The sequence below is a fragment of the Platichthys flesus genome, chromosome 1 (assembly GCF_949316205.1).
Source record: "Platichthys flesus chromosome 1, fPlaFle2.1, whole genome shotgun sequence".
NCBI lineage: Eukaryota > Metazoa > Chordata > Actinopteri > Pleuronectiformes > Pleuronectidae > Platichthys > Platichthys flesus.
The window spans coordinates 13,266,214-13,410,392 of NC_084945.1; the positions used below are offsets into that span (position 1 = coordinate 13,266,214).

General features: G+C 41.1%; 7 protein-coding genes across 9 annotated transcripts; 4 read left to right on the top strand and 3 right to left on the bottom strand.

Annotated features, from left to right (window-relative positions):
- Nucleotides 1-8,972: 8,972 nt before the first annotated feature.
- On the bottom strand, nt 8,973-31,119 carry aldh1a2 (aldehyde dehydrogenase 1 family, member A2). Its single transcript, XM_062385487.1, has 13 exons — nt 30,879-31,119; nt 22,522-22,626; nt 21,752-21,892; nt 21,186-21,315; nt 18,988-19,049; nt 18,176-18,304; nt 15,732-15,845; nt 12,774-12,876; nt 11,954-12,138; nt 11,680-11,844; nt 11,269-11,426; nt 10,097-10,171; nt 8,973-9,867 (listed from the first exon to the last, which is right to left on the bottom strand). The coding sequence occupies exons 1-13, from the start codon at nt 30,993-30,995 to the stop codon at nt 9,795-9,797; spliced, it is 1,557 nt and encodes a 518-aa protein (XP_062241471.1). The 5' UTR covers nt 30,996-31,119; the 3' UTR covers nt 8,973-9,794.
- A 4,544-nt stretch (nt 31,120-35,663) lies between these two features.
- On the top strand, nt 35,664-47,917 carry aqp9b (aquaporin 9b). The gene is made up of 6 exons (XM_062385520.1): nt 35,664-35,841; nt 36,506-36,632; nt 39,445-39,582; nt 39,773-39,891; nt 40,643-40,860; nt 45,709-47,917. Exons 1-6 carry the CDS (start codon nt 35,740-35,742, stop codon nt 45,869-45,871), a joined length of 867 nt encoding a protein of 288 aa, XP_062241504.1. The 5' UTR covers nt 35,664-35,739; the 3' UTR covers nt 45,872-47,917.
- Nucleotides 47,918-48,524: 607 nt separating this feature from the next.
- Nucleotides 48,525-57,520, top strand: lipca (lipase, hepatic a). Its single transcript, XM_062385509.1, has 9 exons — nt 48,525-48,826; nt 50,772-50,950; nt 51,693-51,872; nt 51,975-52,092; nt 52,240-52,473; nt 53,823-54,065; nt 55,095-55,209; nt 55,630-55,848; nt 56,881-57,520. Exons 1-9 carry the CDS (start codon nt 48,745-48,747, stop codon nt 56,996-56,998), a joined length of 1,488 nt encoding a protein of 495 aa, XP_062241493.1. The 5' UTR covers nt 48,525-48,744; the 3' UTR covers nt 56,999-57,520.
- A 515-nt stretch (nt 57,521-58,035) lies between these two features.
- On the bottom strand, nt 58,036-79,019 carry adam10a (ADAM metallopeptidase domain 10a). Its single transcript, XM_062385497.1, has 16 exons — nt 78,843-79,019; nt 73,737-73,887; nt 68,392-68,510; nt 67,471-67,629; nt 65,921-66,021; nt 64,634-64,792; nt 64,272-64,364; nt 63,883-64,066; nt 62,470-62,633; nt 62,203-62,386; nt 61,966-62,116; nt 61,674-61,857; nt 61,445-61,556; nt 61,058-61,278; nt 60,850-60,976; nt 58,036-60,747 (listed from the first exon to the last, which is right to left on the bottom strand). The coding sequence occupies exons 1-16, from the start codon at nt 78,892-78,894 to the stop codon at nt 60,632-60,634; spliced, it is 2,277 nt and encodes a 758-aa protein (XP_062241481.1). The 5' UTR covers nt 78,895-79,019; the 3' UTR covers nt 58,036-60,631.
- A 3,714-nt stretch (nt 79,020-82,733) lies between these two features.
- Nucleotides 82,734-103,351, top strand: mindy2 (MINDY lysine 48 deubiquitinase 2). 2 transcript variants are annotated; one of them, XM_062385528.1, is made up of 10 exons: nt 82,734-83,730; nt 84,197-84,254; nt 86,306-86,370; nt 92,533-92,691; nt 93,989-94,091; nt 94,917-95,059; nt 96,199-96,372; nt 96,971-96,997; nt 97,349-97,534; nt 98,962-103,351. In XM_062385528.1, the coding sequence occupies exons 1-10, from the start codon at nt 82,852-82,854 to the stop codon at nt 99,139-99,141; spliced, it is 1,974 nt and encodes a 657-aa protein (XP_062241512.1). In that variant the 5' UTR covers nt 82,734-82,851; the 3' UTR covers nt 99,142-103,351. The 2 variants fall into 2 exon arrangements, with proteins under 2 accessions (XP_062241512.1, XP_062241519.1); XM_062385535.1 differs by lacking the exon at nt 96,971-96,997.
- A 788-nt stretch (nt 103,352-104,139) lies between these two features.
- sltm (SAFB-like, transcription modulator) lies at nt 104,140-114,833 on the bottom strand. Its single transcript, XM_062385548.1, has 20 exons — nt 114,669-114,833; nt 113,554-113,635; nt 113,402-113,457; nt 112,628-112,655; nt 110,838-111,483; nt 110,223-110,257; nt 110,024-110,127; nt 109,784-109,933; nt 109,548-109,660; nt 109,309-109,469; nt 109,119-109,219; nt 108,959-109,015; nt 108,729-108,874; nt 108,182-108,362; nt 107,684-107,808; nt 106,778-106,951; nt 105,949-106,260; nt 105,708-105,846; nt 105,340-105,494; nt 104,140-105,255 (listed from the first exon to the last, which is right to left on the bottom strand). Exons 1-20 carry the CDS (start codon nt 114,801-114,803, stop codon nt 105,144-105,146), a joined length of 3,012 nt encoding a protein of 1,003 aa, XP_062241532.1. The 5' UTR covers nt 114,804-114,833; the 3' UTR covers nt 104,140-105,143.
- A 2,798-nt stretch (nt 114,834-117,631) lies between these two features.
- On the top strand, nt 117,632-143,265 carry rnf111 (ring finger protein 111). 2 transcript variants are annotated; one of them, XM_062385562.1, is made up of 16 exons: nt 117,633-117,796; nt 118,085-118,147; nt 120,914-121,800; nt 124,634-124,766; nt 132,163-132,317; nt 134,812-135,006; nt 135,239-135,633; nt 136,033-136,285; nt 137,290-137,653; nt 137,744-137,869; nt 137,963-138,080; nt 138,943-139,014; nt 139,505-139,600; nt 139,889-139,975; nt 140,366-140,469; nt 141,650-143,265. In XM_062385562.1, the coding sequence occupies exons 3-16, from the start codon at nt 120,924-120,926 to the stop codon at nt 141,765-141,767; spliced, it is 3,093 nt and encodes a 1,030-aa protein (XP_062241546.1). In that variant the 5' UTR covers nt 117,633-117,796; nt 118,085-118,147; nt 120,914-120,923; the 3' UTR covers nt 141,768-143,265. The 2 variants fall into 2 exon arrangements, with proteins under 2 accessions (XP_062241555.1, XP_062241546.1); XM_062385571.1 differs by lacking the exon at nt 139,889-139,975 and having other exon boundaries at nt 117,632-118,147.
- Nucleotides 143,266-144,179: the final 914 nt, after the last annotated feature.

The following is a 144,179-nucleotide window of genomic DNA, read 5'->3' on the forward strand; positions in this document are numbered from 1 at the left end:
CACAAGGTGCATTTTTTTTCTTCCCTCTTTGTGGGTGCTTTACTTAAGTATTTGGCTCATATTACTGAAAAAAGTCTACAACAACAAATTAAGATCTGAGACAAGAGACAAAAAATACCCACTAATATTGAGGAGCAATTTGATTTAAATTTCAGAATCAGACTCCCCCGGGGGTCTGACCATACGAGAGACGGGAGTATAAGCTCTCTGTGAGGTTTATTGCAATGTAAAGCTGGTTTACTAAGATAACACAGATATCAGTTCTCAAAGTTGGTGAGGAATTTGTTTGTAGTCAAATTGTAAATAAACGTGTGTCTAATTTAAATGTAGAGCTGCCCTGGAAATAGTAGTTCCACTGTATCTAATTAGGGAAGCAACATAAGGAGTTATTAACATTGAGGACATCTGGTCCTCTGATCTAATTTTAATGTGTTTGTGTATTTTAAGATACAACAACACGCAGGTTTATTTCTGCCTTTTATTAATGCATTTAAGACAGGGTCGATTTTTGCCACAACAGGAGGACACACATCAGTGCATAGTGTGTGAGTATAAGTGTGTTTTTCTGCCTCATAACCGTCTGGAATTTGTGTATCCTCTCTGTCTCTCATGGACACCAGCTGTGCAGCTGGTGCTCGCTGGAAACTGCAGTTAGCCTGTAGTCGTGAGGGATTTTTAACACACGTCTCCCATGTGCATTCAAGGAAGCAGTAATGTCATGCAATCGGGGCCATGTTATCATTGTTAGGATCCTGGAGAGTGATGTCAGAGGAAAAAGGAAACTAGCTAACTCCCAAACCAAGAGAGCAAAGGTTAGCGGCAGGTTGGCACAGACCCAGGCTGGCTTTAAGACTTTCCTGATTCTATTTCCCTTTCGCTTCCCCTTAAAAACCTTGTCCCTCCATACAAATGGTTCACATGAACAGGAGGCTGCTTGCTTTGGCATGTCTGGCTATGAGCTGTGATTTATCATAATGGGCTCCCAGTTGTCATTTTGGGGTTAAAGATAACAGCTCTGTGAAACGGAACGTCCTGTGAGATGACTCCGCATTGATGGAACGCACTGTTGTAAATGGATGAAAGTGAGAAAAATGGTTTGATGGACAAACTAATTCATTGACTGCATTAACGTGAGCTTTTCATCATTGGTAATGAAAAATCAACATCACCTAAGGAATTACATAAAGGGTCATTTTGCATCAATCATATATTGTATCTCCCGTGGAGGAGATTAGAAAATCGACTTTTAAAAAATTCGAATCTCAGTCTTGGGAGTGCCTCTGAGAGCATTTCTGAATATGCTACTATAAAACCTGTGAAATGTTCCTGTAAAGAAAATAGGACTTTATACATTTTATATAAATGATTTAATGATGACTCAGCCGTTCTTATCCATTGTGACAGAGATCTATTTATATTGGAATATTTGATTTTGGCAAACCAACATTGTATCATTGTAATAATGTAACAACAACATGGTACCAAGTTCAGACTTATCACTAACTATATGAGCATAGGTTTTATTTGTGGATACTTAAATGATAAACTGAGTCCAGTCCGTATAGGGTGGCGTTTTTGTGACTCAGAGTAAAAGCACCTGCTTTACCTTGGATGTACACTGTTGATCATGTTCTGGTAGACTGGATTACTGATGGATCCAGATGGCCCCAAGGCCTCGGGCTGACTGCGTGTGAGTCAGTTTGGGATTTTAATAAATGCAAATTTGCCAATTTGTCTGGAAAATCTGATATCAACTGGAAAGATAAGAGCCTTCCAGGAATAATATCACGGCAGAATGCTAATGTTCGGAACCTGGCGTCCTAAAGGCACAGTAAACTGTAATCTGGGCAGTTCCTCATCGAGTCCTGTGCCATAAAAGGCCTCAGATGCCGTGCAAACAACGTGATTAAGTACATGCAGCTTGCAAATCTACAGAATGAGCTGTGGTAATAGTTGAAAGGAAGAAGTGATGGGATCCCTGTAGCAGACATCATGGTCTGTAAATTATTTCTGCAACTACCGTGCCCCAGTATTGCAAACATATTTAAATATGTGAAAGCTGTTGCTTTGTTTAGCCGGTTTGTCATCAAGAGGTCTGGTGGTGTCAGAGAAACTAACAAAAGACACTGTTGTGTTTCTGTTTCTGTACAGGATGCAGCCTGTCCCGGGATCACACACAAATATCATCTGAGCAGATTGTCTGAGCCAAGCCCACATCCAGCCGTGCACACTGAGGCCTTCTTGTGTTTCCAGTTCCCCTGCGTTGGAACACACAACAGACACACAAGCTATGTTTGCTCAAGAGATGTCTGATCGCACCAGCATCAGATAAATAAAGAGTACTCTTCTTGAGGTGCAGCTCTTATCTTTGTCACAGTAATAATGACATCCACCCTGACTTAGTCTCGCAAGATGACATTTAGAGGCATAAAACTGAACAGGTTACAGATTGTTACTGATCTTTACTTGCGGTCTACCACACAGACTAATACAAGATAATAAGGATAGATGTCTGTCATGCAGCCAACTGGACTTCCCTTCTTTGGCTTTGATGGTTCACAGCTTGTTCCTGTGCTGTCTTGTCTGAAAAGGGATAGAGGACGTAAACATTGTGCTCTTGTTTTGAACTGCAGTTGAATCACGTCTGCACCTTTGGCGTTTGAGGTCGCAGGTGGCTGAAGACAATCCCACTTGACATTGGGCGAGAGGCGCGGTACACCCTGGACAGGTCGACAGTTTTGGACTATATCTCAAGATTTTCTTTCCTAAACAGATAGTAGATATCACACAAGGAAAAGTATCCAATTGTATTTTAAACTACAATGACTCTCAGTTGTGTGCAGGCCGAACAATCCTACATGCGATTGTCCAGATAGTGAAAGACACAAATCCTACATCCGCCAATTAATCCACATCCACACCAAAAGGTAATGGGTGTCACTGGTCCCCTTCCTTTACCAAGTTTTGTTGGAAATAGTTTTTTGTAGTTTTTGGAAATGTTTGGAAATTTAACATCCTTAGCTGAGATAAAAAAAAAACTACAGCAGGTCAGTTATAATTTAAAATCTTTAATACATTTCCATTCACTGCTCCTGAAGGCCGCAGACACAGGAGGAGCAAATTCTGAACTAAAAACCTAAAACTATTTAAAAAAGAAAAGTCATACTGTGAGATATCTAGGTCAGAAACACTGGTGGCACCTTCCTGGAGTTAAATGGGCCAAATGTTGTTTATTTGACCAGCATCAGTTATTATAGAACCACTGCTGGTTCTATAATAGACTCAAGTAGAGCAGCATTGTGAATACAAACAAATAACTTAATTTTTAAGGTGACATAGCAGTTTCTCATGTATGCTGCTTTTTACAAAGTCCCTGTTGAGTATCTACAGGTTACAATAATACTGAACTGTGCTAGTAACAGACAGGAACATGGGTAATGGTACAGATGCACTGACTTGTATGATGTAATGAAACTAGTAATGGAAAGATAATGCTGGCAATAATACCATGTAGCAGAAATGTCGCTCTGGGACTCAGTGTAAGATCCTTGTGATGATCAAAACTGATGTTAGAGATGAGTTTGGCTCGTCTTCATGACAGACCTATTGTGAAATTTCACATGTGTTAACCCCCTCTGTCTGAGTCTGTGCATCTCATGCCTCTTTCCTGATTAGGTGAAATTTAAAATCGGAGCTGAAATTGTTCAGCCGTGGTATCCTACTGGCAAAATGTCATCCTGATAAAGGGCTGCCTGGAGACACTTTCAAACATGGGGACGCTTTATGCTCTACCTGGAAAAGTAAGTTACTCAACCACCTTGTAGTTTTCCATGAAAAAATAAAGTTTACATGTGTATGGGCGGATTGTGAGATTGTGGGCCTCTGACTACAGCCCTCCCCCCTTCTGCGAGACTGACACATATCCCTGGTGTGTTTGCATGTTTTTGTGGTCGGTTTGCATTTCTTTGTGGTTATTTTGCATGTTTTGTGTAGTTAGTTTGCCGGGTTTTTTTTGCATCTTCTGGGCTGTTTTGACTTGTTTTGTGGTCATTTGTTATCTTATTGTAGTCATTTCATGGTCTCTTGTATTCGTTTTATTGACTTTCCAACAATAAATGTTAACAGTCACTTCAAACAGAGGCTCTGGCACAGGGCCCCCTGAGTCCTTGGGCCGGTGGAGCTGTGCCTGTTCTGTAATCCATCCATGAAGGTATGACAGTATGATGTCATAAAGAATCGTAATATGTCCTGAACATGATTTCCTAGGTTTGCTTGTTTTTTTCATTTCTTTCTTCCTTGATGTTTTCTGTTTGGCTTTAGTCCCAGGTTTACACTCTGCAATCATTTAAAATGCACTAAGGAATCAAAAATGTGCTTTTTTTTCTAGGTAGCTCCGAAACACAAATGTATCATCATCTTATCCTCTTTACTTCTTCCCTTGAACCAACAGGGAGGGACAAAGAATATCCACACTGTGAGATGCAGGCTGAAATCTGAGGTACAAGAGAGGAAACAGACAAAATGAAAGATAAGTATCTCAGACTTCACACATGCTTCTTTGACTCACGCAGACAGATGGAAACAATTTCGACATCATTTGTGACTCGGAGCATAATGGTCATTTTTACTGACATCACTTGCAGGCTCGTGGTTATTTTTGGATATTCTTTGGGAACAAATTGACACCCCTCCCAACTTTCACCGTCAGTTCCTGATGCAGTAAATAATGATGTATGTGACAAACTTGCAGATGCACTTAACTGAAGAAGTTGTTATTTTGCGGGCCAGTTCGGCCTATACAACACAATGAGGTGCCTCTGTGTTGAGTGTGGAAGCACTGAAACCTCACTTTGGTTCAGTATGATTGCTGCATCTTCTAGCTCTCTTGCCCTGCTGAATAAATCACTACTCAAGCTTGGCCATAGACATGTCAACCACACATTTTATGATGACATTCAAAGCCTCAATGTCACCATCTCATTTAAGTCCTTAAGGTACAAATGAGTCATTTCATTAGTCCTCGAATGAATTTGGCACACCATGGAAACCCAATAGATCACATTGGTAATTCTGTCCTTACGAAAGTTAGAGCTCGTTGGTTGAATCTGAGAAACTGTGCTGCAAAACTGAATCTGAGGCTATTGAGCAAATGGCGGGATTAGCATACAAATGACCCTCATAGATCATCTTTCTGAGCATAGGGTAATGGCGGGTGAATGATACTTATCAAGCTCCATAAGTGCTCCTTCCAATAAATACACACTTCAGGTCATTTGTATTGGGATTCAAGTGTTGATGGATATGGGATTACCACTTAACCTTGGAGTCATTCCAAGACACCGCTTAAATCATCTAATACATTATCTATCCCATAACGGCTTGACCGGTCTTTAAGGCTGTCACTTCTTAATGCAAAATATGCTTTATGTGATCAATTGAACTGCAGGTTTTAGAGACCTATTAATTAGAAACTGTAGATGACAGGACATTGCAATCCCTTTATTTCCCGTTTCTGTGCAGTATGTGTCTTGTGTGTATTCCAATGCTCCTGTAGTTCTTATTATTTTGACATTGATATATTACAGCTTTGCACACGGGTTCTGTAGAATATGGAAACTTCATGTTGTCTGTTCAGGCAGCACGATGAAATTAACAAGACATGACCACAGACTCTCAAACACCTTTAGTCTAAGTCAGGTTAGGCAGGTTTGAATCTGCCCACTAACAAACCAGGACACTGACACATGAAAGTTGAATGAGATCATGTGCTTCTCGTTGGAGACTGGCTTTCATTTCCCAACCAACACTTGACCTTGACCCAGCCTGCCACAGTTTTATTTGAAAGGTTTTGTTCCAAAACACTGTAAAATCAAAAAGGAAGTTTGGTCTTGCACATGATTCCTCACAAAAGTTTTTTTAAAGAACATATTAGAGCATATTCTTTTTTTTAAATGGACGTGAGGCCTGTGTTTGAGGTGTATAGTGTATTTGAATAGAGTACTTAACATCCCCCCGTGGTCGTTGGGAGGGTAACTGGTCAATGCCATTGGGCTACTGGCTGTAAAGAAATGTATTCCCAATGTGAATCTGGTGAAACATCCACTGTCCTCAGTTTCAGTTAAACTACATATACTAAGTTGAAGCTGGAAATGACTTAACTTTCAGCTGAAACTAGTAGTTTTAGGCTTATTAGTTCTAAATGTAAGTCTGAGGGGCTGTTACCATGCTGCTAACACGACAACATGTGAGAAGGTGTAATATCAGTAGTTATGGTTTCATCGTAGTTTAACATGGTAGCAGCAATGAACAGATGTGGATGACAGGATATTTCTTGCAGGTATTTTACATAGACTGTATATAAAAATGGACAACATCACAACGAAAAAGTCTTTATTACCTCCTGGTGGCTGGCTGTAGTATAGGTTATAAACCCTGCCTCCTCCATGTTAGCGGATGATGCATGGACCAGACTTAAAAGTCAAAGTACTCGTCAAATACATCGTTTTTGCCACACTGATGTTTCACACAATAGATTTACTGTTTGGAAAATGTTTGTTTTTTTTCGGGCATCATCTCCCGTCTCTTGCAGACATGAGCTGTTCACTCACTGAGTCCTGACTCACGCTACACTGGAATGAGAAGCATTTGCAGACGCTTGCACAACATTTAGTGAGAAGAATCAAACGTCTCCTACAAGCACACACACACACACCCCCACACACATACACACAGACGAGTGCTTCAATGCAATACACATCTCTAAAACACCCTTTAAGTGGCAAATGGACCAGCCAACATCACACTAAATCGACCAGACACAGAGAACCACGTCTGTCGAGTTAATATACTCATGTGAGAACATATTATGAAACAACTGATAACAGGAAAAACTGTGGTATCTTGCAGGAATATTAACTGAAGCTATAAACATGGCTTGTGAAGGATAAGGGTCTCTCTGGACAAAAGGTGAATGTCCCTGTCAGTGTGTGGTCCGTTTTTCCGAGCTAATGTCCTTAACTGTGGGGTTCTACTTGGACACACTAAAACAAATGAGGAATTCTAAAGGGTTCGAAGGAGATGTGGACCTGGCTGGATCTATTTTAACTGACAAGTTGTTCTTTAAGAAATCAGACACAAGATTCATAAAGGAATTCAAATCCAGTTTACTGAAACATTAAAGGGACATGGTTGTTTTAATGAACATTAGGCTATTTACAAGAACTTTTAGAAATCAGTCCAGCAAATCGACTGTTACGGACATTGGCCATCAACCCTGACGTGGCAGAAATAGCTATAATGTCATCCTAAGGGGCAACTGCGCAATGTTGCAGCTGCTTGCGGAGACAATCCACTGACCCGATTCCAAAGGTTTCTGTTAGTACCATTCATTTACACAACCGTTAATAGGCCAAGGTTACAAAATACCATGAAACTCTCTGAAACACATCTCTGTTGTCATTTGTCTTTCTAATAATATATAAGTTGCTGTCTCTGTGATATGTTTGTTAAATATAACTGTGGAAATAAACTTTCAGTGAAGTAGTCTGTTAGAGCAGCAAGGAGTATGTGTAAAGAAGTAACTGTATTTTTATACATATATTTATATGTTCTAACATCATAAACCGGACCCATTGAGGTTTTATTGCCCGTTCTCTTGCTAGAAGACACATTGAGGTCCTTGGGTCCACAGTCTGTGCTGACACTCCCTGTTGTGTTAACAGAGTGCTGCAATAAGGAGATCGCTTTTTCATCTTCTCTTTGGAAAGGCTGCAGATACCAACTGGGAAGGGAATTGTGGGAAAATGTACCCCAATAATTTAAAAGCTGATTGCCAAAGAAAGGCTCCAGTGCAATGTCTTCACATCTGTTCATCTCCCGCTAGAACAGCAATGCACTCCAGACTCATATTTCTGTTGATTTAGCCCCTCTCAATGGACACATGTCCTCACCTCTCTCTGTTAATATGTCAAAGATGGTGCTGGAATAATGTATCTGCGTGCTTATTGTTGAAAAACAAATTAAATGTAGGCTTACGTTCATGCGAGAGAACTTCAAATCAGTGCTGATGCTTACTGCCTTGGGCCATTCAAAAAAAACAACTCTCCCTAACATCCAAATTGTTTTTTTCTCTGTCTTTCTTACACAGTTTAGCACAAACTCAATTCATCCTTCATCCATTCATCCCAGTCTCTGTTCAATGTAACTTGTTTCTGTGTGACATTGTATTCAGGTGATGTCATGCAATTTATACTTGTGATAACTCTCGCATTATGTTTTTCATGCTTCAATAATAAAAATTACAAGAATATGAAGCTAGACGTAGCTCGTCCAGCCCTCGTCCCCCCGCCCCCCGTGTCTGTCATGAACCTCATCTTGATTAAGTGTCTAAATGGAAACCCACAGAAACTGAATTACTCGGTGATTTACATTAGGAAAACAGATGTTTCCCTTTTTTGTTATGATTTCATCAATATTTCAATGTTTTATTGCTGTTTGCAAGCTGCTTTTCACAGTATGAAAATCATAGGTCTTACTAAGACATAAATAATAAAAGGATCGTATAACCAAAGCAGGTCAATTGAATTAAGCAATTATCAATTCCATTATTAACATCTGTATTATTTGTTTCACTAAGATGCAAAAATATCATATTGATATGAGTAATGAGTCTACCTGACGAGTAGCTGGTAGGATTTTAAAGAAATCTAACAATATCTTAATGTCCTCTTTTTAACCATTTTTCTTTCTATGTATTTTTGTCTGTACTGCTGAGGAAATTGTGTGTTTAATGGTTATTTAAGTAAATTGCATCCACATTTTCAAATATGAGAATTCAGATAATGTTGTTGTTGTTTCCCTTTTAATAAACATGAAAAGTGGGTATTTAGACCGCAGCCTGAATACTGCTGATTGTGTGACTTCACTATATAGGGATCACTCAGAGAGAAAAAAGGGTTTCCAGGAAAACTATGGTCATTTTATAATTTTATAGGATAAGATTGTATAAACATAAACATAGATTGACATCAATGAAAATCAGTTACATAAATGTTTAAAATACATCTACTCCTCTTTTAGCAGGTGAGAGTAAAATGCTTTTAAGAGGTTAAAATCTTCCACGTTTACATCATTCCAAAGGTTTGACATACAGTGTTAAGTCATATGAGCTAAAATATAAACAAAGACAATTAGAAATCAATTTAAATTCTGAATTAACATTTCATCCACTCATATCTGAGTAAGACAACATCAGTGGTCTTGAATGAGCTGACATGCTTGCATAAATTCTACCAAGACAATGACACATGAGGTTTTGGAGGATCATACCATGCAGTACAAAAAAAAACTGCCTCCCCACACATGACAAGTTGCTAGCAAAGGATTTGTGTGCACGTGCAGCGACTGAGTCTCTGAGCATCCAGCATCTGGGGAGTTAGGATCGGGGTGTAGCGGCTGGTTGCTATCGGGGTTTGCAGTCAGAACAGCCTCCCCCATCGTCTCTGAGAGTGCTTTAGTGTAGTTAGTGGAGGAGGTAAACAGTATGGGGGTAGTTCAGTGGTAGTCAGTAAGACTAGAGACAGTCCACAGATTCAAGGCGGGGTGGACAGAGCTGGACGGGGACTGGATGACTGCCTGTGGTGAGCAGTGGTGGAGCTGATGGAGGGACTGAGAGGGCAGCAAGTGGTCACAGCCTGTAGTTACCACGGAGATAACTAGGTTTGATGGTTAATGTGGTATGCCACTTTGGATGTAGCAACAACGGGAGGCAGCTCAGTGATGAGGAAGACGCTTCATTAAGAGTTCTTGGCGACCATCTTCATCGTGATGGTCTTCACTTCTGAGTACTCCTTCAAGCCGCACTCTCCCCTGAAAACGAACAACAGGAAAGGGTTAAGATGCTGCTCATTCTGTTTAGAATATCAGGCAGACGGAAACGTTGAAATATGGTGTGGACACTCTTGCTTTCAGAAATAGTGTAATACCCTCTGAGATAAAGATTTATGTGATGTTAAGCAATTTTTGGGTTTTCAAAACATTAGCAGCACTGTGTTTAATTTGTGTATTTGCATTTGGCAGATGACCAAGTTATACTCACAATTCACGTCCATTGCCAGACATTTTATATCCTCCAAACGGACACTGTGTGCTCAGGGCGTTGAAGCAGTTTATCCTGGGAAATACACAAAACATTGATCACTCTTCTGCGTTGGACTAATGTGGCTTGCTATTGTAAGAGGTGCATAACTGTGTCTAAAGCAGTACAATTACAACAGCATTTAGTAAGAGCCTTTAGGGTTAGGGTCAATTTCAGATTGGGCTTTTAAAAGTGATCTAAAAGTCACATGACTATTTGTTGTGTTAGTAACTGGAACAGCGACACCAACAATAGTGTACTTGATAGTACACTGAAGATAAGCTGAGTCGTGTGTGTCTGATTGTCATGGTGAAGCCAAGATGGAGACGTCTATCAATAAGAACAATGTTATGACTTAATATCAGAGGAAGGTCTGAAGCTAATTCCTCGAGACATTAAAAGAATCGACAGATAATGCAAAAGACATGTGTGTGAGATCAACTGGAGACCCAGCTGGTTTCCAGTCGATCCCACATGTTATTCCATAATCATAATTGGTCATTGTGGTCTGTATCAGCGGCGGGGAAATGTTGTTTGGAATAGACAGGATTTGTAAGGAAAGTCAAGACGGTTAGAAATAAAGGTTTGGTCCTTCTTAAAGTCTCACAGAAAATCCTCCACAGAGGAGAAGAAGGACGGTGATTGAGGCCGAATCGAGGATGAAGGACGAGGCAGAGAAATGTTTTCTTAGCTAACAGAGGAGAGCAGTCAAGGATGACAAGTTGTGAAAAAGTCTTGGCAGATGCTGCATGTTAGTTATACTTGTAGCCCGTCTCATGACCATCTGCAGGTCATTACAAAAGAAACAAAAATAATTTGAGCTGAAATCAAGAAGAAACATTTTATGACCATTTCATTTATACAAATTATAAAATTGGGGTGTCCGTTTACATTTACGGTTTATGTTTTACGTTGTTGTCTTGCACTGCCACATTACTTCTGATATTCTTACGTCTTGAATGTCTAAGCTGAGGTAAAAAAAAAGAGGAAGGAAAACATTTCTTTGCGGTTTGTGTAGTGTTAGTAAAATGGCCCGTTGCCAGTTTATGGTTTCTGGATGCCTGACATGGTTGATACTTCCCATATGAAAATGTTCTGATTGCAGCTCAAGAGAGACAGCAGATGAAACTTACCAGACAGTGCCGGCCTGCATGGCTGTGGATATTGTCATGGCTTTGTTGATGTCATTGGTGAAAACAGCCGCAACCAAACCATAATCGGAGTTGTTGGCTCTCTCAATCACTTCGTCAATAGTTTTGAACTTCATGATCTGCTGGACTGGTCCAAAAATCTGTAAAGACACGAATAACAGACAGGTTTGTTACCAACTTCAAATCTACTCATTGAGGCTACTTATCTTAAAACAAGAAAAATACGTTAAAGATGAGTTTAGAGGCAATTATCTCCCACTAAACTTTTATACCGTGTCTTTCACTGTTGATGGAAAGTAACTCAACTCAACTTTGGTCTTGCTGCTTTTATTTAACTACGTAGAGCTTCACATGCATTAGTTTTGCTGGTACAATCAAAATCCGTCTCTTTACCTCCTCTTTGGCGATGCGCATGTCATCCTTCACATCGGAGAAGACCGTGGGCTCAATGAAGAACCCGTTCACACCCAGTGCTTTGCCACCACACTCCAGCTTGGCTCCTTCACTGATGCCGCTCTGGATAAACTCCAGCACGCGATCCTGCTGCTCCCGACTGATCTGTGGTGGTCGGAGGACAGAGAGGTTGTGAGAACTCAGGGCAAGGGAGAAAGATTAAGTGAACAAGTTGGTTGTTTCTGGAAGTGATAGATCTGTTTTCCTGACTCACCTGTGGACCCTGTTCAGTAGTGGGAGCGAAGGGGCTGCCGACTATCCTCCTCTTGGCTCTCTCCACACTTCTGCGAACAAACTCCTCATATATGGGCTCCTCCACGAAGATACGAGAGCCGGCCGTGCAGCACTGGCCTGCGTTGAAAAACACGCCCTGGTGGGCCTGTTCCACAGCCAAATCCACTGGGGGGGGGGAAGAACAATACTTATTTGTTGAAAAACATTACTGCCTGATTTAATTGATCTAATAAAAATAAGTCTGATTATTAAAAAGGATTTTTTTTATTTGGGATCTTTAAAAACAAAGCTATTTAGAATTCAATGTTAACATATGCTAGATGCATATAAGAACTACAAAGTGTATTGTTACAAAATTTGCCTCAATATATTTTGGAGCTGTCTTGCACAAATCTGATACCTGACACCTGAGAGACAGGACCCTGCTGTTGCCCGCTAAGGGTTAACGCACCCCTGTGATTTATGGGTCTCGGCTGAAGCACCCGACTGAGTCAGGGTCCATTCTCCTGATTTACAGGCCTTGGGGAGCCCCTCTCACGGCTGCTGAAAGCATTTGAAAGCCACAGCACCCCCGGTGTGGTGAGCCATATAGGGTTTATATGAAACCCATCCATCGACAGTTTTCATAGCACTACAAAACAGTTGAGCATTTCAGGATTCTTGCTCCACGTGTGTCAATCCACACAAAGAAGGGCCCGAGAGCGAGACACAGGACTAAAGAAAACAGCGATAGTGGCGGACCACCTGGTGAAGGGGACAGGTAAACAGAGCCAGTAATAAAACAAGACTTGAAAACTCACTATCTGCATCTGCAAATATGATGTTGGGATTCTTTCCTCCCAGCTCCAGCGTCACTCTCTTCAGGTTACTCTTCCCAGCTGCTTCTTGGATCAGCTTGCCGACCTACCGGAAGGAAACAGATCTGAGGTTTACTCGCGGAGATGCAGGCCTGCAGCCAGATCCGTAAATCAGCTGCAGCCATTAAAAAAAGCCTAAAGAGGTTGGTTATTGCTCCAAACAGGGAATGCACGGGTAGACCAACTGAAACACGAGTTCTGCAAACTCACAGAATGAATATCCATTACAGCTCTCTGGGAGCAACAGGAAGAATAAACTGATGTTTTAGCGTGTGATGTCTAATGAGGGGCAGGGAGAAGTGACCACAAGGTGTGTGGGTGGTGTCCCGTGATCTGACTGACGGCCTGATGGAGAGGAAGAGGAGCTGGTTGCTATTAAAGAGGTCTCTGTTGATTTCAACAACTCCACTTCTGTTTTGGTAAGTTTTAGCACTGTTTTGGTTTGACCATTTTCAAATGCATGTAATATCATTTCTAAGTGTGTCTATTGTTCATCTATTGTTGTGGTGTGATAAGGTTGAGGAGCAAACTGACGAGGAATTCATTTCTTTACCTAACAATTGATAATTAAACTGTAACTAATGGAATTAAATAAAAGTATAACAATCGCTACAACAGCTGTTAAAATGAATGTTTAACAAGTTGAATGGTGTCACAGGAATTTTTCACCAATTCCTGATACAGATCCTTCAAGTGTCATAATCATGATTCTAATTAAGAACACATGCATAACTGCACTGGGAATAAATAAGATGATTTAACCCACGATTCCATTTTTAGGGAAAACACTTTTTTGGACTGTAGAATAGCTGATATTTTCTCAGTGTCATGATATATTGACTTGACAGATAACAAGCCTGAGAACCCCCCCCCCCCCCCACACACACACACACACACACCTCCCTCCCTAACAACCCTACAGCCTAAACAAGTATTCATCTTCCTGTTACTCATGCAGCCTGTTTTATTTTCCGAGAGAACTGACAGGATAAAGTGGAAAAATACCATCTCAGTGTCCAACCGAAAAAAAAGAAAAAAAAAAGATAGAAGCACATGGAAAAGACTCATCTTCAAGTTACCGAGATCTAATCGAAAACAACAGAACAGAATCAACCTACTGCTGTGCTGTGGCTGGCATATATGGCGCAGTATATAAGACATATAAAAACAAGACAGGACTTGGCTCTGCTTCCTTTTTTTTATGTGAGCTGTCTGTCTTTGATCAGAAACACAAAGCGGGAGGCTAGCGTGTGTTTATTCAAGGGGAAAGGAAACACGCAGGGCTGCCTGACTCCTCTGTGTGGACTCTGTCTCATGTGAGTCCGTATGAAGATGAGCTGTGGTCCTAAAATCCACCTGTAGCTACATCAGCGCCCTCCACCCTGTGAGCTGGAGATGCTGTGATGGCTACTATCCACCCAACCACTGCTACTACAGCGTGGTGACTCACTGTCTGGGCATCAGCAGTCTCTCACAGCACTGCCTCAGTAATTGATTCCAGATCACATGAAACAACAGGAAAACTAGTAAAAAAAAAACGGGGCCGCTCACAAAGGAAACGTTCAATCAAGATGAGATGATAAAACAAAGAAGATGTTTGTGTTAGAAGCTGCACACAATCAGTGTGTGTGTGTGTGTGGGAGCGAGAGTGAATGTTTAATGTTACACCATAAAAACATAAATTAGAGATTAATATCTGTAAACCGTTTAGATTTGTACCATTTCATTTTCTAATGATAACTGTGTCAATGTTTGAATCTGAGGGAAAACTGCTGATTGCAGTTTAGATGCAGTTTAGAAAGAGCCAGAGAGTAAATATATGGTTTCTTTTATGTTAATCATGTTTGTCATGTTTTGATACCATGTTTCAGATTGCGGTGTGTTTTCTATCTGCAGGTTTTCCCTTAAAAGTTCAATGATTGGAGCTGAAGTAGACATTTTCAAGAAAACCCTACTAACATACAAGAAATCAAATAAATGCAAAGAGTTTGGAAAATTAAATGAACTGAATATTCTTTGTTCTATGGATGTAAATTTAGGTGAGAACAAGATTCTGCAGACATGCTAGCAACTGGACTTATATTTTCACAGCAGTGCTTTCAGCATAGACTTTATATAAAGATGGACGACACATCTCCACTTCCTCTGTCTATCTAGAAATAAAGCCAAAATGTCCGGGGTACAAACGCTGCCATTTGACGTGTATTTTGGATTGGCCGGCAGATACCTCCATAAACCACAGAGGCCGATCCAAATATTAAATAGACCTGGCTCATTTCCCTAAGATGCATGGACGTGAGCTACAGGCCTGTCACATAAAAACATACATCACACATTGCTTTGGTTATTACCAGAGGGAAGTTAAAAATAATGTGTTATAAATGATCAGCAGAAAAGGAACATGCTGTCACTCTTGCTGTTACATCCGGCCAGAAGAATGCATATGGAGCTCAAAACCTCGACATTTAACATAGTGTGTCCTTGATGATTTAGCTTCTCATTAACTGCTTGCCTGATCTGCGGGACTACAAGGGTTTATGCTGTGTGTGCGTCTCGATGGTGAGTTTGATAAACGGCAGTGTGGAGGTACATTAATACAGCAGAGGCCGTGGAGGGGAAACAGAGGGGAGTGTTTGTATGCTCTCTGCACTGCAAATATGTGCATGTGTGCAAGATCAAATCTGAGCCCCTTGTCATGAGGCATAATGACAGGGCACGCAGCTTGTGTAAGAGCCCATTTGTTTGTCATTTAGACTTCAATAAAAGCACACAACGTCCCATAACTACCAAGCCTGCTCTTATGTTCTGCAAATGTTGGTCCCTGTGTCACTTGCGTTCGCTGACATATGTCAGCAGTAGGCAGGTGTTGATCTGAGCCACTTGACCAGGGCGAAAAAGTACCTGAGTCGATCCAGTGAAGGCCACTTTGTCTATGCCCATGTGCGAAGCGATTGCAGCTCCTGCCGTTGGCCCGAATCCCGGCAAAATATTGATGACTCCCGGTGGAAACCCGGCCTGTCAAAACAATATGAGAGGAAACAAGGTTTAGCAGAGATGACAGCAGAGCCAAGCAAAACCACAGGCAGTGTGGGGGAATCCGGACCCAACCCAACCTCCCTACCAGCAGAGAACGGAGAGGACATCAAAAAGTCGAAGGCAACAGACAGATAGTCTCCATAAAGAGGAGAGGCTGGAGAGGATGTGGAGACTGACATTGGTACAATATGTGGTTTTATTAATATGCAATTCTGTGTTGCTCATTTTGTGTTTACCTCTACAGTACTTGACTGCACTTACTGGACTACAATACTCTGTTATGCATACATCAGATCAACTCTTCTAACACTATGTATCTTTTGGCATTCTGTTTTGATATTTCCATGTGTCAGCATTGATAACTGTTGAGTTTCAAGTTAGAAGTGAACTGGGAGTGGGATCCCTCACATGTGGCTCTCTCTGAGGTGTCTACGGGTTTTCCCCTGGGTTATGAGGTTTTTTTTGTTGTAGTTTTTCCATTCTCGTGTTGCGGGTTAGGGACAGAGGATGTCACACCTTGTTAAATCCTATGAGACAAATTGTGATTCGTGAATATGGGCTATACGAATAATATTCAATTGATTGATTACGCATGACTCTGCTGAACCAGCTCAGTTCAAGAGTCAAAGTCGCTAAGTAGCTCGTTTCAAAAGCTAAATGACATCACCATTTAAACTACATCATTAAGTGAACAGTATTTATACCACCGAGATAATTCTGACTGCACTCATTTCACTGGTACGTTCAATCTGTTGCTGATTTAAACTGTCATGTTCAGTTTGCTACCAAACTTTACAATGCCAGGGTTAAAGCTGCACTCATGCACTGCTGGAAAATGGTAAGAACAGAACAACATCCTTTATTCCAACTTGGGATTGTTATAGTACAAAGTGTTAGCCCTAATGTTAACCTTTAGTTCATTGAGTTGCGTTACGTATTTGCAGTAATTCGTTACCGAGTGAAACCATATACACCGCTCCTATAAAAGAGCTGAACTGATTGCATTAGTAGTTATATTGGATTTAATTTGATGGAGCTGCCAGCGGTGGTGCATTTGCAGCCATTCTGCCAATAGGTCTTGGCATGACTGTTGTTATTATGTCCACATGGGAGAAATCACTGGAGTCAGAAATTCATAATACCTCCAACTTAGAAATACAAGTCTAAGGCTGACGTGAATCCTCATTATGATTTAGAACATATATGTTATTATAAGATATATGATATAATGAATGATACTTCTGTGGTTTTCATGGTCTTTTAAAGTGGAAGTATTGTTCTGTGAATGACAGCTGAGCTGAGGACAATGCTCTCAGTCTCCAGCAAGAGGAGCTCCATTGCTAAAAGCTACTTATTCAGTCATGGACATTGGTGACTTTAATCACTGTTGGAAAATTGTTCATGCATGTGCATACATTTTTCTCAGCCCCTATGAAAACTGTTCACAGAGCAGTGTGTAAGTTCTCCTTAAGAAAACCATTAAAGGCATGCTGGTGATAAGCAGAACTTTGGAAAGCTATTTACAGGTGTACTTATCTGTGCATGTGATAAAATGTGTTTATTTTTTTCAATATAGGGCAGTAGACCATTTGTACATTTTCACTTCCCTTTGCGTGTGCTTTAACATGTGTATATCTGTGCATAACAAAAATAACTCAAACAAATATTCACCAAACTTAGTGCGAATATTTCTTGGGAGGGTTCCTCCAGTTCGTTAGAACGGTATCTTTTTGATTCTTGCTGAATCCGGGCTGACTGCCTGAGACAGCTAAATCTGTATGGATGTTTTAACTGGCTTAGACACATGTACGATTTCTCCTGGTGCTGTTGATGGTCAGTCTGTGGCAGACGGTTAGTGTGTTTTTATGGTGAGAGGAAGGGAGAGTGCTGCCCTCCTGTTCTTTTCAAAGCCCTTTGGTTTCAACTTGTAAAGATAAAAAACTGTAATTTATTATTACAGCAATAACTGAAAGATGTTCGCCTGTACACACAAGTTCTCTTTCTGCAGATGCAACAGTCTCTCTCAAAGGGGAATGAGCAGAGTGCATGGGAAATCGACAGGTTGTTAAAGGGGCATGTTGTTGGATAATTTGAAAGGAGATGAGATCCCCCCCTCATTAGACCTCCTATCCCTGACTGGAAATATGTGAACTGACCCTGTAGCTCATTGGAATTTGTTGGTTGTGTTCTTGGCAAACTGAAACCTTTAAGTGGTTTTGATTCAGTTAGTGGACTATTAACATTGGTCTTTCCAAATAAAAGGTTGATCAGATGTTAACACAATGGTGTTAAGTGATTCAATCTGTTACCTCTTTGACGAGAGCGCCGATGTAGAGGCAGGTGAGCGGCGTCTGCTCAGCAGGTTTCAGGATGACAGTGTTTCCACATGCGATCGCCGGGCCCAGCTTCCATGCTGTCATCATCAGAGGGAAGTTCCACTGTGCATGACACACACACATACCGGAAAAAGACATCAGGCATCTGACTGACACACTGGGTGGTCACAAGTCAAGGTCAATAACTCATCGCTCTTAAGTCACTTACTCTTATTTTGACTCTGTCTAAACATAGTCAAGTGAGAAAAGGGTCTCGGCACTTGTACAGTATTTTCTCTTCCCACAGTATTCTGAGAAAGCCGGGAAATTGCAACACATGTGCAATAGACCCGTATCACTGTACAACACACAGGCCTGTGTTATTTCTGCTTTATACAGGAGCCCATGGGGCTCAAAGCAGAACCACACGCTTTCTGCACTCTTGCACAATCAACTGTGTCTCTTTCTCCTTGATGTTTTCCTCCTTTCTCACCATTCTCCTTTCCTCAGACCCACTATGTGAAATCCCTCGGCTCAGCCCTCTGCTTCTCACTTCTCGTTCCCTATTACTCAAGCTCACTGGCACAGTCATTCTGGGGGCTTACCAGCAGGACTTATCCGAATAAACAGTGACTGTCAGGGAATTACTGGAAAATTCAGAATGTAATGACAACAAACAGGCGGGACTAACAACCACCAGATTCCCTTTTAAAATCAGCCAAGTCATTCTTATCTGGGGTTTTAAAAATCTCTTATGTCTGTGTGTATCCATTATGTATGTCACTTGTCGGAAGGGAAATACTCACGGGAATAATTTGTCCACAAACTCCAATGGGCTCATATCTGGTAAATGTCAGAAACTCTCCATCTGTTGGGGAACACACACACACATACACACACACACACACACACACACACACGCACACACACACACACAAACACACACACGCACACACATTTAGCTTTAGCAATTTAAAGCTTGAAAATAACCCAAACGAATGAAAAAATGTCAACACCTGATACCCTCCGTGTTGTTGCCTCAACACGTTAATTTGTAAGCGAGTCCACACGCAACATTCCATGGTTACTTTACCCTGGTGAGAGATTACATTTCGTTGCGAGCATCCAGCAGCGCAGGCTTGTGTGTGTGTGTGTGTGTGTGTGTGTGTGTGTGTGTGTGTGTGTGTGAGTGTTTTAGGTCATAGAGATGGGTGTTATGCTGGAAAGGTTTGCTCATTCCTCTTGCATTACTTGAATAAAAGGAGGTACTTATTGAGGGTGTGCCATGCTTGTTCATGGTTCACGAAAACAATTGATATTGAGAAATGTTTGTATAAATTTGTGACATCAGTTATCAGCTGATGAAACACTGCTTCGTGTTGCGTTCGGACTGGAACGGTCAAAGTAGGAGACATAAAACATAAAGCTGCCTGACGAGATGAAGTTCAGGTTGATCCTGTATATGTCAGCTTTTTTTCCTTAATTCCAATCGTATCTGCAAGGTTCGTTTGAAAGTATGACGTCTGAGACTGACTTATATTTCAATTTGGAACAAGCAACGTAAACTAAACCAAAATGTTTAGCCAAAGGTGCTCAACATGACGACGCTCCCTATTCATTACACACTGTCGATTTAAATTTAACACCACATTCATATCATAATGTGATATATGAATAGATGCCAAGAGGTAGTTGACGACAGATGTGCTGCACCTCATCTTGACAGGTGAACGAATATGAGTATTAACTGTCTTACATCATGCAGACGACGGGAATGCCCTTTTTTATTTCCTCTGAAAGTCTACAAGAAGAATAAAGCTTCAACCAGAGCCCTGGGAAAATGCTCACAATGGTTGATTTGGCAGCAGTGGACGAGAGAAGCTTTGAGAGGGACAATACAGCTGTATCAGGAGGTTTCCCATGTCCTCTCTCGTAGTCTTTTTTTCGTTTTTTGTGCTTCCTGTTGAAACCGACAGCCAACTTTCCCCTCTAACACCCCCACATTCATCCGCCTCAGAGGGACGACACTGGTGACGGCCTCCTCTGGACAACGCAGTTTGGATTGAGCGCCAATGTGATGCATTACTCAGCTCAGTATGAGTATGGTTTACATTAAAAGGTATTTTTTGATACAACTAAAAATGCCTTTAAATAGCTTCATGGCTATTTATACTTTCACAATAAAAATGGATCTGTAAGATTTAAACCTGAGTTGACAGTGTCTCCCGGCACTACAGTTTTGCCGTGTAGTGATATAAAAAACTTGATCAGCTTTAAGGAAAACAAATATTAGTAATAACCCTGTTTAATTATAAATCATACTACATTAAGATTAAAATTGAATGGTTTTTAAATATAATACTTAAATGCCTTTAGCAGTTGAGAACATAATAATTCTCATGGTGAACACTCTTAATCCTTTAACATTTTTGTTCCTAACAAGCAAACAGCAAGTCTCTGGACCAAAACGGCCTAAAAACCCAGAGTGAAAGATCAACGTCCAGGCTGCGAACTTAATACAGCATCATTCAGCAGCTAAAGAGCCAGATGTGTCCATCAGGATTTGGTGGAAACGAAAACAGAGCAACAAGAAGCTGAATACCGGACGAGTTGTTGAGAAATGCAACAAAACAGCACCAACTGAATGTTAATTTGACTCTGTAAGAGCTGGATCCTATTAACTTAAAAGAAGAAAATACGTCAGTGTTGCGTTTCATCCGTCTATATGAGTTTTACATGAACAGTTACCCTCATTTAACAAAACAATGGCTTAAATCAAGCCCCATAGGATTACTGAATGAGTAAATAAAACGGAGAATCCAGCCATCGTTTGCTGCTTGTCTGTTTCACTCAGAGAAAACAAATTAAGTATTGTGGTTTGATACACAGCCCCAATGACGGGCCAGGGATTCTTCATAAATGACAGGTCTGTTTTCATCTTTATTCTCATCACTAATCTTTAGTCCATTTCAACTCAGCTGCAGAGCTCAATCAGGGATCTTACCCATAGGAATGGTACTGCCATGGATCTTGTCTGCATATCCAGCGAAGTATCTCAGTGTCTTTATGGTTCCTTGGAGGTCCACAAACAGGGTGGGCAGAAAGGGCTTCCCACTGTTCAGTGACTCAATGGTCTGAAAAGAGATGGGGGAGACGTTTGAGAAATATGTGATATAACCTTGTGATCCTCGCATAATTCCATTCTGCTCCAGCCTTTACACTGTCCCATGGGCGAAATGAGACACTAAGATAACACTAAACTGCAAATACAGCCCCTAAGTTACAGTTATATGTGCTCTTTAAGTCAGAGCAGAGTTTATTTGTATTTTTAAACACAGATGTAACTCAAAGGGCTCGACAGAAGACGATAAAATGCGTTATTAACAAGGAAAGCAAAGGAAAACGGTTTTATAGGCAGCCACAGTGCTGTTATAAATAAATAAGTAAAGAGGGTTATAATCACATGCACAAGAGGATTTACTGTTATATACATCTGGGAAATATCTTTAAAAAAAAAAAAAAAAGTCACAATAATTGATTCAGATAAATTCCAATACTCAGTTAACTCACTGCCAGATAAACACTGTCTCTCTCCACCAGGTCGGCCAGTTTGGCCAGTAGACGACCTCTCTCAGATGCGTCCATCCTTCGCCATACGGAGCCCAACGAAAAAGCGTGGCGCGCCGCCTTCACCGCTTTATCAACATCCGCCTATGACACAGGAGGGAAACACACAAGTTATCAAATAGGTGTGTTTGTGCTTCCTCATGGCATTATAGTGGCAGATTATTATCTGTTGTTTTTTTCTGCTCAAAGCGACTGAAACCACAATGGGCTGCTCATCAAAAATCCTGATCCCTTAACACACTTCTGCTTTTCTAAATTCCTAATGGTTTACTGCTGTTGAAAGAAGTAAAAAAAATATGATAAGTTATATGAAAAACAGAAACTGCTCTTTTCATTTCCTCCAGTGGTGAAAAAAATAAGTAAGTGCATTTTCCCAAAGCAGTAAATATCAACACAATTCTACATTTGACTACATAACATTTCAGAGGAACATATTCTACTCACTGAATGTATTTAATTACTAAAGCTACTTTTTCAGATCTTTAAAATGATCATCCAGCAGCCTTTGAGTTGGTTCAATTGTGACTTACTACAACTCATGCATAAATTACAATTATCCTATAATATAATAATAAAACACTGACCAGTGTTTAGAGAGAAAATAGGATATTACCTGGAAAAGTTTGACACTTTTACTTAAGGTAATGATTTCAGTAATTCAAGACCGCATTGTTTTCGATGAAAAACCACAGTGAATGTTGAGCTGCATTTACCTTATCTGCCTCCTGGACCTCACATATCTTCTTTCCAGTAGCTGGGTTGCAGAGAGGAAAGACCTTCCCACTAACAGAGTCCTGCCACTCGTTGTTGATAAAAATCTGCATCAGAAAAACGGCAGATTTTTGTATTTTAGTAAAAGATAACAGGCGTAGAAGAGATTAAAGGTCATGATTCAATACATAAACAAAATGCTCCCATGGAGGATTAAAACATTAAATTTGATATTAAATGTTTGAATGAGATAAAGAAAGTATACAGGCTTTTTTCATCTAAATGTTGATGTCATGTTAAAGAGTCATTGCAACATGTTGGCTGCAGTCTTGTGCTTGTAGTTGAGGCTGTGAAAGACTAACAGCTCTGCAGGCAGCAGCCCCAGCACGTCCAGGCTCTTGTGTAAGGGATATGGGAGAATCTCTGGAAATCTGGACACAGATTCCTGCATGTCCAGCATGGCTCTCTGGGGAGTGCTCCACCATCCAGACAAAGGGGGTGGGTGGACGGTGGAGGGGGGGGGGAGTGGGAGCAGATAAATCCCCATCAGCCTGCAGAGCCCCTCCACTCACCCACCCACCTTCCCACCCCCAGCACACAGACACACGTTCCACCACATCACTGCTCGTTTACGAGATCATAAAACACGTGCCGCACTTGGTTTCTGTGAAGCGTTAAAGCAAGTCTTCCTTTAAACAAGCGCCTGGGATTCCACACAGGACACGTCCACCGTCCACTGAGACCAAACAAGGGAACTAAACGTTTGCACGATCACCATCTGAGAATTATGCCGGTGAGATACGCTCAAAGCCTTCATGTAAGCTGAGGAAAAGAGGGACAAAATGCTCGTGTGACTTCAGATCCAAACTCCATCTTACACAAGTTAAGTCCCCCCCCCCCCCCCCCAAATTAAGCCTCCTTTATTGCTGACATGTTTAGATCCATTAGGCAGACAACTCACACACTGTTTTTAATGGCTGTCAGTCGCTCTGATAAATAGAGTGCAAGGAGAACATCTGCTGGCACAAGCCCCTCTGTGTATACATATGCTCTTACCGCGCTTCTCCTTGAGAAGAGCTGAGACACACTGAGAGCAAACCCGAGAGCAGGGTTCAAGTATCCCACTGGCCTCAGCCTCCCTAAACTCTCCAGCATGTTTACCTCAATAAACGCGGGGCTCTAAGTACTATTTAATTGGCTGTAAACTGTTAGCTGTGTTTACTTTCGGGTTGGTATAAAATGCCAGGGAGTCTGAAAACCTCCAGGGCCACAGCGAACACATGACTCTGCCCGTCTCCTCCGCTCCATTCCCACGGCTCTGGAGCTCCTAACGTGGGCTCTGCGAATGAATAACTCACATGCAGATGTGGAGGTGATCGGTATCTGTGTGTACCACCCCGTGGAACCAGGCGCTAACGGTCTCATTCCTCTACGGTTCCTTTGTGCTGGTACTTCAAAAAAACAAGAAAGACATCCCCCCCACAACAGACACGAATGCTCAGATAGAGACAGGCCAGAGTGGCTTCCCCTCTCCACCAGCCTGGGGTTCTCAGGCGCCTTCCATCAGAGGCCACCTTTAATCTGCCGCTCATTAAGAGCACTTCATAAAATTGTCAGTAATGATAAGGAGCAGAGGGCCAGCTACAAAAACAGAAAGTCCTGTAGAGCACTGAATTAGCTTTTAAATTTATAGGGGCCACTGAAGTGGGGCGCCCTAAATCAGAGGAGCCCCCTGACAGCCTCAACAGTATGAGCAAGAATGCAGACCATGGGTAGCTTTATGCATGGCGTAACCCCTCTCACAGGCCGCTGCTGAAGGAGAACGGATGAAGCGCGAGAACAGTGGAGCAGGCCGCCACCTAAATCACAGGCAGAAAAGGACAACTGTCAGCCGCCGTTTGGCTCGGCCCTCTCTCCGGGCCTGGACTGGTGTTAGACCTTTGTCTCGTTCCATTGAGAGACTTGATTAAGATGACAGGCCCGCGTTGTAAATCAACCCTCAAGGTTTCTTAAAATTGCTTTTAGGATCATTTGGACGAGGGGGCAGAGAACACAAGAATGGAAAAACAAGTGCATGGGTGCACATTTTCAAATGACAAATAGTGTTTTCTTTCCCATTCCCTGCGGGGTCGTTACTATCACTTCACAGGATGGTTTCGTGTTTAGAAAGATCTGCGCCGCCAGCGGGTTCATAGAATTAACTTGGTATCCAGAGGCTACAGAGCCGATGACAGCATTTTCAAAATAAACAGGTTTCGGCTCTTGTGGTGATGACAAATGAACTACAACTTTTAAGTACTAACATTTTGTACAGCTGAAATCATGGAAAACAAACAAACATTAAAACTGACAAAAAAAAGCTCTACATGTGACGCCTGACATATAATGAGGAGGCCTGATGTGGATGAGAGCTACGCAGTAAGCCTGCCGGTCAGACCTTTGTGCATGGCCCACAGGGCAGCTGCAAACATTTAGCAACTCCCATGCTTTTCTGCATAAGCTGTCAATCACGTCCTCCAGAGACGGCGTAGCCATGGGGATAGTGAAAAGATGAGACATTATGTAAACAAACACGTTTCAAAGTTTGTTTGTTAGTTTGATAGCATGATTCAAATCAGATGTAACTGTGTGTCTCCTTGCTAATAATTCATCTATTACACAATGTTTATGTATTATGTAAGAAAACAACTATTTGTCCGCCTTGCACCTCGAAAAATATGACAATGACGTGAGGGTCCTGCATTTTTTCATATTAGCAGAACTTTGCGTGATGGTTTCTTTTTTTTTTGGTGAGAATTCATTTTGTAGGAATGGACTGTAATGGGAAGTAAGAAATGCCAAAATAGTTTCTGCAGCCAACAAAACATCTGTTTGGCTCTTTGCTTCTTCTCACAGCTCAGTCGCTAACGGCTGACGGAATATGTAATGCTGCTCAGTTCTTGTGTGTTTTTTTAAGCGGGGGGGGGACAGGGCGAGATGTGGCGTGGGTTGGTGTGAGGGGCAGTTGGGTTTATAGATGTGTATATATAAATATATATATATAGATATGCATGTGTGTGCCTGTTTATGCACAACGCGCCAAAATTCCACAGCCACATGAATCCTAACCGGGCACCTGCAACCCTCGACTGCGCAGGAAGTTTCATATCCTCCTCTATCACAGGACCTCTATTTCCTCTCTGTTTCTGGATGGGTTTCAAAAGTCTTATAATTACTACTGTTACACGTGAGTGGAGAGCATGTGAAAGTGGAGACCAGCTGGTGTGTCCCCCCCCCCCCTTCTCCTACTCCTCCCCACATGTCTGAAACCATGGAGCCTTCATGTTTTCCCTCACACACCCACAGACAATGCCACCCTGCGCTCTCGGGTTTGGCGAGGGCGACCCGGCTGTCACTGACACGGCAAACGTCTTAGTTTCGTCAGGGTGTGTGGGCGAGCTGTTGAAGTTGCCCAGCCGGACTTTGTTCACTTGTTTTTCAGTTATTTCCCACTTCTTCGACGGGAATAAATTGTTATTAATACCAAGTTCAAAACTCAAAAAAAGAGGTTGTTAGAGTTGATCTTTTAAAGTTGAAAACAAAACCTTCGAAGCAGATTCTTATCCAATAAATTGTCATGTCAGGGAATTTATCCAAATGAGATTTATCCAGAATTTAGTCTCCTCTCCCAAACATAACAGAAAGGTTATCACTCAACATAAAGATATTATTACACAAAATATATTAGGGCTTAATCTTCAATCTTGATGAAAGCAAGAGCAAAAGACAACGGCTCCATGCAGTTTCATTTTCATGAATCATCTCCTCCCGGTTTTTTTTTCTCCTTTGAACATCTGAGGTTTGATGGGTTTCCTGTGTATTTAACCATTCTTTAAATCTCAGGTCAAGGAAATGTTTAAAGAAAACATTTGACATCGTTTCACTCGTGGGATCGGTGGACGAAGAGAAAGTCATCTTTAAAGAAATGTGACGCTTCTCCGCAGACAAATAAACGTCTCGAGGAAGACTTGTGTCTCTGCCGTGTCCGACGCTCACGTGGAGAAAGGGCCTATTCCAACAGATTTATGAAGCCAAGTGTTTTTCATAATGACCCCATAAGGATTTACACGTTCCTTGTCAAGAGAGCTGCAGACTGAAGCTATGGGAAGTTAACAGGGTAACCTCGCTGTCACTGCTCTTCCTCAAACAGTGATTAAGAGACAGGGGGACACGATGTTGACGTGTCTAGTAAAATGATAATTTACACTCGCTGCGCAGGTAGGCTTTTCACACCAATGGACACATTAACGGTAGTGCACACTTGCCCTGTCACAATCAAAGAGAGGTAGTTCTAGAGTGTGTGTGTGTGTGTGTGTGTGTGTGTGTGCGCATGTGTGAACAGGGTGATTGTGTAAGCAAAGGCCCGGAGAGGGGGTGGGGTTGGGGTTGGGGTCGGGGGCGGGGGGTTCTCGCTGTGCTCGTCGCGATAAATCATTTGGTTGCACAGTATCCCCTAACTTTGGCTCTGTTTGATCTTGATCGCAGTAAGACGGTGGTTTTGAAGTGAAAAACTCCAGAGCTGCAGGTCAGGCTCTGGGAAGGCAGGGCCACTAACCCACACAGCGAGACAGGGTCATAATTTACACCCCGGCGGACAGCACCTAGCATCGGGGAGCCCCCGGCCTCCATCTGTACTATCTCAATCAGTGACAGATTGATGGAGCCTCTTATTCATCCACACTGTGTAGATGTCTCTGCATAGAACCGCTCTACCAATACCCAGGTCTTTGGGAGACAGGTTCTGCACAGGTTCCTATGGAGAGGGCGCATTAACGCCACAGTGAGCAAAAGCAACAAAGGAAATTTACAACTGTTGACTATTGAGAGACGTGTAACTCAGACAATTAACAAGGCCACTGAATCTCACTTCTCTATATTGTCTGTTACTCCTCTATTAGAACTACAATAAAAAGTAATTTGAACAATAAGAGACTTTTTAAAAATGCATATTTCTATCTCCGACAAGTTTTCGTCTGCGTTTTTTTATTTGTTTGAATGGTTAGCTAGCAGGAAGAAGAAAACTACATTTTGAATCAGGGAGCAGATCACAGATTTTTTATCATTGCAACATAAGGCGTTTTTCAAGATTTTTGTTGATTTCTAAGAGAATAATTCATGGATATAGATGAAAAAAAAGGACTAATATTTATGAGTTTGTGTAATGTGGTAAAAAAAAGATCTAGATCTAATGAATTTAAATGAGGTTTAAAGAGGTGTGGGTTGGGCATTGGCTGAGGTATGTGCTATACAAAGTGCCTTTCTACTTTCTTATAGTTTAGCAATAACAGTTCTCCAAATTAGCACAAAACAGGTTCTACTTCATCAAGATAAAGGGCAGGATATGTTCTTACTTAACTCGAGAAAAAAATGTTCTTTCAAAGCAGACGCGACAAAGCCAGGCTTTTATTTATTTTCTTGCTCGTTTCACCCGACTGAGTGTCTTCTTCTAACAAGACATTATCACTTGAAAGTGTAAAAAAAAAGAACAGAGAGGCCAGAGGGATCAGCCACTAAATAGAAACTTTCTCCTTGACTATTCACAGAACAGATCTAATCTCCACTTCTACCACACGTGAAACCCATTAATAAATAGCCATATACTGGCTCGTTTTTTAATGGCTAACTTCTCCTATCATCCTTTAAACTGTTTCTACCCGGTAACCCACCCGCGGCTTCCTAAGATACAAATGTGTGGATAGAGAATAAGGAGAAAACTCTCATGGTGAAAAGTGTGTATATGAAAACCATGAACAATAGGCAGAACTTCCATTTTATGCAGATGCACAAAAGAAGGAGGATAAAGAGTTCACTGATGCAATCATGCAATGCGTCTTTGACGGTGAGCAGTTCACGGCTCGGTGAAAAGGGCAAGGGGCAATAATATATTTTATAACATGCTTTGCTGTTATAGAAGAAAACGTGTTAAGATACTTATAAGATACTGTATCAGCCGTATCTCTGTTTCCAGGGTCGCTACAAGGTAATCTTTGCATTGCAAAACACACAAATATAGTTGTGTAGACTTAATAACTGAGTTTTTTATAAAAGTTGGAAAAGCTTAACCTCGCAAATTATATTATCGAAACATTGAACATATGCTACTTTAAAAAACAACGTTGGAGGATAATGTGCATGTAGACGCTTGCAGCTCCATCTACACGCCCTATAGGCCAGTGAACAGTGTTTGCTGTTTCCTTTGCAGTCAGTGGGGTGGAGAACAGGAACAGGGTGTGAGGAGAGCCCACGCCAGGGGTGCCCATAAATCAGGGCCCTTCTGCCCCCTATGTCCACCAAACCAACAGGGACTGGATGATCCAAATTCCTGGGGGTTAATTCACCAAGTCGCTCCCTAAATGTCCTCTCCTGTACAACCCTGTGTCCACCCGTTTAACCAGCACTCTGCACTGAGGGAATGGAAAGCTTGTGGAGCCGACCGTCCTCTCTCCAGTGCAACAGCGGCGTGCCCTTTGCACTTAAAACACTGAGGTATGTGTTAACACACAGCAATGATAGCACGGAATGAACTTACACCACACTACCATTAATCTGTCCTCTATGAGACGTGCCCTTTAATCTCACAGTCATAAAACCACTTGTCCTGCAGCTAACAGACACTTTCAGGAGCGATGATGACACCTCAAACTGAAAATACCACACAACTAATGATGTAAGTGTACTTCGAAGTGTTAAACAAAGTGAGTAAAACAGACAGAGGCACAACACTTTGTATTGGTGCTATTTTAAAGAAGTGTATCGGGAAGTCTCACATTTAAAACATGGGGGGTTTCAAATCAGGAACTAATATTGTGAGATTGACAGATTCATTTTTGCTTCCATCAGACCACAGTGTTAAGTGCTTCTTACTTATCATGGCAATAAACAGTGGAAGTGCATTTCACTATAGATTATAGGTTCTACATACAGCCTCCTGAGTAAAGACCAGATGTTTTAATTAAATTCTATCAGACAACAGATTTTTTCAATCTGCGACATGATAACTTTCATGGCTCGAATAAAGTTCTTTGTTTGACTCTTTGTCCAGCTGTTTTCTACAACCTCCCCACCACCCCCCCCCCCCCCAACCCACCCCACCCCTCACCCAGACACATCAGGCTGCAGAGCAACTCCAATAACTGCTCTGATAACCCTTTTTTTTACTTTACAACATCCTATTGAAGTTCAAACAGTTTATTCAGTAGATAAACGTTGTGTTTATATTATAATAATGACACTAGGCCTGATCGTGTGTATTTATGTGTGTGTTGTCACACTCTAAAAGTGCTGTGATCACAAATATCATTAAAAACAAATATATTTTCAGAGAAGACAGAGATACCCACTGATACCTGATATGACTAAATTACAAAAAATCTATTCAGTTATTTTTATATTAAGGGCTGTATACCACAAGAATTTAGCAACATTTTATAATCATAACTGGAAAATGAAAAGAATTTGGCTGCAATATTTAAATTGTACATGTGTGCCCCTGTAATAAAGCTCTATAAACGCCCTATGGAGATTTTAATTGAAAAGTTTTACCAAATGGCTTTAAATTACACAGACTGTGACTCGCTGTAAGCTACTGCAATGCAGAATAAATATAAATAGTTACAAATTGATTTTTAAACAGCCTTACTCCATTTAATTCGAAAACCCCACAGCTTTATTAATACATTATTTCCTCTATACTCCCCCAATATATATATATATATATATATTAAATATAAATATTTATTTTAAAGAATTTGTACAAACCACAGTAAATGGAAAATAACAAGCGGATTTTGTTTCAATATCATGGCTAAGTGGGGACGAAATGGCCCATCTTCAAACTCAAAAACACACTAAGTAGTTTTAAGCAATAAACTCGTTTTAAAATCAAGACAAGAGAAGAGGCGAACAAACTACAAAAAAATAAAACATCTTTTAAAATATTTACTAGTCTGTTTTTGATCTGCTCCAAGTGTTTAAAACTTTCTCAGCACTTCTTGATGAATTAAAGATGATCTACAGCGAACACGTGGACGCAGAAACACTTCAAACCGCGCAGTGCTCCGCTCATCTGAGCCGGAGGTTCAGACTGAAGTTGGGATTTATCAGCTCCAGACCTGGGAGAGCTGCCCGGTCTGACACGGAAACTTCAGCTGCTCTCACAGTTAAGAAGGAAGAAATAATAATATAATAGGTATATCAAAGTTCTGTTCTGACATATGTATAAGCCCTGGCAGAAAGTACATGAGACATCTGCGAGGAAGAGGAGGAGGAGAACTGGAGTGTTTACGCGCAGAGGACGCGCGGTGCGTGGAGACAAACAGACCTTGGTGTACTTGATCTCCGGGTTGGGCACCGGTGAGGGCATCAGATGGAGGGATGCCATGAGAGCGGCGGGGTCGCTCTTCACCTCTCCGGGGATCTCGATCTTGCTGGAAGTCATCTTGTCCGTCTGCTCGTCTCTCTGTCTATCAATCTCTGTCCCTCGCTCTGTCCCTCTCTCTCTCTCTCTGGAGCCTGCTGAGACGCGCTGTTGGAACCTTCGTGCAGATTTCTGATCAGGACTTCGGTCTCCTTCCTGGGTTTATAGCCAGGTGTCGGCCGCGCTCCGCTCTCATTGGGCAGAAAGGGGAGAACCAGGGCCGTCCTCTTTGGAAATTAAATTCACGCATTTACATAAACGACCTCAGCCTTTGAGTGTTGAGGAGGAGAAACACGTCCACCCCACCCACCTCCCACTCCCCATGCACTCCCCACTTTCTTCCACCACAACCAACAGCTGACAGCTCTCTGCACTAACTCCCAGTTGAACACATTTCACTGCTCACAACCTAAACCCACCAGACTGACCCAGTTCAGATGTGTTCAATAGGGATCCCAGGTATGTAAACTTACCCCAGCAAATAACAAATCAACTTGTTATTTCTGTTTCCCACATGTGGCTCCCAGTAGAGGTTGAACAACGCAGAAGAAAATCCAAAACGTGTTGTGTCGTATTACAACTTTTTACACTAACTCCTCCTAGGTAGTCTCATTAAAGTATTTCCAGTAGCATGAATGACATGGCTTAATTTTTCTTTAACATAAATCAGTGGGTGGATCATGGATAATGAACTTACACACCTAACATAAATACTGCTTAAAAAAGTAGTAGATAAAACCTGTAATAAACCAAACGTGCACAAACATGAACTTACACATGACCACGTGTAGACATATTAATATTTGCACATCCATACATACCAGTACACGTCTCATCTGCTCACAAAGGTCACCACAACGTCCAGGGTCTTCATAAGAATCTGGTCATCATGTCTAAATCTAATATAATGTGAACTCAACAACATCCACAGCATATGTAACTATGATAATTCGATTTGCTGCCTCATTTGTAGACTATAGTGTACAGGCTTTATAGCACAGGAGCTTTTTTGTAGAAATATTTGTAAGTTGCCACAATGTGAAATGATTATTGTTGTGTATATTATTAGCTTAATAATAGTAAACTCATTTCACTTCTCATTTCATTATCACAACATACTGATTCACTGAAGGAGTTTGCAAGTGTTAATTGTATAAATGGTATATTATCTTAACCCAACATATACATCAATTATAATTCAGCATGTAGATCTGGTTTCTACTTTCCTATATTTGGCTTCTAGTATAGACTAGCACATGATCTATTTTGCGTTAGTGTATACAAATTTACGATTGGTAATACAAATCTTTTAATATGCTTCCCAACTCTTTAGGTAAATCCAGATGGTCGTCTTTCAGTATAAAGTTAAACTAGTATAAAGTAATATTAGTTGGTATGAAACGACACACAAGTGATATAATCCAGCATGTTTATTAGATTTTCTACTTTCACTCTGACTCCAAGTACAAATAACAAAGGGCCCATTTTGCAGAAGTGTTTATGAGTTAAACAAACCACAGTTCCAGAGAGCGGGCCTGAAGTGATAGTGAAACAAAAATAGTCTGTACATTTCCCCACTGAGTCCATTGAGCAGCTTCTGGAGCTTTTCCTCACAAGATCCTCCTCTGCAGAGTTTACCCCAACTTTCACGCATTTTCCCAAAACTTCCCCTTTCTTCGTGAGCCCTTTGCAGACTTGTCCTGACACCTTCATTTTTGTTTAACCTTGGAGGCCGCAGCTTTAACAACCTCTCTCACACAGACACTTAAAAGCAAACTTCATTGAATAAATCAGCTCACATTCTTGCTGCATCATTAACTATTTCCTAAGTGACATAAAGGTGTCAAACTGCTTCCCTGCGCTCACCATCACCCCTGCGCTGTTGATTTGCCGAACAGCGTCTCCCCACGCTCTAAGATGTTATGCAAATGCCGGCTGCGGGCTTTGCAGCTACTTGCTGTGGTGTTGTTGGCAGAGATTTGTCCTGCAGGTGATAATTCCTTCCAGCGCCTCCTTTAAGCAACCCCAATAAACATCCGCCAATTAGCCTTGAGAGAGCCTGTCTCAGAAACCTAGATGAGGGGATTAGAGCACATCCAAAACACACACAAACACTTCCCCATTCATGAAACCACTGCGGCCTGCAGGAGTTTATTTGTGATGCATCCAGAGTTAAATAGTTTTATTCAAGCTCAGGTTTATTGATCATCCCAGGCCCTTTAAATGTTAGATCTCATAATCAGAGCCTCTTGACAGGACAAAGGAGCGAGGAGACAGATGCGGGCCCCATCATTTGCAAATCCCCGGAGGATGCTTTCTCTCCATCAGCACATCGGCCTTTCTTCACAGCATGGGCGACACTCTCCAAGTGTCTGGTTCACATCAAAGCCCGCAGCGCTGACATTGATGAATGCAGTGAAAACATCCCGTCCTCGGGCCTGTCGCCTCCACCGTTTCACAGAGCCCAGCGAACGGAAGATAAGACGCACCGGGGCCGGGCGCACCGCGACGTGACAAACTGCAGCAGGCGGCCGCGTTCAAAGTGCATACACCGAGCGCCCCCTGTCGGAGGATGCGGGCACAGACTCCTCCGACTCGATGGCCCTGCTGCAATTTGAATAGTTTTTTAGATGTTACGACTGTAATATGTGACGCCAGAGCACGATACAATATTAAAGGCGAAACATATTAAAATTCACAGTATAAATTTACAAAAAACAAACAAGACAGTGGAGATGGTGGTATTAAGTTGATCATGTTGCAATAGCAGATACAATCTTTGAATTGATTTGCGTCTGTTTGAGACTTTAAAGGTTTTTCATTTTTATAAGCTTTATTGAAATAACATTCACATGTTTTTCTAACGCTCAAATACAATATTAAAGACAATCAAACATTCACATTTAACATTTGAAAATGTTATTTATAAAAAACAATACATAAACAAGTGAGCAAATTGAGATGGCACTAAGTTATTCATGTTACAATCTATAATATAACAGAATTAACTGATTTTAATCTGTGTGCCACTGTTTGGGTCTTTAATTGTGATAAGAAATTGCAGATGTGTCTGTTAAAATACTCTATCTGTCTTTCTCGATTAAAAATGTTCAATTCCAAAAAGCTTTATTGGCATGACATTGTGTTGCCAACGCTCAAAGATAATATTAAAGACAAATATTATTTTTCACAATTTAAATTTTGTATTAAAGAAATACACAAGTGACCAAATGGAGATGGCCCTAAATTGATCATGTAACAATATATATTAATGTCCCATTGTTTGTGTCTTTTATGTTGACAGCAGTTGACATACTTGGCAGTCAAAATTGCTCTCTCTCTTTCGCTCGCACACACACACACTCACACACACACACATACACACACACACACACACACACACACTCACACACACACACACACACACACACACACATACTCTCTCTCTACTTAAGAGTTCATTTTACGAATTTAAAATAATCCCAAACTTTCAAAACTGACTTAAAAAAGAGTGACTTATGAATATTTTCATATTGTTTAGTAATCAACAATAATGACCAAAAAAAACAGATCCAGGTATGTGTACATAAGTTGACCTTCAGGTCAGATTCTGTTCTGCTCTCAAGTTTTTTTCCTTAAGTGTGGAGGTAACTTGTAGCTACTAATCTAAGTGTATTTTTGTTGATGATATATGGTAGAAAAATATGTGGTTTAACTCTGGATCAGACCTCCTTCATAAAATCTATTTATATATTAAATATATATTCATCACTGTGGTGGTGACATGTTCCTACGTATTCATTACCTATGTTAGTTTTAATTAAAATAAGAGTGTTTCTTATGCTGTATTTTTGAATTAAAGGTATTTTAAAATGTCTTGTTTTTGATTACGACAAATCAGGTTTTTCCTTTTTCCTTTCTTACTTTATTAACTAAATAATGTTGTATTTCTATATAACTATACTTTAACACACATATACAGTAAGTATTCACTAGGGAACACCTACCATTCATTTCACACAGCTGCTTTTGCACATCTGATGCATGTGAGTCTTATTTGATAAACCATTACTATTGAGAAAGAGAAATGTGTACAATACCAACTAGCTCTTAGTTAGCAAGCTTCTTTTCTGGCTAGCTAACTTTAGCTAGACCAACATATTAAAACTTGAAATAGAACAGTATATACTTGATAAACTGATTGATATGCATTTGAAAATATGCTTTTGATTTTCTTTATCCAGAGTGTTAGTCCATCTGGTCAATCATTTCACATTAATGGTTGACATGTTCATAAATATGCTGGATGAGGAAAATGAGGAGGCAATTCTATGTCTTAATTCTGGCTTCTGAAATCTGTGATGCTGAGGACCAGGAGTTTGTTCTGGAGAATCAAGCTGGTGTCGTGGGTGTGTCTTGGAATCCAGCTCCCCTAAATGGAGAAGGCTCCTTTGATACATTAAAGGCGGATCTTTGATGTCACAGATGGCAGCCCTTTTATGTCATCAAAGCGGCCTTCTCCTTTATAACAATGAAAGAATACTTAGATTCGAAACTAACACGGTGCAGCAGACGTGGTCCTCCCTATATGTGATGAAAAGTTGACCCCTGGCGGTTAGAGAGGGTAACGATCGCAGAGAGCTTAACGCGCTGCACAGCAAGGAGGCGGCAACCGACTGTCACCCAGAGACAGTAGAGGTAAGCTGTTTGTTCTGGTCGCAGGAAGAACATCAAGGAGATCCAGACAACAACAACAACAACAACAATGAAAAGCGAGACCAAGAGGAGGCTGAGGGAGAGGTGTCGCCTGAGGACGGACATCTTCAAGGAGTTCCTGGCGGAGTTTCTGGGGATATTTGTCCTGATAGTGAGTACCTCCCTGTGCACCTGTCCCCCAGCTCCCACCGCCGCTCTGAGGCTGGGAACCACTATGCTAATAAGGTGTCAAAACGGGTCTCCCGGGGGCTCCGACTGCTGTCTCTCATATGTCTCTATTAGCAGAATTAAGTCTCTCTTTGATGGGCTCACATGTCAGAGAGCTGCGGGAAATCATAACAAGATGTGACTCGTCTTTATATCCTCATCCAAAAGTGAACTGTTAAACCAGAACTGGGTTGTTGTAGATGCATTGAGTCATTTCCTCTCAGTTGAGCTCATTAGAGGAATAAGAGTAAAATAATCCTCAGAGCAGTGTCTTTGTTTTTCTCTCTGTTTTCTTGTGGGAGATGTCTCTGTTTCACAGTTATTGGTTTTCCATGATCCCCACCTGCCACATCAGAGGAGGGATGCAGCCCTTTTTACTCGTGGATGACTGCTCTCATCTCTAAATTGCCTCTTCCTTTTTACCTAATAAATGGGGGGATTAATTATTTTTCAAGTTGGACAAATTGTCTGTGGCAGTCAGAGGCTGCTGCTGGACAAGAGGGCTAGTGTTAATGGTGGGTATAATTGGAATAATTAAAAACAATGGCTCTTTTCCTCCTCAATCCTTTGTGTTTTTTTCCCCTTTTTCCTTTTTGTCTGTGGCCCAGCTCTTTGGATGTGGTTCAGTGGCCCAGGCGGTGCTCAGTAGAGGGGCTCTCGGGGAGCCCATGAGCATCCACATAGGCTTCACCATAGGAGTCATGATGGGCGTCTACGTATCAGCAGGAGTGTCAGGTAACAGTCGAGTGATCACAAAATATCCACATCTTAGTTCAGACGGAACTATCTATACATTTCATCATCATTCAACCATTGAAAAACTGTTCTGTCCGACCACACATCATTAAACCCAAACACGTTTAGTTCACACTCATAATGAATAGAATACAGAGTAATAAAGAAGCCATAAGGGTGTTTGATATTTTTGCCTGAGAGAAAAGAGGACCATTAAAACGGTCGCTCATTAATTTTCTGTTAATTCCACACACAAATAATGGACTAATTCCATCAGCTCTGTCCGGAAACCTTTAGACACTAGTGCTGTTTTGTTGGTAAGCTGGTTTCTGGTCAGTTCAGTAGTTTCCACTGCCCTCCCTGGTTCTGAGTGAAAGAAAAACAAGCACAGCTCACAGTCATTTAATATTTCAGGCGGAAGGAATCCGCTGCAGACACATGCTGATAACAGAGGTCGTGGATGTCTGTATGGCACATCCATTTTGTCCAGGTTACTCTGTGTCACTCATATTTTTTGCCATCTTCTGGAGTATTCACAGGGAGGAAAAAAAAATCTGTGGGGAAAGAAAAGTATCATGCAGATTTTTATTTCGGGTCAGTGGCATCATTGCATTAGCTTACTCGTCTAGATAAAGTACTGGCCTGTGAAGAGCAGCGTAGATGTCTGTTATGGACAAGCAATGTTACATAATGGGGAGCATTATGGTGCTGAAGGCAAGAACTACTGATACTAATGGGAAATTTAGTTTTTTTTGGAGAGTAAACAATTTATAGCTATTATTTAATTGAATGATATGTAGTATAAGAATGGTTAGTTTGTGTGTGTGTGTAACTGTCTGTGTGTGTGTGTGTGTATGTTTGTGTGTGTGTGTGTGTGTCTGTGTGTATGTGTGTGTGTCTGTGTCTGTGTGGGGTGCCTGTGTGGAGTTATTGTGTCCAAATGGGACTTTATCTGCGGCATTCCTCCAGGATTATAGTAAGTAGAGCCTGCTGCTGTTTGCCAGCAGTGATATGGATACGAGGGAAGAGTTGTTGAATGTCACAGTGCTTCTCATGTTGACTGACCATTAAACAGTAATTCAGGGATTCAGCACATCAAGGGTTACATGGTACAGACTCCATAAGTTCTCTTTATGGTCATTTCCTGCATGTTTGGGACGGGAAAATAATCATCGGAAACAGACAGAAGAGATCGTTTAAATGTGATGTCCGACTGTAGAATAACTGCTTAAAGGAATAGTTAGATATTTGGGAACATGGGGCAACTGCTACCTTGTGGTTTCACAGCAACAAAATCCACCCACCAGCTCATTTAGCTCACTAATTAACATTTCATGTTATTTCTTTTTTGTCTGTGCACAAACCAAAGTGTAAGATCGACTATCTTACGAGGCTGGTGTGTCAGATTTTTTTCCACGATAACTATTGGTATTGTTTTACTGCCCAAGTGTCACCTCTGGACAGCTGACTCCTTACGTTTTTTAAAGCTGAGGTAAGCTAACTTTCTAACCATATATTTAACAGACAAATCTGTTAATGATGTTGATCTTCGCTTACAAGAAAAACGGAAAATAAGACGAATCAGATTTGAACTCATCAGTCCCATGATGGCATGATTCTTTCTGTGTATGTTTTAGTTCAACAGAAGATTGAGGGGCTATTGTGGTTTGTCTCTAAGAATAAAGATTATTCATGAGGAATGAGTTTGAAGGAAACAACCTTCACATGCTTCTATTGTTGTTTGTCACATTTTGGTCTCTTAGTCTAACCCACGTTCCGATGGAACTTGTGCGAGATGTTTAATGAGAGGAGTTGTAAAGCTTCAGAGGAAGAGTAGAAAAAGCCTGAGGACACGGAGGGGTAATATATGGAGAGCTTTTGCTGCATGACTGGGCCATTCAGCCCCGGGGTCCACAGCTCAGTGGGAAGCTTCTGTCCAACGACATCTCTGAAGATGATCATAGGTATTGGACTAATGAGCTTTACTGGGGCATGGGTCTCTGGAGAGGAGGGGGGTCAGGTGTGACAAGCCTGGCTTTCTAGGCTCCCCTGGCAGGATGGCCCCATAGGAGAAGAAAACACAATCGCTTTCACTTTGTAGTCTCAGATTTTAGATGACAGTGTTCCATAAGTGTGACACATCCTGGTCACTCTAATGACCTGCAGTCGACGTGTGCCTTAAGCAGATTCAAGCACATTATGTCAGATGCAATTCAAATCGGCAGGTCTGGCTGGTTGTCGTGGACCGTGTTTGTGAACTGGACGGGGAGATTAACAATGGGCGCATGGCTGATACCCCCAGTGGTGTGACCACTGTGAGGTCAAAGCCAAGATCCCAGAGTGTTAAATAAATGACCCCACACTACCACCCCCGCCCAGAAACAATTGGCTGGAATGTGTCCAAACACGCCTCTTTAAGACAATGTAGAACATAGGAAAACAGGCCGACTCTGAGGGCCCAAAAACCCAGTGCCCTTTGTCTTGAAATTCATTGAGTTGTTTGACTGAATGAACATCTGAGGGTTTGAGTTTAAGCACCAAATGATCAGTCTGTCCCTGAGTGTGTAATCCACTGAACGCCACTTATATTGAATGTAAAAAAAAACTTGGCTAAGTAATTCGGATGAGCTTGGACAGGGAGGTTTCAACTTTTTTCCTTTGTCAACGTATTCAGTTAATCAATAATCAGCAGCTATATTGACATCATTGAACACATCTGGGAGTCTTGTTGAGGACCACTGTGTGCATGGCAACATGGTGTATATCAAGCTTTTTGTTACTTGTGTCCATCTGTTTCCTCGCCTGGTTGTAGGAGGCCACGTGAACCCGGCAGTCTCTCTGGCCATGGTGATCCTGGGGAAGCTGCCACTGAAGAAGCTCCCTGTGTACCTGGTGGCTCAGTTCCTGGGTGCTTTCACTGGATCCTGTGCCGTCTATACGTTGTACTATGGTAGGTGTGAACACACTGTCTCGGAAAGCAGGATATCCAGGTCAAGATTCAGATAATCTTATCAACCTCCTTATGAATTTAACCAATATTTGAATACTGTCTTTTTTATGATTTGGTAACACAAGAAAAGCTTTTCAGTAATAAAAGAGATAAACAGTTGTTTATTTTTCTTGTATGTTCTTTTACTCAGATGCTTTGATGGACTATAGCGACGGAGAATTATTTGTTACTGGTGCCAATGCCACAGCCAACATCTTTGCATCTTATCCTGCCAAACATCTCTCCCTCCTAAATGGGTTTGTGGATCAGGTAGGGGTTTAAGACTTGTTTTTAAGTGTTATTTATACAATTTATTTATTCAACGAACTGCCTGATGACATGAGAGTATTTTTCGTTTCTTTTTTCATTTTGAATCTTATTTTCATCAATGAAGGGTTTTTACCCCTTTTACGGAATTATTGATGTCAGTGGAATGAATTTTTTCCATCATGATTCTTTGTATGTGGAAGTCACTGGAGCATACAGAGATGCACATGAGCCTATATAAAGTCTACGATGTGAGCGTGCATTTTGTGCATTCATGGATGAATCTAAGCATAAATGGACACAGTTGTTTGCTGATGTATGAACGATTCTGCTCCGATGCTGAGAATAACCACCATCTGCACGAGTGTACATGTCAGTTAGTGTATTAGTGAAGGCAGTGAGGATATTAAAGGTCTGATCTGTTGTTTCTCTTTCTGTTTTTGTTGATAATAAACATTTTAGGTACATTAAGTTTGGTAAGTTTCCACAGTGATTATATTTTCGAACAGCCATTATTTCTGCATGTGTAAAAGCATTACCTATGTAAACAGCAGCTACACCATTAGAAAAACATTAACAATTAACTCTTAGAGTAACGTTCATCTCACCCAGGAGTGATTTTTATGGACCTATACAGAAAAACTGCTTTATCCGGACAGGAACTAGGGTAAAGGGGAAGCCTCGTTATAGGCTTAGACCAGATAATAGGGAAGAGGTGTTTTCATTCTAATATCCTGATGCTTTTGTTTTTAAGGTCTACTCAGCTGGCGCTCTGGTCCTGTGCATCCTGGCCATCACTGACAAGAAGAACAGTGGTGTCCCAAAAGGCATGGAGCCTCTGCTCATCGGCTTGGCCATCATGGGCATCGGAGTGGCCATGGGACTGAACTCTGGCTATCCCCTAAACCCAGCCCGAGACCTCGGCCCACGGGTCTTCACGGCTGTGGCCGGCTGGGGCCCGGATGTCTTCAGGTAATTTTAAGGATGCAGTGACAAATAGGTTCCTGATAACATTTTTAAAATACAGCGTTTAAAATGTGCCATTATAAACCCAACATTTTTACTATCCAGAGTTATGTTGGGATTATTATCAGAAAAAAAATAGAAGAAACTTTTCTTCCAAGCTGCTTTACTGAGAAAGTCACTGGTCCATTAAGTATTGCTGCTTTTACTCTCACCAGTTCCTGAGACACTGTCGATGTGTGATGTAAGAAACTCCAAGTTTAATCAAGTGGCTGCACTTTCCTTTCCCACATGAAGTGTTCGTAGCTCCCTCCCTGTTCTCCTGACAAACAGAATGAATATTTCAAGACCATGCATGTATTCACTGCATTTGGAAAAAGGGCTCTGGTATTTAAGTGAACAGGGAGAGATTCTATGCACATAAATATGAAATATTCAGCGCTTCATCTTTGAAATGGCACAATGGTGTGTTCTGCTTTCTCGCTTTTTATCATTTCATTCTCCCCCAGTCTTCATAGTTGCTCCGATTGTATTTATGCTAAAATGTATCCTATATTGATTAGACTTTAAAGGATAGAATATTATTCTTATATGAATATACAAATATCTAAATAGAGCTTTTAAACTCTTTAAACCCATAATTTGAATTATTAATTTTAGAAAGAAATTAATTTACCATCTTTAACCATCTAGAAACTTGGTTGAGGTTTTGACCCCTATTGAGCAGTACTTTGTTTGTATCAATTACTTTATCAGGCAGCACTGTTAAGGCCTATATATGCTCATGATTAGTACATGGATATTGACTGAGCCTATGTCTGTACTCTGCGTTCATTTGTGTAGCGTTATTATGTAAATAATGAAATGTGACAACACATCTTAACTGACTGTTAAAGTTATCATCCTGCAAATATAGCTGTGCTGACACTGCTCTCAGTAAAAACTAGAGCGACTGATAAAGTTGGCTAGCTAGCTCAGGCTAACGTGTCATATAAATCAAGGAATCATACAACGTGAACGAATTGATGCAGCGTAATTAGCCTATATTGTGTCTATGGCAACCAGTCACAATCAACGTGGTATATGTCAGATCACTGTTTGCAAGCACACACATGAGTACCAGCAATAGGATGTTGACTATAGTTATCTTTATGGCCACCGCTGTCATTAATAACACATTTCTGAATATTACAGATGATAACTTTAAATAAAATCTAAAAGCGATAGTGTCACTTTTAAATCACATTTTAAATGCCATACTTATACAGGATACCTCTAAAAACATATACAGGCTTGATAAGCAAACTTGTTGTATCCCTCTATTACCTGTGCAATGCTAAAGTATCATTCTTCAATCAGTTTTTGAAGCATCTTGATTAGAGGCTTTTCATTTTTCACAAAAGGTGAAAGCTTTTTCTGCTTTACTCAGCAAATCAAAGCCTCTTTTGCTCTTAGCTTCCTCTCTAAAGCTTCAGTACAGTATAGTACATGACACATTGAACTAAGTAATGTAGTAAGGGCTAAATCTGTTCTAAGATCAGGTGAGGAGTGCACAGTACGTGATAGTGAGGGTGTTAGGAGAGGAGGCACTCTCTGAACAGATGAGTCTTTGAGAGATTATGAAAGGTAGAGAATTACGTCCCTACTTTGATGGCTTTTATAGCTTGTTCCACCATTGAGAACAGTGGAGGTTTTTTGATGACTGAAGACTCCACATTCTAGACAGTCTGTAAGGGTTTCACTGTGCCTGAACGAAGTCCGACCAGAAGGGCATTGCAATTTTGAGGCTTGACATACCCAGGGCCTGTAACAGGCATTGGGTGGGGTAGAAGGACTTCTTATGTTGCAAAGCAGCATGAGCAGGAGATGAATACAGCATGGTCAGAGAAGCATAGATCACAGGGTATCAGTATTATCTGCTTTGATCCAAGTGTCAGTCAGCACCAGCAGTTCAAGAGACAGCTGGTTAGCATAGGCAGGAAGTAATTCGGCTTTATTAACTGCAGCTCCGCAGCCCATTAAGGATAGCCAGATTCCTTCGCCTTCTGGCATAGTAATACTGTTTATTTCAGCCAACACGAATGGAGTGGAGGAACATAACTACATTTTACTTACTTTCGTACTTGTGTCTTTGCTAGTCTTTGGACTAGCTTGGTGGACTCCCACACGTGAATTAGCTTTCCTTACCCATGTAGGTCTTCACACAAGGAGGATGACGCTGACATTCAGCGACAGTTTCACTGATAAAGAATGAGATTTATTTAACACAGTGTTTACGTGTCAGGGTTGATTGCAAACAGATGAGTATGCCCTCTGGATTAAGAACTCAAAAGGGTTATTTATGGTGGCCTGAGATTGTTCACTCTTCTTGCTGCACCAATTCTTGCCAACATCTTGCCAAAACTTGCTCTAACAATGCACAATTAATATGTTTTGAAGGCGCAACAAGGACACAGAATACAGGAATATATGTGAATGAGTTTAATAGGAGGTAGCACTTAAGTTACAACTGCAACCAGAACAAGTCCTGGATAAATTCTTGAGTTGTCTTAAGTGGTTGTAAGCAGTCCAACGGCTCACTGTGGCATAGACGTAGTTTCTGATAAATCACAGCTTAAACCATCACCAGATGGCCCATATGCCCATTAAATATAGCAAGATTGCTTTAATGCACATATAAGCTCTTGATACTATCAGTGCCAACTGCAATATCATGCATAAAGTATGTGCTAAATCTGGAATAATCTTTTACATTTATGATTTAAACATAGCAGCGTGAAATGAAAGGATCTTCTTAGGACAGAGTGTGAAGGGTGGCGCTTGGCTCCATACAATGTCCACGTGGTATCAATGTGACTCACTGTCTCTCAGCCTGCTCAGTTTAGCTGTGGCCATAGATTAAAGTCTATAATCCCGCCGCCTCCCTCCTGTAGTCTACTTCCTGGATCCCTACAACAGAGCAAGATGACCTGCTCAGACGCTTGTTTGTTCTCAAGCCTGCGCATCAGCTCTGTTAAGTGAAGCCCTTTCACCTGCAGTAAAGGCTCCGACCAGCCACATCCACCAGCACGATTCTAATCTCCCTCCGGCTAAGTAAAACAGTCTGTCTGAGGTCAGCCAGAGACAGAATGAGGACACATGCAGTAGATGTGACACACAGAGCTCCTTAAGACTTAACTGTAATCTGGGATAACTGCATATATACCTCGCCTCAGGTAGGATGATACAAACATAAATGAACAGATTAATTTAAACAGTATATATAAGTATTAATTCTAAAAGATAACTGCTGCAATTTAACAATATCATATTGGGGAGACATTATATTTTCAGGTTATCCATCCGTCCATCTTTCTCTTTCTTGTGAACAAGATATCACAAGAACACCTGAAAGGATTTCCTTCAAGTTTGGTTCAAACATTTCCTCGGGTTTAAGGATGAGCTTTATTTTCTCATCCTGATTTTGGTGGTCAAAGGTCAAGGTCACAGTGACCTCACAAACACATTTTTTGCCTTGTGAATGTGATATCTCAGGAACTGCTACTGGGAATTTCTTCATATTTGGTACAAATGTTTACCTAGGCTCCCAGATAATTTATGGACAGGAGAGATTTGGTTGGTTAAAGATCAAGGTCGTGGTGGCCTCCCAAATCACATCTTGGCCTCTTAAACATGATATATGAAGTATGTCTTTAGGGAATTTCTTCAAAGTTGTCATATGGACTCCAAGATTAACTGATTAGATTACAGTGGTCAAAGGTCAAAGGTCATGGTGACCTCAAATGAGTCTGGGAAATAATAAACGGAGACTGAATCTGTTCTTTCTGGCGGAGACATTTTACTGCACTGAAGTAATTCTAGTTGTGTATAGTATTAGTCAAGCTACGCTTACTACACTTCCTCTACTGCAACTAAATAGTATCTTTCATTGCTACCATATCGGAAAATAACAATAATCCAGATTTTCCAATTTGATAATGGTATTCATCTCAATAAAAGTCATAATTATGACTTTAAAACATTTCTGATAAATCTCACATGGCACAATAATCAGTACAGGCAGAAGGTGATTTGTTAATTTTTATGAGGGGGGGATAGTACCGATGATGGTCCCACCACCAATAGAAGCATAGAAAGAGAACATTTGCATTTAAGAGGGAGAGTGATACAAAGAGCGCTTTCCTCCTGTTCTTTTCAAATATTCAGTTCCACCTATACTGCAGATCCCGCTGTTTATTTTGAAGCATTAACTCTAGGATGTTCACCTGCACACACAAATTATCCGTCTGCACACACAGCACTCTCTCTGGTTTAAGAGGGTATGGGTGGTAGGGCCTTACTGCCATTTTGGTTTAAAGAGGATGACATCCCCCCTCACCCCCTTAAAAATCCACTTCTGAGTACACTAGTGTGAAAACCATACCATCATGTATGCCTTAAGTCAGACACAGTCTTCTATACTCTTTAAATAAATGGATAGTTTGACATTTTGCGGATAATTAATGCACTCAAGAGGTGCAGATCGCTGGATCTTATTACCTCTGGACAGAGTTTCCTTTCTTTGTCCTAAACTAAGCCACCATGCAAACCTGAGAGTGTTAACATTCATCTCATATATCCTAAAGCAAGAACGTGAAAAGGTGGATTTCCCAAGATGTTTGGATCTAATCCTTTAAAACCAGATTTAAAGGACGTATTGTTGTATCCTCCATGCAACGTCATTTTCAGTGGTGGCATTGCAAATAAAGGCACAATAAGATTTTAAATGTTTGATTCATGCAGGACATTGTCTGAATAGAAAAATGACATTTCTAAATTGTATTCTGACATAATTACTTGCATGTGTCCTCCCTGCAGAGCTGGAGGCTGCTGGTGGTGGATCCCTGTGGTAGGGCCCATGGTTGGCGGAGCAGTCGCAGCCTGCATTTACTGTCTCTTCATTAAGTTTCACCACCAAGAGACGGAAAAACCGGAGGAGAACAACATCCAGGACCAATATGGAATGATAACCTTGAGTTAAAAAAATCTTCCTCTAGCTCACTGTTTTTTTTTACATTTCTAAGATACAATCACAGCTGATTGTTTAATACAAGGCATGCATGTCCAGCAATATGATGCATGTAGATCTATAGTATGCTGATGTGAGTTGGGATAAATGTTGTTGGTTACATAGGCATATATATTTGAGATTATATTGTATTGTATTGAATATTCTGCAACAACACGTTGTGAAGCCTTATTTGGCAACTCGACAATCACATATATTTTTATTTATTTGTCTTTTGTTCTTTTGTGAAAGAACAACAATTGTGAAAGAAGTCAATTAATGTGAGTGTCCATTTAACTTCAAACCCTTTATGTGGCCTACATTTGAGTCAGAGTCATTACAATGTGCATATTTGAAAAGATGTTTAAGTTTATTTGATTGAATCTTGTTTTTTTACATGTTGCTCTCACTATGTTATTCTTTCACGGCGTATTATTAAGGTATAGTTACTTTCTCAAGTATTCTTTCTAGTATTCTTTTTTTCTTTCAAATGATTCAGTGTATCCTATATTGAACAAAAATTGTGTTTTGTTCACACTTGTTATGTAGGTTTTCTAAAAATTACAAATAAGCAGAAGTTTAGCTAAATATATTGCTGTGACAGTATGGGAAAGCTCCCCTCCCATTGTTTGCATACAACTCACATGTGTGCATTAGGCACGTTGTAGAGACGACTGGGACATTTGAACCGAACACAGCCATCATTGAAGTTAATTCGAATAATTTTGAATGATTTTATTTTCAGTTTACACTCGAATCGGGAAAGAATATGAAAAACAAATGATTCTTTAAATGATGTTGATGTCTTACTCTCATAATGTCCTACGTCCCCTGTGGGAACTTTAACATTCATTTCCTGGGGACTAAGCATAATCCTAACCCCTATTTACCTAACACTATATTCAAAGGCCAAAACTGAGGCAAAAGCTTTGTCCTAAACTGGACGAGACATAACCAATTGACATATATCCCCCAAATGTAGCTTTGTTGTTATAGTCAAGCACCCCAGTAGGTCAATGCATGGCCAGGAATCATCAATTGAATTAAAGCAGTGATACATAAATATTTAAACGAAGACAAGTGGAAGAGCTTACATAACTTTTCACAGTTCAGTGGTTTTAAGGGCTTTTCCCGCAGAGCACATCCTTTCTTTGACTTAGATAATATCTGCTTCACATTAATGATGGATGACACGAGCTACGAGTTTTCTGTCTTTATTCTGTTTCCTCTAGACATGATTTATAGTATTATGGATTGAGAGCATACAATCACTGTCGTATTTGTATGCATTTTACTTTACCACGCTGGATGAGTATCAAAACACTGTGTTTGAACACACATGGGCGCTCAAACACACACACGCACGCGCACACAGGCACACACGCACGCAAACACGCACAAATTATTTGGAAAAGCAAAGGTTCCTCTTGTTGCTTTTCAGAACTGTTCACCTGTGGATGTGACATCACACATTAGACAAACTGTGACTTTAACTCTTTGGCTGCTGAACTGAATTGAGCCTTTACAGAAAGTCGTGTGTTTACAGTGTGAGATGTTATTCGGTTCATGGTAAATGTCACCTGAGCCTGAACTATGAAAACAATGTGCCTGCGTGTGTTTATATGTGTGAATACTGAGCTGATATACTGTCTTTTGGTTATACATCGTATAATACAAATATAGTTATTCAACAATGCCAGTTCGAGTATTAATGTGTGTGTACATCAGGGCTGGTAAATTAGACATTATCAAGAATTACCGCAATATCATCAATATTTCCAAAGTTCAACGCATTGTCTAAACACAGTGTGGAACATAGCTGGTCCACCTCATATTTATAAAAAAAACAAATTGCATCCATCTTTAAACTCAGCAGAAATAATAATGTGACATTAATGATGATGATGCATTCATTGAGCTACATTCACTAGTATTCAAATTTTAGCCTCTGCACATCAAGATAAATTGTGGGGAATTTGTATTTAATTGTTTTTTGTGTAAAAAAATAAAGATTGATTATTGTAACGTTTAAGTCTTTGAGATTCATTAGAGTTTTATTTGTAGCTTAATATCAGCAATTTAAAACAGTCCAAATACAGATTTGTTTATTTTAAACAATGATCTGGCTTGGGATTTGTCTCAGTATCTCAGGCTCTCTGTGACCACTGTGTGATCATTAACCACGTGTGTATACTGTGCTTACTCACACCATATAACCTGAAACAAACTGGTACTTTAGAACATTCCAGTGTAAAGGTGATAGTACATGTAACCAGTCACAAATCATTGATTTTACTGAATCCTACCACAAAAGAATGATCCAGGTCTAAATCTCCAATCGTGGATTTACTCATTCATGTTTGTCCACAGACTTTAATTTAGCCTTTAACTGAGGGATCATTGATTTTGTAATTCATGTCTAAAGGCAGTTTCAGATAACAGTACTTCTAAGTGGGCCGTGTACTGACGGAAGGGTCTAGGGTCATTTAAAACTCTCGGCCATTATCGCCACATTGTACCACTCCCCCTCCCCGTTCAGAACTATGCTCTTTCACAATGTGTTTGACCTGCACAGCTTGGCCAATCAGGACGAGACCCAATCCTCCTGATCCATAAACCAACACTACCTCTGTCCTCTCTCCCTCTGTACAGTACAATGTGTTTCCCGCACGCAGGACAGAGAAGAGACGTCTCTGAAACAGCCTCTTCTCCCACAAACAGAAGGATCTCACCCTCAAACTCCAAGTTATCTGCATTTCTCCCCCAGCTACAGGTTTAAGTCTGAACTCCTCACCTGTGAGAGGAGCGGTGGTAACAAGGAAGTAGAGAAGTGTCTGTGGGCCGTCATGACTGTGCTTCAAGTCCTCTGCTGTTTGCTGTTAACCTATCACATCAGTGAAGGGAAGAAAATCAAAGGGAACGGAGCAGGTGAGTGATGTTTAACATCAACCCAAGCAGGGGTGTTCAAGACAATCGCTTTTTTTATCGATTAATCAATCAATTTAAAATATATCAAATTAACGGAGCAAAGTGAAAAATCAACAGGCAATACAGGAGGATTATCCCTGATAGTTTGGTTACTTTTATGCTACACATGGAAATGGATTATTGGTTTAATTTCAATATTAGACAAACCTGGAAAATGATGATCCATCCTGAATATAACAGTAACCATTTTAACCAGTTTTCCTTAACAATGATGCAAATAATGAGTGAATTCTTTAATGATAAACTCTGGGGACGCAGACATGTTGCCAAACTGCAGTTTAAAAATTGGGCCTTTGACCTCTTAAACATGGTTTTTACATGCAGATTTCATCCCATCACATGTCATTTTCTTTGGTTGTAATTGGATGTTAACTTTGGGGTCTGTTTTATCTATTTGCAGTGTTTTAGTTTTAATCCAACACTGGAATCCACTAACGACACAATGCTCTGTGTGGGAGCAAGAAGCTGCAGCCACATTTCTTCATATCCATTCAGTTGAGAAAAAACCTAGTTGCTGAAAATCTTGTGGGCCTGAAGAGTAATAGCTCTGATATGTTTAGGTCTTTGGTTTTTAAGTTTCTTACAGATACACTCTGTTTTAAAAAACTGTGAAATTATCAAAAAAAATCATAAAAAATGCAAAACTACTACTTATTTAAGCTGAGGACAGCTCCTCAGTCACAGCATGCAAACAATTTCTTTTTTTTTTTCATTTGGCACTGTGCTGTGGTGGTTACAGACCACGGCTGATAAAGATCACTATTTTAATTACAGTGTTTATGCTCTATAATGACTTATAATGAGTCAGACTGTTTTCATTAGCTCTCCATGTTCATGTGGATAAACAGTCATAACAGTGAGGAGACATTTATTTGGCTGAGACACTTAAGATGAATGATGGAGCGATAATTACTGTCATTACTTTTAAAGTTGAGATGTTTTCATAGGCTTCTTCTCAACAACCAGAGCTCATCCGATGACAGCTCTGTCACCGATCACCCCTGGGTTTCTGGTCTTATTAAAATTCAAATGTGAGAATAATAAATATGCTGGACAGAAATCGATGGCGAACGATAAAGGGAATGTAATGATCATTTCTTTGGAGCAGGATCTATAATGTTTGAGATTGAGACTTGGGAGGTTTCTGTGGCAGTTTTAACATTTTAAGAGAGGAGGGATTATTTAAGAATTTACGAGAAGAGCCTGGCAAAGTGTCACTTGTTTGTGTCAAGTGATATGTGTGTGCATCTGCCAAAGAGGTCTGCATGACCCGGGAACACAGCACAGTGCCTCTGAGATAGTGTTAGTGACCCTATGCTGGAAATGACGGTTTGACTTCTCCCTATTTACTCTCAGATAATCAAATCAATACGTTGAGTTAAACCCATTTCTTAGCTCTCCAATGGACAAACAAAGAGAGATTTCAGCATGATCTGTCATCAGTCGATATTTGCAAAGCACTTTTCAAACAAACAATGCAACTCAAAGGGCTTTAATAAAACCAATAAAACCAATACAAATTACACCCCGACCAATCTCCATCACTGCACAGAGTAGGACGATATTGACACGAACTGAGGAAACATCATCATAAATCTAAATATTTCAAATGAGTAGACACAAGAGATAACATGATAATATAATATAATATAATATAAAATAAAATAATATAATACAATATAATAATAAGAGACAGTTAATAAGTAAGTAAATTATTGAATAGATGATTAATTTAAATTGAATAAAACAACACATCTGTAAACCAATCTAAGATGTATAAATAAACAAAGAGACAATTACACAAAAATCAATAAAAAGGTCTTGAGTTTGATTTTTAAAAACATCAGACACCTGAAGAATAACCAGAAAACGTCTGTGCTTGCAGGGGACACAGAGTGGAGCCCGGTCCTGAAGGGGATGGAGCCCTTTGTCAGCAGCTCGCTCTTCGGCCTGTTTTTAGAAGGTGAGGACACCTGCACACTGGACCCTCTGCAGCTGCACACTCTTACCTCCTGTGGCTTCAACAGCAGTAATCCCCTCATCATCATCACTCACGGGTGGTCGGTAAGGTCAACTCCCGCTCTCCTCACGCTCCGCCGACTTCCACCACTGCATACAAAACATGGAGCTCACCGCCTAGAAGTAATCTCCTGCACTTCAGCCCCTCTGCAAACAGAGGTGGGCGCTCTCAGATTAGGAGCATACACCAAAAACAGCTCGGTGGGCCTCCTCTCCATGACTGACGGTTCAGTCACTGACAAGTGACACTGGACTGTTTTTCAAATGTGGAGCTCGTCAACAAGAGAGAGAGAACATACTGAAATAATGACATACACAGAAATATTCTCAAATGTGACTTTTTAAATGGAAAGATGGATGGATGAGCAATATATATAATTGATGAATGGTATATATAATGGGTGGATGAGGGGTATAGATGGGCGATTGGTATATAATGGATACATGGATGGACAGATGAGTGGTATAGATGGATGAGTGGTATATAGATGGAAAGATGAGTTGTCATCCATCCATCTAATGTATGGATGTATGGATGGATGAGATTTATATAATGGATTTATGGATGAGGGGTATATAATGGATGGATGGATGGATGGATAAAGGGTATATAATGGATGGATGGATGGATAGATGAATGGTATATATAATTGATAGATGGATGGATGAATGAGTGGTATATATAATCAATGGATGGATGAGTGGTGTATGACAAACGGATGGATGTTATATAGTCAGTAGAGACCTTTGATAAGACACACATCTCTAAGCAGCCGTTTCCTCTCAGGTGGATGGGATGATGGAGAGCTGGGTGCTCAGGTTAGCCACAGCCCTGAAGACCAACCTGAAAGACGTCAACGTGGTGATCACTGACTGGTTGTCCCTGGCTCACCAGCACTACCCCACTGCTGCACAGAGCACCCGCACTGTGGGAAAGGACATAGCTCACCTGCTGCACTCACTTCAGGTCCGGGGGGGGGGGATTTCGGTTTGATTCTGAAGAAACACTTTTGAACAACATGAATGTTGTTCAGTTGCCCTGACTATGTCAAATATCTGTCCGAAACAGGAGCAGTACCAGTTCCCAGTGAGAAAAGCTCATTTGATTGGCTACAGCCTTGGCGCCCACATCTCTGGATTTGCAGGAAGTTACCTGGAAGGTCCGGACAAGATTGGAAGAATCACTGGTGAGTTTTACAGCGGGAATGCGGTTGTATTGTGCTAGCTTATGTCCTTCTGGACAAAAACCTCAATGCAAAAGTATAATGAACTTTTTTATTCCGTATTCTAAAAACAAACCAATGCGTCATGTTGAATACTGTTGTTTTTTCCAGGCCTGGATCCAGCAGGGCCACTATTTGAAGGCATGTCTCCCTCAGACAGACTCTCCCCAGATGACGCTGAATTTGTGGACGCCATCCACACCTTCACCCAGGAACGTATGGGCCTCAGTGTGGGCATCAAACAAGCAGTGGCCCATTATGACTTTTACCCTAACGGAGGAGACTTCCAACCAGGATGCGACCTGCAAAGCATTTACGAGCACATAACCCAGTACGGGCTTATGGGTACGATAAACAACACACTGGGACACCTCAGAAAATATACATTGTGAATATGTCGTCTCTGGAATGTTTATTAAACCACATAGAACCAAAATGTCATACAGAAAAAAACATCCTGCTCTAGTCATTGCAGTAAAGATGACAAGTTTAAAGTAAGGTCCGAGAAAAAGCTACGAAATTTACAAAACGTTTATCCTCTGGGAACCATGAACATGCCAAATGCTTAGGACAATCCACTCATTGGGTTTCCATGGCATCATGGTGATGCATTAAAAAAACAGCTTTAAAGTGCCACCTTTGCACTAAAGCTGAATAGATCATTTGAGGAGTCCATCCCCAAACTTCTTGAGTTCCAGGGGTAAACTGTGTTGCAGCCAAATCCAATACAATTGAAGTAAATGGTTAGTCCTTATTCAAACGTGAGAAGAAAACACAACATGCCTCTCTAGTGCTCCTGTGGTGGCATCCAAGGGTCCGTAAGCCCCTACATTCAAATTCCACTCTAAACGAGATCATTTAGACCATGATTTATCTGAAATGTCTGCTGTGATCCTCCTCTGGAGCCAACTCAAAAACTTCACCTACCCCTCCACCGGCATAGTGCTGAGAAGATGATGAGTGCATTTTTGTTTTTGGGTGAACTATCCCTTTAAATAACCTTCAGTACAGGAGTGGACTCCTTTTCTTCCACTATTCTTATTTAATTTTTGCTTTGTTGGAGGATTTTTCTTTTTGTGAGATTGAAGGGAGTTATTTTCCTTTCAGGAGTCAGACCATTCCGCTTATATGCATCTGAGCAATGTGTTGTGCAGCCTAGTTCTCCGGTTTGCCTCCTCCTCGGCTCTGTCATAATATTGTTTTTGTCTTAATAGCTCTTGCCACCTCAAAACACTTCTTTAGAAGCCATATCTTGGGCACCGGTTCATCTTTTGCTTGTTGACAGTTTCTCGTCCAGCGTCGAAGCAGATGCGTTTAATTTCCTCTAAGCGGCTGTGGGACTCATGGTGCTTCACAATCTAAAACCCGTTCACGTCATCTGTGACAGTGACAGCCACATTAAAGCATCTGTCAACCCCGGGAGCTAATTAGCAACATGTGCCGTCCTCGGCTCCGAGCTGAGCTGCCTCCAGGCTACAGGAGAAAAGAGCAAACCAGTGTCACACTTAATGAGACTCCTTTAGGGGGGACAGTCTGATCAATGTCAGCATTTGGTGATAATGAAATCAATACACCACACATTCTAGATTAAGTCACTGTCCTGCAACCTGCATGTCGTGTGGAATTGATCTGTCAAAGGCTGTTTTGAAAAGCTCTTTTGTAAACGTCCACCATATGTTTGTTTCCTCCCAAAGGTTTCGAGCAGACAGTGAAATGTGCTCATGAACGCTCCGTCCATCTCTTCATTGACTCCCTGCAGAACAAAGACAAGCAGAGCACGGCCTACAGCTGCAAAGATACGAGCGCCTTCGACCACGGCGCGTGTCTGGACTGTCGGAAGAACCGCTGCAACACACTGGGCTACGGTATCAAGAAGGTTCCCAGTGCAAGAGAGAAGAGGCTCTACCTGAAGACGCGCCCTCGGATGCCTTACAAACGTATGTGGTTCTTCCTCGTGATTTCAGACTAGCAGCCTCAAGATTCATTTCCATACAGATGTCGAATCTCCAAACAGTTCTGCATGTCTTTCTTGTAAAATCTAACTGATCATCTCAGATGGATCCCACAGCAGCGCATAAAAAAGGCAGCATCAAAGAACGACCCTCAGAGAGCATACATCCACCAAGGCCCAACACATTTCTTTGGATCTACACCAAATGCCAACACCAACTAAAGTAATAAATAATATCCCTGATTTAACAAGATACACAATTCTTTTATGAGAAATCATTGAAAATGTTGAGAAAACCCCGCAATGTAAAAACAAAAGTGGAAAAAAGGTCTGGACTCAAATGTTATGGATTCTTCCTTGGGTCATGCATCACCTCTCCACAAAATGTCATGGAAATTGAGTAGTTTTTGGATAATATTTCATTCCACTACTTAAATTTGAGCACCTTAAATTGACCTTATTTGTTAATGACCATATCTATTTTCTAGATCTAGCTATCCATGTGTGTGAGTTTAAGATAATAGTTTGTTGATCCTTGGGTCAGTTCATAACCAAGCCATATACTGAGTAAGTAAAATTATCCTCACTTTAACCAGCTTCACAAAATATGATTTTTACTTGTAATAGATACTTCTACTCTGTGATATTGCTACTTTTACTTAAGTTACAGGGACAGCTATTTTTCCTTTGGGGAACTGAGATAAAAAAAGAGGGAAAACAAGACAGATTATAATTCTCCAAAAAATAAACATAAATATACTTTTAACTTTATTGTTTATAGTACAAGTATTTTAAAGGATATATAAATTCAAAGGGATTTGCATGATGAGATATGACATGATTGATTTGAATGGTTAATGCATCAATTATTCCTAATCATCAAAATGGAATTGACTCACATTCTCACACTATCACCAGTTGTAATCACACTATCTGACAGAGAGTAACCATTGTGCTTGATGACTCGTCTGTCTTCATCTCCTCCTTCTCCTCTGCTTCTATTTGTCCTCTGTAGTCTATCATTACCAGTTCAGGATCCAGTTTGTCAACCAGATGGAGCAGATGGAGCCCTCTCTCAGCATCTCCCTCACCGGAACGCAGGAGGAGAGTGGAAACCTCCGCATCTCCTTGTGAGTACTGTACCGACCTCCCATCGGGCTTACATTGCATCACATCGAGGCTCAGTGAACCCTGAACCCTATGATACATGCAATATGCAGCTGGGCTCTCAACGCTGTAGTGGGGGAAAAAAAGAAAGCAAGTTAAGAGGAACAGCTGACACACATGGAAACAACTCCAGCCCCTGCATGAAAGAGAACTGTAAATGGGGACGATGGAGTGAATTATTTACTTGAGACACTATTCACTAATGTGAGTGATCCCTCGTGTTCGGTGTATCAAAGAGTGTGAGCAGAGGAACTCTCAAGTGCCGCTCTGCTGCAGACTTCTGTCACAACAGAGGGTCTTTGCTTCGTTGTAAAGAAACGTGACGGCCTCTTGCAGGATGTTCTCTGCTATAAACCACTTTCTCTCTTCACTTTCCACCAAAGCACTGAAAAGATCACGGGTAACAAGACCTACACCTTCCTGATCACCCTGGACCGAGACTTGGGTGATCTGATGTTGCTCAGGTTGCAGTGGGAGCGACCGGCCCTGTGGAGGAACGTGTGGAGCCGGGTGCAGACCATCATGCCCTGGGGCGGCCGGGTGGGAGAACCGCTGCTGACTGTGAAGAAGATCAGCATCAAATCCGGCGAGACGCAGAAGAGGTACTCCATCACAAAAACTTAAAATCGTATTGCACAAATTCCTTTTTTTTAATCTATACAGAAACATGTAAGTAATGCCACCATTTTAAATTAAGACGATGCAAAATATTAGTGTTCTGAATAAACTACAGGAGTTATTTGTCGTCAGCAATTTAAATATATGCTGAATGCTAAATGTACATGTTGTCAATTGACCTTGAAATAATTTGGGTGCATCTCAAAAAAATCCAAAATCGTTGAATTAATATAAAAAGTCATGGCAAGCTCACAAGGGAGGAAAAGGTGTTAATGTTATTTTACAGTGTAACAATAGGATGTAAGCAGCATTTTAAATGTAACCTGCTGGTTGTTTAGTGCATCAGCTTCTTCTTTGTGCAAAGTGCAGAGAGAGATGTCGCACAACCCTCCAACAACATACAACACACCATTCTTTATTACACACTGTTGTCAGGTCATTGGACTAACGGAGGTGGTATGGACGGTCGTTTCCAGTTTACTTGTATGTAACCAAACAAGTCTTCAGACGACTCAGGAGGATTACAAACACCAAAATGAAAACAAGATTACGAGTATAAATTAAAATACTTAAAGTTAGACCCTAATTTGAGGGGATGCTTGTTTAGTATAATTCATTTCGTTTCATAATCGTTTAGAAGGGGATCATGTTTTTGAATTGAAAATCCTACAACTTAATAATTTGGGCTAGTACATAATACTTTATTACTACTAAACATGTACAATATATAAGAAATAGTTTATAATGATACAAATATTGATAATAAATTATAAAAATCTAAAACTGCACTGAGAATACACTGCACTGTAAGATACAAGGACACAAGAGAAGTCAAGCATAATTATCTTATTTTCAGAGGATTGTTTAACACTAGAGTAATGTAATGCATAATTAAATGTTCCAGTATAAACGTAGAAACCTTCCACATCGACACTATTGAAGACTTGTAACGCCCCCTAGTGGATTGTTTCCTAATCACAGGACCCACTCGTGTCAACATTGCTTTTGTTTTCCAGGACCTCTTTTTGTGCCATGAGAGACAACGAGCAGCATGTTGAGATGTCGCAAGACAAAGTGTTTGTGCGCTGCGCAGACGAGAAGCCAAGAAAGCGCCGAAGAAAGCTCAACCAGTAGATCTGTGTGGGTTCGTTCCACAGACTCAAGATCTCTAATGTCCCACCAGGTCACAACGGGATGAGATTCTGTTAAGCAGATTTAGGGAGCACATTAGAAATCATTAATTTTATTGTCTGAAAGATGTGGCACTAATCTAATGTTACACATAGTGTTGCTGTGGAGAGAAAGCACACTAGCAACTTTTGTAAACTGTGTTTACAATTTGCAGGAACATGGTGTTTGAGTATATGATGTAATTTTTGCTGAGATTTACATCTCTGTCCAGAAACAAATGTCTTCAGCAGATGAACCTTTGCCAATTTAAATATTAACCAGACAGTGAACAGTCAGAAGTTCAACGGCCTTTTTCTGACTTTCATTCCAGAGTGTACATGCATTTTTTAAGTGTCTAATGTTCTATGTAAAATGATCAATCTCATCATTTAAAAACTAACACAAGTCTTGCCAATAACTTTATATGAATATATTTTTACTCAAATTCAAACCAAAGCAATAAATCTATACCTCTTTTCTATTCTATCTGGTGGTTTGATCTTTTTCTCCTCATCTGTGAAGGTGGATCTTATTTACACACTGACAAACTGATTCGGAACCAGAAGGTCCGAGATAGCTGAGAGCACAAAAAAACAGAGACTTGTAAACGGTAGCGTTTGAGTTAAACAAATAATAAATAAAAATGTAGCTTAAAAGATTTAACAGTTGGAGCAATCTATTAAAGCTCAGTCAGCAAACACAGAATTAGGGGAGGAAAATCCAAATAGAGGCAATTCTGAGTATTTGGTGGTGACTCCAGAGGGCACAGTTCAAAGTGAAGGCAATAAACTCAGGTTTAATCACAGGGACAGTTAACGTGAGCTCATGTCAGACCATCCTGTCGGACTGCATGAGGAGATCCAAATGCTGCAGAATCCGACCCATTACCACCTCTGATACAGTCAAACTTTATGCTGAGAAGAAAAAAAAGTTGTGTAAAAAAAATGTCAATCCTATCATGATACCTTTTGTTATTATATTACAAACAGAGAACACAAAAAATTTATCAATTCTGTTTTATTAATTCATTTCAAGTAGGTCAAAGACAAATTATATTTTTGCACAATACTTTTGCAAATCTAGTAAAATTTTCAAAGTAAGCGTGGTGGGGAAACAGGACAAAAAAAGTAAATTAAAAACAAAAAGACACGGTATAAAAAACGAAGCAATTAAAATCAGACAGCAGTTGAGTCTTTACTGGTTTGGAGTCGCGGTTTACACCACTTACACTTCAGTGCATGTTTTCTTAACATCACAGAAATGTGAAAGCAAAGAAGAATTTTCCCAGAGTATTTACCCTAAACACCCACATATTGTCCACACCATACCAACGCAACACAAAGAAAACGATGATTCAGCAAAGACGCACGGCGAACACACACATGAACACAAGCCCAAGATAATAAAAGTAGAGTTCAGGCTCTAACCCAGTAGCACCAAACCAACAAAGAGAATCAGCCAAAGAAGCAGTAGAGGATTGCATTTCTGTCAGTATCGAAACTTTGCGGCAGCATGAAACACTATCATGTTCTGAAAACACAATAGAATGGATCATGTACCCATCTTGGAGAAAGAAATCGATGAAGGCATTTCTTTGTGAAGTGGCCAACTTGAGCGCCGTGTGACCGTCTGCATAGAATCTGATTGGATCAACATCCTCACACCCTGCACAGAAAACAATGCGGAGCTGTAGCTGTGCTTCATTCAGCTCCTTCACAAGGTCGAGATATAAGAGTTCTTTCTACACAAAGTTTCTCTCTCGGAAAATAACTTTAAGAAACTATATATATATATATATTTTCAATATTTGCCAGTAACGCAACTCTTATTAATAGGTCAGTGAACGTGGCTTCAGTTGAATGTGGCAGACGACAACTGAAAACTCAAACTAAGCCAAAGCAGGGCTGGACAGTAATATGATACCACAGAAAGTAAATACTCACTAAAATCTGAAACTGAGGAATAAGAAGTGAAATTCTATCTTTGTAACGTTTGGTTCCTTTCATGTGTCGGCCGATATAGCACACTGTAAGTATGTCAATCAATCTGATTATCATGTGTTGTCCTAGGCCGCATCATTTCATCTTTCAGTTTCTGCAGCGCACAAAACAAATCAACACTTCCTGCACTGCACTGCTTCCTGCTAAGTCAAGCTCCCTGACAACAGTTCACCAATTTCCATCACATTATTCTGTGTAGGCACATTGTTGTATGTTGTTAGACAAAAGAAGAGGGTGTAACAAGGATCAGTTTCCTTGAGAATATTCTAATCAGTAGAAAAAGCAAAAGACAGAACAAGAAATGGCCGACACGTATTGATTGTTTCACTCTGGTAAATTTCCGTTACCTGCAGCAACAGCAAGAACAATAAAATTAAATATCTAGTTTCCCTCTGTTAATTAAACTATTCCGGAGATACAAAATAATCTGAACTGCAAGTTAAAGCAATAAAAGCAAAATCCACAATCACATTTAAACCCAAGAGGTTCTTCATCTGGCTACAGAGGCCGAGAGGATTCAACCAGCCGACAGTGGTTTGAACAGATCTAGTAATTTCTTAAAGACTGCGAGTTTGTAAAAGTTAAAAGTTTGATACAATCAGGTTGATAAAAGCTATATATTCTCTCACCATTTATTCCAGCCCCAGACTAAAGACCAGTATGTAAACACACCTGCAGAACCATGACAAGAAAAATACATATCTAGAAAATATATCTCCCCCGCCACAACCCCTCCATCTGACAACAGATGACTCTATAATCTGCATCTTCTTCACCAACTACTAACTGCCCCATACACCCCACAGCAGCTAATGTGACCCCCCCCCCCCCCCGCACAGGCATCAGCTTTGCCCTGGAATATGCATGCAGCCATATTTTCCCCCCCAACACATGTGTTAGCTGTTGTGTTAATAATCCTGAGAAAGTGAATTAAAACAGTAAATAATCTTCGTCATACAGAAGATCAGGTTCATTCGAAAGAGAAAAAGATATCTACTGCAACATCTGTACAATCGCAAACCGAAGGAACATGACTGCTTTAGAAAGGAAAAGCTGTGGTGTTTTGCTGTTTAAACAATCTAATTACATTGGCAGTTCAATTTCTTTTCTTCCAACAAAATGTCTCTGTTGTTTCGGATTGGCAGCAAAAACTCATGCGACTTGCAGTCCTGCTATTGTGCTGATGATGGCAGCACTTTGGAGAGAAAGAACAGGGGAGGAAAAGGTTGCACAGACGGAGGAAGGCGAACTCTGACACAAAGCGGCTTCTTTCTCCTCAGTTCTTTGAAAGAGAAAAAAAATTGGAAGATTAAGACCACATAACAGAGGGCAGTGGATTTTTGCTCCAGTCCCTCCTTGGAAAAAATATTTATTTCCAATAAAAGCTGTGTGAACTGCTGATCTGTCTCTCAGAGCAGAGAAGCTCAGCGAGTTTGTTAAGCCCAAAAATGAAACTAACAAAAAACTTCAGGCTCTTGTCCAGTGAAAGCGTCTCAGTTACAAGTTCTTTGAATGTTGTGGTGAAGGTAACTCTTTGGAGTGAAGTGCTCCCATTGTAGGCACTAGGAAGAACTAAGGCAAAGAGCTGACCGGTGCCTCAGCGTCTCATCGGTTCCATCTGTCCCATCTGATAGTTCTCTCTGTACTGTTGCTGGGGACGCTGGCCCCGGGCCTGTTGGTTTGCTTGCTGTTGTCTTCTTCGTTTCAGTGTACCTACAGAACAGCCACATCTCAGTAACAGTGTAAACAGAGTCAATGAATGCTGCAATCTGTCTGCAACTCATGTGTACAACTATAAATGTATATCTACTGTACCTGGCAGTGGTTTGGGTGGGGGCAGTTTGGGGTTGCTGCTGGGGGTGTGGACGCTGCAGATCTTGATGAACCCGGCCATTAGCATAATAAGAGCGATGCCCATCAACAGCACTGCCCACCAGTGATCCTGGGTAACAATGGCGCAATTAAATATAGACCAGAAGCACAGCAAAACCAGCTTGTATTAGTATTTATGTAACTAACTTACCACTATCCATTCTGCGATATTCTCATAGAGCTCTGCATTGAAGATGGCTTTCTTTAGCCTTGCCAGAGGCCCATCAGCATCCACCAGACGACACCTCATGAACACATCGCAGTAGCCCTTGAAGTCATTGCAGGGTGAGCCGGGCTGCAGTGTCACAATCTTCTTGCTGAAGAAAGTCTCCCATTTTGCTGAGCCTGTGCTGCTGCAGGTGCTGGGGTTCACTGAGGGCAGAAGAAGAGGGAAAGACCTTTAGATTACTGACTTACTCCAGATTATACCGAAGAACTTGCAAGTAAAACTGATATCATATATCACTAAATTCTAGCTTAATGCTAGAACTGTGATGTTTTTTCTGGCTCATGAAGAGTCCTGCTGCCTGACACTCACTTTTCTCCATGCAGCACACGTGGCACAGCTCAGATGCCTCGTCCTTGCCCTCTTCGCTGGCACAGGTGCAAACCTCAAGGTTATACTTCTTACAAATGGAACCTGAGCAGACCTGGTGGATAAGGGCAGGAATAGCAAGAAAAAACGTTCACTTCACCTTTTACTTCAAATGCAAACACAAGCTCACCAACTGTGCTTAGCGGACCCCAAACAACTCAAACCAGCATACCCCATTGAGGCAGACTTGGGTTTCGGAATGGCAAGTTGTGAAGTTGTCCTTTGGTTCTGAGGCAGGACACAGAGCAGTGGCTCCGTTGCACGTGCCCTCTCTGGCACATTCGGACTCCAGTCGGCACTTGTCATTTGTAGTTTTGTACGAACACCCTGCTGTGCAACATGGGCCTTGGCTTGGACTGTAGAAAGAAATTGACAAACTTGCAATCAAACATGTCAAAGTACTTTAGAAGGACTGCAACATAATACAGCACTATACAAAAAAAAAAGTGCTCATCACATCTGACCTGCAGATTTTGCCAGGTTGGAGTTTACACTTTTTGCCATCCTCTTCATTGGCGTTATAGCAGCAGGGGTCTTTACATTGATCGCTGTAGCCACAGTCACACTGTTCTCCCTCTTCCACGAGTCCGTTACCACAGATAGGCTGGCCAGACTCTGCACACACAGACACAACAGCATGAGCACAGGACCTCTCTCTCTCACACAGACAGGAATAAATACGTTTATGGGAGAGAAATTACCAACAAAGCAGTCGTCCCTCTTCTTCGTCAGCACAGCGCTTATGTTGCGAATGCTGCAGATAGAGAACTTGTTGTTGTTGAGCTTGTCTCCCGATGTGGCTCTGGCGTACATGATGTAGTTACCGTTCTCCTTTTTGTCTTGTGTCTTCGACTCTCCCGGGGTGCATTCGATCCCAGAGTCATGCTGAAAAACAGGAGGCATGTTAAGGGGAGATGCACAAAATGCCTTGAGACAGAGCTGCATATGTTTGAAATCACAGTACTTACAGGAGACCCAAAGTTGTGTCCGACCTCATGAGCAAAGGTAATGTGTGACACCTTGGGAGGGACATGAGAGGCGTAGTTCTGCACAGTGATGATACCAGTGTTCAGAGATTTCCTCTTTCCGTCAGAGTACAGTTTGCTCTTCTCACAGATGCCACCAGAGCTTCCTGTGGCAGGAGAATGAAGATAAGAGTAGAAGGGATTCAACATTTAGCTAATATGGGCTTCTTGTTTCATCGATCTGTTGTTGTAGTTCGAGGTATAGAGGTCATAATTTGAATCCTGAAGGCAGGTGCCATCTGAGGGTACACGTAAACAGTAGCAGGTTATTCCTTCTTTCCAAACAATGTATCACCAAAGTTCCTGTGGTGTTAGTCTTATCATAACTCTTAAATTGACAAAGTCTAAAATCAAAAAAGACACAAGTCATGTGGTGTTAGATACCACCAAGTGTCCCAGATGCTGTGAAAAAATGTCAAACTACTAGTTTGTAATTATTAAATAGAAAGGAAATGAAGATGCACAACGCAAAGAAGCGAAAATATTTGATTAAAACTCTAAAAGCTGTGATATGAAGTGTGAGGAATTGTCTGTACATCATGGGGCACTGTCAGGCAGCTCAGGCAGTTGCGTTTCCCATTATCCATAAATGCAGTGGTTAGCAGGCTACTTGTGGCCTCAGCACAGACATGAGAGCAGAGCACTTAAAGCAATAAACAATGTGTCCATTATATGTATTTGTGCATGTGTATGACTGCACAGTTTCCCCAGTATCCCGGATGGCCATTTGTTCTACGGTCGCTTTTGTTCAGAGGTTCACCTCACACAGCTCGCAGCAACCAATCTCTTACCCTCCATCGATTCTTTCAGCTTACAGCTTTGCTAATTTGTCTGTATTGATTGTCCGAGATTGCTGCTGTGTTCTTCATGGCAAGATGGTGCCGGCCGAACGTATTCAGAGGACGGGCAGGAGAAGCCTCCATAACTATATTTCATAGATGCTGAGATTGTGAGAAGAGTCAATCTCTGGGGGGGAGGACGCAACATGAATCCATCAAAACAGAGCAAGACAGAAATGGGCACTCCTGACAAACATGACCACATACAAATATTAAACCTACTATTTAGTTATATCTAATACAAAATCAACCTATTTAATTTTTTGAAATTCATTAAAGACTTGAATATTATTTACAGTAAATCCTCTAGATTCTGGCAGCGTATCCAAATTGTAGGCTGACAAATCCTACAGCTTTCAATGAACACACAGAAATGGAAGAAATTAAGACGCTGACATGACCAAACTTAAAAATATTTGGCATGTTATGTATTAGAAAGTACCAGTTAATGCTTCTGAGCAACACAGGAAGTCACCACAGTTCTGGGCGTGAGTGTGTGATTGTGTTTTGCACAAACCTGAGGGAGCCCCAACCCAAGCCAAGCCGAGCACACCGTCATCAAAGTCCCTATCACTGAAGACGTAGGCCAGGCAGTAGTCATCATGGTTCTGTTCAGAGTTAAGCTCCAAAAACTTCTCCACTCCGATATTGGCAAAGCGAAAAGGATTGCTTGGGTCCTTTTCAGCAGCGGTGCTGTTTATCTGAAAGACACAAGTTAAAAACAGAGAAAAGGTAAGAGAGGTGGCACCGGTTTCCATGGAGCCAGTCGTATATTCAGCTTGAACAAAGGAAAAGGTCCTTGGCATTAACAAATATTTGTAATGAGGAGATAACGTCTACAGCACAAGGTTCTGTGACAAGCACACAGCTCAACACACTTCTTCACTCAAAATATCAGCAGCTCACCCGGATCCTTTTAACCATGAAGCTGATGTTTCGGATGCCCTTGAAGTCTGTGGCCTGGTAAATGGAATCGATGGCCTTCACGTGGCTGGAGATCTGAGGAGAAAGTGACGAGCTCAAGATCAGTGGGAGAGCAACTACTGACAAAATGTTAACATTACCACAGATACTGAAATTTGTGAAAAATAAGGAGTGTTGAGACACATCAGCTAATCTGGTTTTGAATAATTCCTTGATAGACAAAACATGACCTGAGCAGATGAATAATTATGCAGCACAACAGATATGGGATTGAGTGTACAGTCCTATAGGTGCTGTCATCTAGACTGAATTCACGTTGGCATACTGCAGGTATGGCTGCGTACCTGGGCAATGACAGCCTCTCTTGTTCCGTAGTATTTGAAGAACAAATGGTCAGTCTGGATGAAGAGCTGGCAGGTATTTTTCTCTTTCACTATGGCCCTCTTCTTCCTCAGAATGAGAGGACCATGGAAGTGCTCATCCTCCAACACACTGTTCTTCCCCTGTAGAAAAAAATAACCAAAAACAGGATGAAGATGGTGGGAAAGTGGAAGTATTAGTGGAAGAGGTTGGAAAAAGACAAGAAGTCAAAAAGTAAAGAGAGTGAAATAGACAGTTTATTCTAAAGCTAGTGAAAATAGTATTGCATCGGATCGGGTAGCAATAAGTTGTGTAATGGGTAAAAAAAATTGCTGTAATTTCTTAGGAAAGGCCACAGGTTAAAGTTAACTAAACGCGGGAGGGGAACAGCAGGAGAGAATTAAAGTATGTTTTTTGGGGAAGAAATTTGAAATAAAAATGATTGTGCCGTATTTTTTAAAAATAAAGCAGCTTATATGAATCCTAGTCAGCTGCAAGGATACATTTTTATTGTGAAAGCCTATGACACCAGATTTTACAACCTCACTTCAAGTAAATCAAAATGGATCACATGAAGACTAAAATAGTCAGCGATGAATAAGTTCTCAGTGGCTTGCGATTAAAAAAAAAAAAAAACATTCTTGAAGGCTGGTCCAACTAGTGTCCTTGCATAACACTAGGCACGCAGCTGCTGAGGAAACACGTTGACAGCTGCGCGAGCACAGGTGCTGCTACAATTCACTGACATGATCATCAAGACGGGACGAGATAGACATAGAGAAAAGTCTGGGTCCGGTCCAGTGCAGGACTTTGAGTCAAATGTTCATCAGTCAGGATTACAGTGATTCCTTATTATAACTGCCTGTTATACTGCAAGGCACTGTAGTGAGCTTTAATAGTGTCTTGTGAATTTAGCCACTGTGTAGAAGACAAGCCTTTCTGCTCGAAAGATACTGCACAGATAAAGTGGTCCAGTACCGGATACACTCTACACAATAACCCAAATTCATGTTTGTGCTTATGGCACAAAACCCCTGGGGAAAATACACACAGCCAGATTAACCAAGGCTGGGCTTGGCTTCAACATTTATAATTAGCAGGTTTTCAATTGAAAGTATCTGCACGCTTGCTAAAAATATACATGTGCACTTAGTGTTTGCGTAAGGCAGTTTGAATATGAGTTATGAGATGTTTGTAATCTCATGAGCCTCGTCCATCTGTGTGTTTAGTAATGAGCTGGGAGGAGGGGGAGGGGATCTGTCGGTACATACTTCGGCTTGCTCCTCTACTGCCGACGCCTGGTACCTCCTCATCCTCTCAAACACTGAGTGGTCAGCGCAGCCGCCCTCTGAACCATACTTATGAGGATAATCTGGCAGATAGGGAGGAAATAAGGGTGAGATAGTCAAGAGCTTACTCTGCATCATAAATCACATCTGGTCAAAGTGGGAAGCATCACAAAAACATGCTAAGATACAGACAGAAAAAAAAAAAAGATGTACAAATCCAGCTCAGGAAACCCACATTTAAAGATTTCTGCTCCAAAAATATCTTTAAGGGCTGGCCCGTAGTTCTTTCATTCTTGATTTAAGTCTGCAAGTACTTCTGCAGCATTTTCTTCAGAAAAGAAAAGCTCAGACTGTACCAGAACATTTCTGTGTGATGCAGATACATTTGTAGAATGGGAGCAGATCCAGAATTGCCTTATATGCTGTATAATTACATGGGTAGTCTGAGAGCACATCCCTCCACCCAGGCTGATGCCCTATCTTGCAATGATAAACAAACTGGGGAAATAAGTATCCTGTGTCTACCCCTTCAATTGAATCTGCTTCAAACAGATGGAAAAGCAGACAAACTGCATTGAGAACATAACCTCCTTGGCGGAAGTGAAGATGAACCCATGACAGAGCCTACAGTTGTCTCTTTCCTCCTATTCACCTGCAAACTTTCATTCCTACCCTCCAAACGGCTTCTTGTCCATTCAATTGAATTGGCTGTTCAAAAGATTCTCCATTTGTTTGTTTAGGGCAAGTGTGTGTGTAAGTGTGCCTTAGAAAACAATTAACCAGTTGGGCAAACTGCAGTGAATGCCAGGAAGCCTTAATCCAGGGTTGAGTTAATATCCGACTCATTACCTGTCTGATATATTTAGTTCCTTGAGCTTCACGAGACGCAATACATTGCACTTTGTTTTTATTCATCCCCATGTTTGCTTCATTATGTTCAGCCACAATCACACCCTGTCTGTATAAAATGTATGGATCACTGTCAAATGCATTCAGAGTCATCTGTTCTCCAGGAGATGGTTGAGAGGCTTGATGTTTCCTGTCTGAGAATGTCTCGGTTGGCTGTAGTCTGACCTTTAGCAGAGTGGCTATGAGTCATGCCCGCGCTCAGTTGTGTTCCAAGCCAACCTTCAGTATGAATACTATCAACCTCATCTATGACACAAAGCCAAATCCTGCTTTTACCAGTCAGTCTAATCAAACTTTCCTCCCCTCTAGTCAGTGTAGTCTAGGAACTGATTAACCATCAGCCCCTGACCTAACACATCACAGTTGTATTCTAACCCTAGAAATGGAAAGTTTTCTCAAATAGTTACAACATTAAAAACGTATAATTTTTAATATACTATCTCAGTTACTATAAATGACTTGGTTGTCTTAATCTTTCATTCGGAATTTTTCAATCCTTTTTCGAAATTACTTCCGGTTATCCAACGGGCTGTGACTGTGTCATTGTAAAAGATCAAACCTACTCCATTCTTGCATACAATGTATAAGGACTTCAACTTCCTGTAGTGCTTCATTAAACTTACTGATGTCATCCTCGTGGTAGATTACAGAGTGGAAGGGAACATTCTTGTCCTGTAGGTACCTCTCTGAGGGTTCGACATAGTACATTCCTTGGTGGGTTTTAATGAAGCCTTCAAAGCGCCCATCAACCACAGAGCCGTGGGTCAATGTGCCCTTTTCACCTGAAACACAGGAGAGGAGGGATGAGCAGAGGAAAACTAGATATGTTTGTCAAGAACTTTGAAATTGTCAACTTAGGATCTAAGTATTATTGTACTGTGGTGATTATACAAATAAAAAACATCTGATCCAAAGATTCAAGAAGATTAAGCTTTTAAATATGAACTGTTCGATAAACTCAATCAGGCACATTAAGTCTTTCTAACCAATCTAGGTGAAAAACTAAACTTAACATTTTTGGAAGTGTAACTATGAGGATTCATGTTACATGTCTCATGAAATCACAATATTTGTTGAACAACTGAAGGTTATGAACACAAATCACATTATATTTGCTTATGATTAAAAACATTTGTATGGATTTCTACAAATACACTTTCCATCTCTGAAACTTCTATGCAGATATTAAGGACAACTGTTTGTGTTCACCATCCTCTATGAGAATAATACTAATCTCTCTCTCTTTTTTTAACACAGTTGCAGACAAACAACAGAGACGTCCAGGAAGTGAAGGGGAGGAGAGCGGATGGAAGGAAGAACAGGATGCAAGGGGTCCTGTGTGTGTTGGGTTGTGCGATGTGACATAATAAACACAAACGCACACACAAACACACACACACAGAAAAGATTGCAGATGAAAAAATTTGTTGAAGATGTAGATAAAGTAAAGTGGGAATGTAAAAATGAGAAGTGTTGTCAAAGACTTTAAATCTTATTGAATGATACATACCACAAGATTAAAGAGGATGTGGTGTGCGACTTACCAAAGATTTCTCCGCTGTATATGTGCGAAGTATCAACAGGTGCTTCCTCTCCTGACACCTCAATGATGAGATCTGGAGAGAATAGAGATGTGTCCCTTTTCATGCGCAAGTTAAAATGTCTGAAAAGAAGAACAGGAGAAACTGTAAAGCAAAGTTGTGCTTGAACATACTGACATGTTGACAAAGCGAAACATAGATACACAGTCCCGCAGAGAGTTTGATACTCAGTCCGCAATGTTAAAGTCATGCTTTATACCACAAGGTTCAATAATATGAATTACACACACAGTTGAAAGCTATGCCAGCACACAAAGGATTTAGAAGAAAAAGGAAGCAGCATTTACACGTTTTTACTGAGCCCCACCAGGCTGCTGTGCTCAGTGAGTCAGAAGAATTATGTCATGAGGAAAAACACATGAACATTTGTGCACGGCCATAATACATATTTTTTTGTAATCCTCTCGTTCACATAACCATCATGTCAAAGAAAAAAGGCTCGCATCACATGAGGTGCACATGAGCCACCAGCTTCCCAGAGACCTAAGGCAACGCAGTGAGCAGTTTGGATGAGGAATGATTTTATCAATCACATGGTGATAACCTCAAGCTGTGAAGCTCCCTCCAGATGACTCAAATGATGATCACATTACTCTCTCTCTCACTGAGACCTACATTGTATCACTTTTGTTTCGTAAAGATAACCCATGGTAAAATTTGGAATCTGACATTCTTCATGTTTTTATATTTTATGGACATTTCTGTTTAACATTCAAGATACATTTATTGATCCCAAACACATGCAGTCACACTACATGCAGATGGAGGGAAATTTGTCCTCTGCTTTTGTCCCATCTGTTGAACATAGCAGGACACACAGAGCAGTGGGCAGCCATGCACGGCGCCCGGGGAGCAGATGTTGGGGGAGTAAGGTGCCTTGCTCAGGGGCACTTAGACATAGGGGGTAGGGAGAGTCCTCTTTAGACTTTGGAACAGATCCAGGGTTTGTCCATCCAGGTATGTTTATATTGTCACTGCGAGGAGTCGAACCAGAGACCTTCCTGTCTGATGTCTGTTACTTTCTGCCCATAGTCCAATTTTACCGCCACTAGTCCACCGCCTCTCTTTTAGTGGCCTAACATAATCAAAGATTCGTAGTGTCAAGCAGGAATAAAAATGATTGAGGAGCATCTGTCTCATCCCAAAAACCTAAGTCATTCATTTTTCTCCTTAAAATAGTGGCTTACAGTTAATGGCCATGTTTCAAAATCTAAAGATTTTAATCCCGAAGCCCAAAATGAGAAAATTTTGGAGGGTTATTTTGGAGACACCTCACGCCCACAGACATGATTCAACTGTTTTTTAAGGGCTGAGCATTAGAGTCTGAGTAAAACTGGAGTGGGAAAGACCAAACTAGATGATCCACCCTCCTATTATCTATACCGCTTATCCTTTAGGGGCCATACCAGGGGTTGCAAGAGCCAGGGCACACCCTGGACAGGTAGCTGTACCACAGGGCTGACATGCAAAGACAAACAACCATCACACTCATATTCACACCTAGAGACAATTTAGAGTGTCCAACTAACCTCAACAAGATTGTATGTTTTTGTACTGTAGGAGAATGGAGGAGTAACTGTAGAAAACCCACACAGTCACAGGTGGGAACAAGCAAAAAGAAAAAGCTTAGTACAGAGTAAATAAAGATAAACATGGGGTATAAGAGACGTAGAGATGGATATAGGGAGGAGTAGCACGTTTGTTTGGGAAAATGAAATAGGAAATAATGCTGTGAGGGTCAGACAGAGACCAGGATTTCCTCCTCCAGGATGATTCATTGACCTGCACTGTGATTAAATGTTCCCGTTCTCATTTCACACACACACAAACATTTATGTTATTGTTGAAGTATTTTCAACATATTAGTTCACTGGTACCAACAATATAGATGATTATTCATGAAGAAATGTCTAATGCTTGTATTAGTTCAGGCACTCAAATCCCCCAAAATTAATTTAACCCTTACTGCATTGCTTTTTATTCAAGAAAAGTACCATATGATCTGTTAATCACCAATACTCTCTTTTCATTCATCTAAAGCTGGATCTGTGCTTCAAAATATACAGTCAGAGGACCTTTTCAAATGAAGCCAAGACAATGAAAACAGCAAAAGAAAAAGAAAGACATTTAGGAGTTTGAACAAAACAAGTCAGGACTACTAGATGTGAAACAAAGACTGTCATAAATCTTTCTGCCTCTTATTCAGCCTTACACACCCACGCCATTCCCTCCTGCACGTCCTCTACAACAATCAGTATGACTCCATCTATGCCCCCTCCCAAAGATAAGCAGAGATGGATCCCTGAGTAAAAAACACATTAACACTAGCTGCTTCGCACCTGCAAATCTTCATAATTTTTTACCACTTGTTTCCTCATCTCAACCATTTCAAAATGTCTTAAGACAGAAAGCCAAGAAAATCCCTGAACAGTCAAACATCCTAGTTTTTAACAAGTGAAAAAGAAAAAGAAAAAGCCAAAAAGAAAGAAAATCACTTTATCTAGTTAAAAGGCCAAAAAGAAAAATGCTGCTGACAACAGACAAGAGAAGAAGCATCTGACGAGCAAGTCAGAGCGACTTGTCTAAGAGAAGCAGCTGCCTGATAAATTATTCAGACACTTCTCAAACGCTGAACATACTGACTCAAGCATCTGACAGTCATACTCTTTGCTCAGTAAGCAGGCCAGCTAAAAGAAACAGCGTGTCCTCAAGCCATGTCCATAGAGATGATATGCCCACAGAGGGGACACTATCTAGCTGAAAAACAATATGCAGTCTTGTCACATGATTCGATTTCCTGAAAGAGCATCCACCTGATTGTAGTGCGACGGCATTTAAGAACGCCATACTTTTTCCTCCTCCCTTGCCCCGAGGCCTGACAGCCCAACATACTCCAGACAGGAAGGGAGTCATCACACAGTCACAAGCCGCCCGCTCTACAAGGGTTCATGTTTGATGCCAGGGAGGTTTTTTCACGTACGACAACGTTTGAAAACAAGCACATCTAACGGCTCATTCTTGGAAAGCTGGACACAAACTGTGAGTCACTTCCACCAGCATTGTATTATCCAATGCTTTAGCACAATCTTTTGGCCTCTCTGTCTGTTAAGAAGCTCTCCGCAGTGACTGACCTGCCTTGTTCCGTCACCTGATCCAGCAACAAATATGTGAGTGGGCCAACACAAGTACGCATTTCTCTTGTTACAACAAACCTCTACAGTGCCACAAAGCCACGCTCTCACAGAAGGAAGAGTGTCTTGTGTGTGATTGTACACACTGTATGCAAAGAATAAGATATGAGCTTTATGACCACTAGCTTGGTTCGGTTACTCGTAAAGATGATTTTTTAAATAATATGTAAAACACTGATATTTCTGAACAATATGACGTCAATAACAAATAGACCACAGCCTTGACGTAACTCAGTTGAAATGTCAACAGCTCTTTGTGGAGCTGCGGTTGCCTCATGGTCATCAGGCCCAACAAACATCCCATTCCAAAGAGATATGAATGGACATCTCACAAGTAATAATAACAGCTTATAATGCTACAAAACACTCAATGAAAATTGACGTTCGTTTTCAATTTTCACAATGGTGTTACATTACAGCCTGATTATTATAGAGTTATTATGTCATGTAACAAAAAATTGTTTATGGAAACTTACAACAAAGATAATTCATTATATTCATAAATCAATCATGGTGTACCATTTTGCCTGGTTAGTGAAACACTATGCAGGATATTCATTGCCAGTTAGTTTACAGTAGATCTACTGAAGGCTGAAACTGCAAAAACAGCTCCAATTCAATATCTTCTACTAAATATTGTTCACGTCCTCTTTAGCGTTGTGACTTTGTGATTTCCTCACCAATACAGGCAGCTCCAGCAATGACAGGAAGGAGCACAAATGTACAGGAAGTGGATCTGTTTGATAGAAAACATGGGAGCTGGCTGGAAAAACAGTGTTGCTGAAGTTAATTATTGTCTCATTCTTCAATATGGTGATTTGTGAAAAGAGAAAAGGGGAAAAAGCAGATAGGGACAAATGGAAATACATTTTCCACTAGTAAGATTAACCCCAAAACTGCACCAAGTTTACAATAGAGAACTTTAAAATAGTCCTTACACTGTGTGTGTGTGTCTGTGTGTGTAGTTGTGTATATGAATACTAAAGAGATGACGTTAAGGTTCAAAGCAGCAGAAAACTTTTATTGCTGGTGAATGAAGACGTCAATGCAGCTGTCCTAACCTGGGGACTACTTTGGGACAGGCAGTCGGGACTCAATGACTCCTTGGAGTTGTATTGGGTCCCTGTTCTCAGTATAGGCATTTTGAACTATATCTTTGATTCCCGATGCGAGTAAAGAAAATGTAACTCCCAGTCTCACAATAACATGACATGACATTGCTCAGAGGTTAACTAGAAATATCAGATGTATGCCTCTGAAGACCACAGTTTTCATTAATGACAGATTGAACGTTGCCACCCAACTCAGTATCCTAACAGGTTTGTTATATTTTCAAAATCTCCCGTTCTGTTCCTGCATTGACGTTGAATAACGGTCAGCAAAATGTATTCGCAGAACATTGCGATGTCACAGTAAACTTGACCTTTGAGCACCAAAATCTAACCAGTTCTCCCTTAAGACAACCCTTTGTGTCAAATGTAGTGATGCTCCCTCAAGACGTTCACGACAATGGGACTCCTTTACCTCCCATTCCAAAAACATAATGGCCTTGGCTACGGTTAGCACAGAGGCATGAAAGAAACAAAACATACTGGTATATACTGTAAAAGATGCTTTGAGAATCTTTGCTAACATGCTAAATAAGTTTCTGCTTTCAATGTGCATACTTTTACTTTTCTTTCTTGTCTCAGCACTGTAAGCAACTTATTTGCAAAATCCTGTTCTCACACACATTCTGCTACATCCGGCTGTCACTCATTAAACTGCTGATACAGATCTGAAAACAGAAACAGTGTCGTTTTGTCCCCAATATTTGGTTTGTATGCTCTGAATTTCAGTAATTCGATTACCTAGTATTACAATAACGTTTGTTTGGTCTTGAGCTACACTTATAATCAATGACAAATAATACATACAATGATGTTGCGATGACATGGCAACAAAGCGCAACAAGCAAAGAACAGCATAATCCAGGTAAACAGTGGCGAGATAAATTAAAATGAAGAAAAGAAATGACTTTAAGGTGAGTGCATGAAAGCATCATGTGGGTGTGAGTGTGTATGTGTGTGTGTGTGTATGTATGTGTGCTCAACTGACCTTCCATGTGCGTGGAAGTCCAGGTGCACGGCCCTTTCTGCGGGAGCCAGCGCTCTCTTCGCTCTCTGGTGACTGTTGTGCAGAGCCTCTGTGTCATACGATAGACCTTCATAATGACGAATATATTTGTTCAATGACTTCCCAGACTGACCTGAAAGAGAATTCAATGGCTTGTCAATGTTTGTCAACAAAAGTCTGCTGTAAGAAAGAAAAGGAAAGTCACATGATGTATTGATGTATTAATTCTGGGTACACTTGATAGCCTGTTATATAATTTATATAGAATTTAACTGATGCAACAGATATTACAACTTTCTACATCTCACATTAAGGAATTCAGAAAAAGGACAGCATGGTGTGGTAAAAGCATTGGATGAGTGACCTCATGCCTTTAAATCTAAATTGTTCTATTGCTAACAACACTACCCTATGTGTTTCTTCTTTTTACCACTTGGTTTCATTGTATCATATATGACAGTAGCGACCTCATTTTTCATAGGACACTATTATGGATTCGACAGGCAAAAAGCCTCACCTGAACGGTTTGGGCAATAAAACAATAGGTATATCTATCATGATGTTATTTTCTTTAATCCCAATAAACTTTGAACAAACAGTGACCGGGACAACACAACACATAACTATTTTGAATATGAATATTGGTTTTTGTCTTGAAACAAACAATGTTGTTACCGTATGCTTTTCTTACAGGCACAAGTGAAAAGCTCTTCATTTAAAACTCTTATTGGAACCAGGTTGTGAAAAGAAAGCAGTCAGTTGTAGTACAAAATGTCACTGACAAGTTACGCTTAAAAGGCTTATTCAGCTTATTGACGTGAACCCACCGAGATAATCCTGTTGGCTTTTAAACCCACGGTTTTCTTTGTTCTTTTCACAAAGACAAAGAAGGCGGTCAGTTTAAAGCACAAGTGAGGAGCATGTGATGCGCATCAGGTGACTGAGGTTCTGTTTCAGTGGTACTGTATGTCATTGTGCGAGCTCACTGACTGGGTTTGTCGCAGACTGTTAAAATGCTAATCTACATTCCAAGGCAAAACAGAATGCTACCGACTCAATATCTGCCTGAGCGTTTGGGTTCCAACAGGAAAAACTCTTCTCTGAGCTACAAAATGTGCCTTTATAAATAGGTTTACTAAGAGCTGAGACTTGACAATGAGCTCTGAGCTGTAATGAATAAACCTTATTACTACAAGACTCCCACAGGCAAAACATGATAATGAAGGTTCTCCACCTTCACTGTGGTTTTACACTGCACCGTTTTCTTTATTAGAGTTTAGATTGTATGTGGTGGGAGCAACAGCTCCCAAACAGGGAGAGGCTGCACCAGGCTAGTAGCAACTTGTCCATGAATGCAAAGGGACCATGGATCAGCTTCGTTTGCACTTTAAAAAAGATAATGACAGTAAACTACACCGAACCAACAAATAGAAAAGGAATCAACACAATGGGTTCAGGGGCGAGAAGAGTGAAGTATAAATAATGAGGGAATCTGTTGATTTTGTACCAAAAAAAACAATGACAACTATATTAATATACAACGAAGAGGCAGCACAATGATGAATTGTCAAGATGGCCACTTGCGTAATCACTAGGCAATAAATCTGACCTTTCTGGGATGTTAAAACATTTCCTCACATTAAATCATTAACAAACAAGAATCATAAATGAATGTAGCAACCACAGAGTTCATTTACTTGCACATTCCCTCCTGGTTATTATCAGCGCTAATGGACTGACGGATATTTTGAGTATGTAAACATTAGATCCTGGTTTCAGATAACTGAGTGGACCTTCATTGCGTTGTGCCAAAAATAAATTTGAATATAGTGACAGTTGTGCCAGAGCCAGATGGGTTGCATACAGTAGTTGTTCATCAAATACAAATATGTAATGCAAAGTTGTTTTACACACTGTCCTAGAGATCTTTCACTGATTAAGCAGGGGAAATGCTTACTGTCAGTTATTGAGAAGATGCAAAAGCTAAATGCAGCAAAAAGTGGAAAATGCTGAGGTAATTTCCCTGCTAGGGAAATCAAAGAGAGAATGAAATGTCAAGGAATCTAAGGGACATCCAGACAAATGATAGCATCGCCTATAGAGGAATGAATAACCAGTTTAACCTGTTATCCACGTATCCATGTATCCATGTATCCACATGCAGAATGATAAAAACTATGATATTAATGTATATACAAACTTCTTCATAACGAGAGGCAGCTAATCTACAGCTGGTTGACATTAAAAAAATAAAAAAAAGTGTTTTTTAAAGACTTAAAACCTGTGATCAAATTTGTATACTTCAGAGGCAGTGGGTTAGATATTGCCAGCAACTTTACCAGATCATCAAAGTAAAAACTTGACTGACTAAGGGCGTCATGATGATGGAGGGGTTAGAGATCCCACTGAGAACAATGCAATGTGCCCAGTTTATTTCTGGTGACCTTCGCTGCATGACATTCTCTCTCTCTCTCTCTTGGCAAAAAGTGTTTCAAAAAGATAAATATATATCTACTCCAAGAATGTGGTGTGGCACCAGGCTACTTTTCAAACTGTTACTCTCAACAACATGGATATACTGGTGTTACAACATTCCCACCAGAATTCAACACAGCATTCACTTGGAACAACTCCCACGTAGCCCCTAAACCTATACATTTCCTCTTATCTACCATTAACAGAGCTGTGCCTGTCAAATGCTTGCGACTTGACAACAATTATTTTGCATATTGCTTTAATAAATATATAGCTTCATATAGAATGTATGTGATTTCCATTATTTTATTTAGGATGCAACACATTGAGTCTAAACTCACCAAAATGGATTCATGAAATATGTTTTGTGAAATATAAAGTGGGATGTGTTGTAGGACTTTTAAAAATGTGTTGCCAGATTAGTGACTAGTACTTTTAAACTTAGCTGAATCCTGACCTGACAGTAATGCTACAATCCTTACTCTGCTCCTACATAGATAAGTACTTGAATTTTACTGGAAGACAGCAAGACTGGGAAAAACCTGCCAGTCGATTTCACTGTAAACGGCGATGTCATCATAATTTCAATGCAGTCCATTTCAGCCCCGAGTGCCCCAGTGATATGTGAAGTGCAATCCTTGTCAGAGGGAAAGCGCTGACAGAAACCGAGGAGGGGGTAACAGCATGGTTCACATCTGATCATACCATACATGCTGCTTGACAGCAAGTTATCTAACCGGACAGCTCTAAAACCCTGCATCTCAAGTCAAGCTTAATGTATTCCTTTAATATGGTGCATGATAGAGTACTGGGGAGAAAACCCTGTAAGATGGTTGGTTGTAATCTGCAAGCAATATATCTGACCAAGACTGCTCAAGAGGCAATTTGAGGATCAAAAATCCTCAGCATCACACCATCACTGGAGGCAGGCCAGGTACCAGCAACGTTGTCCGAATGATAAAACCTACTTTTTATGACACACTCCTCAGACATTTCTGATCCTCACAATTACTGCAGTGTATTGGAATGAGGGAAACTGGCTTTGTAGCGATGGAGGGTCAGATCAGGACATCTTTTGTCCCAACTTTGACTAATCTTGAGGGAATATAAACAGTTTCCTCACTTTGTTTTGCGTGCACGCAGCCTCTGTGCAGCAGGGACACCAATCCAATGAATGAACAGATTGATGTCAGGTAGAAGTAAAGACAAAAAGGAGGGCTTGCTCAATGTTCTCAAAGCAAAACTGCAGCAGAACTCACTTGCTTATTTGCCAGGTAGAATGCAAGGATCAGGCTTGTACAGAAACGGTTTTAAAAAACAGATTAACAAGCATAAATACATATAGCAGCAAAATAGGAAAAGCACCATGAAAAATATATGAATCAAGCCACAGAGCCATTAGGCTTTTATAAGCTTTAGACTCAAAATATTCTTGTTTATAACAAGTGCAACATTTAAAAAGCATTAAAACGTTCAACAGTAAAATACAACGTTTTCCAAAAGAAGATAAGACCAAAGACCATCACTTTAAAAAGCGATAAAGCTTACATTCACCATTAGAGAAGCCTGATGGTAACTAAAAAAAAAAAACATACTGGTGGTTTTCCTGTACTGGTTTTAAATACTGTTTCTGCTCCGTTTCACTTTTTAGTGACTCTAACTTTTGTGCTCTGAATCTGACAATTTGTTTTAAATATTTTTACAGTCAAGTAGTGATCCCAAGGATTATAAAAGAAAGCTATACACTTTGAATCAAAATCGTGTGACCATGTTATGTACGTGTATTTGGCAGCTACTCTTTCTATGAGGCTGATCTTGTTGTCAAAGAACAGAAGCCCCTCTGAACAGCTTGACTCATCTGGCTGGAGAGCCTCCCAATCTTCAGCTTTGATTCATTGTCTTGTATTTTCCTCAGTTACACAACACTTGACTTTGCTTTTCTGACTCAAACTTAGTTGTGAAAGTCGTATCGCAACTTTTGCATCGAACACACTCAAAAATCTATTTGTTACGCATCCCTAGACACGGATATTCAGCGACTGGACATGTTCTAATTTAACAATCGTAACAACAACACCGTAACAGAGAAACTCTCAGTAGCTCAGTAACGAATTCAATCGCTGTACCTTGCAGATGTTTGCGTGCTGCTGTCAGGAGGGAGGCGTCAGCGGTGGAGCATTTCCTGTGTCTGTATAGAGACCTACTTTACATATACCCCCCAGCACAGCTACACACTTTAACTACTGTGTTTGGTAGTTTGTTAGCTAAAAACTACTGCGCTGTTTGTGATCACACGTTAGCGCTGTGACGTTAGTTCACCTCTCACTAACTGTCAAAAACCACAGGTTGTTCCTCCATTAGAGAACCCCCCCCCCTCGTGTCAAACTAACTGAGTTAACCTGGCACCCGGTCGAGACAGCCTCTCGGGCCTGTCCCGGGTTAACACCGTGTCAATACACAGCGGGTTAGCCGCCGCAAACACCGCACTTTGTAGCGTTAGCCAGCTAGCTAGCAAGTTAGAGCCAGAGTGCAAGTGCCTGATCCGATTAGCGCGAGCTCCGCTGACGGTCGCTCGACACTTTCCTTTCCGCGCGAATCGTCCGAAGAACTCACCTGTGATGTCCGTCAGCAGGCAGAGCAGGAGGGTCACTTTGACAAGTAGCATATCGAAATCGCCGGTGGGTCCCAGTGCAGGCAGCTTAGCGACCCAGCTGCGGCGCTGACTGCTTCTTGTTTCGGTTCCTGTCAGTTAAAGGCACAGCCGCCCTTCCTAGTTAGCTGGATCCATCGCACACACCGGCGGCCCCGCTCGGCCCTGCCCCTCTCTCTCTCTGCGTGACGTCAGCCTGGCTGGGTGGTGGTGGGGGGGAGAGAGAAATGTCTTTATCTGTAAGGCAAATTTGGCTACTTTTTCATTATGGATGTCATAACTTGCTCATTAAATAATAATTAAAAAACGTCCTTATTTCACCTTTGCAATATATTGTCTAAGACGTCAAAGGAATCTACGACCACTAACCAGTGTCAGTGAACATCATTCCAAAATGACAACAAGGACTTTTTTCCTTAATCAATCCTTTTATATGAAGCCTGGGTGGAGTTAAATAGTAAGTCACAAACAAAAGTGTTATTCTTTCAGCTTAACCCCCTTGATACAAAACATGGGTCGAAAAGTACCCAGATTCATTTCCTGTGTTATTTAATGCATGGGTAAAAAAACGTAATTTATCATTTATATTCATTAAATATTTAGTTTTTTAATACGAAAAATATTTTCCCTTTTCCTTTCTTACTTTATAAAAGAACGTAAGTTTTGTAAAAAATGTTGGTGCTTATTGGGAAGTGCACAGTGGAGGCAAAAAATACTTCCTGTTTCATGACAAATCAGTAGATGGCGCTATTGCCCTGGGTTAACATTGACATATGGAGCTGTTCAGGCTGGGACATTGATCATGTCACAGAATTTGGCAGAGGTGTGGACTATAGTCACATGACTTGGACTCGAGTCAGACTCGAGTCATGAATTTGATGACTTTAGACTCGACTTGACAAAATGTAAAGAGACTTGCAACTCGACTTGGACTTCAACATCAATGACTCGTGACTTCACTTGGACTTGAGCCGTTTGACTTGATAAGACTTGCTCCTTTCCCCAAAACACAAAGATTAAAAAGTATGTTATTAAGGAGCGCTCTGTATCTTTCATCGTGTTTGTGTGCGTCTGCGTGTGTGTGTGCAGCGCCGGCGCTCCCAAAGGGGGCACCAAAAAAAGCAACTGAAAAATCATCATAGTTATAATAATTATGTAGCCGAGCTTTTGGTTGTATCATAAGTCCGGCTTCATAAGACCTGCTCCCGGAACGAGCGCGATGGGCTGCAACACAACAGCTCTCTGTCTCATATACAGATGGAAAGAGAAAGCAGAGAGGGATTTTTACACACTGTCTGATAAAGATTCCGACAGTAAAGGCAAGGGGTAGTGATGGATAAGGTTTTCTTTAACAAGTTAAGTCTTTCATTCTCACTTTCCACCTTAAAACTATGAAATGAACTGAACTATGAACTAGTTCAGAACTTAAATGGTGAACTATGAACGTGAACTATTCATGTTTACTTGTATGAACTGAACTTTGAACTAGTTCATGAGAGGTGTGGACTTGCACAACAGTGCAAATCATGCTCCTTTGGTGAAGGATCAACCTTCGCAGCACTTCGGTGTTTACACAGTTTGAGGAAATGTCACAATTCTGACCATGAAGTATCATGATGGTCTTATGTCTTGTCTGAGCTCATTTAAGCTGTAGACTGTTAAACAGACAGGAGCACTTCATCGAAGCGTAAAACATGTGAACTTCCTGTCGCCAGTGTTGTGTTTTTAAACACTTGTAGTTTGAGGGAGATTGAACAATGTACACTGAAGTTACAGAAGTTGTGCATGTTGCGACAAGTTGAAAGTTAAAGCCACGCCACTAATATGGTGTTCAACAAAAACTCTGTTTCCATATGGCTTCATCATCAATGTCTTGAGGCCCTTCGGACAGAAGTTGACATAGTTTCGGTCAATGGACGCAGAGTGTAAGACGTGTCTTCCTCCATGAAGTCAAGATGACACTCCCCGAATTTGAGGTCTAGGAGGAGTTCTTTAAAATACACAACATGTACAAACATCGAAAATGGCCGACATCCTGTTGTGTTGATCAAAATCATGACATACATCTATACTGAATTTGTTTTTTTCACTCCCAGGACCTGTACTAATTTTCAAAGTGGGACAGGGGTGACCTGGTTTTGACATACCACATGACCGCAGTTCAAAACACTGTTTATATATTCTACAGGTAAAACATTGATCTGTGAACCTCTCTGTAATCAAACACAAAAACTCGATCCAAAATGCTGTTGTTTCATTCATCATTCTACGAGTTTGTTTACATCCTCAGATCTTCACTTCCTCATTCACCAACTATGTTTTATAGACAAGATCCTGCTTCTGAGAATAATAGAGAAAAGCAATGCAAAGATATTATTATTAAGGCAACAAAAGTCTGTGTATGAAGCACAGCACAGTTACAATATCAGATCAATGATTGACGAAACCATTAACACTGAACGTGGTGGCATCTGAATTAAATCAAACTACTTGATCGTTAATCATTCCTTTGCATAACTTCCTCTGAAATGTCATTGTCTTACTGATACAAATAAACGATATTTCATGATGGAAGAATGTTTTGATACAGTCTGATAGTGATGTGATAGTTTTGTGTCTGTGCTCAGGCTTCTCTCATGTAAAGCTGAGAAATGGCTGCCACCCAGTGTTTCTACAGAGTTACTGCATGTGAAACCGCAAAATAATAAATAATAAATAAAACTACCCCATATGAACAGCGGACTATATTTGGAGAAATTCAACACATTGTTACCTAGAAAAATAATTATTAACTTTTAATTGTTAAAAAATATGGTGAACTCAATTCCAAACTCACTGCCTCAACATTTCTGAAGTCTCGTTTGTGGAGGGAGCTCGGGAAGTCAGATCACGCGAGAGCTGCATTTACACATGCGCGTGCGCAGCACGGTCACGGCCAAGGCAGGTTCTTTTCATTCTCCGTTCATGAATCCTCGTAAAAAGGAAAACTAAAAGCGTTGTGTTTGCCGGACAGCTATACACTAAATGGAATAATACATCTACACGTCAACATAAGATAAGGTTTAAAATATAATTTAATCAAATACGATTTTTGACAAGAAACTTGGTAAAGTGCAGTGGAACAGGATGTTTGCCCAAGGATGTATACCTACGGTATTTGTTCTTTATGTTTAAGAAGATATTGAAATAAACAATGCAAATATAGACGTGTCTAAACAACTAATAACAGAATATTTAGCTACAGTGGAAGAAATAAAGCAAGCATACAATATGTTTTTTTTTGTTAAGTATCAAATGCCGGCCAATACAGATTTCAAGTTGTCAACTCAAGAACAGTATATAGAAACAGACTGAGCCAGAAGATATAGAACATAAACAGACAACAAAACAAATTAAAAGAAAGAAAAGGGTCAGAAGGTCACGGCTGGAAATAAAAGTTCCATATTGTCATGAATAAGAAGGCATTCCCCAATTCATAAATTTGTTTTGACCCAATTCAAAATATATTAATATTCTATTTTAAACAATGAACTTCTATTGCAACTGAGTATAAACCGGGCTAATGCTATAAAATTATAACATAATCCTCCAAAGATATTCAAGATCTAATGACATGTTATGTTATGTTAATTTGGGTGAGTGAGAGTGCTTTTCAGGCAAAAATTAAGTCAAAATGTTCACATTCAGATTTGGGGATTTATGTCAACATTCAATCTTCATTTTAGAAACCTATTACAATTGGTTCTAATTCGGATGAAAACCTCGGATGGTTCAAATAGTTTAACAGAATACGAGCGCTCCCAAACGCAGCAGCGCCGGGCCGCCCCCCCCCCCCCCCCCCCCTCTTCCTCGGCCTGAAAGCGATTCACGCTGATGACGTCACTTGCAGAGTTGTCATGGCGTCTTTGGGACCGAAGGTGCTGCTGCTGCAATTTAGCTAAAAAGCAATCCGTCGACGGTGCGTGAGCCGACATGGAGGAAACTGCAAACCTGCACCGAGACGCCGACGGGAGCTCCGTGTGCGCCACGACCGCGCCGGAGATGGCTGACGTCTCGGTCGGCGATGGAGTGAAAGGAGCCGCCGAGAAATGCAGGAGTAGTGCGGCTCCCCTCGGTACTTTGGTGGACGCTAGTTGTAGTGACAGCACCGCGGACGTTGCTGCTCCCGTCGCCGCTCCCGTCACGTCCATCGTCGGGAAGTCTGACGCGTCGGTGCCGGTCCAGGTCCTCCCCGCACAGGAGACTGCGAAACCCGAGGGCAGCGGATCTGGGTCCGGGGATCGGATCATTAACGGGATGGGGCATGACTCGCTGCCGCTGGCCGCAGGAGATAGAGAGGGTGGTGCCTCAAAGTTAGTAAACAACACAGGCGATGGAGCGTCCTCGCCTCCCGCACAGGAGAGCGCGGGTTCCGCTTGTGCGGGAAGTGAAGCGACTAAACTGGCCAAGCCGACGCATCTGTGTCCGGACCACGCGACCACGGCGGACCGCAAGTCCGGCGATCGCACCTTATCGGAGGGATTGCCGAGTGGGAGTGACCGCGATCCCAGCCTCGGCGGAGAGTCCCGAAGCATCGATTCACTCGAGTCCTTCTCCAACCTCAACTCGTGCCCCAGCTCGGACCTGAACAGCGAGGGGCTGGAGGACCGGGGGCTGGCCCTGGCCCTGCATGGCGAGTACGGGGCCGAGGGGTCGAAGACCGCCTGCAGCAAGGACCGGGCCGCCGGACAGTCCATATACCACATTAAGTGGATCAAGTGGAGGGAGGAGAACACCCCGATCATCACCCAGAATGAGAACGGCCCGTGTCCATTACTGGCAATAATGAATGTCCTTCTGCTCGCATGGAAGGTAAAAGACTCTGAGATGAGCACAGATCAATAGAAACTTGATTCTAACTCAATACAAATAATCATATTTCACGAGGAGCAGCTCATGTCCTCATCACCAGTGTTTTCATGTTCTCACACAGGACGGTTTGTTGTGAGACTCATAATATCACATTGAGCTCTGCTAACGGTTGACATACACATCTAATACTGGATCGACTGTGTAACCCATAGTGCCTGTGGATCCCTCAGCATTCCTGTGTTAATATGTCTGTCCTGACACGCTCATATAGGATTTCTCAACGTCAGAATTAGATGTGGATTTACTTCCCCATGTCAGCACACGTTCCACTCTGAGGAGGGGTGTGAGGCCTGTTTCTCACCAGCTGATGCTCCAGTAGTGAATGGTCGTGGTTGAACTCGGCTGGTCATGCCTTGTCTGATGATGGGGGGAATAAACAATGAGTGTCCACATGTCTGTGTTGCAGGTTAAGATGCCGCCCATGATGGAGATCATAACCGCGGAGCAGCTGATGGAGTATCTAGGTGAGTGTGTGTATCACCATGAAGACCTGTTACACAAGACAAGAGCAAGGTGATGCATCATGATTTATCTGCAAGGGGACGTTCACAATAACAACTTGATTCTTAACTAAGGGATAATAACACATTTGTAGTGGAGCTTATCACTGTGCTAGACCTTGTTTACCAGAGTGCACACGTGTAAACAGACCAGCGCCCAAAAGCCACTGGCACCGAGCTTCACCGGACCGAGTAAACATTCTAGGGTTTCACTTCCCCTCGAATGAGTGGATACTTAAGGTCAGATATATATATTCCAGAGTCAACAGAGGAAGGAGAGACCAGAGGAGGGGAAACCCCCATGAGCCAATCCTCTGAATTCGCAACGGAAACAAGAGATACATCTCTTCTCTCTGGCTGTCTCCTGCCCGTCATAACTTGTATTCATCCAACAATATCACAGCAGAGTGTCAGTATCCGTCTTCAGTATCCATCTTCAGGATCAATGGAAGTATCTGACTTAAATGTTCTGTTAGGACTGATATGAGATGTGTTGTGGCTTGAATCTATAGGGCTGTCTGGCCTTGGTGTGGGTATGTGCCATTCTAGTTGAATTTGTGTGTTTTAGCTGCCCGATTCCAACAGCACTCTCATGTCCATAAATCACAGTTAAATAGTAAAGAAACTGATCAATTGGTTGTTTCATTTTCATCTAAATTGGTCCATTCGTGTGCCATTCAAGAGCCAGAGTTCAGTCCCTGCACAAAGTTAATCTAGCGTTATGTTCAGGGGCTGCTGGATAACTTTGAAACTCCACAGTGTTTGTCATAACACACACACACACGCAAAAAAAACACCAAGGCTGAAGATGGGTGATGAATTTCAGATGTGGTGTACAAAGTGGGCGGTGGTTGACGTTCCCTCCGCAGCTCAGAAATACGCAGCCTAGCACGATCCCGATCCCGACGGACAGATACAGAGGCATTCAGGGGGGACGACGGATGAGAGAGTTCACAGTTCAGTGGACCACACAGCAGTGAAGGGGGGGGGGGCAGGCAATGTAGGAAAGCCACTCAGCTGGCCAGTCCCCTGCTGGGAACAGTCTCCACTCGCACTGAAGACTTAATGTACGGTGACAGCATAACAATTAAGTCAGAAGGTTTTTTCTTAAGTGCAACCAGCAGCTTGTGTCTTGGCCTCTTGAAGTAACTTAAAGTTCACAAGTTTGCGATAAATCTTGTGTAATATATATATTGGCTATATTCTGTGCTCAGTTTGAGGATTGACCAGTCGTTTTTCACAGCAAGAAACTAGTATGCCTCAAAAATACTGAAAAATGCCCCATCTCGCAAGCAATTGATCTACACCAAAACTTAGTGGGCTATTCCCTGATCGACACCACCTCCTTCCACTAAGTTATGTGGTCGTCCGTCCATTTTAGCGTTGTAGGTCAGGCATTGCAACTATATAAACAAAAGCGTAAGCTCATTCTTTTTGCTTGTGCACATTTATCTCCATGTGGAGCTGTTTTTACTCTACATAGCTGATGATCACAGGAGGTTGATGGTATTTCTTTGAGTAAACTCTCAGGGAGAGTGTGTCGACAGTGCCGCATGATGCTCTTGCCAGCTCTCTAATGAATTAATGATTCGCCGAAAAAACATTCTGCAAAAATATTTACACCAGAGATTTAAAAGTAAGGAGCAGACCCGCAATAACACTTTCACAGCGATAGCAAGAATGCATTTGCTTGGCTTTCACTCGCCCTTCGGAGTGTGTGAAATAGTTTAAAGGTTGCAGCACAGGCTTTTTTGAAGTGCTGATCGGGCCGGGACAGAGCGGGAGCCAGACATCTGCCAGGCTCTGAAACAGCTCGCGCTGCTACAGAGCCGAGGTGCAGAGATCTCAGGTGACACCGCGGTGGACAGGGACTCCGTTGATGCTGTTTGGCACAGCCTCTCCGACTAGTACTTAAAATAAGAGTCCTCAGTCATAACCAGAGCAGATTCATATAGTTTGCTCTGTTAATACAATATACATTAACGCAACACATTGGTCTTTCTGTCCCCCTGCAGGAGACTACATCCTGGAAACCAAGCCTAAAGAGATAACCGAGGCTCAGCGGCTGAACTATGAGCAGGTAAGATCTGCCCAGTCGACACAAAGTTCTGTTCTGCTGTTGAACGGGGCATGTGTTTCTGCTTATCTGCGTGCATTTGTAACCTGCTGACTGTTTATGGTGCTCGAGCAGGGCTGTTGGAATGAGCTCCCTCTTTGTCTCCTCTCTTTCTCGAAAACTCTGACACAGACCGACACTGACAGACTCAAATATCTTCATCTCTTCTTGTGACCCTTACCAATATATTATCAGCACGTTCCTCTGATGTACCCACTCACATACACATTCAGTGTCGCTTCACGCTAAAAGCAGCTTTTTTTTTACATTTGCATTGACGTTTCAGAGAAGGTCAGTGGATTTTCCGTAAAAAGGAAATAAGCATCAGGTTGATTACTAACCTCACTAAACTGCAGCTTAGCGTTTTTTTTTTCCACTGCTCTATAGGTTACATAAGATGTGTCTTGCAAAGTCCAGGGAAACACAGAGGTCAGGAGTGTCAGATTATGTTGTTTCGCATGGCGCTGGATGCTTAGAGATGCATGGCTGGTTTCAGCTCCTGGCTATTACTGAGACCCTGTGTGTTTCTGTGTCTTTGTGTGGGGGGGGGGAGTGTGAGTGTGTGCGTGTGGTTAACCATGAAAGACACTTAGAGATGGAGCTCCAACTCCGACTAACTCCCCTGCTTCCTCCCATCTCCGCTGCCCGTCGATGGAGGAGGAGGGTCCCTGCCTCTCCTCCTCTTGCGTGGCAGAGCACCAGCACATCTGTGAATGATTTGCAGCCACACTTGTCCCTCGTTTAGAGAGGAGGAGGAAAAAAATAAATCGCTCTCCTCATAGATGCTCACTGAATGGCTATTTCTAAATTTAAGTTGAAACTGAAATGCAGCCTCTTAAATAGGCCAGTGGTGCACTCGGCATGCACAGTTAAAGCCAGGGAGTGGTGAAAGTTTGTGTTGCATAGTTATTACGGCGGTCCAGTGCCTGGGGAGCTGTTTAGCATGTGGGTGTCCTCATATCATGTGCCGTGCGTGTCAGTGCTGTGGTTGACACAGAATTTGGAGGCCACGCTGGGCGGGGCTGAGGGATGTGAGAGAGAGTCTGTGAGTTGTGTTCATTTGCACATCACACAGGAGGTTTGTCCTCCTCTATACGCCATGAAGCAATGTGCTCTCGTCGCTTATTGTGATAAAATACAACTGAAGTGGCTCAGACTCCGTAAAGAGCCGTAGGAGTTCATAACAGGAGTGCTTCTATTTATACGTTCAGCTTGAAAAACCCTCATCTGTCACAGGAGCATATGAGGGATTAAAATAGCAGTTGCACAGCGGCTCTTTAGCTATTGTTAAATATTTACTCAGAGGAGCTGTGGAAGGGAGAGTATAGCTTTGCTCTGCTTCGTCTCAGCGGATCCAGCTCGGCATCAAGGAATATGATGACTGTTCAGCCATTGGAGGAAATGTGTTTTCACGGTCAAGAAGCCTCTTGTTTTAATTTAACGTCATTTGCAGTAACGGACGTTGTTCACTGAGGTTTCCATTTCTTTTGTGCTGACTCAGTCCCAGTCTGGGTTTCAAAAAGCATCCCTCTCTGATCTTGCACATTAGCCCGGGCCTGACGAATAATGAGTGGATGCAAATTTTTCATGCATGTCTGTTTGATAGACACTATTAACCAGGATGGCTCTCTGTAGAGCGCATACCTCCGCCAAGGCCCAGCAGTCCCCTTAAATGGATAGATTAGATTTCCCACTCTCATAGATATCAGTCCAATATATCTGGCTTGTTTTTTTCAGCAAGATATTGTTGATGAAACGCTCTATTTGACAATGTTAAAGAAAGTGACATCTTTTCATGGATCCACAACTTGATGCAGATCCACCGAAATTGAACGGGTTGGTCGCTCAGCCGCATTCCATACTTTCACCAATTTAAAATCAACTTAGTCATTTTTAACTACCATCAAGCAAATGTACATAACCTCCTTGGCTGGGATTAATCAACAGAAAATACATCTATGAATAAGCAGAGACGATAACAGAAACACAAAAGGCAAATGAGCACTGAGTGGGCGAGCAGAAGGGGAGACTGTGCTATCAGTTGTGCAGGTTATGGTGCCGGACTAATTCAAGCAGGGCCCATCTTATTATATAATCAGACATTAAGCTACAAACAGGCAAATCATCAGTGTGTGAGGAACACGTGTACAAGTGAATGAAATCCTTTTCAGTATCTCCAGTGCAAAACAATGCATGTTTTTTTAAAGGTTATTATCCCTTTATGTTGACTATGTGGAAAAGGAGCCGAATCAGCCCTTTGGTCAATGTTAAGCCTGGATTGCATTATATCGAGAGGTGTTCTGTCCTCATGTGTTTTTAAATATGGTCTACAATGTAGAGCAGCCACTGATGTGCTTCATGCAAGTGTGACCCACATTATGGGACATTACAGTCTAGTAAACAGTTCATTATTTACGCTCCCACTGAATGGCATCACGTAATAGTTTACTGTATTGGTTTTTTAATGTGCATAGATCTGCTCTATTTATTTTAAAGATTCGTATAGACACAAATATAGTCGGACTCATAAAACCTGCATCAACAGAAACCCTATGATGCACAATGTTTTTGTTTCAGTATTAAGCTGCTTTCAGACAGGCACTGGTTTTCCAGAGGGATGCTTGTGAGAACATAAATGTCAGAGACAGTTGCTCCAAACTCTTTCTGGAACCTCTCCTGCCAGACGCCTTAGTAAAATGTCTGAAACATGTCTGAATGAGGCCATGAAAGAATACAGCAGGAGAACGATGTATGTTTATATTCACGTGTATTTCTTAAGTCAAAAATGTCGCTCTATTGGTTTTCAACTGTGAAACCAAAGTGAGGAAACTAGCTCATATCGAAGCGACTCCTCTATACAGAACCTCTCCTCATACCGAATTCTGTGACCCCCCTCAGTTAATTCGATCAACTCCGGGTAAATTTAGTTTGAGAAGCAGAGAGAAGTTCCCATAGACAGAAGAGGGAAAGGGAAAAAACCCAAGCAAAGCCTCTGCAGAGTCAATGTTATTCTGTGAACATGTATCCAAAAACAAGCACAGATGAATGTGAGCGGTGCAGTGCTGCTAATCATCTGATCTCTGTGAGCTCATCTGCTGTCGGAGCCCTCTGCCCTAAAGTGAAAAGATGTGGTTCATTACACTGCCCTGTTAATCCCGCCATCAGTGCTGCTCAGAAGCGTCCTAATCCGGCACACTCAGAAAGTTTTTTCACCTCAGCTCCGTTATAAAGCTGCAGTAACTCACTGCTCGTGGGATGTATAGAATCTGACCGTGTAACCCGAGTCCACACTCGGCACTCCGAACATTTGCTCATCTGTTATTTCAATCCTAGGCTACGTGATATCATGACACTGTCCCAGGACAATGAAAGACGGTAAAAATAATAGGTTATTACATTTCGTAGTGTGTACATAGGCAAGGAATGCAGCTTAGCATGGATGATTAACGATCAATGTCCACAATAGTGAGACTTTTTTTTAACCATTTTACAATTGTGTTTCAAAGCAAATTAAGCAAAACACACTGGCTGAAATGAATACCGCAGTATCTACATCAACATGATGCAAACACATGAAGTAATCTGACCAGTTTCTTCTCACTAAAAACCAGAATGACAGTCAGTAAAGTGCATACCTGCGCCAAGGAACAACAGTCCCCTTCAATTCAGTCAACTTCCACCAAATTCATAGATATCAGTTCCCTAAATATGCATTTTCTTTATTCAATATTCACTAATTATTTCCTAGGAAATCGATGAAAATGTTGAAAAACTTGCTGTCTCCATGTTAATGGCTTTACAAAGAAATCAACAAACAGACACGGGTGTAAACATAACCACCTTCTTCCAATAATGTTTTATTAATGTAAACTATATGATAACATTATATTACTCATCATTATATTATAAGTCAACACCACTTAAAGATGATAAATAATCAAATTTACTTATCTGAAAATTATTTCAGCGGATAAACTGCAGGTAAATCTTCAGTTTGTAGACTCTGGCTCATGGTTCTGTTATTGTGCATTGTGAGGAACTCAGGGCTCAGCTGTACGGTTTATTGAGCTCAGAGTTAAATGGCAGCGGAGGTTTCGGAGGCAGCTGGGAAACGCAGCTCAGAGGCAGAAATGAGTCTTTCTCACTGGGTCCTCAGGTGTGCCTGCATGTGGTACACTTATAATGTGATGTGGATGCAAAGTATTATCCCTAATGTTCATACAGTGCAGTTAAAGGCTGGTCTGCAAAATAATAACTCTATTGTTAAAGGATAAATGTTCTGCTCAACCCTTCAATCACTAATTCCAAATAAAGGAGTTTCTATTCACATATTTTTGGCAGATTCAATGGGAGAGAGGTTCAACAGACTTTTCTTACAATATCATTATTAAAAATTGTGACAGAGCAACGTGTGCTTATTTATATTACCTATATGTACGTAGAATTCGACCAAAATGGTTTTAGAGAGACAACAAGTTGAACAGTGGTAAACCTCATGCCAATCTTCCTCTCAAAAGCATGAAGGCAGCTATAAAAAGAAGGGGGGAAAGTGGGATATTTGTGAAAATGCATATTATTGCAGGGAGATCTACTGAGGTCAAAGGGAAGAGAGCCTGTGTAACATCCACAATCAAAGTAGTTTACTGGATTAAACATGGAATAATGTTAAATTATATTTGCAAAGCTATACTCAGATTAGTATATGAAGCCCATCGAGGGGGTGGTTCTGCTGAATGAAACCCTGAAACCCAGACCAGCTCGTCTTACACCATGTTGTGTGTTTGAGGGCATTCTGGGTTTTACTGAGCAAACGTATCTAGTTTCCTGCCCCAGGCATCTTTGTGCCTTCACTCTCTGTTTTGTGTAAAGCAACTCACCTGGTGTGAAGGTTCTGTGTGTATGTACACCAGGAACAAACTGTCTGCTACTATAACACGGAGCATTGCTCATTCTTGTGGTCTTTGACTCTTTCAAGATTTTTGCATTTACTTGTTTTGGAGTCGCAGCCTAACAGCTGTTTATAGCTGCACAGTAACACTGAGGAGTGATTTAAGTGCATGTTGCTGCTGCAGTGACTCATCTCCCATCAACTGGACATAACGACATCACAAGTTTTCATAGTTAGTCATTTCAATTTAGTAAAATGTGATTTATGTTTGTTGCCCAATCATTTTTGATAATTATGGTGAGTTTTAAGATAATTCATTGACTCATTGTGGAGAATTCATTCACCGTTTACTGTGTTATGTGAAAAAACTTTACATTAATTCATTTACTCAACAGACAACAGCTCTCATGATCGCTTGCTGCCTCACAACATCATCAAACTAGTTTATTGTTGTTGTTTTGATTGAGGGGCCCCTAGTGGTGGAAGTTACACATTGTACATTTGAAATGGAGACAAAGTTGAATCATTTGTCTGACGTGACTAAAACTTTAACGTTTAACTGGTGTTTACTGACCATGTAGAGCGCAGCGGCCTCGGCCCAGCTGAGGACTGTGGTTGCATCATCATTCCCCTTCTGTCTCTGCCCTCATTCACTGTCATGTTTCGACTGTCCACTATAAAAAATGCGGGCAATGCCCCCAAAAACCAAACAAAGGCTTAGGGCTTCAGAGCTACTGGACTGCTTTGTATTGCCTTTTATTCCTGTTATTCTGTCTCGTCATTGTCAAAGGGGAAATATCATGTCTCATGATGAGTTGTCTGAAAGCTCACACAGAAATGTAATATCACATGGTTTCCTGGCAGTGACTTCTATCTCTTCCTGTGGTTGCAGCTTCATTGATGGACAAAGCAAAAAGCCAATAAGAGCAGTAAATATGAAAACAGCTCAACTCTTCTTTCTTTGTATTGTAAAGGAATAAATGGCATCTCATGCTTTCTTGTTAAGGTAGAAAAATCAATCGCTGGTAGATTCAGATGTGCTGCCAGTGCGGGCTGCCAGGAAGAATGTAACAGATAGGGACAGCTCACAGCACATTAAGCAGCTGGATTCAGTGGGTTCACATAATAATGTGATTTTATAGTTGTTTGAGTAAACCTCAAGTTCACATCGTTTAACCTGTCGTCTGCATTATTATATTTCAACAAGAACCTGTGTCTTTGGTCTCCTTGTTTCCCAGAACATGAGCGATGCCATGGCCGTGTTGCACAAGCTGCAGACCGGTCTGGACGTGAACGTGAAGTTCACCGGGGTGCGAGTCTTCGAGTACACCCCAGAATGCATTGTGTTTGATCTGCTGGACATCCCCCTTTACCACGGCTGGCTGGTCGACCCCCAGGTGAGATGGACCTTACTTGCTTCACTTCTGTTTTCTCCTCCCCTCACTGAAGCCCATCTTTTTTCTTTTTTTTTTTTGTCCTTATGTCGTTCCTCGACACTCTCATCTCTTCTAAAATTCACTTGATATTCTTACCAGTAGTCTGTGGTTGCCTAGCATCTGAAGGTTGGAATATTTGTTCCGGTTTAATGGTAAAACAGTTTCCTCATGGTCTCGTAGTTCTGTTCCTGTTTGTATTCAGACTAACTTATTTCAAAAAAACTAAGCAGAGTAAACATTAGTTGTTATGGCTTATCGAAACTCCTTGGTATATGTGGTAACACATATACTTGTCAGCACTTCAGAATGACTTTCACCTACAAATCAGAAAATGAAAAGTATTAAAAAAAGAGGCAAACTGTGCTTATGTCCTGCTTCATGTTATTTAGCAGTAAACTGTTTCTTATTTTTCCTGTTAATATAATTGTTGTCACAGTTCACACAGTGTTTGATATATTCCAGTGTTTCTGTGAGGTCTTAAAAAGTCTAAAATTCAATCATCTGGATTTGAGACCTTAAATGTCTTCAATGTGTTGTGAACATGGTGGCCTGCAAAGTTTGTAATGTCTCTGTGCTTTGTAGTTCTTTCTCAGTGATAAAGATATAAACATGCTGTAATAGATTACAAACAAGACCAACATAGAACAGATTTTCTATGGTAATTGATCTCAGCTACACTCAGCTTGTCTGTGGGACAAATGATCTCCTGTCTCCACCGGAGACATAATGTAGCAAGTCGAGGGTGATGCTCTACTCGGCTACTTCCCAAAATATTTAATAATGGGGAGCGTAAGTGATTCTGGGAGTCTCATATTCCTTCATATTTTTCGAACTTAACCTAGGCCTAACATTACATTCATTATGGTCTGGAAAAATCCCCACGGGTCTTAAATTTAACTTGACAATAATGATCGGGTTTTGTAAAGTTTGACTTGCTGTTCGATCCATTTAGCAGTAATGATATATTTATTTGTATACATGTTTCATTTTGAATAATTATAAGCGATAGCTTCCCTGATGGCTCCTACAAACAGCAGATGGATTGTGTAAATGTAATCGGTTTAATTGAGACTCATGTCATATCTAATACCACCGAATGAATGTGTTATATTCCAGAGTTTAGTGTGACCAAGGGAATCAGGTTTATACAGTGGCAGCAGTTTTAGTATAAACCCCCTTGTTGCCAGTTTTACATTTTGAATAGCTCTTCAGTGGCGCTCAGTATAACAACACTACAGCTTTGTATCTGTGTTTGCAGATGCATGACATTGTCAAGGCAGTGGGAAACTGCAGCTACAACCAGCTGGTGGAGAAGATAATATCCTGCAAACAGTCAGACAACAGCGAGCGGGCAGGTGAAGGTAGGCGTTCTCTCTTCACTGCTACCACTCTTCTTCTGACCTGTCTGACTCCTGTCTCTGTTTTTGTTGTGGCAATATCTAACTCTGCAGAGGAACAGCAGTGTGCAGCTTAACATCAAATCAGAGGCACATTCATGACATTGCACGTGTTTATTGGGCCGTCCGGCGCAAACCCATTCGGCACCAAGTCCAAATCCAACCAGGACACACGAGGGCACTCATTAAATGACCTACTTCCACAGGTCACACATTTCTAGCTTTTAGAAACTTCCCAAGTAAATATTTGTTCATCCGGAGCGGTCGTCCGCTGGGCTGCGGCCAAGTCAACACATCAACATCTTAGTCGATGGGGATATTGACGTGGAAGATTCCCTTCCTTTCTACTGTGCTTCTCCATGTGCAGCATAGGGAAATCCTTTCAGCACTTCATGTGAGTGGTTTGCTGCTGGGGCCACTGGTCCCTGCTTAAATTGATGGATATGACTGTCAGAAAACTCAGAGAAAACCAATTGGAAGCTGTTCTGCCTCACAGAAGTCTTTCATCTGTCTCTCAGCCTAAACTGGGTTCCCTACAGTAGCTGTTTTTCACTACATGCTTTCAGAATAGTTTCCTGTATGAGTGTTTGATTGCATGCCAGCACTAAAGTCATTCGATCTAGTTGAATATTCAAGTAAGATTGATCATGCTTCCAATGTTTTTGCATTTTAAAATCAAGCATTAATTCAGTTTCTCCTTCTGTACTTCTCTACATATTTCATCCTTCTGTCTCTCTCTCTCTCTGTCTCTGTCCCTCTCTCTCTTCCTCTCTCTCTCTCTCAACCTAGGCATCATAGCGGAGCAGTTCCTGAGCAGCACAGCCACTCAGCTGACGTACCACGGCCTATGTGAGCTCACCTCCACTGTACAGGAGGGCGAGCTCTGTGTCTTTTTCAGGAACAACCACTTCAGCACCATGATCAAATTCAAGGTAAACACTAAAGGCTTCTATCGCCTCCCTCCATATTATCGTGGCTTTGTCAGGGCAATAAACCAAAATCCATGTGTGGAGCATAACGTATAAATTGCAACAACTTGAGTAGAAGATGTTCTCATTAGTCAGTGAGGCCCTTAAATCTTTTATAGGACCGTTATTGCTTTTTGCTTCAGAGATATAACCAGCAGATAAAACTGAATTAGTATTTCTCTCCATATGCTCATTCCGAATATCAACAGATCCACCTGTGGGTAATTCCGTGTGAAATCCTCACACTTTTAGGCTGCACCATCACAAATCTAAATGAAATTCACATTTAGATTTTTTGCTGATATGGTCGCATGAGGAAGCTATGGAACCATGTCGTGTCTAAAGCCGGTTTGACTTTCACACAAGCACAACGCAGCAGGATCTCATATCATTTTAAAGCTCTTTTCCAGCTCCATATTTATCCTAACAGCATTGTGAGGGATTTATAAGAGTTCAAGATGTCATCAAGTCCTCCAGAAACGTTGAGCTTTGGTTTTTGAGTCACTGCTGAGAAATCATTATTTGCAATTATTATCAAGAAATTTGATGATGATTAAATTTGAATAGATTTTGAATTATTTACAGATTCTTCTAGTTGGTGTTACCATCCACACTCTTCTCTCTGTTTCTCTTACCTTTCTGATGAAGCCCATTAGTGCTTTCCAATACTGTTCACTACACAGACTTGTTATAACACATTCTTAAAACAATAAATGCTACGTGTTTTTTGTAACCGCTATACAATATTAGACCATTCTCATTCACATTCAGTGCGTCCCATCTGTAGCTGCCCACAGCTGGCTCACCATATCATTGCAGCTGGAACAGGCCTTTCCTGTTGACCACAGGAGGGGAAGTGAAGTCTGCACACTACCCCCTTTTAATCGCACACCATCCTTGCCAATTCAATCAAAAGTGTGTGTGTGTTACCTATAACCTCCGCCTCCGCCTCGGTTCTCTTGTAATCACTCATCTGCAGACATGTACATGAACGCATATAGCCACACATGATAAACGGCCATATGTAGGTTGTGTGGGTGTGTACTAACGGTCTGTGTGTAGCGTTACACTGATAAGATACGTGTATGTGGTGTGTTTCCCAGGGCCAGCTGTACCTCCTGGTTACAGACCAAGGTTTCCTGACAGAGGAGAAGGTCGTCTGGGAGAGTCTGCACAACGTAGACGGAGACGGCAACTTCTGCGACTCCGAGTTCCGGTTGCGGCCGCCCTCCGATCCAGAGACGGTGTACCGCGGCCAGCAAGATCAGATAGACCAGGTCTGAGCACTGACGCAGGCAAGACTGGCAAAACCAAGCAACTGTCTACCACCACATCCTGATATGCTTATTTTTTGACGCGCTTTTCTCGCCGTCAGTGGTCCCCAAAAGTTAACACAGAATGCAGGACCAGCATTGGCACACTGTTCCTCCCTGTGCTTTATTCAAGCATGTGTGATACAAGAAAAGAAACAAAACAATCAATAGATATAAGACAAAAATGTAGTAACACCAGAAAGTCACACAATCACAGAAGGGAGTGATTACAGGGAAAAATCAATTGTGCACCATCCAAGGCTAAAAAAAATTCAGGGAGGGCTCTTAAATAATAGATGTGTTATGCCTCACTACACTTTATCTGCCAAGTGCAACCAAGTCCCTCCCTTCATTCTGATCTGTGCTTCACTATATTACCACACAGGCCCCGAAGCAATGCAGCAGGGTTACGTCTCCTCTACATTTTCACTTCAACTCACTGCTGTTTGCTTATTGGTTTGCCAGAGTGGCCCAAAGACAAATGTTCTGCCTTCACACATACACACAGAGGCTGGACCTGAGCATGGGGTCAATTATTTTCTTATTTTCTGTGTTTACCCAGGCCTCAGTATCTGCAAGATTGAGCACGGTGAGAAAAATCTATTTTATGTACTCATGATCAATTCAGTTAGATGGAGAGAACTTGTTGTAATTCCATGTGGGGAAATTGGGTCTTTTGAAGCGGAACCTACTGAGTATAATACAATGGAGAACGTTTTTTTCTTAATTGAACCTTTAAAAATAGGAAGATAAGTGAAAATTGATAACAACAGACCCAGTTTGGTCAGTCAATCAATAAGCAAAGAACTGTGGTTGTGGATTGTTGATTGGTCCGTGCTGTGCAGGCTGAGGAAGGGCCGGGTTGCTTAATCAGAGCACGCCCCCGAGCGGACAGCTGTGCTCCTGAATGATCAAGTCCTTCATTGTGTGTTGGTATCAGGACTACCTGATGGCGCTGTCACTGCAGCAGGAGCAGCAAAGCCAGGACCTTCAGTGGGAGCAGCTCCCCGAGGGCATCAGCGACCTCGAGCTGGCGAAGAAGCTTCAGGAGGAGGAGGACCGACGGGCCTCCCAGTACTACCAGGAGCAAGAGCAGGAGCAGGCGGCGGCAGCAGCAGCGGCACAGGTGGGGAGGGAGATGGAGGCAGATGGGAGAGGGAGGAGAAGTAGTTTGAACAAATGTGGGTCATTTAATGTAGGAGGAGACAGATGGATGTCTGCAGCAGGGAGTTTGAGCTATAAAGGAGGAAGTGAGGATGGAAAGGGACAGTGGTTCCTCCTTCTTTCTTGTAAAGCTGCCTCTGTTCATCAGGAGGTCAACACACACTTTGTCTGTAGAGCTGCATAAGGGCTATGGAAAGTCATGCAGATAATCAGAGGCAAGGAAAATTATCCATTCCAGTCAACGGTTTTCTGCATTAACTTGACATATAAATGTTTCATCTAGGTACACAAGGCACATGCCAAGGACACACAAAGAATATCAGTGTATTGTGTCTTTACTGAAAACATCCTTAAAACACTCACAGCCCTGAAGGGATAAGCAAGTGAAAGCTCGGATTTTTAGAACTGGTCAAACCTTCTGCTTCTGATGTGAATCTGATGACATTAGTCTGAAAGATATCTATTTAATAATTCCAGCATTCAGCTCATTGCCTTCAACAGTGGCATTTTTAAGGGCCCAGGGAGGAGCTGGTGCAGTGACGTGTTTGGTGACACGATACATTCAATATTAATAAACTTTGAATAGACCGGTGACCAGCACTCTGGAGCAGTGGTGCAGCTTCAGGGCTCCGTGGACTGGAGTCCAGCAGGAGGGTGCTGCACTGCCGGTCACTTTTGGTTTCAAACAGAAAGCTGCCACCAGCATCACCGCGGGGCCGAGCAAACAGCCCATTTTTAACAGGCAGGTTTAGTCTTCATTAGTTTGGGACTTAATGTTCCCCTAAATGGTGGAGAGCTATCCAGGCCCAGAGGCAGCCGAGCAGCTTGGTGTGTCCCATGAGCAGAGCAGCATGCTAGTCATTAACAATTCAGCCCTAGCTTCATCATCCCACAACACTTTTTTCCAGTAGCACCGTGAAGATGCTCTGTGGCGAACTTCAGGTGTGCAGTGAATATGTTTCAGAGAGCTGTAGCTCCCTCCGTCCTATCTGGTCCTGAACACTTTGCTCCATGCAGCCAGGCACCACGATTTGTGTTTGGTGACTCATGAACAGGGACGTTAACCAGTTCCAGTGATTCATTCAAGCCTTCAGCTGTTTCTGCTCTGGACCATCTTTCAACCTCACTGATCATTCTACATGGTGTCATCTCAGTGGGTGCTCACTTCCAGGCGGAGCAACCACAGAACCAAATCATCTTTCATTCATTTTCAACAACTCTTGATCATGTGTCTTCAAAGATCTCTTTTTTTTTGTGAGAAATCATTCTATCCAGATGCTTTTTGTTGGTGAGCTTACAAATGAGCTCTAAGTTCTAACACACTCATAATAACAGGCACAGATCTATATATTTATACACTTTTGCTCTTCGATCCTGATTGTGCAACAGGGCCAGCAGGAGGCTGCGGAGGGAGGTGAGGCGGAGAGAGGAGGTGCAGGTGGTGCAGCAGCCGGCCCCGGGACGGCAGCAGCAGCTGGAGCCACGCCCAGCCCCGGAAAGCAGTCCTCAAGTGGGGAGCGCAAAACCAAGAAGGAAGCGAAGGATAAAGACAAATGTGTTATTTTGTAACATACAGCGTGTCTCTGTGTGTGTGTGTGTGTGTGTGTGTGTGTGTGTGTGAGTCTGTTTTGTGCATTTGCTAATCTGTGAGGAAAGGGACAGCATTTGTTTCTCCGTGGAATGGACACGCAACTCGGAGCCCCACTGGATGACAAACAAGGGAAGGAGACAATTTAGGAGAGACTAGGAGAGGATTTGCTGTTCCCAAACCACTGGTGCCTGCTATCCTCTAAACATAGACATCAGAGGAAGGGACACGACAACAACAACAACAACAACAACTACCCCTTATCTTTCATAGAGTCGGCCAAACTTTGTTACAAGTTGCACAGTGCACTATATTTGTGATGTGGGGTCAAATTTATCTGGGTTGGTATATTTTATAGCAAAAATATATAATCTCAAGAAACAAAATGTTACATGTTAACAGCTTTCACCATAATCTTTTCCAAAACACACCCATTGTATATTTCACTAATTTGTTATTATTGCAGCTTATAAGCTTTTTTTTTTTTTTTTTGTACTTATAAATATTTACAAAACGTTTTTAGACAAAAACCCACATGTTTGTTAGGTTATTGTAAGTTTCCTGTCGATGCCAAGATTCACATTTTATTTATATCTCTCTGAGCACAAAGCTTTTGGGAGCATTCATTTTTTTTCTTTAAACTGAAAGGGATTTGTTTTGTTGATAATTTGCCTGTTGGAACTCATGGTGACACCGTTTGTGTCCCTTCTGAAACACTATGGAAACACTCAATGCCAGATAGCTGCCAGATACTGTAGCGTCACAACAATACTCGTCACAGCTTGCCCTGTTCAGAATTGCCTTAACAGAGAGTGGCAGTGTGTCGTATCCTGCTCTGTTTGAATGTGTATTTGTTTCCATGTGTATGGTTTGTACAGTACATGTGTGCTACGTGGTAAAGCGGCGTGCGGTTGGCATGTGTCATTTAATTGGAAATAGCCAAACTCTTTTACGCTGTGTAAGTTAAGCTGCCATTTCTGGACATTTTTTATTTCCTTTGTGTTGTGATACTATGTCACACAAACAAAAAAAGGGTTGGGTCAATTTTGTTCGGAGCTGATGCTCCTGTGTGAGACCCAACAAGCTGTTGGCAGATTAGATGTGTATGAGATTACACCCAGTTTGGAGTGTGGTGGTTATGAAAGACCCTCTTCTCTCTAACAGTCACACAGTGTGTGTGTGTGTGTGTGTGTTGTGTTTGCGCATGTCTGTGTGTTCCTGTACTTTTATCTTTGTGAGCACCATTTTCAGCATAGACCCTTCAGAGTGAGGTCCTCACTTTTTCAAAGGGCAGTTTGAGGGTTAAGACTTGGTTTTAGGGTTAGAATTAGCTTTAGGTTAGGGTTAGGCATTTAGTTTGGATGGTAAGGGTAAGGGGCTAGGTAATGTATTATGTTAATGAGTGTCCTCACTAAGATAGAAGTACAAACGTGTGTCCGGCACTATCCTGATACATTTTGTTAGGTTCCGGATTTAGAAGTTCCACTGCAGCCAGGTTTAAAAAAAAGGGCATACCACAGACTTCAATAATTCACATGTCATATTCCACTACACAAGGAAAGTGCTATTCATATTTGTGAACATGTAACTGGACATAAAACTGGGACGTTAGGACAAAGCATGGATTTGAACTCCAGTCGCAATGTTTGGACTTTGCTCTATTGTGTAGATATTTCCCTTCTCTTTCTCCGGGTTAATTTAATATTATTGTAGAAATTACCTTCAGCCCCTCTGTCACATTCAGAGATGCGTAAATTAGAAGGTTTACATATTGATCCGCGCCGGAGGTGTTGAATAGACATTCTGAATACTGAACCTCTGTGGTACGAGCTCGTCCCCATTTCACCGCTGCACCGAGCGTAGCAAACACACAATGTACATATTTACCTAACGCGTTTCTCCAGCTGGTGGGTGGTGCCATTGTCATTGTACCATGGGACTGCCTCCTGAGAATCGTTTTTCTACCTAAACATTCCAATTGGATGCCTTGACTCAAGCCTTCGACCACAGACCGAGGGAGACAGTTGTGACAGGAGGTGTTCACAGTGCTTGCGGCTCGGTGAGAACGGGTTCGCCATCGGGACAGGACGGAGGCAGCGGGGCTACCTACTGTGTGGGAGCCTGCAGTTTGAGCTTGAGCTTGTGTGTTCGCTTGGCCCCAACTAGTCTATGTTTTGTATGTACATATATATAAATATATATATATGACGCCTTATGACATTTCAGCATATTTTATAGGACAAAAGGAAAACAGGCGTATTAGCAGAATGAGACAATCCATGCATTTTTCACACAGACATCAGAAATACTCTCAGGCCTTTTACTGAAGGGACATATATATCCTCGAGTGTCTTTTTCAAATGGTTTTCTTTGTAATGGCACAGTTCCTCGGCCTGTATTCACTTTGTCCGTCACAACTTTAAGTGTCTGTCTGTGTCTGTGTGTGTATGATCATAACTACTATTTGACACTTTGAAGGACTCAACACTATTATTATTTAAGACCCTGGATGGTGAGCGTCACACTAAAAGAAATAGGGTTGACTTAAAGCTGCTCCTCTTGTGTTAAGTTGGATTATGTAAAGACAAATAAACTCCTTCCTTGGACAGGGTTAAGGAACATTGTGAACTATGTACACGTTTCATTGACTCCTTAGTAGTTGTTTTATTTCCCGTGCAGCTGAGATATATAATCATAAGGTGAAAGCCAGAAGGCAACAGGGCGGCTTTGTGGCAATATATTTTCTTTCCCCTTTATTCTTGTCTTTACCGAGATTCACCTCATTTGCGTCTCAGCCCTCTAAGTGAACATGCTGATTTATCATTCCAGTGGAAGTCTCGGTTTAAATGAAACTTCACTTCGGGCAGTTTGAGTTCAATTTGACTTGGTTGGTGTTTGTGAGAGTGAAAAGAACGTGACGCCACACATTTTTATTATTATTGATATTTTTTTATTTCAGATTACCTTGTGCTTTTTCTTGCTATCCAGAGTCCATTATTACCAGAATTTGAATATTTTCTGTTGTAACGTGTTTGTTTCCCCCACCCCCCTATGACGAATCGATCAGAAGGATTTTGTGTGTTCAGTGTCTCGGCGTGGTTTCTTGTATGCCTTGTAAAAGTGATGGTGGGGTTAATGCTGTAAAAGTAGTATTTTGACACGGTGGTTGTTGAACATATAATCGTTGTAATTGGTTTTGCACTGTTACATTTATATGCACTAACAGAAGAGAAACATACCTCATTTTATACAGAACAGAAATTGTGCGAGAGTGCTATTGTTCTATTGGTACCGTTTTAAAAGAGAAACGACTGAATAATGGCCAAAAGAAGGATCTCGAGTGGTCGATCCTAAAGCCAGGAGACTACTATTCATTTGTGAAAGTATGAAAGGGCTTTTTAAATGTGTCGGCTTCAAATGACACGAGTGCATTTGTTAAAAGACAACAACATGAAAGCTCCACTTCAATAGAAGTCGATGCAATTTGATATATACAGGTTAGCGGTACACCAACACCAGACTCGACCAATTCAAAGGTCCGAGTACAAGCACACAGCTCGTGGCTGGTGAAGGACGTCCTAATGGAGGACAACAGTAGCTACATGCACATCATTTAAAGCAGTTTTCTACAAAGCACGTAGACAACGCTGGCATCCATTCAATCAGCAAAAAACACTGGTGTAGGTGTACCTCTAATTCAGGGTACTTCTCCAGAACAGTCCCATCATTTAATCACATGAAGTCCACAAACAAGGGCGACACACCCAAACTTAAACACACAACAACAAAAAAGGGGGGAAATTCTGCTTCATAAGGCTCGATGGGTTGTCCTGTGTGTAGCAGAGGGTCTTGTCCGTCCTTATTGTGCGAGACAGACAAATTAAGAGAAATTAAAACGTCAGCCCCCCCCCCCCCCCCCCCTCCAGGAATATAATTTCAACTGTGCGGCTCATAGTGTTTATATTTCAACACGCAAGCAAAAAGGAATGGGGTTGTGAATATGGGAGGTTACTCATTTGAGTTGATTTCAATGTTCATCTATTTACATAAATGACCAAATAATGTATGTAGCCTTTCACATTACAGTCACATATTGTATATGGTTATAAATATATAACAAAATGCCTTATAGACGAGGGACATTCAACCTGATTAGAAGTTACGAGGATAATAAAAATAAGATCAATCATTGGTTTTCGTTGTCATTTGTAATCAGCCGATCACTCTGATGTTCACAATGGAACTTCAGTGTCAATTATTTATTTACCTCTGTCGCATCTTATTCCTTCACTTCTTATCCATTTTCTGCTGCTTTGACAGGATTCAACTCACTTCATTATCATCTCCACCCAGGAGGTAGTTCTACACCATGTCTGATTGGTTTGTTGGTTAGTATTATTCAAATCAATCTACTGAACTGATTTCCACGAAACTTGATGGAAGGACGGGACATGGACGAAGAATAAAAACATGAGATGTGTGGATCCAGGATTACTTTCCTTTTAAAATATTTTCACTAATCTCCCTGCGAATAACAAAAAAATACAGTAACTTTGAAAAGCACTCAATTCAACTATCTTTTCCTATTTTGTAGTGAGATTACATTTTTTCGTCTCAGTTTGTATTTTTAAAAGGTATGAGACAGATCAAAGGACTTTTTGTGACGGTCCTGTCAGAAACCCTCAACTTATTGTTCGACACTGAGTGTAAACCTCCCACATACTAATTTTAATCCTACCTAATATATATTCCAGAACTAAACCATGATTTAAAGTAGTTAAACTAGTTTACTATACTATAACATGACTACATATATTGTTCAGGTATGAGAACACAGACTGTTTATAGGAAAAGACAATGAAGCTGCAGAATACCAGTGTGTAAGTAATAAACTGAGTTAACAGAGAACCAACACAAGGTGAAAAGAAGACAAACAGCAGCTACCATGGCCCAACAATCAGCACAAGTCATTCTGAGTCTCACTTTTGTTGTAGTTTAATCAAGCTTTATCAACCATTTACAGCAGACGTGTAGGTAAAGAGTGTTATGAGTAGGCGCGTGGCAGCCCTGGGTGGGGAGCACTGGTCCAAATACAAAAGGATTAAAGAAACTCGACAGGTATAAAAAGAAAATGAGAAAAATAAATTAAATTGACATGACGGTTCCTCCACTACAGAATCAACCGGTCAACCATGTCAAACTGCACCTTTTGTCGTGTACCAACGTTTTCAAACATTTTATATGCTGCCATCAGAGAACTTCATGTGTGTAACATATGGTTAAATAAAGCCATCATATCATACATCTTACAAAATCAGTCAAACCTGAAAACTGACTGAAAACTGCAATAACAATGAGCAACTAAAGAAACGGTACAATAGTCCTTTCAAAGACTTGAGTGAATGCCATGCAGCAACACACTTGAAAGTCAGAATATATTTCAGACACTGGCCTGTGTAATTTAATTCATGGCCTTCGAGAGGAATGTCTGCTACAGGGCCAGTTATTTTAGAATCGAATGTTTCAAAAGTAACACAAAGTAAGAATCTTCCGGTGTCCTGCGTCATGTTTTCTGACAAATAAACATCCAAGTAAGTGAACGCACATCACTGAGGGAGCTCCATAATACACTAAAATTAGACAGTACACAGGGAAACCATGTGAGACACTGGTCTATTGCAAATGTACATACAACACTCAATTAGAGAAGATCATATCACTGGAAAACTTTACTTACAAAGACCTAGGGCTGTACAATATTTTCCTAAATATAAGTAAAACATGTGCAAGGGTTGTTTATTGGTAACAGCGGAACTGTCAGGAAAACCCCACACTGAGGTAAACACTTGTCTATACAAAATAAAATGAAGTAGTCAACCTCGCGGCTACAAATGTACCACCTAAAACAGTTGATATCCTAAAAAATAAAGAGTTCCGAAATTTTCCAGGTTCTTTAAAGTGGCTTTACAGGGTATGGCTGCAGTTAGAACTGCCGCTGTGTCGATTTGAAGGGTTTGAATCCACCCACGTTGCCACTACTGGAAATGGAGTTACTGGTGATCTGCACAATTCGGTTCATTCCAGATGAAGAGTGACTGCGGAGAGATAAAAACACGTCATGTCAAGGTCTGCTGGGAACAAGAGTCACTTCTGTCATCATTTATTTACATATGTTATACCTGGAGGCCGACATCATGCTGCTGCGAGTGTCTCCCATCCTGCGATTGTCAGAGAAGCCGCCGCGCTGGGAGCTTGAGCCACCGTGCCACTCCTTCCTCACGCCCGAGTCCCTGCTGTGACGCTCCACCACAACCTGGCGGCTGGAGCTGAACGGCTGGAGAGAAGAGATCTGTTAAATGTATGTGTCAGCTACAACTCTGGTCTCAATTTAGCGGATTAAATACCTCCATCAAGGAGATTTTAAGTTTGCTTGTTTTTTTAAATTGCAAAGGCTTAAGATAAACTTAAACCTTTTATGCATGACCTGTAAATACCATGTCCCAAAGGTAAATGGGAATGTAAGAGTTTCATTACAACATGTGCTGACCTGATTACTCATCACCATGGGTCTTATTCCATCTCGATCACTGAAGCTGCTCCGCCCACGGCTGGCCGAAGAGCCTCCTCTGAGCACCGGACCCTGAGCCTCTCGACCGGACCGCTCAGGTCGCATACGCATCGGCCCTCTGCTCAACCAAGCATTACAACATCAGGTTTAAATTGCATTACTTTTCACGTACTAGAAAAAAATTTAAATAATTCTTAAGTGTCAAAGTCTCTTCTTTTACCGCATGTCTCCTTTGTTGCTGTTCATTCCTCCATCATTCTTCCATCCATGCGCTCCGTCCCTGGGTGAACGGTTGTGTGACATGCCAGGCATTCCTGCTCTGGCTCCCATTGGCCGAGCATGCATGGGCACAGGTCGTCTTTCATCTCTGTCCCTGCGGTCGGTGTCCCTGAGTTCACTGCGTTGAGGAGGCGGCGGCTCAGCTCTGCGGACTGTTTCAAAGTTCTTGGGGTAGCGCTCAAAGCCGGAGCCCTCTCTGTGAGGAGCAGGGCGACTCTTCTTTGCCTCAGGCTCACCATCGAATCGGTTACGTCTGGCAAGAAAACCAAGAACAGAATGTGAATACATTTTTTGATTGAAATGGCATAAGAATTTCACTGCTCCGATGACGCCGTCATTGGTGCAGGTGACAATAAACTTTGATTTGATGAGCCAGAAGGCAACATAAATCTGTCAGATTTATAAGTAGTCACTGTTTGCAAAAGACTAAGCTCCGATCAGACACTTTTCAAACTGCAGAATATTTTTTGGGTAAGGGCATAAAACTGATTCTAGGCAACTATTCCTGAGTGTGGCTCATACAGATGCCTTCATGTCGTTTAAACAGGTGGAGGACACTTGACACAGAGAAACAGATCTGTGTGGAAACATGAGATGAGAGTATCACCCGCTGCTTCAGGAGGTTCGTCTGACTGATGTCTGTTCAAAGCTTATTTTAGGACGAGTGGGAATGAAGGTTCAGTGGCTGCAGTTGGTTCAGATATATCTTCAATGTTGTCCAAGGAGACGAACACCGAAACTAAGCTGATGGTATCTAAAGAAACTTGTACCTGTCGTACGTGTTGGTCTGTTCGCCTCCACCTTCTGGAAAACGTCCCCTCTCCCGGGGGCTGAAGTTTGTAAAGCGGTTCTGCTGACGGTTGTAGTTTGAGCCTTGGTTCAAGCGGACATCAGAGTCTGACTGCATCTTCTTGTTGCCATTCCAATAGGGGTCGTCCCTCCGACTGCAACAACACATACAGACACACCTCATGAGCAATGGGCATTAATAGAAACAACTCAGCGCAACACTTTTCATTTTTTTTCCGTATGTGTGGGGTGGGGGGGAGAGAGATTTGTGACACATAGAACTGATCTTTATAAAAATCTGGTGAAATCATATTTATGTTCCTGTATAAACCGGGCATTGCTTCTATTGCAATAATTAAGTTAAAGCACTGCTTTGTGTAAACATCCGGAGGTGCCCCTCTCCAGCAGGAATATGCATGCATGTCTGCCTGTATCTGTTACTCTTCAGACAAACAAAAATGATCATATTTATTTAGTTATTCGAATCACGAATCCGTATCGTTCCAGTCACTTTAACACTGATGTCCCGGCTGTGCGCCGCGTGTCTCATCTGTGGCCGGTGAACGCAAAATGTTGGACTATTTCTGTGTTTAAATAAACTTTAGTGTGAATCAAACCAACAACCAATTTTCGATTTTCACAGCATTTTAAAATAGACTATAAATAGTGAATTTCAATATAAAAATATTAATGATCAATCGAAAATCGATCGTTTAATTCCCCCGACGATCGATTAAGACAATTTAACCGAATGCCCATCCCTATTATGCATCCATATAAGGTAAAACCCCTTAACAAACCAAAGCAGCAAAACAAACCAGGGAATAGCTTGAAAAAGTGACAGGTACAACTACAACACTACTGAGGCTAATTCAAACAGTGTGTACCCGTGTTCCACTTCACGGCCTCTTTTCAGGTTGTTCCTCTTTTCCTGCTCATAGCGGAGCTGTTCCTGTTGCCTCCGCAGCTCCTCGCGCTCACGTGCCATGCGCTCTGCCTCTTTACGCCGCTCCTGAAAGAGGTTATATTGAAATATTCTAATTAATATCTATTACTAAGCAATGTGGATATTGTTACAGCTACAAGCAGTTGTAAAATTTAAAAGCATTTGTAAAGAAGTGCTTAGTTACAAGTTTACTGACAATACGAGTTCCTTCACTGTCTGTAGGAATTTAATCCACTCTTGTTTTCCCCCTGGCCTAATTCTTTTGAAGGGGGGTGCTTAATTGACAAATGGCTTCTAGACTGTTTATTTGAAATAATGAAATAGTACACATCATTTATCCCTGAGGTGGACAGTTTCTAGTTTTACAGTTGAAGCTAAACATTTGACTGCAAAATATGTGTATTTTACAAACAGGTAAATGTATCTATGCTCCCTGTACCTGCTCAATGCGTATTCTTTCTCTCTCGAGCCTCTCTCTCTCCAAGCGCTCCCTCTCCAGTTTTTGTCTTTCCATCTCCAGTCGGTGGCGCTCCCTGAGCAGATTCTCCCTTTCTTCACGCTCTCGCAACAGGCGGACACGCTCACGCTCCCGTCGTTCTTGTTCCGCAATTTCACGCCTCCTACAAACAAGAAATATCTCATTTAAAAACTGCAGAATAAAAAAAGCCAACTAAATTTTGAGTCTACAAAGTGTGTGTGGTTACTTCACTTTTTATATCTTTTATATCTTTTTATTCATAAATGTTTATGTAAAAATAAATGTTACTTTGTATAAATATCGGAAAAAAGAGAGTAAACAAAAAGTAAACAGTAGGTAAATATATACTGGTTTTCTATTTTTTATTGCCTTTCCTATGTATGTTGTATTTATAGTTTTTTTATGTTAGTGTTTTTATGTCCTATGTTCATTGTATGCACCAATTACCAGAGTAAATTCCTTGTAAGTGTAAACCTACTTGGCAATAAAATACTTCTGATTCTGATACCTGCGCAACTCCACGGCTCTGCGGACCCGCTCCATACGGGCCACTCGTTCACGCATCCTCTGCTCTTTCATCTTCTCGAAAGGCAGGATGTCATGTTCTTCTCCCTTGTTCATGAAAGGTCGCGGTTTCTCTTTGAACATCTCCAACTAGGTGAGAAGAGAGACTATAGTTTTAAAACCTCATCGTGAAGCACAGTAAATGAAAAGACCCTTGTATCAGGAGCTTCATACCTCTTCAGGAGGAATCAACCACTTAGGCCGCCTTTGAAAATTCATGTTGACTGGAGGCTGAAAAGTATATAAAAAAAGTTTCTCATTTCTCATCTACTGATTTAAGCTTAGAGTATATCAAATATTTATATAAAATGTAAGATTATAAATAAGTTCTTACCCTCTCAAAATACCTTCCTCTTCTGAAAGGTCTCATTCTGCCAAAATTGGGATCTCCTCTGTTGTAATCTACTGCCATCACCCTGCATGGGCTCTTTGTCCCTAGAAAGAGAGAATGATTATTTACAACAAAAGGCCAAGGAATTAACTGAATTCTTGAAATCGGTGATGGAAAGAGGAATAAAACATACGGCCATGCTTTCGGTCGTCTTTCTTCAGAGAATCTGGTCCCGAGTTGGAGGAAACCGAGTCAGATTTTCCACTTTTCGTCTCCTGTTTCTTGGATAAATCTTTGTCCTTTTCTGACAGTTTATCAGATTTTTTGTCTTCCTTCTTGTAAGGTGGCTGTGCTCTGTTGGATTGAAAGCACATTTAATATCTTGTTGTCCTCACGTAAAGGAATAACTGTTCAACTTATTATGTCACTCACTTGTTCGTCCATTTCATCCCTGTGGAACTGCGCTTGTCACTTGTTTTGATGGAACTTGCTTTGTCCTCTGCTTCTTTCTTTGAAGGCTCTTTTTTGAACGGATCATTTTTGGCCTGAAAAAGCGACGGCAGAATAGTAAATAAAGGCTGCATTCCCCAAATTATTCAATCAATAAAAGGATAGCATTGGATCAGTTAAGTTCTGGTCAGAAACCATTTATCTGATTACCAACTTACCCTCTCCACATATATCTGCTGTCCATGGAGCTCCGTGCAGTCAAGGTGGGAGACGCAACGCGTCACCTCTGTACTGGACGACATCGTCACCAGGCCGTAGCATTTTGAACCAGGACTGCGAGCGTTTGTAACCACCTTGGCACTCAGAACCTGTTGGCAGCAAATTGTGTTCAACTTTTTTTATGACCGATAATTTCAGAAGTATTCCAAATAAGCAACAACCAACTCAACGTTATTTACCTTCCCATATTTGCCGAACAGATTTTTTAGATCAGCTGCTTTGGTGTTTGAGGACAGGCCGCTCACCCAGATGTTACGAGACGAACCGTTGCTGCTAACGACTCCTGATTTAGAGGTTTGCCAGAACACAACAGATACTATAACAACTGGTCAAAAGTGATTTCCTGGGTTTATTTTGAAGGTTTGGACAATATCTTACCCTTGTCATCTTTTCCATCTCGGTCTCTTGAAGAGCTATGGAGCAAATGTTGCAACAACAAACAGATGAAAATGAGCGCAGATTAATAAAACCAAGGTGTAAAGTGAGACGTTTGTCTTGTGGGAAAAGAAACAGCAACACATTTAGTACTTTTCAGAAAAATTCCTGTAGGCAAAGAGTGGATCTGAAACAATGTGTCAAAGGCTTCATTGCTTTTCCAGAGGTGAGATGGGTCAGGTTGTCACCCAATTTATTCCCTGGACCAATGAAATCTTCGGAGCTTTGTTCAACTTCAGTGAATGTTTTGGCCAAAAAGAAAAAAAAAACTGTCATCTTGGGGACTAATGCTCGTTTACAATGCCTTGTGTGGAAACTGGAAAGGGCTTTAAAACTTCTGGAAACATCAAAGTAACAAAATAAGGGTTTTTTTCATCTCCTGGTTATGTAGAATTTAACCAACTTCACAAAAATACATCAAAGTAGTAAATGGCAGGATTAGGTACATCAGTGAACTTTTCCCTTATGCGAAAAAAATCTTGAGGCTACCCACAATGGTGCGTTCTTAGTGAGCTGGACTTGGTAGTAGTATCAAAGAACTGACATAGAAAGACAAACCTCTTTGCTTGACCTGATGCCCCAGTAGTGGAGGGGCCTTTCTTCCCAGAGTCTTTTTCTTTATCTCCCGTGTCAGCTTTCTTCGAGGACTCTCTGTCTTTCTTCGTGGGCTCACACCTGGATCCATCGTCCTTCTTACCATCTCTGTGGCCCTCTGTCTCTTGATCCTTCATGTCATCATCTGGGCCCGTATCAGCAGAGATCTCTGGCTCATCTGTGCCCTTCTCGGCATCTGGAAGTTTCACATGTTTACCTGTTTCCAGGAGATCGTCACCATCAACATCTAGGGTGATGGCATCTTCATTTGGTATTGAAACGGATAGGTGATCGTCTTCTACATCTTTAGAGGAATTCAGGGCTTCGGCGTCAGCATCCATCCGAGCCAGTTCGAGCTCCACCTCTGGCTCAGCATCGTCCTCCATGTCGGGGTCAGCATCGTCATCCTCGTCGGGGTCAGCATCGACCTCTGGCTCAGTCTCCGCGTCTACCTCTGGCTCAGTCTCCGCATCCACCTCTTGCTCAGGCTCTGAATCAGCTTCAGCCGCCACAGCTTCAGGCTCTGGTTCAGCCTCAGACTGAGTGAGGCTGTCCTCCCTCGGTGCAGGCTTAGCATTTTCGTGAGTACCATCATCAGTATCTGTTACATCTGAGGGAGTTAATAGGATAAACATGGCAAAACAACTTTTAAAATTCATGTCGCATATTCATTCACCTAAAAAGTAGAATAGAAAACACATTTAGTGTTAATGGTCATCGAGGGCGTAGACACCATAGGAAGAGACAAAACACACAATCTTCACTGAAATGTGGACGATTAGGTGGTCTTCATTTCTTGACTTGTCTTGAGCTTGTTCACTTTCAATTCATACTGAAGGTGCGAGTCCGGATGTTTCCCCACGATGTGTAATAGTTCTCCAGGTGGGAATATTGGGCCAAGTACATATGAGGAAAAGCCATCAGTTCATCCCTCAGTTCTGTGCATTACACAAAATGCATGGCATCGGTCCCTTGGAGAGTCATCTCAAACATCGTCTAACATCCCGTCAATAATGAATGACGTTGTGGTTTGTTCAGCAGATTTCAGGACAGTCATCAAATCCAATCTGCTGGGATGTGTCCTGTCAAATGTACCCAACTGTAGTCAAAATGTTTGTGTCTCTTTGGATATAACAGTCTGTGTGCAGTCCTAGGCGATGCTGTATGTCAGATGGATGTTGACTGATCAATGACGTCTCTTGGTCTTTAAGGAATCTCATCACACAAGGCCTCAGACTTGTTTTGAGGAGTGTAGCTGTCCTTGATTTACCCAAATACAAGCCTCACTCACAGGCTCTCACCTGGCAAGACATGTAACAAGCTGCCAGATTCCTTTAGTAAAGGGGGTGAAGTATCCGGTGCAGTTGTCACTGCTCTGTCCCCCAATGATGACTCTTCAAATTCATTGTTTGTAATAACAAGTCCGTTTGTTGGTGAAACTTCCCTCGTTGTCTCCATGGGGAGTGTAGGACGCTGGGTGCCAGAGGGCATGGAAATCCACCGAAGCAGTTCTTTAACTTGAAACATTTTGTTCAATCCAAAGAAGTCAGGTACCTCAGTCAAGGCAACCCTCATTTGATACCTCATACATGTACCAATGAACAAAAAACCTGGAGTCTGTCTTCATCAAGCTTGTCTATATGGCTCCTTTTAGCATATTGTGACCTACCACAGCAGCTAGCAGAAGCACAAAATAATCTCATCATAAGACGTTAGGTGCAAAGAAAGAAACGCAAGACTGCCTGAATACATACCCTTCTCGGATTCATACTCTTCAGTTTCCTAGGGGGGGAAACAGAACACATATGTAAGCCCAATGAACTATTTCAAGCGAGGAAAGTTGTTCAGTAGAGTACTTGCAAAGTATTTCTCATTGCATTAGTTCAGTAATATTCCCTCTAGATGAGTATATGCTTCTTTATGACTCCCCAACACAATCCCGGAAGGTGTAGATTAAAATTATTCCATCCTTTACCAGAGAATTCTGACAAATTTCAGTTATTTAGTTTGAAATGGGAAAGAAGAACATTCTGTATAGCAATTGTTACAATTTGTAAACAATTCCTAAGCAAATTAAACTCAGTTTAGTATATTTAGCGCTTCCCCTCACATTTCCTGGAAACCACTGCAACCCTTGATGTAATGCACAGATGTTTACGTGGCCACCCAAACTTTGACATAAAGTCAGGGGCTCTAAGGGTTTTTTTCATATATGAGCCGAACTCAGTCCTCTTAAAGTAGACCAATATAAAAAGGGATTCAGTTCTCCATCTGGTCCACTTTTTTTCTCCGAGGGGGATTTGGAGGGCGGAAAGGGACCCAGTGTGAAAACTCCCCAAATATCAATTCATGCACCTTTCATTTTTGGTGATCAGGAAAAAAAATAATTCTTTGCTAACTCTTAAAACAACTTCCTAAAAATATACCCTGGATGTAAGCTATTATATATGATTGAATTTGTATCTGGACCACGTGGATAAACACAAAAAACAGCAGTCATAAAGCAAACAGAATCCAGTGCCAGTCACCTTGTAAAGGACATCTTCCTCCAAGGTGGCGTCGGCGTCCGAATCCGTTTTTTTCACTGAAAGTTGAAATAAAGAAAGAAAGATGAACATGGATGAAATAACAGACTTGCTTCACCACCCTGTCTCATCAGTGAAGACAAGGGAAAAATTACCTTTAGCTTTCCCAACTTTCCGAGGTAACGCATCACCTGAAAGCTGCATCTTTTCTGGGTCACCACCTTCATCCTCGACAGCCTTAAAACATTTTTAAAAAAAAACCATGTCATTCAAACTGGCATCACAATCTGTTAAAAATGTTTGTTATAAGACCAAAGACAGCTACAGCTTTGAACTCATCAAAATCAATTAAATGTTATAAAATCATCGTTTGTAAGCAGAAAATCTCAATATTTGCTAGTTCCATATTTTTCGACTGTGGAATTTAATGAATTTCTTTGTCAGATATATGTCTCGAGTGTTAGATGGACGACTGACACATTCAGTCTGGTTATTTGCAGAAAGCACTTTCCCTTATTTACTCACATAACAATAACGCCTTAATGATTTAAAAGAAAATAATCGGATGATAAATTCATAATCAAAAATTCTCTAATACCCCAAATTCTAGTTGGTAAGCGTTTGAGAGCAACTGGTTCTATGCTATGAATTGTACGGTTATTTAAAAAGTATGCTGCTTGAAAACCACACAACGATCGACTCATCTGTGTCTTAATGTTTTTTATGAACATCGAGTAAATACAAGGATAACCGCGTGACACCTGGACCCGTGCCTCCTAACGGGTGAGTTCACAGTAACCAGCCGGTGGGAAAACAAACCAACCCTGCGCACATTTCTTCATTTTAAGCCCACAATTAAAACGCTTGTGCAAACGATCCAGCACGAAGCAACAAGCTGAGCTCAATCCAGTCACCTCGACTTTGGGAAATGCACAATGTCTTATTTAACAAGGTGAGGCTTTGATGTGTTTTCTTAAAATTCAGATTACTCATGTCGTCACGAGGCCTATCGTTGTTGATGCTAACGTTAGGGAGGAATACGTTGGTTTCATGGTTCCGGTACTAATTCGAAGCCAAGCAGCTCACACGCGTTTCTAGGTCGAGAGATATAATATGTCGTGGTGTGGTGTTTAAGTTGACGCGTGCAAAGCTAAACTGGGTCAGCAGTCTCGTCAATCGAACCAACAGCAAACCTGTCACGGATGTAGCTAGCGTTAGCATCTCTGCATCGCAACCACCCGACTACCAAACAGGCTAGTTTTTCACTCACCTGTTTCAGCCGCGCTAGGAGAACGCTCTTCACTCCGGAAGTGTCCAAACTCCTTCGCTTCAACTCGGATTTAAGGTCGACAACTCTTAATTCGGTTAATTTCTTCGAATCCGTGGAAATGGCCCCCGACGCCATTTTACCTCGAGATTACTGAGCTGACCGCGCGCGTGCGTGGACCATTTTGGCTAGTCTTCTTCTTCTTCGTTGTTTTCATTCGTTGTCATTAGACGCCACCTACTGTTGTGGAGGAGCCAGTGACTGTCAACATGTTAACAAACCGATGACCTATAAAATAATGCAGGAGCAAAATTTCAAGGCAATCTTCATATAAATACTGTTCAATCATTTCAATGAAAGGGAAAAGTTAGTGTAAGATCAACGGTTTGTAAAGTATTCATCAAAACACACATACACACACTTTTAAAGTTTTCATTATATAAACTTTTTCTACTGTCAATTGTCATTTAAGCCTTTCTGCATGATTTTTTGTTATCACATAGATTTGTTCTCATTATACAGATATAATGGATTTTATCATGACAACATATTTTTCTAAAATGTTCTACCCCTGTTTCTAATTATGTTTTTTTCTTTACACATTATAGTGTGATAACTTTATTTAACATTTAAAACATTTTGAATAGATTCACAGAGTTATCGACTAATGTTTTCATGTTTCTATTCACCCAGGTATTGAAGCCTTGAATGGATTATCTTTACCATTTTTTCTTTACGTCATCCCTTGTTTTGTATCTCCATTTGGTCGGTACTTGTACATTATTGTCATCCAGCCCTGATTTGATATCCCTTGTTTTATCTTTTACATTGCATTACATTTCTTTAAGTTGACGCTTTTACCCAAAGAGACTTACAATAACGATAATCTTGTCTTGTCTTATAGTATTATCTTTAATTTCACCATGTCATTGCTTATTGCTATCTGATTTGTACTTTGTATAATGGGAACCCATTTAGAGCCATTTTTAGAGGTTAACCTAAACAGTAATATGTTACACTGATGAGCTATTGTACTCATATTAACTTTACTTTCTTGATTGCCGGCAGTTTCCTTACTGTTGGTGGTGTGTAATCTTTACTAATAAGTGAAATGGAAACAGACAGTGGGTCTGAGAGCCTGATAGTTTATTCTCTCTGATTGTCTGCTTTCAAAGAGGTGTAGCCTATATATCTGTCTGAATGTCCTACGTCTCACTGTTTACCAGATGAAGGTCCACAGGATCGAAATATTGTACACTAGAGAATAATAATAAAACAATTTCAAATACAGTATACTGTGTCCAATTTCTCTTCTCTATTTGGTGTATTGTTCCTTCACTGTGGCTCAAAATAATATTTGTCTCTCTTGCTCCCACAACAGTATATGCTCCGTCATGAAGGATCCAAAGATCATGTGAGAGGGCCCTTCGATATGGGTTCCTTGCAGAAGAAGCAGAGAAACTTATTTCTTCTTATTATTATTATTTTAGCTGCTTTGAAACATGAACTGAACTCTGAAGATCCTTCAAACTTTGTCCAGAGGGGCTGTGTAAATGAAAATGTCCAAGTGAGAGCATCCAGACCTTTTGATGACTTTCTCCATCTGACCCTACCATATTAAGTTTGCAGAAGGTCTGAAGGAGCTAATGTGACCAAACAGCAGGAGATTCTCTACAGGATTCACCCTGAGCGAGTAGGGGGGTTGTTGCCAGCTTTAACATGCAACAGAAGCAAGAATTAAAAAAAAAATAGAGAAGAATACAAATATGATTGTAAACAGAAAATGTGCTGTTAAAAACAACAGGTACAAGTTTTTTGGTATGTCATGTTCAGTATAATCCAATAGCTGAAAATGTCCTAACAGTTCTTCACAATAAGTAAAATTCTGTCTTGTAAGATTTGTTATTCCTGCACTAAACATATTTTGGTCCATTTTCTTGAGTAAATTTCCTCAGGTAAACCTGTGAGGGAGAAATGTTGTACCTGTTTCTCCCAGTGGAAACAGGATGTGGCTCTATAGATCTTCTTCGGGTAAATCTTATAAGCCATAGCTTTTTCATGTGACCAATGACAAAACTGAAAGGACCTACTGTCATGGAATACCTTCCAGACACAAATCAAGTGTAATTCCTTAACCCCACACGTACCACACCCCTCAATTTAGCGCTTACTTAACATGAATTGAATTAAAAAAGCCTATAATATTCCTTATATCTAAATATGGACATTTTTAATTTGAACATTTCAATCAATTAAAAATAAAAATATATAAGTATGTATTCTAACGTTTCTCCAGTCTGTTCACTTTCATTGTTAAATACTCTATATCTTTATGTCAAGCATGTTGAAAATTTGACTATGATCATTTTTAACAAACTTATTTCTGTTTGTTTACCAGGATTAATGTCATTTCTCCGGCCTATTTAATCTGATACTTTGCTGTGGCCCTTTGATTATAATTATTATTAATCATTTGAATTTTAAGTATTGCAAATTGTTTTCATAAACAATTCATCAGCTGATGATTTGCTTTTTATTCATTTATTTGTTTTATGTTGCGTTGGTAAACCATGAAAAGAGTCTGTGACAGCTTCCCAGAGATCCAGTTAATTTCTCTTATGACTGAGATCCCCACAAACATACAGTATTGTATATAAAGCAGTTTAAATTAGCTACACATCAGCTCCAACAATGAAATGCTGTTTAAACACTGACCCATTCATTTTAATCTATGTGTGTGTTTGGTTTCAGTCTCATTCTTAGTCTGGTATGTATGGATCCCCTTTGTTTGTTTTTCAACATTCATATTCTCTTTGAAAACACGTTTGTGATCTCTACATCCATATGTCTGCGAATGCTCTGTGTGGAATCTGTGTACATTTCCATAAAAAAAACAGGATTAACTCAAACTGTCGCAAAGTGTCGTAAAGTCGCTGCTGGCTGACGGCGAGTTGGCGCCCCCGTACGGCGCTCCGGGTAAAGACGAGAGCTGTGGCCGTGAGCCGTATCCAGCAGAACGACGACCTGCTGGGTAAACAAGGCAGGAATGGGAGCTTCGTCGAGGGCTAATAGTGAGACTCTTCTCTCTTGTCAAAAACGTACATGGTAGCGATGCCGCAGCAGCTCTTACGGTGTGACAGAACAGCCGCGCGAGTCAAAATGGCTGAGTATAATCGGGTACTTGCTGAGTGAAGTGGAGCTAGCCTCTGCGTTAGCTTAGCTCGTAGCTAGCAGGGCCCGCTGCTGCTGCCGTCGCCTCTCGGCTCAGCTCGGGACGCTGTTGTCAGTTTCACTCTCTCTGCCGCTGACTCCCCGGGACTCTTGCGGCTTCTGTACGGGCCCGTCTAGTTGCTGCGCGGCGTACCATTGGGATCACTGGCCCGGTTTCAACGTGTGTCATTATTATCCCCCCTCCACAGGATTTAACCTCCCATGTTCGGAAAAGGACGGTGACAGATTCTGAAAAAAGGACTCGGAGCCAGGTACGTGCTGTCTTTGTTGTCTTCTGTCTGGAGTATGTGTCAGGAGAGCTGGCTACTGGGTCCACTCCGCGTCCCCCTCAGTCCTCATTGACACGATCGCAACGCGAGCTCATAATACAAGATTTTTCACATTTTAATGGCTTCTCCGTCAACGTGAATAGCCATGGCCTCAGTCACATCAGCGGCGTTTGTGAAGCACAGACGGACGGACAGCTGCTGCTGGGCTTATTGTGATTGTTAAACGTTGTAGAAAACTATGCACAGCACCGGTCCCAGGCTCGATGCTGTCAAGAGAAACACGTAGCGGGGTTTGTTGTTTCATCTGAGAGGCTGGAAGCTCAGTGGGCATCGCTAGCAGCAGCTCAGCACTTCAGTCGTACATCTTGAATTGCTCTACTCCATTTCTGGTACACCATATATTCTCTTCTACAGGTTGCTCCCACCGGTTCTGTTGGACTCACACACATTGTCTCTTCTTCATCGTTATTCAGAAATCTGTATTATCCAGCCCTTATGCCTGGGGATGTTTTTTCTTCCTTCAGGGCTGTCCTCTGAGGCCCCTGAAATCATGCATGTCATTGCGCAGCTCTCTCTGTGGCATCTGAAGGACTCTCATACTCATGCATTTAAACACAGAAAGACCATTATTGCATGTGTTATCAATAGCAGGCTCAATGTATTCAGTCTTTTCACTGAATTCACTAAATTCTTCAGAGAAACATCCCCTGGCAACATCAGTGACATCAGCCCCATCAACATAAAGTTACAGCTTCAGGTCAAGTGAGAACTAGCACATTATTCTGAAATAACCCATGAAGGAAGAATGCAATGCCTTTTGTTCTCACTGCATCACATAGGTACATCATGAACACTCTAGTGTACAGTTTACCTGCAGCAAACATTACCACAAGTGTGGTTACATTTTTACTGGAACGGAAAGATTTTGCCAATATTTTGTTAAGTCTAAAACTGTCTTACAGCTGAGCCCCCAACACGGAAATAAACATCTTGTTAAAATATCTTGGTTATGGTGTAGATAAAATAATATATTTAACATTTAAATATTTAATTTCAGGGTTAGGAAGTAAGACACCAACATTTCCTCATTTGTGTATACTCTATTTGGAAACTATTTGGATGAGACTAACAGAGCATCGGTTTTAATTTCTTCTGCTGTGTTGCATCACTTGTTCTTCAAGATGGCAACATAGAAAGAATCGGTACAATATGTTCTTAAATCACTTGCTGAAGTAATAGTACTGTGATTTTGTTTTGACTGATTACGTCATATCAAGAAGTGTATTCAGCTTCTTGATGTGGGTGTTATCACCAATTGCATTCAGTGTGTACTCCTGCTCTTGTGTCATTTACCCATCTGTCACTAACATGCAGTCACTGAAATTTTCCTGGAAACATGTCACCCTGTGTGATAAATTTCACAGAAATATCTGCAACAGCGATATCCACATAAATTTCGATAACTTCTTGAATCCTTTTGAATCGTATCTGCTCTTTGCAGCCACAGGAAGTGTTTCTTGGCTAGGATACTCAATTGCGATGTTCAAACTGATATGGGTGGTCAGTATAGGTGTTCATGTTTTTTAGAATCCTTTAATTAATTAGTAGTATTCATATAAATCTTGATAGAACACCATTGATATTGGTTAAAGACATTTGGTATTATACTTTAATGATTTTCATATATGATTTATCTAAATCCTTATTTCTTAATGTATAAATATACAATAGCTTTCCATTATAATAGTGTGCGTGGAAAGCAGCAGGTTATTGGTATTACTGAGGAGTACATTTACCAACAGCACAGTTTTCACTAAAGCAGTGATCAGTAAAATCCAACATTTAGTCACTACTTTAAAAGCGTCAATATTACTGACAGCACAGGACATACAGGCCATTTATCTCTTGCCAATATAGAAGTGCAGGTACTAAGGGTTGTAACCCCTCTCAATGCTAACACCACTTCTGGTTGACAGAGGGGGTATTCAGCCATGTGGCCTCTGAAGATAACCATGAAATTATAATATCGACTTTTTGTTGCATTATTATGAAGTTGCCAACGTTTTTGGTAGTGCTGGAATGTGGTGTTGCTCTTGGACACATTACCCCACTGTTAAAATTGTCCCACTGCAGTGTGCGGCAACGAGTCTCTCTCTTAGAAGCTACACACAAATACAGAAATGTCTCATGTGTCATGAAATAACCATGAGTTGAGATTTTGTTGTGGATATTACCTTTGACAAGATCTAGTTTTTATCAAGTCTGATTCACACATTATCTGGAATAAACAATAAAGCCTATGCATGTTTATTTTCTGTCTTTTATCAACAGCCGTGTCAATTTGTCTGTAAGTGGATGAACATAGTGTTTCTCCACATATAACACAATGTTGTGAGAGGTGTATTTCCGTGTTTTTTGGTCAGTGTGTTGTTAATTGGGCAGTAAAACCCTCAGGAGAAGATCAGAAATATTTTGTTTTGTTTATTTAGCTACAGTTGATCTATTCATTGATTTGACACCTTGTTATGTTCAATTCATATATTTTAATTAAGTAAGTTTAGTTATCTAATGATTCCTTTCAGATATGTGTTCAATGATTGATAACCAACATGAACTATTTTTAGATAATTTATTATTAGATGATAACACTATTTTGGTTTGTGATGTGAAACTGATCTTGATATTACACAAACACTTTCAATTCTGTCACTAATATAATGATCTGTCCTTTTCCCCCTGTGAGGATAGACCTGCCACCATGAAGAGTGAGGTGCCATCTGAGGCCCCGAGCAGACAGGAGCATCTGAAGGAGCCACTGGTTAACCCAGAGCCAATGGAGGCAGCCAAAAGCTTCCCCAACAACATGGAGGTGATTGGGAAGGCAGGCAGTGAATTTGAAACCTTGTGTGAGTCCAGGCATCGGCCTCTGAGGGACACAACAACACACAAAGACTCAGAACGCAGCCTCCCTGGACGAAGAAAAAGAAAAGGACAACAGGCAGGGCCGTCAGACTGCTCACTGAAGGAGGGCCACATCAGTGAGAGCTCGCTGACCCCTCAGCGTCCGAGGGTAGAACTTTTACAGCACCCCAGCGAGGATGAACATAATCACGATTCCTCTTTTAGTGACTGTGCTTCCTCCCCTTCCTCGAGCTTACGATTTGGGGACTCGGACACTCTAAGTTCAGAGGAGGATGGGGATACTGGAGCGACAGGGGGCCAAAACAAGGCTCCTGCCCTTACAACAGGAGGAGCCACTGGACACGGCTTGCGTCCTGTTCTGGGTCGAACTCGGGGGACTCGCTCTCATAAGTGGGTGCGGTCTGAGGCTGAGCCAGTGCTGCTGAAGCGGCCGTGTATGAACAGCCGACGGCCTCTGCATAGGAAACGCTTTGTGAAAACAACTCCTGGAGGGGGTCAGCGGACTCAGAAGCAAAAGGAGCGACTATTACTGCAGAGGAAGAAACGTGAAGTGATTGCACGTAGGAAGTATGCTCTTCTCCATAGCACCAGTAGTTCCAGCGAGGAGCTAAGTAGTGATTCTTCCACCCCCTCGTCTACCGAAGCCGAAGATGAGCTGTATGTAGATGTCAGCAGCACCAGCAGCCAGGCTAACAGTGCTGCTGTAGCCACAGGTAATTACGAACCCTGACCCTAGTACTGTTGTGTCTTTGTTTTAGATCGTAATCTCTGCATTGTATATAACATATGTTGATTTATGGCATCAGGGTATGTTTAAGTAGGCTATGTTATATGGTTAAAAGTATTGTATACCAACAGGGAAGTAAAGTGTCATTGTCGTGTGAGCAGAATAACATTCAGAAGACACAGAAGCAAGCTAGCTTGGTCATGGCACATAAGTATATAGCTTAGAGGATGTCAGACCCAATCTCTCCATAACTGTGTTGGCTAGAGCTATGCTTATTTTCTTATTTCCGCTATTGAGTTAGTCAAGCTGGTCTGTCATCAGGGAAAACATGCAATAACCATGCGTGTCAGGGACAGGGTAACACAGACTCAGTGCAGCATATATTATTTGCATAGGGCTTGGATGGGGTTTGGACACAAGAAACAGAATTCCTGTCAGCTTCAGAATCAAAATGCAACTTTCTTTTTATTGAATAACAAATCATCATGACAGTAAGAATCTGATTATGCAAAGTACTTGACAAGGTTAGGAAAATATTCTCACGAATGGCTCTAATCTGCCCAATGTGTAGGAGTAGTTACAAATATTTTGGTGATAGTTATAAACCTTTATTATGCTTTGTCTCTTTTCATAAACCTGCTAAATGTAGCAGCTTGCGTGACAATATGGTCTGTGTTGCATCTGCACCACTGATAAAGGAATATCTACTCCCCTGTGCCTCTCAAGACCCCTCACCTGACAGAACGTAATGAGAAGTGCTGCCCTCTGTACTTGAAGCAACAGTTTTATGTCGCTCCTAAATCCAAAGCATCACTTTCTGCTCTCAGCGAAGTAGCTCGGCCCACTATGCACATGAAGGGCACCTTCTACTGCCTTATCCAAAATGTACTCGATGTATCTTGTGAAAAAGGCCCACCTTTACTGTGTCTCGTTGTGTTCTTTATGTAGCCGTTTAGCCTCAGCAATATTTATTTTGCTGTGGCCCTGAGGGAGAATGGAAAGTTAGTTGTTATGCCTCTATGGTGGGAGGCAAGTGGGAGAAAACTCAGTCGCTGTTGAGTGTTAGCCTTTGCATAGAAACAGCCGGTCTCACAGGGAAAGCAAGCCATGTGTTTACAGCAGGGGAAAGAAAGTGATGAAACCTACCTTCATCACACACCCACTCCAGAGTTAGAGTGGGTGTGTGATATAGTCAGGAAACAGGTTAGTCTTACCTCTAACCTACACTCTACAGAAGATATTGAATCCTCTTACTATCATCTGATCAAATTGCTACCCATGTGGGATTTGAGAGGGCATTTATATTTGTCCTATCTTATGTTATTAAAATTGCGTTAGGAAATATCAGTTGAGGTTGTTTACCTGGCCAACTCTACACATATTTGTTACACTTCTCTACCAACTTGAAAGGTGTTGTTGTTTGCGTAACCACATGAAGACCACACGAGTGCCAGGCAGCGCGACTTGCAGAGGGTGCTAAGCAGCAGTTCTCAGGAGACATTGGAATAGAAATCACTGTGGGGATTTGTGGACTTTACTCGCATGAGACATGTGCACAAAAACACAATCTGCACTACTGAAGCATAAAACTTAACTCACAAAACTAAACAAAAAACCTACTGAATGTGATTATTGAATGTGGTCAGGTTGTGCTCACTGTCATCATAGTGTTAGCAATTAACCAAAATAGGAAAAAGGATTTAGATCTTATAGGTTAATATGTCTTGATTGCAGGGTGACAATGGTATAGTTTACATTTGCCATAAACGTTTGGCATGGTATTTACATGTTAGGCATGAGAATGAGGGATTGCATTTGTAAAATTGAGTCATATATCAGATGGATGAGTCAGCAACACTGACTAACACTGAGAAAATGTGACAATAATTGGAAACATGCTCAAGACTGTCGCACAAGTAACAAATGTTCATTGTCTGTGACTATATGCTGCATATTCATCAGTGGTGGGAACTAATGATAGATAAATGCTTGGGCCTCACCCTAAAATAATCCGGTAGATTAAGTTGTGTGTTCAGATATCGTCAGGGAGTAGTTGCCCTCATTTCTCTCCCATGGCTCTGGCACAGTCTCCACTGAGAAGGCTGAGGAGAGTGATGCATTTGCCTCAAATAAGTATACTATGACTTACTTGTGTGATGGACTAGGTCCCTTGTTTACGAGGTGGACGGCAATAACACACATGCAGGAGTTGAAGTATATACAGCCCTATTCATTGTTGGTCAGTTCAACACGGATAGATTACTGTGCAGATGGTTCAGGCACTACAAGTAAAGTAAGAATTCTTTCGAAAATAATGCACCTAGTCTTTAAAACGCTTGTGCAGAGATTTTCAATTAATATTGCAGGTAGATGATTGAAGCACTTGTCACAGTAGCTCTGTGGAGGGAGACTTTCTCTGCAAATGTCTCTTCTTGTATCCCATGATGTCATGATCAGGGCTCTGCAGGGGGCTGGGTGTGAAGATAGTTCTTGATGACTCAAGTTGTATGTTTGGGGTTGTTGTTGTTGCAGAATGACTTTGGCACAGATGAAGGACACAGTTTGTTTTGGGGATGCTACAGAATAGAAGTACATTTCGATGGCCTTATGATGTTGTTGCACTCAAAACACAGAAAGGCATGTTTATGAGTTTCTTTTTCTTATCAAACTATTTACCCAATTTTAATTTCAAAGCATCACAACGAAAAGACAAATAGCCATAAAGTAATTTCCGGTATGTTTTGTTCCTAGAGTAGTGTACTTGTGGGATCATGATGTGTACAACAGAGCTATATAATAACTTCCACCCATTTATTCAGGTGCTTTAGATGAGGATGTAGTGGTGATTGAGGCGACTCCAGCTCCAGCCCCCGCTGTCCCTGCAAATGAGGAGATCAACGTCACGTCAACAGACAGCGAGGTGGAGATAGTCACTGTCGGGGATGGTTTCAGGTAAGCACCTCAGCTCTTTCAGCCACACTTTGCATTATGTGTTTGATGGTAATGGATGTGTGCTGTAGCTCAGATACAGTGGATACAAATATTTGATATTTATTCTCTTTGGTGTGAAAGAAAAAAGAAACGTTCAGCTCCTTATTCACATGAACTTCATGTTCATTTGAGCATGTTTTTAAAGTTCTCTTTACAGCCACGTGTTTACGTTGAAGAGAAAAAATCCTGATCTTTATTCTGAAAATGTTTTAATGACATAGAAGTCTTGTTTAATTTTTGCATGTCAGCGGTAGCTCCCATGTTTATCAACAGAAAAAAGCAACTAACTTTGTCAAATGCTGATTAGTACTTAGTTGGTCACTACAATTACTGAACGTGTCAGTTCAATGCAGAGAAGAGCAGAGTAGCTGAGTCTCACTATGTGATGAGCAAAGAAGTGACGGATGAGGCAGAGCATTGGGTGTCAAAGAGAAAATCCAACACATCTGATGCCAAAATGGAACCTGATAACATTTAGGGGGCGAAACTTTGTGTGAGAAAGGTGGCAGCACTTGGTTGTAACACTTCCAATATACAAACACATTCAAGAATCTAAAGTTAAAGATCAGAAGTAAGCACTCGAAAGATTTTGAGCTGACGAATGTCGTTTTTTGTAAATTGTCAGGTGTAATTGGTAACCCCTGTCTTGTTATGAGTTTATGACCCGTTGGGAAAATGTCCACGCTGTGGCATCCATAGCTTTTATAAACTTTAGGTTCCAGCAAAACTAAAACTGATGACAGAGGTGTTCATTTGCAGGGCCATAAATCAAACTTGAGCCAGATAGAAAATCAACTGAAATGTGTCATTGCTTGTTGGAACATTTTTCACTCACGAGTAGTCAGGTCTGTAGAAGCCTGGGGCTGAGGAAAAGCTTCTCATCAGGATCTTTGCAGGACTCATCAAACAAATAGAACCCCCTTTCTCTCTTCTGCATAGGTAATGCTATTTATATGTTGGGGTAGTCTTTTGTCTTTACCTTTATGAAACGTTAACTTGAAATTAAACAGTAACTTTTGTTGCAGATATCTCAGATTAACCCTCACACAGCACTGTACCTACAACTGAGCGTTGACAGGACCGACCTGCCTACTGTTTGTGAAATGCAGAAGTTAAAGTTGGTGATATGGGTTGGGCGTCCTTGTGAGCCTGTCACACATTTGATTGCACCCATGAGCAAGCAACTAACGGAAGCAGTGTGTGCAGCAATATTCAGGCAACCCGATGAGTGTTTGGAACAAACAATGGAGAAGTGGATAATGGTGCAAGAGAGAACACAATGTTTATATGCACCTGACAAATCATCAGGTGCAGACAATTATTTGTGATGCGCAGTGTTATTTCTAAAAAGTAAAATATCATGAGAGTGGGAGATTGTTCATGCTTTTTGTTCTCAGACCTTTTATTTACAGGGTAGGCACTGATGATAGATAATGTTCTGCCACTTCAATCATTACTCTATATATATTATTGGCCAGCTGGATAATGTTTTAAATAATGTGATGCCTTAATCTTATTAAAACATTAGCTAGAGTGTGGCCATTGGCTGTGATGCTGTGTGCAAGCAGGTGTAGCCTTAATGACACCAGTAGGAAATTGAGTCAATGCAGCTTTCTAATTGATAGAAATTATATATAAGATAATCAATATGATGTTTTTACTTGTGTGTAGTAATCTGGTATCTGGTACAAATTGTTGTATTTACCCTAGAAAGGGACCTATATATGTATTTACTTTATATTTACAGTCTATTTACATCATGTTGTTGCATGGAGAAGTATAACCTGAGGAGGAAAAGTATTTTTATGTAGCCAAATTTTAGAATCTGATTTGAATGGGGGATTGTATACATTTTTTTTCATGCCAGTGACATTGCAGTTGTCACTCTCTACACATTCATTTCGTTAGGATGCAGCTTTTGTTAGGAAACCGTTTGGGGCGTTCTCAAGATGGATGCCAAGTGGCAGGACTTGCCTTTTAGGACTTTGGTATAGTTCTTTAGATGAAAAAGCACAGAGTGGGGTGTGTTATAGTGCTCTCATGGATTTGCTTTAGGATTTACTCATGAATTCCACAGCCCTGCTGACTTTGCCCAGACAGAACAGGCATAGTAGAGTTGTATGGATAGTTAAACTACATCCCTCTGAAGCAATGTATGCAACGCTCCTGTTATTTAACTCCTTCTAGAATCATCCCACATCAGGGTCGGGCAGATGGACGATGCCCTCATCCTTTGCCGATGGTTGATAGTCATGATGATACTTAGCCCAGCTTTGAGCTTTTTCTTACAAATCCTTAAATTATGGTTACACATATAAAATTTGTTGGCTTAATTGATTATATAATATGAAAGTTCGGTCTTGTGTATACTAACGCTGTCAGTGACATGATGAAAATGCTGAGAAAAAAAACAGTTTGCTTGTGGTTGTACATTTGTGATACAGAGTGGTTGTTCTTTAGTCACAAACTGTCTTTGACAAGAACTGAGAGCAGCAGAGAGCACACAACAGACAAGTTTAATCTAGGCCCTCATCGAGATAATCATTTACAGCTTATTTGATGGAACATTACGACCATTTTTGTTATTTAACCCTGGTGACAGCTTTGCACTGCTTAATGTGAATTATGTTTGCTGACGATTATTAGTGTTAGAGCTTGGCAAACCTGTGACACCCTCCTCATCACGATGTTTCACTCACACAACATCATAAGCCAATTCAGTCGACATTACCCCAAAACATTCCGCCTGTCGGACTGAATGTTCATAATTAGTTTTCTCCCAGATGGATGGCTTGAGTGGCCATGGCAAGTCACTTTGAGCTAAAAAACCAGTGCATTCATTCTTGAAAGATTTATGAAAATGTTGAAAATTGCCCTATGTTGCAATATTGATATAATATTAATATTATTATAAAAGTGTTTTGTGTGCTAAAGCCCATTTAGTGTAAATTATATAGACTTTGATTTTGAATACAAAACATTTCTAAAAAGGTACCTTAGTGTTAAATGGGGTTGTCACACCATCCAGCCAAAACTAGGATGAGATAGAAACTGTATTTCAGTTAGCTTCATGTCTATGGTAGTTCAGATTTTCTGACACAGTGGTGTGAGTTAGTTCTCAGCGATGTGGTTCTTTGTAATAGATATTTTTTATGAATGTAACAGGTTCTACTAGATGCTCATTGACTTACCGCAGATCTAATGTCCATGCCTACATGTGAAAAACTCATACATTACAACCTCATGTCATTAAATGTGAACAATGTTATTCGATTTCTAGAAAATAAACTATTTTGTGCAGTGTAATGACAATTAACACCCATTCTACACTGGAACAGTCAAACCATATGATGTATTTAATGCCTCATATCATTCATATGTAACTGGTTATATGAGGGAGTAGATTACGGTTTTCTCAGTGGATGATCTATGACTTGGAACATAACACTTCCAGGGGAACTGCTAAATATCAAGGCATACTGTACATATAAATACATGCATATAAATACAGTCTGAGAGCAATACATTTACAAAAGATATTTCCCACCTACTTCAGTTAACTCCATTTTCCTCTACCCAGTGAAAATCTTATTTCCTCATTTTCATGATATGACTTCCTGTCATAGAACCCCCCAAATTCCTGTTGTAGGTGAATAAACAGTTACATTTACAAGCCTCTGCCTTTCCAGTACCTTTCCCTCTTTGTGCACTTTATTTTAATGTATCAGTAATATTAGAAAATAGTTCCCCGGAAACGATTCCACTAAGGAATGCGATAGCCTCCTGTCTAATCTGCCTGTTTTCCTGACTTCCAAAGATGTCCTGGCTCGCTAGAGAATGTAGAGATGAGCCTCACTAACTGGGGGGATGGGCAGCAGTGGAGCGGGAGGGCGGAGAATCAAAGACCAACAGAATGAGCAATGAAATCTTTGTTTACACTGTCGGTGCTCCAATTGGTGAATGTGTGTTTGTGTGTAGTTTATGTCAACATAGGCACTATACATTTGCACACACACAAAACACACATACATACTGTGTCATGGCTTTTTTTATCAGTTTTTCAAAAGTATTTTTCATTTACTTGGTAGTTGGTTGGTATGCTGCCTCTGATCCCATCCATTACGTTTTGACTATTTGCAAATACCATGTTCAGTGGGGTATTTGCATTCTCTTGTATAAGCTAGCTTTACATTGCACAGATTGGCCTTCTTTGATTCAGTAAAAATCTCTTAACATTTATATAAACAAATAATGCTTTATCTTGAGTGTTTCCTTTGTTGTTTTGATAGAGTATTCATCATAATATCTGTAAATACGAGAGTAGCAGTCTGGTGAAGTTGTGGCTCAAAGGCTTGGAAAGGATTTTAAAAAGCCTCCTTCATTCCCAGCTTCATTCCTACAAAATGTTGGAATTCAAACAGCAGCAGTTAAGGGACATGCTGCAAAAAATTACTGAAATCTTGGTAAAACCATAATTTCAAACCGGCTCCTCTCACGTTGCTCAGAGCCATTCTATATTTAATTTGAACTGCAGGGTGTTATTTATTTGTTCATGCCACTCCACACTCTGCTCACTTGTAAAGCAGTACATTAGTAGAACATTCCAGTGCTTGAACAGAACACTGTGGGGCGTGTTTGGCAGTTGCTCTACCCAGAGCGCGGCCAGTTACAATAAACAAGTATTCTGTAGCTGATATGGATCAATTAAGAAAGACCATTCAAGTTGGAGATTAAACAAATGCTGCAACTCTCAGTTTAAAATATATTTTGCCCAAATATATATCCTGTTGCCACATTTTCATTCCTGAAACCTCAAAACGTTTGCTCCGATCAGCCACAACATTAAAACTACCTGCCTAATGTCGTGGAGACCCCTCTCGTGTCAGATCAGTCCTCAATGACAGATATTCAGTGCTGAGAGTTAGAAAGTGACATTATGGTGTCATTAATTGTAAAGTCCAACTCAATGCTTATTTATGGGTTTTGTTTACCACTTGCATTGTGCTATTCTTCACCTGCTTGATCTCCTCCTCTTTAAATCCCAACCTCACAGCCTTGGTTGTCAGTAGCATCGGTCCCAGCAGTTCACTCCACATTATCGCAGTGCCCAGCCCTGCTCAGATCCCCGGGGTACGTGGCTCATATCACATCGGTTTGGCACAACCTGTCCTTTGCCAAACCACCCATTCCCATAGCTTTCATGTTTATAATATACTGTTTTCCTCTTGGTTGCCCCCCCACACTCAGGGGGTCATGGTGGTAAACAGATATTTACAAAATAATCCCAGGTCTACCTAATTAGACACTCCTCCCTAGTGAGTTGTCCATCTCCCTGGGATCAACCCAGAGCTGTGGAGCCTGGCCAATTAGACCCCACAACAACCACCACACGCCCCCCTCTTCATACCACCCTCATCCAACTGTGTTTCCTGTACAGTCACAAATGTTTGTGTGTGTGTCTGCCTTTGTAGATTTCCCATTTGTGAATTCACAGATGTAACTTCATTAATTCCATTTTCACAGTTGTGCAGTGTCTTATAAGATACTCTCATAGGATCATACCTTTTAGTATTATCTTGATTTATAGCAACTTATTTGTTTTGAGTGAATGAAACACTTTTAACTACACACAAGTCACAAGTTATTTACTTGTTAAGAGCTCATATCATAAAGGTAGAATAGCCAAATATAAGTATTGTCAGAATAATTGTTCCATGTATTCCTCACAGTTGTGTGCAGCCTATCACAGTATCTATATGTAGGCGCATCATGTTAATCTGTCACAAGGCTAACACATAGACAAATACATTATATCATATAAACATTACATTGATATGAAGCCTGTTTTATTTTCCTAATCCATGTTATCTGACTGAATTTGGTCTGTGGGAAATCCATTCAGCCAAAGAGAGAAAAAAACAACTCATCATCACAAAAAGGATCAATTGAATCATTTGTAATTTTTTATGTATCCATGCTTTTTCATCTATCAGAATCAGTGAGCCTGTTTTTAATATACTTCGCCACAAACAGCTCTGTGGTTAATAAAGCCTTGCTGTTGGCATATACTCACATATACAGCCTTTTCCCTTTGCTCCTTTGTATTTGTAAAAATCACCCAGGGAGAAGCAGTGAATTCCCTGAGTAACACATCACCATGGTGTCCAGGTTTACGGCACTTCCATTGAGTCTCTTATCAGTTGTCCCTAAGGCTCATCCCTCCTCCCTCTGATCACCTGGCTTTACGGCATTGTGGGGAAATACTACTATTCCCTTGTCTCTCACTCCAGTCTCAGAGAACAAGGGGCTACAGCAACAGAAGCCTTTGAGAGACTAAATTAAAAGGAGGGAGGAAAAAAAGGAAGGGGCAGAAGCCACAGCGAGAGCGGTGCAGAGAATTTGACTTAGAAGTGGGGAGGAAAAGGAAAACATGTGAATGAATAGTAAGGTTTCTAAGGAAGTGTTGGGGTGGTCATGGATACAGCTGACAGCGTTTAATACACAGACTGTAAACACTGTTTTGTTACATGATCAGTTGTGACACAGGGAAAACAAATTACATTTATAAACTTGTATTAGAAAGTGTTTATCCTAAATAGTTTTCATAGAACAACTTAGCAGGTATTACATTTCAGCTTTGATATGTCTATTCACTTAAAGAACTGTTGAGTACAATGACTAATGTACTTATATATAATAAACAAAGGCTGTCTAAGTAATCGTATAAGGATCAATCACCTTTTTACACACCGATGGGGCTGCATGTAAAGAGATTTTGCAGCCAGCCCCGAAGTAAAATATCCAGAGAATGTCCGAGTGAGCCCATGTGAGAATTAAGCAGGATGATGTCTGAAAAATGTCTAGTAAGCGAGTGGCCACATAAAACAGAATTAAAAAAAAAAATAACAAGAATATATAAATATCAGGAGAAAAGAGGTGACCTCCATGTAGCAGACATCACCGAAGGTGTCAACTTCAAAATAAAGCATAATTTGTATGTCATGTCCTGCCTCCTGCTTGCATTACCAACCCACCCCCATGTTTCAGATATTTTTCTGTTGTGAATGCAGACCCTATTGACCGGACATCTTGCGGATTTCATTTCTGAAAAATATTTTGGAGGCCGCAGTCAAAACCACAATACACACATTTTCTGAAAGAAGATCTCAATGCTTTATCAGAATTGTCCATGTTTTCTTCCACACATACTTTTGCACCAGCTTACTTTTCTGAGCAGCCGCTGTCCTGGAAACAAGAGTCTGGCTCTGGCAAAGCAAATGCTGCACAGTTGAGCTGTTAAGATTTTCCTGCTGGTTTGGTGTAATCGATTTTTTTCCCCATGTCTATGTATCTACAGGTCACGCTCAGTGGGAGGTCTTGGCAGGATTTGGGCAAATAGTTGCTCTCAGAATCGCCTCCAGGAGCCACGAGGACGTCACAGACTCTCCACTGTTATCCAACCACTGCGTCAGAATGCTGGGGAGGTGGTGGATCTCACTGTTGATGAAGATGGTAAGAATGAGCTGAGAAAAGTCCTCCATCCAACCACCTTGTCACCATGTCTTTACTTCAGGTTTGACTTTTCTAGTTATCTGCCTCCTCCCAGCTGCAGAGAAAAGTCCGTGCCATTACTCTGTGATGCTTTCTTAAAGCAAACTACTCATGAAATCACAGTAACTATTCATCTGTGAAATGAGTCTAATTAGTGTTTTGAAGACGTAAATTATGGTCCATGTATTTAAACACTGAAACTGAAAACATTAGTGTCGAGAGAGGGAGATATAACCAACAACTTAGCGACTAGAATCATTTTTCACCTTTGATTTATTGAACAGAAATTGCACCTGCAGCTGCAAATAATAATTTATATAACACCTTTAACACTATTGAATGACATTTTCCAGGATCTCAAAGATATGGAAAGCAAATATAAAATGAAATACACATCATAATCAAACATTAACAGCAGTTCTGAAAAGGTGGGTTTGAGTAGTGTCTTGAAGGTGGACAAATCTCTGATTTAAATGTAAATAACAAATAGTATTAAATTAGGCCCAAACCAAAATCTCTATTTTAAGCAGGACATTAGAGTAGAGTCTTGTGGAAGACTTATGAAGCTATAATTTAAGATATACTGTAAATGTTGCAAATAATATGTTGTATACAATTTCTCATTAGAAAGTTGTCAAGAGTCGGAGCAATCAAAAAAATTCTACAGATGTGAAAATGATGTTTGTTAGTCAAAGGAATATTAGTCTTGATATTTAAAAGTTAATCAAATCAGTAAGTAAAATAGAAAAAAGTATTTTTTTTCTATTCCATTAACCCAATTAACCTGAAGCAGTACCATATCCATTGCATTTCTTACAACAGTAAACAAGTGCGTTAATTTCTGTAAAAGCAGGCTGCATTGTGACCTTAGGTGTTTATGGGACTGAAGTCTAATGTCAGTCTCTTTATCAGCCCACTGCCATGATGGACAGAAAAACTGTGGAGCATTGAGTATTAGAATATTTGCATTTGTCAGAAGAACGAGGGGGTAATTAATTTGGGAATATGAAAACCAGAGAGCTCACACAGTAGAATGCTAATAAGCTCTTCTCTTCTCCTTGGATGCCCTTTTTTGCAGCCACACATTCTGCAGCCTAAATGAGGATAATAGTGTCAGGATGGATTTTAGAAATGTGAGAATTATATATGTTTATCTACAAATTAACAACGGGTACCTCTTGTTTTCTTATGATGTCATCAAGTGTTATTGTGAATCAATTTGAAACTTAACATTGCATAACATCTTAAAATGTCATTGATATGAAGATAATGTTTTAAACTAAACACACACTCAGAACCCGTACCCTGGTAATGGTAGTGACTGTTTTGACTTTATTTTGAAATGTTTGCAGATTTTTTTGATCATTCATTGATTCTCATTTATGTCAGTAATTTGAGATTTGACTGTTGTTTGTGTGCTCTTTTATTCCTTATTTTTAATATACAGACTGGTGAAATGATTCCTGTATCTCTCACAAACACGTGTTACTAATCCTTCTTTCCCTACGGACTCCTTTTTTTATTATTTATTATTTGCCGTAACATCTGCGCTAACATCCCTGAATGGATGAATGTATCATGTTTGTGTTACTTTGAACAGTTCCTGCTTTACATACATACCCCTTTATCACCAGAATTGCTGAAAAAGACGATTGGCGCCTTTTCCTATTGCCAGTGGATGTGTGTGATTCGTGTTTTACATTACAAACCTGCCGGAAACTGAGAAGCTCTCTCAACTTGCTGTCTTGCCAGTGTTGCAACCTGTGTAATATGAAAAAATGTTCAAGGCTATTTATGCACCAAAGTCCTGAATCCTGCATCTAGTCTGCCAAAATAGAGAAGAAGAAGAAATAGGCGCATTTACCCATCTCAAGTTTCCATCTCTGCTGATTGGAGCCCGGGCTGATAAAAAATGATCATGTATCAACTGCAGAGTGGAAGGGGATTGTCTCCTTTCCCACTGCAGACAAAAGCCAGATGTTAGGAGTTAGTACCGTAGAGTTTTTAACCAGTGGAGAAGAGGCTTGGTGCTGCCCTGTGAGTGAGAGGCAGACCAGTCCCTGCGTCTCCTGTGCTCAGATAGTGGCACAGTGTGTACAGTCTTCATTGGGTAACGAAGACTGTAGTGCTCCAACTATGTGCCACAAAATATCTGCAGTCATGTGTGAACGCAAATGTACAAATTACTTGAACCAGTCATTAAATAGATATTACACCTGCAGATCCCTTCTGCAAAGTCTGTGTAAAATCTGTCTGAGCTGATGTGCAAACAGATGAAAGGCAGAAACTGGTCGATATAATACGTAATGTAAATACACTGCAGTGATGTCAGGAAGGTAAATTAGCATATTACATTTGAAGTTAAGTTCTCTAATTTACATATTCACCACACGTGGTTCAGCCACAAAGTAGGTTTTGACAGAATCTCCTGTGTTGTTTTTTTGTCTCTCCCCAGATCTGTCAGTTGTGCCAACAACCTCCGGCGGCATTCACCCTCAAACAGTCAGGTCGTCGTCATCATCATCTTCCCATCATGCCTCTACCTCAGAGCTCAATGATGCCCCAGGCCCTTCTACTAGCTGCCCAGGGTCAATACCTGAAAGTATGCACACCCAGAGGCCCAGTGGCTCTTCTCGTACAGCCACAGAGGGTAAGACGGGACGAGGCATGTTGAAACCAGCTGCTGTTTACTACTTTATTTCAGCTGTTAAACTCTGAGGCAGCTTGGTTCTAATTTTATATATTTTCAGTTGCTTATATAATTTAAGATGTTTTTAACTGTATTTCCTGCAGTCATGTGTCGCCAAAGGTGACCTGTATTTCTCTTCTTTTTCGACTGTCTTACCCAAACCTTTTCCCGATCATATTCCTGACTCTTATAGATGACGGCAGAGCAGGTTTGTCAGCCACAGGAGGAGAGAACACAGGCACGGCCATGCCCAGACTCCCATCATGCTGTCAGCAGCACTCCCCGTGTGGAGGCCCCTCTCCCGGTCACCTGTCCCTGAGCCACTCCCATTCAAGCTGCTTGCAGGTGTCGTCATCTCAGCAGACCAGCGGCTCGCAGCACAGCCACAGCCACAGCCACAGTCACAGCAATGCTCACCACTTCCTCCACCATGTCCATCACCCAGCACCCCAGCCCCCAGGGACCCTGCCCTTTCAAGACGCCAGCTGCCCTGTGGAGAGGCCCACTGCTCTTCCTGCTCCCTGCGCTGGAGTCAGCAGTGGTAACAGTGGTAGTAGCAGCAGCAACACTGGCCACTTCCACGACCAGGTATACCGTTGCTGCCTTTTACACCCACATGCATAGTTGCTACGTTGTGCAGTCGTTTTTGAATTATACCTTTAGTAGTCCGCCACACATCCTTGGCAGAAGTCTGAACTCTACTGAGCACATTCTCCAGTTTTTAGATTCAGTGCAATTAGATTTAATAAACACAGTTAATGAGAAAAGACTTGGTATTCAGTATTGGTGTCGTTATTTACGCAGTTATAGTATCAAAGTCCTGATTTTGTTATCAACACTTGAAAGAGCAACAGTGAAAAGTAGTTTTCATTGTACATTAGAAGCGTGGGAAAATGTCCCTTGAAGGAAAGTTGTAGATTCATTTTGCATTCCACAGGGGAACATTGTCCCTCTCCTTTCTAACACCTCTCTGCCTTTCTCCCACAGCAAACTCTGCCAGTGGATCTGAGCAACAGCAGTGTTCGTGGTGGTGCAAATAGCGGGGCAAGTTTCCATGGCAGCAACTCGGCCTTTGACCCGTGCTGCCCAGGCTCCACCTCGCGGCCTCCCACTTACGTTTCTCAGGCCACCCCTGGGCCCAGCCAGCCAGCCGTGGTGGACTCGTTCAGCTCCCCCATGGTGGCTCAGCCCCAGCCACAAGCACAGCCCCAGCCCTGCAGACATTACATCCATCCCTCATGTGAGTACATCGCCCTTATGCAGTTCAGGAAACCAGACATTCACCACTGGTTTCTCCGAATTGTTAAAAAAACGAGCGGTACTAGTGAAAATTGTCTGCTGACTGCTACACTCCTAAACCCTAATGCTAATAGCAATTAACACAGGCTGATGCTTAATGTCCCAAGTGCTGTGGGCATTGTACCAGGCAGAAATAGTTAAATGCTAATTTTACTCAGAATGGCTCAGTATGGAGAGTAAAGCCGAGTGACAAGGATTTCATCTGGGTATGGAACAAAACAGTTAGTGGCTGCTTGTGCTCACCCCTCTCTAGCTTGTTTCTCCAAACTACAACACAACTGAACATTTATTAGTTGGATGAGCCACAAGTCAATTTAAACAGTTTTTAAACATTTGAATCCCATATCATATCTGTAACATGATGATTTCTGCTGGTACATTTTAAATTATATTTTCTTTAAAGGTCCAGTGTTTTAGATTTAGGTGAAAGGGATCTATTGACAAAAATTATATATAAAGTATCAGCTGCAACATTCAACTTCACCAATTTATGTCACTAAATTCTACACACTGCAACTTTATGGTCAGGTGACATTCTAATGTTTATTGACAGCAAACATACAAACACTTAAATCATCAAACATCTATTTCCTGTGTGGCCAAAGTCTAATAGAACAAAAATTGTAGAAAAAGACATCTCAAGCCCCAGACAGAAACAGGGATTCATGTGAGATATGTTTCTTCATTTAAATGAGCATGGGAACTGTAGTTTGTTTTCAATTTCATAAAAAATTATCATTGCCTTCTTATTATGTAAGCATGTATTCATAACCCATTATTTACACCCCTTTCTGCGTTTAGTAAGAATGAATGGAATCCATTGACTTGAATGTGGTTGAATTTGGCCTTTCACTGAGATTTGTTCAATAACAACAATAACGTAGAATTGCAGCAGCCTTATTGTTTTGTTTATAACCATAATTGTTTTTCTCTCCTCTCACCCAGATGGTTCTCTAGCACGCTCACTGCATCATCAGCCCTCCTCCGCCTGCCCTCACTCCCATGGGAACCCCCAGCTTGCACCTCAGCCGGCTCCACAAGGCGATTATGTCATCCCCCACACGGTCACCTTTCATCCGCCACTGCCAACCCACCCTCCAGGCCACGCTGTGCCCCCTGCCCCTCCCCCAGCTCTGTCTGGCCACCACCTCTCTAGTTCAAGTGCCCCACTGGCCCAGCACCTGCCTACAGACCACCAGACCCTGCCGCACCATATGCCGGCGCTGGGGACATCTGTGCAGAGGCTCCATCAGCACGAGATGCTGCAGAGGATGGAGGTCCAGAGGCGCAGGATGATGCAGCACCCCACGTGAGTATTCTGAGGATTCATGTTTCTGTAGAAGAATCTCCAGCTGTGATGCACCTCAGTGCTCAAACTGAAATGTACCTTTCCTTGCAGTCGAGCACATGAACGGCCGCCTCCACACCCCCACAGAATGCACCCCAACTACGGCCACGGACACCACATCCATGTGCCACAAACTATGTCTTCCCATCCTCGCCAGCCCGAGCAGAGAACAGCATGGTCAGCATCAGACATACAAATACTACAGATTTTTAACGCGGAGCTATGATTCCTTGGTAGTGATGACTAATGGCTGTTTGTGTTTGTCAACAGGGAGCTTGGCATTGAAGCTGGAGTTACTATGGCACCATACCCTTCAGGGCACCTGCACTCCCACTTGCCCCACTACCACCCTCCCCCCAGACTGCACCACTTCCCCATTCCCTTCATGGTGAGCAGCACACATGCATACATTAGCATAAATGAGAGAATCACTTTTTTATGAAGTCGATCTGAGAGTAATGGTGCTGGCTTCTTATTTATAACATCAGTTAGTTCAAGGATGGTTTGGTGAACCAGATGAATAATGCATTAGCAATTAATAGAGGCTCATCAGGCATTTCAAATGCACACTCAACAAATCCAAAAGCCTCGAGTCAGATCCTGCGCAAATATAGTCTACAGTTTTGTGACATTTTTTTGAAGCATCAAAGCAAGTGCATGTGAAGTCAGGCTGCAGATTAAAGTTTCCCAGATGTTTTGAGTGTATCCAGTTAATCACAACATGCATGCTCAGAATCCGGTGGTAGCAAAGTGGAACCTAAGAATACACAAGTGAATTTTGATGAACTCAGCAGATGAGTTTTAATTATAGTTTTGTCTGTGACCTTCATCAGTACATACGTGCCATGTGAACACTTTTAGAAGCTCCTCTTATTTGTTCCTCTAACTCAAACAATATCTACATTCATCTTGCAAAGAAGATCCCTTTTTTCAGCTGTTTATTGTAGAGGATGTAGTTAAACCAAATGTTAACCCCCCCTGGGAAAATGTACACATCCCTCTCTCCATAAGAAACATCCTTCCTGGCCCTGCTATTTACACAACTATAAATACAGATATACAGCATAGCTGAAAGTCAAAGTACTCAGCCACTGATTTAACACTATATTTATAACCTGTTAAAAGAAATAAGAACTGTGTGGTAAGAATGTACAGAAGTCTTGTGCCTCAGAAGGTTGTCCTTCTATGAAACAGTGTTTTCTCAGGGTTAAAAGTAACATGTTGTGCGTGTTTTGTTTTCTTCTTCGCAGCACACTGGCATATCTGATGTGACTTATCCGCACATTCGGTACATCTCATCTGGCTTCGGAAGAACTTATGAGGTGAGGACTGTTTTTGATTGTTTGAAATACCACTGATGTGGCTGTGTGTGCTTCGGGAACACATGAAACCAATAAGTAAGTCATTATTACTTACTGTCACCATCCATCTTTAGTTTAGTTATATTTAGAACCCACACTGGAAATGGAAGAACAGTGTTCATAAGGAAAGGAGAAGAAAACACATTCACATACTAGCTTTTCAGCCTCCAGTTGAACTTGTCATATAGCTCAGGAAAACAAGCAGATATGTTGAGATACCATTTCCCCCCCACCATTGACTGATACCATAAGATCTCGACCAAGTGTCAACATTCCTTGCAGCAAGAGAATGAATCGCAAATTAACAATATATACCAATATATGTGTATGTGACAATGGAACTCTGCTTTGTACAGTAGTTTCTGCTAAGTAACCAATTTGCTATAAGTTTCCTGTCCTGAGGATTATTGATTATTGTCTCATCGCTTTGTTCTTGATTTATTTCCGTCAGGACCTGCTGCATTTAGAGGAGCGACTGGGGACAGTGAACCGAGGAGCCTCTCAGGGAACCATAGAGAGGTGCACTTACCCACACAAGTACAAAAAGGTGAGGACCTGTGAGCATGTGTGTTCAGCTTTGTGCTGTGTACAGTGTTCAATGTATTTTGCAGGAGCTGTATGTAGATGAGCATGCCTGTTGCAGTTTATTCTGGGACAGAGTGCGTAGTGGTCTTTTGTGCTCTTTTCAAACGGATGATGTTTTGCCAACATTTGGAAAATACTGTAGTGTCTTTTACCGGAGGTTTCAGCTGTGACGACAATGTTGGGAAAAATTCCCTTAGAGTTTTCCAAATGTATCTAAATAAGCAATCTAACACCCTGCCACCCAATACAGAAGGTGTTGGAGAGAGACATTGACCAACAGTTAACCCCTGAAGCTTGGGCATCTATTGGGAAAAATATGCACGCATCCCCAGAATCGGTGAGAAATAATGAACAAATCAATTTGGAATCATGTCTCTGCTCACATGTACAGTAGATGTTAGTGTTAGTCTTGTGGGTCAGGGAATTCGGCTAATACCTTTTGATTTGAATAACTTCATTTGTGTAGTATAGAAACAGTTTTAAGGACAAAATGACCATTCTCTCTGTCCCCAAAGAATGTAATGTTGTTGTTGAAATGTTATTTCTAAGTAGAGTTACCTCTTCATGAGCAATATTCTTATTTTCATACAACTGTTAAATATGTATTTGTAATGTTACCGCAGTGTTTAGTTGAGCAGTTAAACATTGATTTAATATGATTGTTAACCACACGTAATGAGTCTGTACTGATCAAAAGTTTGCGTGTCCAAACTTTTCTCACAAACAGAGGAAGCTGCTTGGCAAGCAAGAGGAAGACGAGGGGGCAGATGAAGACACGGAAGAAAAGTGCACCATCTGTCTTTCAATATTAGAGGAGGGGGAGGACGTCAGGTAAATGGGTTCCCTCTTGGGTGTTTGTTGCTCACAATTTTAAGTGTGTTAAATTGCATAAGTGGAGTGTGTCGGTGTGTGTGCGTGTATGTTTGTGTGTGAGCCTTTAAACACAGACATGAGGGTTGGCAGGTGTAGCTGTTCTGTTTAGCTACCATCTCTAGAGATATTTTTTTGGAAAAAACCCAGAGGTATATTAATCAGCAGGAAACCCCAGAGTACCTCAAAATTACCCACCTCAAGGAATTGTACTTTGGCACACACTCAGGTTTTGGGAGAGCGTTGTCTGCCCTCTGTCGGTACAAAGGGGGAAGAGGAGTGTCACATTTCAATTTGTACAAAACTCTTTTTCAAATCAAGGTTTTTGATAAACATCTTGCTGTCCTTGAACCACAAAGATTTGAAAGATGTTGAGTCTGTACATGTATCAAGTTCTGGTTCTGGTTGTTTATCATATTTGACAGATTACTCATTTAGTCTGATGTTGTTCACACTTAATTCAATTTGAAACATCAGCGTCTCCCTAACGCTCTTGTGTTTTTTTTAAAGGATGACGTCAGCGATAATTCAAATTTGACTGCGACCATTTCCTATAAAAAGACCAAACCTGTTGGACTTAAACACTTTGTGTTTGGCCTTTTTTTGGCGTCAGGTTCCTACATCAGTCAATCAATAGTTTGCAATAAGTCGAGTGACTACAGTGTTTTTACTGCAGGAGGATTGTGTGTGCGTGAACCTGCGTGTGTGCAATTCAGAGGGATGATGTCATTGTTGGAATCGGTCTTACGGGATTTGGTGAAAGTCTAAGTACATTACTGCGATAAAACAACAAAAAACTAGAATGGCACTCACTTGCACCAGTGTCTCTTTATTTCATTCAATTGCAGACATATCACAAATATCAATTTGTTATTTTTGTATCAAGATCCATGAATTTCACCGTAGAAATGGCTGAAAATCCCTGTTTTGCAATGGTAAAGGAAGTGAAGTTATAAGTTGGTGTATGTGAAAAGAGCAGGAAGAGAGCAGCAGGTAGATCAGATGATGAGCTGGACCTCACTATGTCCTGCTTAACTTTAAAGTGAGGCACACCATATATACGTAGGTTTATGAAAAGATGTGTGTTTCCGTTTGTACCACTCCTCATCTCTCTTGGTCTTTGTGTCTTCCTCTCCTGCAGACGTCTACCATGTATGCACCTCTTCCATCAGCTGTGTGTGGACCAGTGGCTCCTCACCAATAAGAAGTGCCCCATCTGCAGAGTGGACATCGAGGCGCAGCTGTCTGCCGAGAGTTGATGCTGTTTTTCTAACAACCCCCTTTTGTTCAAAGTTTATTTTGAGATCATATGAATTCTCTCTTCAGTACTGCAGTCAACCAAAGATGGCATGAATTACCTGTGCAGCTCCACTTTGAGAAAATAAAAAAAGAAACATCTGACATAAACGCATTGAGCCTAGAGTGCCAGCTATCACATATTACTACAACAGCTAGAATTCTCCATTAAGGGTTTAAGATTTTATTGTATTTATAAAGCTTTTATGTAGCTTTTGATTGTTTCCTCAAGTGTCATTTTTTGTTTTTGTTTCTCTGCATGTTTCCTTGCAATGCATTTCTTTGCACATATAATGTGGGCTTAACACGGCCTAACAATTTGCAGGTGCGGATAGCTGCTCTAGTAAAGATGCATTTCTGTAAACCTAATGCCGAGCTTTACTAGAATAGAATGTCAGCCTCCAGTTTGAAAAAAAAAAACAAAAAAAACAAACATTGCAGGATTCATTTTACCGATCATTGTATTGATTAGTTTATGTTTAGAAGATGTGGATTGTTAGTGACAGATGTTTTTTAAGTAAATCAAGACATTCCTAACTAGGGAAATATGTTAACAGATCAGCTGCTGTATTAGTGCACACCCAGTATTTCTAGAGTGGAAATAAACTCCGATGTTCACCTCACTCCCAGAATATGCACATGCTTTGCTACGATGACACCCCCCCCCCCCCTCCCCTCCTCCCTCCTCCAGCACCTTCATTTGACGAGAACACCGTTAGCACCACCATCTCATGTATTTTAGAGATCCAGAAAAAGAATGTCACATCCCTCTCTTGACTGTTCTTTCTAAAGCGAGCGTTTTTTTGGGGGGGGGGATCTGCTGTGAATCTTTCTCTTGATTTAGTCGGGGGGGAGGGGGGTTCTCTCCCCCACCCCCCACCCCCCCCCCCGCCGACAGGCCTGTTACAGTTTACTCGACCTCGGGAAGATGATCTCAGGGCTGTGTGTGTGAGTGTTAAGACATTTCGCATGAGCCTGCAACCTGGGGTCATTTTTGTCGACTTGATGCTGGCAGTGGTGTGGACTTTGGTTTCCAGTGTGTGTGTTCAGAGGGAAATACACAGCTCAATGTGGGATTACTATTTACTGTTTGTTCTCCGCACTTCAAAAACCATTTTTATCCACCTGCCCTTTTGTCTCTCTGTGGTCGAGCAGCAGCGTCCGCTCCGGCCGCTGAGCAAAGAAAAACACTAATACTGTTGACTAACTCACTCGCATAGACTTGCACAAGAGAGAAAAAGGTAGGAGAATAGTAGTGAATACGACAGTGCGCTGAGGCCATGTATTTCCACTCTGATGCATATGAAAAAAGAAGAAGATAAAAAACAATATTTTGAATGGAGTGTTGAAATGCAGTACTTAAAGCAGGTATCCATGCATTCATTGACTTAAAGGCACCAGGATCATATTCTGTGGGATTTATATTAGTTTTAAAAAATAATAAACTTGGATAACTCTTGATTCCTTTCCATGGCGTGCTCTTTGATACACGGATGTTTGAGTGATTGTTGGTGTTTTATGATTTAATATGTTTATTTGATTTAGTAAACACACAATGTTAATACATTCTCATCCTAAAAACGTCTTGTATTTGTTCAAATGAGTCATGAAAATATTTGAAGAAAATGTTCAAATATGAAATGTATTTATCATGTATATAAACAATGTAAAGGGTTAAAGAAAATGTTTGACAGAAAAATAATTCACAATTTTGTAGTATATATGATCATTTTCAATAATCACTTTCAAGTTGTATCTAAATAATAAACACATCCAATGTTATATACTTAATATAGTATAGTATACTCAAAGTGATTTGAAAGCAAGAATTCTTAAAGTGTAAAAACCTAAACTGCACAAATATGTATAATGAGGAAAATGTCTCCTTTCAGGTGGAAGTTCAGTACATTCATATTCAAATCATTTTTTTTGTAATTTTCAATCATAAGTCTTCTCTTCATAACCAACAATACCAAATCAAAAACAGACGTTCAGCCATTTTTGCTAATTCATCAAAAGTAAGACTGAAATATCACATTAAAACAACTATGCAACACTTCTATATGTATTAATATGTCGATTTTATTTGGGCATCAGGCTGCAAAAAATGGAACGAAACATGAATAGATTCAAAGGAAGTGAAAATGGTGAGAATGAATTGGGATGAATTGAGTTTTTCTGAGATGTAATAAAGGCTGAAGTTCACTTTCAGTAAAACCAAACAGACCATGAGTGTTATCAGTTAATGATCGTGTTTCATTTCTGAGACAAATGTGTTATTATATAAGTTATAATCACTGTCACTATAATCACTGCTTCTCGCAGGATGTTGTCCTTTGTTCAGAAATACAGATTTCGTTTCTAATAAAACTAAA

What these genes read in the sequence shown, in the direction of transcription:
- mindy2 (XM_062385528.1), top strand. Translation starts at nt 82,852, where the DNA reads ATGGAGGAAACTGCAAACCTGCACCGAGACGCCGACGGGAGCTCCGTG. An exon ending in GCACCATGATCAAATTCAAG is followed by an intron (nt 95,060 to 96,198) that starts GTAAACACTAAA and finishes TGTGTTTCCCAG; the next exon opens with GGCCAGCTGTACCTCCTGGT. An exon ending in TATCTGCAAGATTGAGCACG is followed by an intron (nt 96,998 to 97,348) that starts GTGAGAAAAATC and finishes TGTTGGTATCAG; the next exon opens with GACTACCTGATGGCGCTGTC.
- rnf111 (XM_062385562.1), top strand. Translation starts at nt 120,924, where the DNA reads ATGAAGAGTGAGGTGCCATCTGAGGCCCCGAGCAGACAGGAGCATCTG. An exon ending in TCTCACTGTTGATGAAGATG is followed by an intron (nt 132,318 to 134,811) that starts GTAAGAATGAGC and finishes GTCTCTCCCCAG; the next exon opens with ATCTGTCAGTTGTGCCAACA. An exon ending in CCCGAGCAGAGAACAGCATG is followed by an intron (nt 137,870 to 137,962) that starts GTCAGCATCAGA and finishes GTTTGTCAACAG; the next exon opens with GGAGCTTGGCATTGAAGCTG.
- sltm (XM_062385548.1), bottom strand. Translation starts at nt 114,803, where the DNA reads ATGGCGTCGGGGGCCATTTCCACGGATTCGAAGAAATTAACCGAATTA. An exon ending in TGTTCGGCAAATATGGGAAG is followed by an intron (nt 109,934 to 110,023) that starts GTAAATAACGTT and finishes TGCTGCCAACAG; the next exon opens with GTTCTGAGTGCCAAGGTGGT. An exon ending in GAGGAAGGTATTTTGAGAGG is followed by an intron (nt 109,016 to 109,118) that starts GTAAGAACTTAT and finishes TATACTTTTCAG; the next exon opens with CCTCCAGTCAACATGAATTT.
- lipca (XM_062385509.1), top strand. Translation starts at nt 48,745, where the DNA reads ATGACTGTGCTTCAAGTCCTCTGCTGTTTGCTGTTAACCTATCACATC. An exon ending in AATCAAAGGGAACGGAGCAG is followed by an intron (nt 48,827 to 50,771) that starts GTGAGTGATGTT and finishes CTGTGCTTGCAG; the next exon opens with GGGACACAGAGTGGAGCCCG. An exon ending in AACCCAGTACGGGCTTATGG is followed by an intron (nt 52,474 to 53,822) that starts GTACGATAAACA and finishes TTCCTCCCAAAG; the next exon opens with GTTTCGAGCAGACAGTGAAA.
- adam10a (XM_062385497.1), bottom strand. Translation starts at nt 78,894, where the DNA reads ATGCTACTTGTCAAAGTGACCCTCCTGCTCTGCCTGCTGACGGACATC. An exon ending in ATACAGCGGAGAAATCTTTG is followed by an intron (nt 67,630 to 68,391) that starts GTAAGTCGCACA and finishes CCTGTGTTTCAG; the next exon opens with GTGAAAAGGGCACATTGACC. An exon ending in CGTGTGCTGCATGGAGAAAA is followed by an intron (nt 61,279 to 61,444) that starts GTGAGTGTCAGG and finishes TTCTGCCCTCAG; the next exon opens with TGAACCCCAGCACCTGCAGC.
- aldh1a2 (XM_062385487.1), bottom strand. Translation starts at nt 30,995, where the DNA reads ATGACTTCCAGCAAGATCGAGATCCCCGGAGAGGTGAAGAGCGACCCC. An exon ending in GAGACAGTGTTTATCTGGCA is followed by an intron (nt 21,316 to 21,751) that starts GTGAGTTAACTG and finishes ATCTCTTTTCAG; the next exon opens with ACCATTGAGTCACTGAACAG. An exon ending in TCTGGCAATGGACGTGAATT is followed by an intron (nt 9,868 to 10,096) that starts GTGAGTATAACT and finishes GTTCGTTTTCAG; the next exon opens with GGGAGAGTGCGGCTTGAAGG.
- aqp9b (XM_062385520.1), top strand. Translation starts at nt 35,740, where the DNA reads ATGAAAAGCGAGACCAAGAGGAGGCTGAGGGAGAGGTGTCGCCTGAGG. An exon ending in CGTATCAGCAGGAGTGTCAG is followed by an intron (nt 36,633 to 39,444) that starts GTAACAGTCGAG and finishes GCCTGGTTGTAG; the next exon opens with GAGGCCACGTGAACCCGGCA. An exon ending in TAAATGGGTTTGTGGATCAG is followed by an intron (nt 39,892 to 40,642) that starts GTAGGGGTTTAA and finishes TTTGTTTTTAAG; the next exon opens with GTCTACTCAGCTGGCGCTCT.